General features: G+C 46.0%; 1 protein-coding gene across 3 annotated transcripts; it reads left to right on the top strand.

Moving 5' to 3' along the window:
* The first annotated feature begins 26,746 nt into the window (after positions 1–26,746).
* LOC144755275 (uncharacterized) lies at positions 26,747–140,110 on the top strand. 3 transcript variants are annotated; one of them, XM_078644045.1, is made up of 8 exons: positions 26,747–26,936; positions 53,145–53,265; positions 53,930–54,040; positions 75,183–75,296; positions 76,058–76,132; positions 76,786–76,884; positions 108,914–109,009; positions 137,566–140,110. In XM_078644045.1, the coding sequence occupies exons 1-8, from the start codon at positions 26,913–26,915 to the stop codon at positions 138,267–138,269; spliced, it is 1,344 nt and encodes a 447-aa protein (XP_078500171.1). In that variant the 5' UTR covers positions 26,747–26,912; the 3' UTR covers positions 138,270–140,110. The 3 variants fall into 3 exon arrangements, with proteins under 3 accessions (XP_078500171.1, XP_078500170.1, XP_078500172.1); XM_078644044.1 differs by lacking the exon at positions 26,747–26,936 and having other exon boundaries at positions 53,118–53,265; XM_078644046.1 differs by lacking the exon at positions 26,747–26,936 and having other exon boundaries at positions 53,118–53,265; positions 108,947–109,009; positions 137,566–138,397.
* The last annotated feature ends 4,069 nt before the right edge of the window (positions 140,111–144,179 follow it).

Raw genomic sequence — 144,179 nt, 5'->3', positions numbered from 1 at the left:
GAGGCCTGGAGGGACTCAAAGAAAGGGTATGATGTAGAAATGAAGAAGATGAGTAGAAGAGAGACAGTACAGAGAGAGGAAAGAGGAGTGGGGATAGGAAAGCATAGCAAAGGAACAAGAAAGGGAAAAGGGATCATGGAAGGAGAAGAGGGAAACCACCTCCCTTCCCCCAAATAACTGTGGTGGCAGGCCCATGGTGAGTGGAGGTAAAGAGGAAGAGGGCACCTTAAGGGAAAAGGTAATGAAATACCAAGGGAGGGACAGAAAGAAATAAGTGTGATAGAGTTAATAGGTAAACCAAAAGGGGAGGGGATGAGCGAGGGAAGGGGAGATAAAAAGATTGAGAGTAACCCTGGGAGCAGAAAGGAATGCTTGCATTACTACTGTAGAGGAAGTAAATAGTTGGAGCAGGTCAGGAGAAGGAAGGAAGAGGAGTGGGGACAGAGAATGTCATGAGACCAACAGAGAGAAAGAAATAAAGAAAAGAGGGCTAAGGAGAGAATGAATAGGAGAGGTAAATATAGAGAGTAAGAGATGGAGAGATAAACAGAGAAGGCAGATCCCCATCCCATTTGAGTTAAGAGCAGTCCTGCAGGATTCTGGAGAGGGTTAATGAGTTGGGAAGAAGACAGCAGGAGAGTCACAGGAAAGAAACACAAGGGAATATGAGGGAGCATGGAATACATGAAAAGGTCTAGAGGAGGAAGGGAGGGTAATAATGGAAGGAGAAGGGAAGGAATGGAAGTAGAAGTGGGAGAGATGTGAAAAGAGAAACATGATATCTCATGGTACCATCCAGGTCAGAAGCTGCATAATTCTTTCCCCTGATCCTTGTCCATAAGGCGTATAATGTGATGTCGTGAGACATGATCCTCAAGTCAAAGGTTCTGTGGTGCCATTTCTAGAGATTTCACCAAAATGCTAATTAGTGACTCAAATTTGATAAATCAAATACATTTTTGGTCTCAGAATGTTGGAACGTATGTAGGGCCAAAGAGTTGAAAGGGTCTCACACTTTCAGGACCATAGCTAATAGGAACAGCCACAGGCAACTGGTTCTGTGAGTTCCACTGGTACAATGCCATAGCATACGCAAAAAGCTGTAAGCCAGGTCTCCAACTTTAGCTGCACTGCTATAAAGGCATCTTCATGGAGATGTTAATTCGAAGTAAACTCCGAGCATACTAGCAAGACTCATATTTGCCAACAATCTGTAACCAAAAAGAGATCGTTTTTTTCTTTTTTTTTAAACTGAATTAATGACATAACTGAAACATGACATCAAATGAACTTGATGATGATGACATCATAGGAAATTGTATTACACAAGAACTCTCAAATATGGCAAATGACTGTGTTGCTTTTGATCCAGGTGATCCATGATCATGAGAAATACATGACATGGCCTAAATGAGTGACCTTTGAGCTCTGAAGGCTTAAATGAGTGACCTTTGAGTTCTGTCACCAGTCTTAAGCTCAAAGATCTTATCATCACCAAGGAAACCAGCGCATCGGGATCAGTTTTTGGATCAAATCCATCTGTTAATCTTCTATGAAAGACATTGATTTATCGAGAATCCCAGCTATCCTCTACTTCTTGGAAGGTACCTCATATAAGAAATAAGGGGAAATGAGGAAGAGTGAGAGAGACACCAGAGCTCTATGAGGTTGCAGGTCACAATTAAAGCCTTTGCAGCAAATAGCAGTGTCCATCAGTCTAGTCTAGTATTTTAACAAACAGATCCTGGGCAAATAATGTTTGTCCCATACCTCTGTCCACTCCTCTCAAAATATGTTAGCAGACTCGAAACTGGTTTAACTGAAAAAATAAACATCAAGAGAATACTCTCTGGATAGGTGTGAGAAGCTGGCCTGGTATATGCTGACCATTAATTAAAGTGGGCACATTGTACCAGTCCAAACAACCCTTGTTGATGATTAGGTTAAAGACCACCTTTACTGGAAGCTATCCTAGTGGTAGCTACGGAGAGCAGCCTTCAGGCTAAGTCTCGAAGGAATGTAAAGCAGCTTGGTTTACCAGATTATAACCTCCTGAATGACAAATGAAAGAAGAACCAAAAATGTTATTATAAAAATATTTATTTATTACTAAACACTAAACACTCTCTACTAATCTCTTTATGAGATTAGAGCACAAAGTACACAATATTAAATCACTAGAACAACAGTAACTAGCACAATACGCAGTGGGCTCCAGGGGCAGACCAAACAATATACTAAGAAAGTGGTATAACAACAACGACTTGACTAGGCAGTGCCTAGAGCACGTAGAATCACTGGGACCCCAAGGAACCACCCAAGGTAGCGAGACAGGGGACCCACAGAGGACGTGTGCAGTGTGAGAACACAGACCCGAGCTCCATACAACTCTATGGGAAAGTCGCGGTTGGAATTTTAAAGATTAAGGACACTTAGGAGAGGACTTTGAGCAAATCCTTTCAAACATAGAAGGTTCTAAGGCTAGCACCCATGTGAGCACTGGAGTACTCGTGTTAGCTGACCCAGGGAAGCCGGGTGCATCTGAGAATTGTTTTCAATGGGGTGATGCGAAAACGTGCTGCTGCCGTGAAGAGGAAAAGTGTCCGGTGTGATCCAAGCCTGGATCAGAGCTAAGAAGAACCTGAAAGCAGAGGTGACAAAGTCTGGGTCACTTCACAGTGACCAGGGGCACTATAGATGACGGCCAACTGATGTCGGGTGTTTCAGGTGAGAAGAGGTGAAGCTTGACACTGCAGCCACGGTGACCAGGAGACGTTGAGGACGACCAAAGTCCAGAGGTGAGCAATCCCATGGAGGATGTCGAGTGCTGGGGGGTCAGTGTCCGGATGGAACACCAACAAGCCTTGGCAACTGCAACCCATGCGGTCAGAGGAAGAGGCTTTAGTGAGGACCAGCAAGGTCCTGGGGACTTTCAAAGCAATAGAGAGTCAGGGCACATCTGGAGCAACCAGGAAAGCCCAAGGAAAGTTAGGGTTACCTTCACAGGGACCCACAGGCCAACGGACCAGGGATCGCGAAGGGAACTCAAGAGGAATCACGAAATACCAGCCCACGGTACACTCGTGGAGTGTAGGCCGGAAATCTTTTGTGGAATTACTGCTTGGGTCAGGACTACAAGTAGCCCAAAGCACAGCCTCAGGGGTCGCTGGAAAGCATATTCTGCTGCAAATGTACACAGTGCACAGGGGTTCGTGTTGCACGGTCGTCACAAGGGATACAGGCCTCAGAATTGCTGAGAGCGCAGATTAACCTCAGAGACCTCAGGAACCCACCGCCTGTGATGCAGAAATCTTCGGAGTCCTCAGGAGCTCGGGAGATGCAGACCGGTCAGATGCGTTTCGGTGCCTGCTTAGCAGGGGAGTAACTCCTTTACTCCAAGGGAGATTCTTCAGTCATCCAGCTTAGTGTTGATCGTCGAAGTACTTGGTTTCTGTAGCAGAGTTTAGTCCAGGTAAATTCCAAAGTCCTGTAGTCAGGGGTTCCTACTTTGTACCCAAGGAAGGGGTGGGACAAACTCTGGGGTCCCACCTATGGGGGGGCAGGATAGAGTGGTGGCTACACCCATGTCCCTTTGTCCAGTTTCGCACCAGGGCAGGAGCCAATGGCTCCTGCAAACGGTTTGAACTGGACTATGCACTGGGACACCAAATGTACCGCCAGTGCAGACATCAAAACACTCTCAGAGTGCACCCACCCAGCCCCAATACACTAACGCATGTAACCAAAAAGAGATAGTTTTTTTCTTTTTTTTAAACTGAATTAATGACATCACTGAAACATGACATCAAATGAAATTGATGATGATGACATCATAGGAAATTGTATTACACAAGAACCCTCAAATATGGCAAATGACTGTGTTGCTTTTGATCCAGGTGATCCATGATCACTGGAGGTGGTTACATCTCCCTGTGACAGGAAGCCTATTGTCCAGCCTCCCCCATTCAAACTCAACTTAGCAGCAGGTGGACAGACTCGTGTCTGTGCCTGGCAGCATCCATTTTGTGATGCTAGGTTCTGTAAAGCTGGTAGCGGGTGTACTGGTGTTGTCATATTTCTCCCTCTAGGATGATGGAATCATACCTCCCACACCAGTTACTGGTGTGGAGGTATGATTCCAAGGTGTTTGACACCAAACACAACATGTTTCCATACAGCCGTTTTAAAGTTAGCATTTGCCGAAAGGTTATAATGCACTTAAGTATGTATGGTTTGGCTGCATCACTAACAACCCCGGAGGATAGATTCCGAAGGCTGCAGAGGGGCTCTACTCATGCATGGGCACCCTCTCACCCAAAACCCAGCACCCTGCCTTCAGGAATGATAAGGCCTGCCATAGGGGTGACTGACAGGTTTATATGTGTGGTGATATAAGGTAGAAATAGTGAACCTATATCTAATAAGGGGTGCATCCACCACCTTACACAGGTTGCAGTAGCAGACCTGTGGTGTCGGTTTGAGTGGTCTCTCAGGGGTGGCAAAATACATGCTGCATCCCCTAGGAGGCCTCTGGGTTACCTAGTGGAGTGGTGTGGCTCACTGGTTAGAGGCGGCAGACCCGGGAGCAGAGAACGACCCGGGACCAGGGTTCAATTTCCGACGCGGCAGGGTTGTGGACCAGGGTCAGCGGACTCGATAATTCTCGCCTCGGTGCCTACTCTAACCAGGGATCACACTCTGCAACTCTGGGCATTAGCTTGCCTCATCTCTACAACGGCCCCCCACATTAGCCGGGGATGCCTGGTTTCACCTTGGAGATACCCAGTAGAGACCATCTCACAGGAATAGCCAGGACGGGTTCCCCAGCAGTCTACAGCGCCACGACACCTCAGGACAGCAGTGCGCTTTACAAGACACATACATTTACAAGACACATACATTTACCTATGCCCTAGGTACATAGTATACAATATACTAGGGACTTATAAGGGTACCCCAGAATTCAATCTGGAGTGTACCAAAAGTACATGCAATCAATTTAGAGGTGAAAGAAGCTAGGATGGAGTCCTGGATAGCAGGATCCCAGCCAGTCTAAGTCGAAAACAGTGAAACATCAGCAACAACGTGGGGGTACTATAAGAAGCAGATCCTACTCTCCTACACACACACCCCTCCCCCCCCAAATGTCAGGGCATTAAACTACCTTGGCCAGTTGAGTCTTCATGTTCTAAGTGGAAATATCTGGAGAGTCTATCTGCATTGGCATGGTTATTCCCAGGTCTATGTTCCACTGTATAGTCCACCCCCTGTAGGGAAATGGACCACCTCAAATGTTTGGGGTTTTCACCCTTTATTAGTTTTTAGCCATAAGAGGGGCTTATGGTCTGTCTAAACAATAAAGTGAGTTCCAAACAAGTATGTCCTCAGCTTCTTCAGAGCCCAAACCACAGCAAAGGCTTCCTTCTCAATAGCTGACCAATGTTTCTCTCTGGGGGTCAGCCTTCGGCTAATAAAAGCTACTGGCTGATTCTGACCCTCAACATTCAATTGTGATAACACAGCCCCTACCCCCAACTCAGATGCATCTGTTTGGACAATGAATTGTTTGGAATTGTCCGGACTTTGCAGAATGGGAGCAGTGCACATGGCCTGCTTCAGGTCATCATATGCCCTTTGACAGCTAACTGTCCACTGAACTTTCTAAGTCATTCAAAGGGGTCACTATGGATCCACAACCTTTGACAAACCTCTATAGTACCCAGTCAAGCCCAAGAAATCTCCGACCTGAGTCTCGGTGGTTGGAGCAACCCAGTCCATGATGATCTGGATTTTGCTCTGCAATAGTTGAACCTGGCCTCCACCTACAAGGTGGCCCAGGTACACAACCTGACTCTACCCTATCTAGCACTTGGTGGCCTTGATACTGAGGCCTGCTTTCTGCAGGGCCTTCAAAACATTTCTCAGGTGGACCAGGTGATCCTCCCATGTAGAGCTAAACCCAGCAATATCATCAAGATAAGCTGCACTATAGGCTTCCAGGCCTGTAAGGACTTTATTCACCAACCTTTGAAAAGTGGCAGGTGCATTCTTCAAACCAAAGGGCATCACCACAAATTGGTAGTGCCCACTCCACTCACCAGGGGTAGAAAATGCTGTTTTAGGCTTTGCATCATCAGCTAATCTGATTTGCCAGTAGCCAGCTGTTAGGTCAAATGTGCTCCGAAACTTGGCTGAGGCCAAAGTATATATAAGCTCATCTGCCCTAGGGATTGGATGGGCATAAGTCCTAGTGACTACATTGAGACCCCTGTAGTAAACACAAAACCTCATCTCTCTCTTACCATTCTGGGTGAAAGGTTTGGGTACCAAGACTACTGGCCTAGCCCAAGGGCTATCTGGACTTCAGTCCTGGTGCAGTCCCTGACATGGTCAGGTTGCCTGTAAATCTTACTTTTAACAGACAGGCTGTCCCCAGGGTCTACTTCATAAGTGCACCAGGTAGTCTGACTTGGAGTCAGTGAAAACATATGTCTAAACTGATTAGAAACTTTTCTGCAATCAGTTTGATGCTGGACAGTGAGGCTGCCTACCAAGGCTACACCTTCAACTGAACCATCATCAGGGTTCTGTGAGAGTAGGTCAGGGAGTGGATCACTCTCTTCCTCCTGTCCCTCATCAGTTGCCATGAGCAAGCCCATGTCTGACCAGTAAAAATATGGTTTGAGTCTGTTGACATGGGGCACCCTATGGGGGCTCCTGGGAGTTCCAAGGTCAACCAGGTAGGTAACCTCTCCCTTCTGCTCAATGATGGTATGGGGGCCACTCAACTTGTCTTGGAAGGCAGCTGGGGCCACAGGCTTCAACACCCATACTTTATGCCCTGGCTGGTAAACAGTCAGCACAGCATTTTGGTCATGCCAGGCCTTTTGCAATTCCTGGCTAGCCTCAAGATTTTTAGTTGCCTTCTTCGTGTACTCAGCCATCCTGGAGCGGAGACCAAGTACATAGTCGACAATATCCTATTTAGGGGGTTTGAGAGGTAACTCCCATCCCTCCTTCACTAGACACAATGGACCCCTAACAGGATGTCCAAACAGAAGTTCAAAAGGGCTGTAACCAACCCCCTTCTGAGGGACCTCGCTGTAGGCAAAGAGAAGGCATGGCAAAAGTATGTCCCATCTGCGCCTCAGCTTTTCTGGGAGAACTTTAATCATACCCTTGAGGGTTTTGTTGAACCTTTCAACTAACCCATTGCATTATGGGTGATATGGGGTGGTACATTTGTAATTTACTCCACACTCCTTCCACATAGCAGTCAAGGAACTAGACATGAAGTTTGCACCTCTGTCTGATACTACCACTTTAGGAAAACCTACCCTGGAAGATTCCCAGGAGGGCCCTAGCCACCACAGGAGCTGTGGTAGTCCTAAGTGGGATTGCCTCTGGATACCTAGTGGCATGGTCAACCACCACCCTTACAAATCTATGCCCAGATGCAGTTTGAGGATCCATGGGACGAACAATGTCAATCTCAACCCTCTCAAAGGGAACCCCCACCACAGGTAGTGATATCAGGGGGCCTTTGTAGTGCCACCTGCCTTACCACAGGTTTGACAGGTGATACAGGAGCGACACAACTCCTTTGTGTCCTCTGACATATGAGGCCAATGAAAGGGAGGGACAATTCTATCCCAAGTCTTGTTTTGGCCTAGATGACCTTCTAATGGGATATCATGTGCCAGTGTCAATAGGAAGCCCCTAAACTTCAGAGGTATACCAACCTCCTGGTGGCACCAGGCTTGGGGTCTGTACTCTCTGAGTAAAGGAGTCCATTATCCCAGTAGATCCTATGGGACCCACTGGCACTCCCAGCAGCCTCAGCAGCTGCTTGCTGTCTGAGGGGTTCAAGAGAGAGGCAGCTCAGCTGCTCCTGGCTCAGACCTGCCCTGGAAGGGCCCCCTGTCCCCATGAACTCAACCTGATCAGGCTCAAGCTCCTCTGGGACAGTTCCTTCTTCAGGACTAAGATCATCTCCCTTAAGAGACTGATCTGTACTCTGAGTCAGGGGGGAAGACACTGCCTTACCCCTACTGCTCCTCGTTTTGGAAGGCGCCTGGTCCTTTTTTCCAGGATCCACGGCCTGTTCAGAGGAAGACATTTTTGCCTGTGACCTAGTCATAGCAAACACATCTGCAGGGATACCCAACATTTCTGCATGAGTCCTGAGTTCCACTACAACCCAAGCTGAAGTTTCTAAATCATTATATGTAAACAACAAAAGAGTGTTCTCTGGTGTTTGAAGTACCACAAACAGGAGCAGGAGAACAGGAAACTGGCCTCACTTGGATCAGTTAAGAAAGCCCTCACTCACCACCTAGTGGTGACATGCTTCATCATTGGGCCCCACTAAAGAGGCAGAGTGCCTCTTTAGTGTGCATTGACGCCAGAATTACTGCGGAGCAGGTTTTGTGAGTTCGGGCGTGCAGTGAACTTAAATTATATTGTAGTGAGGGAATTAAAAAGATGTCTTTAGCGTATCAAAATTATTTATTATCAGATCACTAGGACATACATTTAAAATTAAGTGTAGGAAAGTAGTCCACAAATAATTGTGTGGTTGTTTCCAGGAATAATTATTTATCAGTCAACATGTTTCTGCCTTTGAAACGGTGTAAAATTACCAGGCATTCATCAGGACGTAGAAAAAGTATGCTAAACCCTGGCGGTATGGACACGCTAAGGCCCACCCTTACCTAGGGACGTGAAGAGTGAAAATTAGTGAAAAAAAGTGCAAAAAAGGGAAGATGGTTCTCTTCCCAATACTCCTGGTTTAGGAGGCTTCAGCACCTGTGAAAGAAAATAAAAATAAAAGGACATAGACATACAGATAAGACAAAACAAACAATTAGTGATGGTCTTATTTACAAAAGTACATCCATGGTGCTCCATTCTTTGTGGATGGACAATGGTGGTGTTTTAACCTTATTTTTAACACCAACCTCAGTCCCTGGGTAGCTAACCACTAATCGCTGGGAAGTGTGGTGTGCTACAGGTGAAGAAAAAATATTTGTGGTTGAGTTTAAAACAGGTAAAAGAAACAGGTGTTTCCGTTACAGATCAATGGACCGAGTAAGTAATGGTCCTATCAATAATCGAAAACAGATTTAAAATTAAAATAAAATGTCTCACTTATATGGTGTTTTCATGGTACACCATGGGTCACGGGAGGGGGGTGGAAGCGTATTTTGGCACACCCTTGATAAACGAGGAAAGCAAGGATACACGAGTCAGAAAATAGACAAAAGATTACTTAGCTCTCGCGATTTGCAGCCAAATGAGGTTCATCAGCATTCAGATCTACACTTACGCCCTTGACGCTCGGCACCAACTTTGTACCTGCAGAACCCTCAGAACCGGACCCCGACGATCAGGGCCGAGGGCTTCATTGCCCAACAAGCATTCAACAGGGAGGTCTGCACTTACCACAACCTTCTTAGGGCAGGTTACCCCCCCCCCAAGTGAAATTAACAACTGCCAAGGAATGGTCCATCCTGACATTGCTAGCATTGGTCACTTGGTACATCTCAGCAAATATGATTTGCTCAGGAGCCATAAGATCTTTCGTCACCATTGTGATACTTGCTCCTGTGTCCCTGAATGCCAAGGCCTCTTTTCCATTTATCAAAGGCTGCTGTCTGTATTTGCCCAGATTACTGGGACAAAAAAGGAGGCAATGTCCTTGCCTTCATCACAGATCAGTACAGCCTGAGTGGGAACTCTGACTAGGCCAGAGTACATCTCAAATCCCAGGGTTAATCCTACTACACCCTTATTCTGAGTACCACCACTTGGAGCTGAACTAGGGCGAATAGTTGCCTATGGGGCAGTGGTGGTTGGAGTTAAGTCCTTGGACTTGTTACAGTCACTTGTCCAATGGGTCTTTTGTTTACAATCAATCAATCAATCATAGCATTTTTAAAGCACACTACATTCCCGTGAGAGTCTCAAGGTGCTGGGGGAGGGGGGGCGAGGGGTGCTGCTACTGTTCGAAGAGCCAGGTCATGAGGAGTCACCTGAAGGTTAGAAGGTCTTCGGTCTGCCGTAGGCGGGTGGGGAGGGTGTTCCATGTCTTGGCGGTGAGGTGGGAGAATGATCTGCCACCGGCGAACATTCTTCGGATGCGGGGGACGGTGGCGAGGGCATGGTCTGCGGAGCGGAGCTGGCGGGCGGGGGTGTAGAGGCTGAGTCGTCTGTTGAGGTACCCTGGTCCGGTGTTGTGGAGTGCCTTGTGTGCGTGGGTGAGGAGCTTGAAGGTTATCCTCTTGTTGATGGGGAGCCGGTGCAGGTCTTTCAGGTGGGGTGTGATGTGGCTGCGGCGGGAGATGTCGAGGATCAGGCGTGCTGCGGCGTTCTGGATGCGTTGGAGTCGTTTCAGGAGTTTGGTCGGGCCTCCTGCATAGAGTGCGTTGCCTTAGTCCAGTCTGCTGCTGACGAGGGCCTGGGTGAGCGTCCTTCTAGTTTCGGTGGGGATCCACTTGAAGATCCTGCGAAGCATGCGGAGGGTGTTGAAGCAGGAGGAGGAGACTGCGCTGACCTGCTTTGTCATGGAGAGTGTGGAGTCGAGGATGACCCCCTAGGTTTCGTGCGTGGTTGGTGGGTGTAGGGGGTGCTCCTAGTGCCGTCGGCCACCAGGAGTCGTCCCAGGCCGAGGGGGTGGAGCCGAGGATGAGGACCTCTGTCTTGTCCGAGTTCAGCTTCAGTCGGCTGTTCCTCATCCAATCGGCGATGGCCTTCAATCCTTCGTGGAGGTTGGTTTTGGCAGTGTGGGGGTCCTTGGTGAGCGAAAGGATTAGCTGGGTGTCGTCGGCGTAGGAGATGATGTTTAGGTCGTGCTGTCGGGCGACGTGGGCGAGTGGTGCCATGTAGACGTTGAACAACGTTGGGCTGAGAGATGAGCCTTGGGGTACGCCGCAGATGATCTCGGTGGCTTCGGAGCGGAAGGGGGGAGGCGGACGCTCTGGGTTCTCCCGGAGAGGAAGGAGGTGGTCCAGTCCAGGGCCTTCTCTTGGATTCCGGCATTGTTGAGGTGTGCTCTTAGTGTGCGGTGGCAGACTGTGTCGAAAGCGGCTGATAGGTCCAGGAGGATGAGGGCCACGGTTTCTCCGTTGTCGAGCATGTTCCTGATGTCGTCGGTGGCGGCGATGAGGGCAGTTTCGGTGCTGTGGTTGCTGCGGAACCCTGACTGGGATGGGTCCAGGATGTTGTTTTCTTCGAGGAAGCTGGTCAGTTGTATGTTGACAGCCTTTTCGAGGACCTTTGCCGGGAACAGGAGCGGGGAGATGGATCGGACGTTCTTGAGGTCCTTGGGGTCCGCCTTGGGTTTCTTTAGTAGGGCGTTGATCTCTGCGTGCTTCCAGCTCTCCGGGAAGGTCGCTGTCTCGAAATAGATGTTGATGGTTTTCCGGAGGTGGGGTGCAATGGTGCTGCTGGCTTTGTTGTAGATGTGGTGTGGGCAGGGGTCTTCTGGGGGTCCGGAGTGGACTGTGTTCATGATCTTGATGGTGTTGTTGTCATTGATGTTGGTCCAGGCACGCAGGCGGTTGGTGCGGGTGGTGGTCGTGGGAGTGGGGGGGTGGGCTGTTGCCGGCTGTTGGTGGTGATGGTGATGGCGTCGAAGGTGTCGTGGATGTTTGTGATCTTGCGATGGAAGAAGGTGGCCAGCGAGTCACACAGGTCTTGTGACGGTGGGATGTCGTTGGTGTTGGAGAGTTCCTTCACGATGCTGAAGAGCTCTTTGCTGTTGTGTGCGTTGTTGTCTAGGCGGTCTCTGAAGGCGGTCCTTTTGGCAGATCTCATGAGTTGGTGGTGTCGGCGGGTGGCGCTCCTGTGGGCTGTGTAGCTTTCCGGTGTTCTTTCACGGGTCCAGTTATTTTCTAGTTTTCGGCAGGTTCGCCTGGAGGCCTGGAGGTCTTCAGTGAAGCAGCTGGCTCTCTTGCTGCTGTGGGTGTTCGGGGGTTTCTTGAGCGGAGCGAGGGTGTTGGCGCAGTCGTTGATCCATTGTCTGAGGCTGTGGGCTGCAGCGTCTGGGTCAGTTGGGTTCTGGGTGAGGGCGGCGGTTAGCTGGTCCTCGGTGATCTTGCCCCAGCTGCGGCGAGGCATCTGCTGGGTGCAGTGGTGTGTGGTGGGTTTCCGGAAGGTGAAGTGGATGCAGCGGTGGTCAGTCCAGTGGAGCTTGGTGGTGCGGTCGAAGAAGACATGGATGCTCACTGAGAAGATGGGGTCAAACGTGTGGCCAGCAGAGTGTGTGGGTGCTGTGACGACTTGACTGAGTCCGAGGTTGCCGAGGTTGTCGATCAGGGTGGAGGAGTTGCCGTCGTTGTTGTTCTTGAGGTGGAAGTTCAGGTCCCCGAGGAGGATGTAGTCCATGGAGGTGAGGGTGTGTGTGCTGGTGGGGTCACAGAACTGCGGACGGGGTCCTGGGGCTCTGTAGATGAGGGTAGTGTTGGGGTCGGTGTGGATCTGGAAGTGCAGGAGTTCGGCGGTGCTGAGGGTGTCGTCGGCGTGTGTCGAGATTTTGAGAGTATTTCTGTGGACGATGGCAATTCCTCCTCCTATTCCGTTGGTGCGGTCCTTGCGGGTGCTCTTGTAGCCTTCCGGGATGGCTATGGCGATGTCAGGTGCTGAGGAGGGGAAGGCGACGTCTGGGGCGTTGGTGTCGAGTAGATCCCAGAGTTTGACTGCGTGTTTGTGGGTGGAGCGGGTGTTGAGCAGGATACATCTGAAGAAGTTGGTTTCCATGTTGGGTGGGTTGGTGGGCCGGATGCTGGTGAAGCTGCCGTTCCAGCAGGAGAAGGGTTCTTGGGTGCGTTTCGGGGCAGCCAGGCAGCAGGTGCGAGATCGTCCGGCGTTGAGTGCATGGGGGTGCTGGAGTTGTAGCGGAGGCAGGTGTCATGGTGTGTGCGGGGTCCAGCGTTCCTGCCGCTGGGCGCGGTCCAGGCACGGACGGGCGCAGACGAGCTTGCCTTAGGCGTGCCAGCGGCGCACCTGCTGCGTGTGTCCGCTGCGCGGCGGCGCAGGGTCCGGCATATATGGGGAGGTGGGAGGGAGGAGCAGCTGGGAGGCGGGAGAAGGGAATGGGCAGTGGTCAGTCAGAGGGGCGGGCCGCAGGGGACACATCGGCGGGTGAGACGAGTGGCACAGAAGGCAAAAATGGGGCACAGGAGGAGGAAAACAGTGGCACAGAAGGCAAAAAACGGGGCACACGGAGGGGGAAACAGTGGCACAGAAGGCAAAAAATGGGACACAAGAGGGGGAAACAGTGGCACAGAAGGCAAAACACGGGGGTAAACAGTGGCACAGAAGGCAATAAAAACGGGTCACAAGGAGGAGGAAAATAGTGGCACAGAAGGAAATAAAAACGGGGCACCAGAATGGCAGAAACACACTTACCAGCGAGACCTCAGCAGCGGTAGGGGCACACAGGCGGAGCTGTGCAGAGGGGGAGCGACCTACCTCGAGGGGTCAAGGGTCGTTCTCCTCACCGCGCAGCGGCCGGCCTATATGGGGAGGTGGGAGGGAGGAACAGCTGGGAGGCAGGAGCAGCAAATGGGCAGTAGGCAGTCAAGGGGGCGGGGCTGCAGGGGACACAGCGGCTGGGGAAACGAGTGGCACAGAAGGCAAAAAACGGGGCACAAGGAGGGAGAAAACAGTGGCACAGAAGGCAAAACACGGGGCAGAAGGAGGGGAAAACAGTGGCACAGAAGGCAAAAAAACAGGGCACAAGAAGGAAGAAAACAGTGGCACAGAAGGCAAAACACGGGGCACAAGAGGGGGCAAAGCAGTGGCACAGAAGGCAAAAAACGGGGCACAAGAGGGGCAAAACAGTGGCACAATAGGCAAAACACGGGGCACAAGAGGGGGCAAAACAGTGTCACAGAAGGCAAAAAAATGGGGGACAAGGAGGGGGAAAACAGTGGCACAGAAGGCAAAAAAATGGGGCACAAGAAGGGAGAAAACAGCGGCACAGAAGGCAAAACACGGGGCACAAGAGGGGGCAAAACTGTGGCTCAGGAGGCAAAACAATGGGGCACAAGAGGGGGCAAAATAGTGGCACAGAAGGCAAAAAAATGGGGGACAAGGAGGGGGAAACAGTGGCACAGAAGGCAAAACACGGGGCACAAGAGGGGGCAAAACAGTGGCACAGAAGGCAAAAAAACGGGAGACAGGGAGGGGGAAAACAGTGGCACAGAAGGCAAAACACGGGGCACAAGAGGGGGCAAAGCAGTGGCACAGAAGGCAAAAAACAGGGCACAAGAGGGGGCAAAACTGGCACAGAAGGCAAAACACAGGGCACAAGAGGGGGCAAAACTGGCACAGAAGGCAAAAAAACGGTGGACAAGGAGGGGGAAAACTGGCACAGAAGGCAAATAAAACGGGGCACAAGGAGGGAGAAAACAGACACAGAAGACAAAACACGGGGCACAAGAGGGGGTAAAACAGTGGCACAGAAGGCAAAAAACGGGGGACAGGGAGGGGGAAAACAGTGGCACAGAAGGCAAAAAAACAGGGGACAAGGAGGGGCAAAACAGTGGCACAGAAGGCAAAAAACGGGGCACTAGAGGAGGCAAAACAGTGGCACAGAAGGCAAAAAAACGGGGGACAAAGAGGGGGAAAACAGTAGCACAGAAGGAAAAACACGGGGCACAAGAGGGGGCAAAGCAGTGGCACATAAGGCAAAAAACGGGGCACAAGAGGGGGCAAAACTGTGGCACAGAAGGCAAAACACGGGGCACAAGAGGGGGCAAAACAGTGGCACAGAAGGCAAAAAAACGGTGGACGAGGAGGGGGAAAACAGTGACACAGAAGGCAAAAAAACGGGGCACAAGAGGGGGTAAAACAGTGGCACAGAAGGCTAAAAAACGGGGGACAAGGAGCGGGAAAACTGGCACAGAAGGCAAAAAAACGGGGGACAAGGATGGAAAAAACAGTGGCACAGAAGGCAAAACACGGGCACAAGAGTGGCAGAGAAGGCAAAAAAACGGGGCACAAGAGGGGGCAAAACAGTGGCACAGAAGGCAAAAAAACGGGGGACAAGGAGGGGGAAAACAGTGGCACAGAAGGCAAAACACGGGGCACAAGAGGGGGCAAAACAGTGGCACAAAAGGCAAAACACATGGCACAATAGGAGGCAAAACAGTGGCACAGAAGGCAAAAAAAGGGGGACAAAGAGGGGAAAAACAGTGGCACAGAAGGCAAAACACAGGGCACAAGAGGGGGTAAAACAGTGGCACAGAAGGCAAAAATGGGGCACAACGAGGGGGTAAACAGTGGCACAGAAGGCAATAAAATCGGGTCACAAGGAGGAGGAAAACAGTGGCACAGAAGGCATTAAAAACGGGACACCAAAACGGAAGAAACACACTTACCAGCGGACCTCAGCAGTGGCAGGGGCACACAGGCGGAGCTGTGCAGAGGGGGAGCGACCTACCTGGAGGGGTCAAGGGTCGCTCCAGATTTGACAGCATGGCTTCTTCTTGCATTTTCCCTTGTTGGACTGTGACTCCCCACCAGATGTAGATTTTTGGGGCCCTTGAGAAGACTTCTGGTCTTTAACCTTCTCCCCACCACTATCAGAGTTTTTAGAGTCTTGCTTCCCTTAGTCACCACCTTGGTTCTGGACTTTCTGCCTTAACCTGGTTCTGACCCATTTGTCTGCCTTCTGTCCCAATTCTTGGGGTGAGGTCAGATCAGAGTCCACCAGTTAGTGATGCAACAACTGATTTTGACAATTATTAAGTAACTGCGCCCTCATAATTAAATTTTACAATCCTTTAAAATCACACACTTTACTACCAAAAAACCAGCCTACCAGAGCCTTAGTAGCAAAATCTACAAAGTCAACCCAGTATTGCTTCTGTGCCTTTTGGGTATCTCTGAACTTAATCCTGTATTGTTCAATGGTTAAGCCAACCCCATCAATTAGAATCACTCTTCAAGAGTGTATAATTATCAGCATCCTCTTCACTAAAAGTGAGGAGCTTGTCCCTACCTTTGTCTGCAAATGAGAGCCACAAGATTGCTGCCCACTGTTCCTGAGGGACCATCTGTACTATACAGGCCCTCTCCAGTGCAGTTATCCATTTGTGAATGTCATCTCCACTCAGGTAGGGAGGGAGAATCTTGTTCAGTTTCCTATGGTCATGAGTATGTTCTCTACCTCTAGGGATACTGTTGCTGCCACCATGGGACTCTAGCCCCAACCTTTTTGAAGCTCTCTGAAGCTCCAGGGATTCCCTATGTAAGGCCAATTGCTCAAGCAGTTGCTACTTATTAGAATAAGAGGATTCTCTATTGTGAGAAGCTGAGGTCCCTACAGAAGTACCAGAATGATTAGATTCCTCAGAAGGAGATCTTGATCTTATTGGTAAACTGCTAACTCTTCCTGGTGGGGTAAAGAGAGGGCCACTGGGGCATTCTTCCCCACCTGGGGGAAGAATTGGATTTTCCAGGTTTTAATCATTCTGATCATCCTGGTCTACATTAGAGTCCAGGACATAGAAATGTTCACTTCCTGGACTTTCCTCTTCTGCTGTCCCATCCTCCTTGGCTGCTTTATCAGACCCTGGGGTCTTTCTGAGGTCATCTAAAAGCAAAGCCTCTATGAGGCGTTGAGTGTGTGGGTTTTTCCCTCACTTCTGTTTCCTAGCTGTACCCATACTCCTTAATTCTTGGAATGGGATATGGTCATAGACCCACTGGCTTCTGGCCTAGAAGACATACTAGTGGTATGTTGTGTAGGCACCTACCCAACCTAGTGGGAGCTACTAAACTCTCTTGAGTTGGAGAAAGGGTGTGCTAGACCCTTGACTCACCCAACTCTAAGTTCAGTAGAACTTACTTTATTTTAGTCTTGATTTATATGTAACTAATACCTTTAGTGGTTTTCAGTTAGTCACTCAGGGAGATTATCTGGTAAAACAATAGCAAGCTTGAATCCCAACCCGCTGCACACCAATGTGAGAAGTTGGCCTGGTATATGCTGACCACTAATTATAGTGGGCACCTTGTACCAGTCCAAACAACCCTTATTGATGATTAGGTTAAAGCCAACCTTTATTGAAAGATATGCTAGTGGTAGCTATGGAGACCAGCGTTTAGGCTAAGTCGTGAAGGAATGTAAAACAGCTTGGTTTACCAGATTATAACTAAGGCTCCCTGTTTTCTGTTTTTACTGATTTTTACAGATAAATACAGACAGAAAACAATGTGTTTTCTGTCTGCATTTATTTTTAAAAGTGGATAAATACAGAAAACTGTGTTCCTTTTAAGTGACTGTCCTGCTGTCTTTGATGCATTATAGGCCAACAGCTGAGCATATGGACAGCATGGAAAATTAAAACAACAGGATGACATTTCTTTAACTAATGGCCACATTCTGGAAAAGACCACTTGCAGAAAGGGACAACCTCTTAAAGTTAAACAAATGTCTCGCAACATGAGAGACATCAACATTAATGAACTTACTTCCATCACTATGAATGGACTTAGGCCTCCCCCCTGACATGAACAACCTTGATGATCTTTCCGAGCACTACATTAGCACTGTCGCAAATATCTTTGACAACATTGGTTTAATGGTACCCTGAATGACGAACGCCGTAAACTTAGGTCTTCAGAGAGGCTCTGGAGAAATGAGCCTTCAACTACTAGCCTCCATCAACTGAGAAAAAAAGGAAGTACATACAACAAAAAAATCTGCATTGCTAAAATGGACCATTTTAGGGAGCAGCTGGGCAATGCTAAAAATAGACCCAAGATACTATTTGAAATCATCAAACAGCAATCAAACCACTCGTCCAACCCAAACCTGGCTTCTTTGACTCCGATCAAAGTGGGGAGGACTTCACAGTGCACTTCTCTGAAAAAACGAAAACATTTTTACTGGAGTTGGAACCAAACACTCCCATGGTGCCACCTCTAATTTGCACCACAACATCAGGGGAGTTCAGGGTTCCCTCTGCACTCTCACTACCTTTGGGTTGTTCTCCCAAAAAGTATGCCTCTTGGAATTCCTTTATCCAGCCAGATTGCACAGAACTACTAGACGCTATGACAGCTCTTAAACCGGCCAACCACTTCAATGATCCTCTGCCGGCAACATTTTTTAAAGATCTCAACTCAGCCATTCTACCGCTTTGGTCGAGGATCATTCATGAATCGCTCGTGCAAGGGAGCATCCCTGATTGTCTCAAAATTCGGCATGCAACTTCCATCCCTAAGAAGCCCAACTCAGATCTAGCTGATCCTAACAATTTCCGACCGATCACCAACATCATGACACTAGCCAAACTCCTCGAGAAATGCGTCCACAAGCAGCTATGCAACCATATAGAGAAATCTCAACTACTTGACCTTTATCAATCCGGTTTCAGAGCAGGGCATAGTACCGAAACTGCTCTTACTCACATTGTGGATGACGGTTTAAAATCCCTAGATCATAATGTCCCCTGTCTTCTGATCCTTCTGGACCTGTCTTCTGCATTCGATACCATCAAACATGAAAACTTGATTAATCTTCTTCAACTTAGGATGGGTTTCTCGGGGCCGGTCCTAAAGTGGTTTGCCTCTTTCTTACATAACCGCACTCAAAGGATTAAACTCAACCAGTCCCTCGCATCTAGTACTGCGATCAGGATTGGAGTTCCGCAAGGGTCTGCCCTCTCGCCTACGCTCTTTAACCTCTATATGGAGCCTCTCACCGTCATTCGGAACAATTCTCAAATTCATTATCATATGTACGCGGACGAAACGCAACTGTACCTGAAGATCTCTTCTCTGGGGGACATTAAAACCTTAAATGAGGCACTCTCACAAACTCAACAATGGTTAGCCCAGAACCATCATTTGTTGAATACCCTCAAAACTGAATTCCTGCTGATTGCCCCACACAACCACTCTGCACCGATCCGCGAATGGCTAAAACAACTCACAGCCCTGTACTGCACCCCTCACGTGATGGATTCTGCTAAATCATTGGCCATTACCTTGAACAAATACCTTAATATGCAAACTCACATCAGCACCACCATTAGGGGTGCCAACTTTCATCTTAACACAACTAAGAAATTCAAGCCTTTCCTTCTGCCAGAAGACTTACAGCCTGCAGTACAATCCCGCTATATAAACCCGCGGGAGGATCAAGCGCGCAGAGGCGTTCTGAATGCGTTGTAGTTGTTTTAGGAGTTTGGCTGAGGCTCCTGCGTAGAGGGCATTTCCGTAGTCTAGCCTGCTGCTGACGAGGGCCTGGGTGACCGTTCTTCTTGTTTCGGTGGGGATCCACCTGTAGATCTTGCAGAGCATGCGGAGGGTGTTGAAGCAGGAGGACGAGATGGCGTTGACCTGCTTGGTCATAAAGAGAGTAGAGTCCAGGATGAACCGGTGGGTGTTGGTGCTGTTCCCAGTGCGGTCAGCCACCAGGAGTCCCAGAGGGCTGTTCTTCATCCAATCGGCGATGGCTTTCATTCCTTCGTGGAGGTTGGTTTTGGAGGTGAGGGAGTCCTCGGTGAGGGACAGGATCAGTTGGGTGTCATCGGCGTAGGAGATGATCTTGAGGTCATGTAGTCGGGCGAGCAGTGCCATGTAGATGTTGAACAATGTTGGGCTGAGGGATGAGCCCTGGGGTACGCCGCAGATGATCTCGGTGGCTTCGGAGCGGAAGGGGGCGGCGCCAGAGCCTTGTCTCTGATCCCAGCGTCGTGGAGGCACGTGCGTAGGGTGTGGTGGCAGACAGTGTTGAAGGCAGCTGACTGGTCCAGGAGGATGAGGGCAGCGGTTTTGCCGTTGTCCAGCACGGCCCTGATGTCATCGGTGGCGGCGATGAGGGCAGTTTCGGTGCTGTGGTTGCTGCGGAACTCGGACTGGGACAGGTCCAGGATGCTGTTCTCCTCGAGGTAGCGGGTCAGTTGTCTGTTGACGGTCTTCTCGATGACCTTCGCCGGGAATGGGAGCAGGGAGATGGGTCGGAAGTTCTTAAGGTCCTTAGGGTCAGCCTTGGGTTTTTTGAGTAAGGCTTTGATCTCGGCGTGCTTCCAGCTCTCTGGGAAAGTTGCTGTCTCAAAGGAGATGTTGATGGCTTTCCGGAGATGGGATGGTGGTGCTGGCTTTATTGAAGATGTGGTGTGGGCATGGGTCTGATGGAGATCCGGAGTGGATGGTGTTCATGATTTTTATGGTGTCGTCGTCGTTTATGTTGGTCCAGGAGAGCAGGGGATCGGTGCGGATGGTGGCCGGGGGGGCGGAGGTCCCAGTGGCTGTCGGGGCGGTCGTGACGTTGAAGCTGTCATGGATGTCTGCGATCTTATGATGAAAGAAGGTGGCAAGGGAGTAGCACAGTTCTTGCGAGGGTGGGATGACGTTAGTGTTGGAGCTGGCGTTGGAGAGTTCCTTCACGATGTTGAAGAGCTCATTGCTGTTTTGTGCGCTGTCGTCTAGGCGGTCTTTGAAGGAGGCCCTTGTGGTGGATCTGATGAGGTGATGGAGAAGTGTGGCTCACTGGTTAGAGGCGGCAGACCCGTAAGCAGAGAACGGCCCGGGACCAGGGTTCGATTCCCGACGCGGCAGGGTCGTGGACCAGGGTCAGCGGACTCGATAATTCTCGCCTCGGTGCCTACTCTAGTCAGAAACCACACTCGGCAACTCTGGGCATCAGCTTGCCTCATCTTCACAACGGCCCCCCCAGACCGCCGGGGATGCTTGGTCGCACCTTAGAGATACCCATCAGGGACCATCTCTCAGGGTGAGCCAGGACGGGTTCCCCAGCGGTCGAAGCGTGGAGATACTCCTCCGGGAGTCGATTCCTAGCGCTATATAAACCCACAATTAAATTAAATTATGGTGTCTGCGGGTGAAGTTTTTGTGGGCTGTGTAGCTGTCTGGTATCAGTTCACGGTGCCATTTCTTCTCAAGTTTCCGGCAAGTTTACTTGGAGGCCTAGAGGTCCTCGGTGAACGAGCTGGCTTTCTTGCTGGTGTGTCTGTTGGAGGGTTTCTTGATCAGGACGAGGGTGTTGGCGCAGTCATCAATCCACTGTCTGAGGTTGCGGGCGGCGGTGTCGGGGTTGGTGGGTGGGCTCTGGGTGAGGGTGGTGGTTAGCTCCAGCAGCAGCAAGGGATCTGTTGGGTGCGGTGGTGCGTGGTGGGTTTCCGGAAGGTAAAGTGAATGCAGCGATGGTCGGTCCAATGGAGTTTGGTAGTGTGGCTGAAGGAGACGTGGGAGCTTGCGGAGAAGATGGGGTCAAGCGTGTGGCCGACAGAGTGGGTGGGTGTTGTGACAAGCTGTCTGAGTCCGAGGTTGGCGATCAAGGTGGTGGAGTTGGTGTTGTTGTTGTTCTCGAGGTGGAAGTTCAGGTCCCCGAGGAGGATGTAGTCTGTGGAGGCAAGGGCGTGTGTACTGACGAAGTCGGCGATGGAGTTGCTGAACTGTGGCCGGGGGGGTCTGTAGACGAAGTTTCCTATGAGGGCGGTGTTGGGATCGGTGTGGATCTGGAAGTGCAGGTGATCGGCGGTGCTGAGGGTGTCGTCGGTGTTGGTTGAGACTCTGAGGGTGTTCCTATGGATGATGGTGATTCCTCCTCCTGTTCCGTTGGTGCGGTCCCTGCGGGTGATCTTGTAGCCGTCCAGAATGGCTATGGCGATGTTGGGTGCCGAGGAGGAGTTCATCCAGGTCTCTGTCAGGAAGGCGATGTCTGGGGAGGTGGAGTCGAGTAGGTCCCAGAGTTCAACGGAGTGTTTGCGGGCAGAGCGGGTGTTGAGAAGAATGCATCTGAGGTGGTTGCGTTCTTTCACGGTGGGTGGGTTGGCGGATCAGATGCTGGTGAAGCTGCAGTTCCGGCATGAGTAGGGTCCTTGGGTGTGCTTCGGGGCAGCCAGGAAGCAGGTGTGTGAGCGTCCGGTGTTGAGTACGTGGAGGGTGCTAGCATCTTAGCGGAGACGGGCGTTGTGGCGTTCGCGGGGGCGAGGGGTTCTGGCACTGGGCGCGGTCCAGGCCCGAACGGGCACAGACGGGTTGACTTAGGTGAGCAGCTGGGAGGAGGGAGTGGACGAATGGGCGAGCGGGGGCGGGGCCACAGGGGACGCTTCGGCAGGAAAAAACAGGGGGAGGAACGGCGAGGAATACAGAAGGCAAAAAAGGGCACAGAATAATGCCAGAGGGAAAGGACGAAAGAAACAAAACAAATAAAACAATTAAAACAAAAATCAATACAAATACTACCAAGCAAACCTACGGCCTACCACTGGCCACTAGGGATGAGGTGCAGGTGGTAGCCTGCGGGTAGAGGAGGGCCTCGAACTCCATTCAGCAGCAGTTGCAGCTGGGGCTCAAGGGCAGGGTCACACAGGTGGTGCTGTGCGCCGTCGGGAGCAACCTGCCTAAAAAAGGGTCAAGGGTCGCTCATGAGGACAGGGGCATGAAATCCCTCTGCTGCAGACAGCAGAGGGATTTCCTTCTCTCCCCCAAAGCCTCAGGAGCTGGGGAAGAGCTTCTGCAGCTCCCGAGGGCCCCTCCCTGGTTTCTGTGCACGTTGCGCTGTTGTCAGGCCTTTAGGCTTATATCAGTTTCACTTTCATTGTGCTCAGGGGGCTATCTCACCGCCCCCCCGGTCACGTAGAATGATGGGAGAGGTATCATTGGAAAGGGGAGAATCTCCCCTCTCCAATGGTACCCCTCCCCAGTTGATCCCTGCTTCGGCATCGCCCCAGAAGGGCGATCCCCAAGCAGGGATCCACCCACTAGACTCCAGGGATGGGGGAGCAGCCCCTTGGGCAAGGGCCTTTGCTCCCCCTAAATACATTTGGCGTAATTTAGTCCTTTTGCCCCCCCCCGGAAAACGATGGCGGCAGTAGCCCCCAATCTGCCCCCCTCCCGGGGTCAAAAAGCCCACTAGACCCCAGGGACTTTTTGTTCAGAGCATAAATTATTATGGTGTGGGCTGCCCATAAAGGGCATGTCCATGCCCCACCCCGCAAAATTAATAGCCTTTCTGCCCCCCCCCCCCCCCAGAGGGTCAGATGAGGGCAGTAGCCCCCAATCTGCCCCCCCCAGGGGGGCAAAAACCCACTATACGCCAGAGATTTTTATTGCCAAATTGAATTAGGGGGGGGGCTGCCCAATATGGGCATACCCATGTCCCCATCCCCCCGCAAAAATGACAGCCTTTCTGCAGTAGCCCCCAATCTGTCCCCCGGGGGGGGGGGCAAAAAGCCCACTAGACACCAGAGATTTTTTGGGGCAAATTTGAATTAGGATGGGGGCTATCCAAAATGGGCATGCCAATACCCCTGCCCCTCCCCCCAAAAAATTACAGCCTTTCTGCCCCCCGGGGTGGCAAAAAGCCCAGTAGATGCCAGGGATTTTTGGGGGCAATTTTTAATTAGGGTGGGGCACTGGCATGCCCATTTTGGGCAGCCTCCACCCTGCCCAGCGGGGGGGGGGGGGGGCAAAAGGCCCACTAGACACCAGAGATTTCTTTTGGGCAAATTTGAATTAGGGTGGGGGCTGCCCAAAACAGGCATGCCCATGCCCCCACCCCCTCCCTCGCAAAAATTACACCCCTACGGCCCCACCTGGTGGGAAAGATGGAGCAGTAGCCCCCAATCTGCCCGGGGGGGGGGCAAAAAGACCACTAAATGCCCACACTCTAATTAAAATCTGCCCCAAAAAATCCCTGGCAACTAGTAGGCTTTCTGTCCCCCTGGGGAGCAGATGGGGGCATTAGCCCCCAATCTGCACCCCGTGGGGAGCAAAATGCCCACGAGTAGCCAGGGATTTTTTTAGGCAAAACGCCCACTAGATGCCAATGATTACTCTCGCTTTATGCGTGGGGGCTGGCCAGAATGGGCATACCAATGCCCCCACCAGTGTTTCTGCCCCCCTGGGGGCATATCGGGGCAACCCCCCGATATCCCCCCAGGGCGGCAGAAAGCCGACTAGGCACGGATTTGTTTTTTATCAAAATGCCTACCTGTGGATTTTGGGCCCTAGCGCATCCGGCACATAGGGAAACCTAGTTAACCTGTACATTTCTAAAAATTAGACACCCAGGGGAATCCAGGATGGGGTGACTTGACTGGCTGTTACCCAGAATCTCTTGCAAACCTAAAAATGTGTCCCAAAAAAATCACATTTTCCTTACATTTCTGTGGTGGAAAGTTTTGGAATCTGCGTGGGTCCACAAAAGTCCACCCACCCCACGTTCCCCAAAGTATTCCAAGAAAAATGGTACCTCACTTGCGTGGGTAGGCCTAGTGGCCGCAACATGAAACGGCCATACCTCGCTGAACTCCCCTGGGTATCTAGTTTTCAGAAATGTGTGGGTTTGGTAGGTTTCTCTGGATGGCCGCCGAGCCCGGGGCCAAAAACCCAGGTGACCCTCCTTGCAAATCCAGGTTGTTTTGTGATAGGTAATTTTGTAATTTTGTGGATCCACACAGATTCCACAACCTTCCACCACAAAAACATGAGGAAAATGTGTTTTTTTCAGACACATTTTTAGGTTTGCAAGGGATTCTGGGTAACAGAACCTGGTGAGAGGCAGTAAAGTCACCCCATCCTGGATTCCCCTGGGTATCTAGTTTTCAAAAATGTATAGGTTCGCTAGGTTTCCCTAGGTGCCTGCAGAGCTAGGATTCAAAAACTACATCTAGGTACTTTGCCAAAAAAGGGTCATTTTTCACTGTGAAATTGTGGTGTGTCCACGTTGAGTTTTGCGCCATTTCTTGTCGCGGCCACTAGGTCTACCCACACAAGTGAGGTACCATTTTTCTCTGAAGACTTCGGGGAACACGGGGTGTGTGGAAATTCGTGGATCCACGCAGATTCCAGAACTTTCACCACAGAAATGTGAGGAAAATGTGTTTTTTTTTACAATGTTTTAGATTTGCTAGGGATTCTGGATTAACAGAACCTGATGTGAGCCAGTCAAGTCACCCCATCCTGGATTCCCCTGGGTATCTAGTTTTCAAAAATGAATAGGTTTCCCTAGGTGCCGGCAGAGCTAGGGTTCAAAATCTATAGCTAGGCACTTTGCAAAAAAAGGGTAATTTTTCATTGTGAAAATGTGGTGTGTTCATGTTGCGTTGTGAGCCGTTTCCTGTCGTGGGCACTATGTATACCCACACAAGTGAGGTACCATTTTTATTGAGAGACTTAGGGTATTTCAGATTTGTAAAGCAACTGTTATTACCTATTGACTTTCAATGCATTTCTGCCTTCCAAATGAAAGGCAATGTGTAAAAAAGAAGTAATTTTGAAAAAAGATTGATAATTCTCGTGCTAGTATGAGTATTCCCAATTTTGGAAATGTGCAAATATATACTGTGTCTTAACTCTATATTTTGTTCCCATTTCAGAAATACATAGGTGTCTTTTATACCGATTTTTCCATGTATACATTTTCACAGAATATTTGCTATATACCCGGTACATAATAAAAAAACCATTGCAAGTCGCTGCTCAGTTTGTGGCTCCGGGTTCATCAGGTTCTTGGTGAACCTACAAGTCCTATATATCCCCACAACCAGTAACGTCCAGCGGATGTAACAGTATATTGCTTTCAAAGAGCTGTCATAATTAGAAGAAGTTACAGGTGAAAACGTTGACACAAAAGGCTGTTTTTTGTCAACTAATTTAATTTTTCCTATATTTAACTGTTAGTTTCTATAAAGAAACCTTGAAGGATCTACACAAATGACCTCCAGCTGAATTCAGAATTTTGTCTACTTTTCCAAAATGTATAGCTTTCCCGGATCCATTATTGCTTCCATACCAATTTCTACCATTAACTGCAAGGAGGTTGAAAGCACTAAAAATAGCTAAACAGGCAATGTCCCAGAAAAATGCCAAAACTGTGTAAAAATGTTTGGTTTTCTGACAAAAGTCTGCTTGTCCCTGAAAGCTGGGAAGATGGTGATTTCAGCACGACAACCCCTTTTTTGATCTTTTGCAGGGGAAAAAACAAACGCTTTCATCTGTAGCCCTTTTTTCGCATTTTTCCCCAAAAACCCAAAATGTACCTGTACTTTGGCTAATTTCTGGGTCCCCTCCAGGGGAATTCACAAACCCTGGGTACCTTTAGAATCCCCATGATGTTGGAAAAAAGGACACATATTTGGCGTGGATACCTTGTGTGGTCAAAAAGTTACAGGGGCCTAAGCGCGAACTAACCCAAATAGCACAAAAAAGGCTTAGCACAGGGGAGGGGGGATTGCCTAACAGCGAAGGGATTAAACAACTAACAACCATGGACAAAGCAAACAGTACGAGCTTATTTTAGGTGTATGTCAGTTGCTGTGTAGTATATCAGGATGCAATAACAGACGAGAGAGGCACCAAAATAACCGTCGGGTGGCACACCATTGGAAATCACAGAGCAGAGGTTAAGTGTTTACGTCAAGCCCTAATTACATAGGCCACTCCCCTTTTAGAAGCCTCTCCACCCTTTCCACCCCACTCAAAGCCCAGATTGCAGGACAAATCTTCAAAAATGTTGGACGGTTGGCTCCCCTAGGCGTGGTCCTCTAGCCGCGCTGAAAGAACTTTTAGCTGTTGCGGGGCATGTCCCGAGAGGTTCTGTTTACATCCAGGGAATGTGCCATGGATAAGGTAGGAGGTTTACCGTAGTCTGTTTCTGGTGATCCTTGTCTGTTCCTGGTGATCAGTCTCTCTTCCTTGACGCACGCGCAGTGTCCGGCTCTGGTACAGTGCGCATGCGGCTATAAGTATGTCCCCTGTGCGGAGCATGAGCACTGATCGGACCACAGGTTCCTATCCGGGGAAGATCTGGAGAGAGCTGTGTTTAGGGGGTCTGAGACCCAGCGCCCTCCTGCTACGTTGTGACAGCAGGCACACGTGACGTGACACTGTAAACTTTGTAGATAGTCACGCTCAGGAGAAAGATGTTACAGCAACCGACAGAGAAGGTAAGTTGAATCATGCAAATAAAAGATATTGAAATTTGCAGTATATTGCCAGAGAGCCGATCATAAATGTTGGGAATTCGACATGAGAATTACGCCATGGATCCGTTTTCCCCACCTCTGTTCATATGTTACTGTTTATTAACTTACTGTGTGTGCGTTTTCTCATGTTGCTTAGGCGACTATAGTTAAATTCTGGATGGTGATGTCATCTGGATAAAAAGTGTCATGTCCAGATGAACTCCACCGTAACATTGGCATTTTGTAGATTTGGCGGTTCCTAGTTTTGACCCCATCTTCCACTTATCCAGTAAATAGAGAGTGATAAACAAGCATTTGCAATGCAGTAAGCCTTGCATTTGCAAGAGTTTAGCTATTGGCGTTGTAAATGACTGCATTTTATTTATGTTTTTAAAACATCACATAAATAAAAGGCATTGTCATTTACAATGCCATTAGCTCAAACTCTCGCAAATGCGAGACCTATTGCATTTCAAATGCTTGTTATTACTGCTACTATTATTCATTAATACAAGACGCTGACAGACATCAAAAGCTATCACTGGGCCGGATCTGAAGATTAATTGGCTATTTATTTATTTTAGGAAGTCACAACCGTTAGGACCTCGAACACTGCTTCTAATCTGCAAAGTAAACATACATACATACCAGCATTGAAATGGACTCTAAGTGACTATATATTTTCTGTCATTTCAACTGTATAATGAATTATTTCATAACTTTGTTTGCGTTTATTAGTTTAGTCCTAGATTTGCTGTTGTATTTTAATTTAAAAGTGTTCGTTTTCCACAAGCAGTGCACTTGTATTAATCGTACAGTTTTAACACAAGGCGTCTACTTAGAAGTAACATGTCAGAAAGAAGCGTGAAATTGTTACATTATTTGTATCACAGAAAGTGCATATGTTTCAAATCTCTTTTACAACTGCTGCATTGAAATGAGTTCAAGATTTTGAACAAACAAACCAAAGAATGGCGCGACCAAAGAATCCAGGATAGACTTTGTGGGCTTCATCTCAACCTGTTAAAAAAAATCTTGCTTCAGCACCTAGGTTTGGCTGCTACGCCATCTAAATGCTACAATTTCCCGGATTTTTGGCACAACAAAGGTTCTTTGAATTAACTTCACTGAGAGTCACAATAGCTACAATTGTTCCCTTCAAAATAAATAACTAAAATCAAGGCCAGAAGACAGAAAACATGACTAACTATTAATTGGGTTGGGATTTGTGCAAATCTAGACTGAATTATCGACCTGCCTGTACCTGAAAACTTTTATCATCAAAATCCTCAATTCGCACCTGAAAGGGTATATAATTCCTCTTATCTGTTGCCATCTCCTTTCTCTATGTTGTGATATAACTTTAAGGTTTCGCAGGGCACCCGGAATGAACCAGAGACAACTTCAGCGAGTTGTGTTCCAGTCTGCAGTGGATAAAACACATGTGATCACGGCAGGTAGCAGAGCACTTTTCATTCACTGGGAAGTACTCAAGCAGTTTACACTTTAGATCCAATACAAAAAGTGAAGTATTCCGCTCCGCACATATGATCAAGTTAATTACAGCAGCAGTCGAGGCAGGGACACTGGTCTCAACCGCCAGAGAGCTCAGCAGTGAGGCAGGCCAGGCTGGAGCCTGCTGACTGATTGGTAGGGGGAGGGAGAGCAGAGAAAATACACAAGAATGAAAGGGAAACCAGCGAAGTGGTTGTGAATGGGAACATCGCTGAATGCCCACAATTATTAAAACAAACAACCTAGCAGGAGCCAAGGTGGGGAAGGCAGCTGTAAAAAAGGCTGCAGTAACACAACTGTGGCATTAAGAGGAGGTAGGAGGAAGAATGCTATATTTGAATGTAAGGAGCTAGGGCTCTGAAGCTAAACACAGACACACAGTAACAGAGCAGGAAACCAAGAAAAAATAGTCCCCCAAAGAACAGATAAAGAGTCATGGTGGAATGAGACAGTACTAAGTCCCTGCTCTGTAGGCGGAATAGAACAGAGAAAGGAGGGACAGACCACTTGCAAGCAGGGATTTTTGAAGGACATTGACATAGACAAATGAAAAGCAATGTCAAGAAAGGGGATGGACTTGATACCCACAAACCGATTACAGTAAACAAAATATAACAACACCGATTAACTCTTTCCAACAATGGTTACTCTTTAATTGCATCACAGGGATTGAAATGAATCAAGTATATAGAATCCAGTGTATTTCATATTTAAACAATTTATAAAAAGGTGCACACAATGTGAGGTGACAAGTGCATAGCAGGGATACACTTGTCACCTCACATTGTGTGCACCTTTTTATAAATTGTTTAAATATGAAATACATTGGATTCTATATACTTGATTCATTTCAATCCCTCTGATGCAATTAAATAGGAACAACTGATGGAATGAATTAATCGGTGTGGTTCTATTTTGTTTACTTTGATCATTTGCTGCTCCCTTATGCTTTATGAATGCTCTCCACTGTGACATTATTTTATGTAGCACATAGTACCCGGGTCCAGTGGTCTTTCGGGTTACCCCATTATCACATAACTCCCAGACCGATTACAGCGGATCTTGACGAGACAGCTGCGCTGGCTAGCTTGACCTAATAAAAATGTAATTGTCCTGTCCAAGCTCCTACGTGGTGGAACAGAGTGGTACATGCACAGGCTGAACTCATGCCTACATTTTGGACGGATAAGGATGCTTAGAAAAAAAAAACAAGGGACCTAATTTCTCTATGAGCTTGTATTAAAGTAATAGAAGTTTTAAGCAGGAGAAAAGTAACATAATGTCATTTGTGGTGTAAAAAAAGTGTGTCTCCCACTTGATTTATGTATTGGAATATGTGACTGGTGGTGTGACAAGGACGGCATCACACCTTTATGTCTATAGTTTGGAGACATGAAGAGGGTTAGAATGAACTGATTTTGCCTCTGGACACAGCATCTCCTCCTCAAGCAATAGATAAGTTTCCCACATCTTCATTACAATTAAGCCTGTGCAGTGAACACTGCTTCGCTTGCAGAGTTTGCAGTTTTTCACACTCCGCGTAACTTGCGAAGTTCTGAAAAACTCCGCTCCGGGAAGCAGCACGAGTGAGGAAAGTCCAAAGCTAGACCACTTCCCAGCGAGATTTCTCTACGCGGGCAGTCGCGAATGGTCGCAACTGCTCACGTTAAGAAACCTTCTGTTCACGTTGAAGGAGCTGCTGCTCGAGTAGAACTTCTACTTGAGCTGCAGAAAGAGCAACGCCCTCTTGCACTAGGCGAGATGCCGTTCGCGCTGATTTTACAGCACAGGACAAACACCTGGCACTAAAAATAACTTCTAATGGCGTGGGGTAACCCACTCCGCCGCTCATGGAATACCACATATCTTGGCAAAGTTTTTTTGTCACTTCTCCGCGAACTCCGCCGAGGCTTGAGTGCAATACAGCCAGTAGGCCCAGCTCCTATACAAAACTTTGGAAAGCCTTTCTAGGCAAAAGGCTTTGCTGTAGGAAATAATGAGTATGCAGCCCGATGGCACTACAAGTTCTCAGAATCTTTATGCAATGCCTTGCGATCAGTTTTCTTGAGCTACATCTGGGTTGTCCAACAGTAGTGCCACCATTTTAGTTATTCTTAGTGCTTAATTTTTTTTTAAGAAATACATGCCGGAACCCTCATCAGGAGGCCACTGTATCTTGCACCGCCTATGCCCCTGCCAGCACTGCCAATCATAGTATCAACGCAACTACTAACCATCACGCTCTTACAAGTGTGACAATCTAGACTATTCCAGGCCACCCAAAGCTATAAGAATGGCTTGGGTGGCATGTATTAGTCTTTTTTAATGTATAATGAATTAATCAACAACTGTTGTGCTCATCTTTAAATTAGACTGACAGCGCCACCATGTGGCAGACTGTCATAAGTGCCAGTGTTGACAATCCGTGCCAGTGTCAAGCACTGGAAACCACTGGCTCAAATTAACCACTGGTTATTCTGAGCTTTAGTCTGCATGGGATTCTGATATTGATGTGTTCACAAAATAAGAAATATTACTGGTACTGGTACTGACAAGGATGCCTCTGACAGTTATTACCACCTAGCAATCTAGCTCAAATGAGAGGTGAATTGATGGTGCTATCCAGAAAGACTATTACATTGAAAGTGAAACGGCTCATCTGTCATTAAAATTCATCGACGTTTCGCCTGGAATAATGCAAACATGGATCACAAAAATCTGAGGTGAGTGTTTCAGCATGTGTTGAACAAGGCCATGACCTCCCCTAAAATCTATGCATTTAGGCCTCACCAAATTTCCAACAAGAGTGAGTTGAAGACAGAGGAGAAGTGAAAACAGAAGAACTACAAACCTCTCCAATTCCTGCAGCTTGGAGAAACCCGATGGAGGGTTGCTGGCTACAGATTCTCGTCCTATTAACAAGCCAGAGTCCAAGTGTTTTAAAAAAGAAGAGTTTGGCTAGACAAAACCCCAAAGACTGTTTTACCAAGTGGTTGATGAGTTATGTTTTTATTTATGCATGGGAGCCTGATATCCCAGTATGAAAGCCCATACATAATTTCCCTTTTACTGGCAAAGTGTGAAGTCTCTAGTCACCTGTAATTAAGGAAATGGATGCTCAACTGTAATGTTATTACAGTTGAGTTGTTATGTCAGAATGCCTGTTTATTTAAATATGACTGTGTAAAAGGGTGGGCAGATTTCAACCGATAACCTTTAAGTATTGCCCGGCGTTAGTCGCCTCTCATACCACTCGAAATTATCAAACAAAGAGGCGGGCGCTGGAGACTGGAAGGCAGGAAACAGAAGTTTAATCAGACGGAGCAGAACACATCAAATCAGACAACAGGGTATCTTCTCGAGGTGCTCTAACCGCATCTCTGAGGCCTGGCCTCTTATACACAGGTTTATTGCTTTATTACATACAACACATTCTTGGCAATGCTTTGATGTACGGAAAGACATTCTCGGAATCCCCGCTTCAAGCCCGTTCCCACACATATTTACAGTAGAAGTCCCCACCCCGGTCTCAGTAGGTGATGACTGTCGCGCAACTGGACATTCCGCCGATTCCCGGAATGCATGCGATTGATCGGATCTCATGGGGTGGGGGCTTTGATCAGTCGGAGATCCTTTGAAGAGGGACAGCTTCCTACTGTATGGGGCAATAAACTGTATCCGCAGGGCCAGGTGATGGCCTGGGATCGGGCCGGACAATCGGGCACAGAGGAAGGGAATTCATCAAAGGGTGTGATCATGAAATGGACGGAGGGAGGTGTTAGCCGGTACGGGATGTGGCTCCGAGGCAGGGTCACGCTGAAAGGGTGGTTTATGGCCCAAGCATGTGAGAGCGGGGGCTGTCAGTGCACGGGGGATGCTGGCGAGGTCGGAGAGAGAGAGAGAGAGACGCGCTGGCTATCGGCAGTGGGCAGAGAGGCCATGGCATACAAAATGGCTGCTACTTACGCGCACATATGAGCCTGAAAAGGGACAAGATGGCGCCGATAATCTTTACGCCGCAATCTAGATTTCAACAGTCCTCCCTTTTTAGGTTTTGCCTAGCGAAAGCTGCGCTCTGCGCAGCTTTTCGCGCAGGCGAAATCCTGTTGAGAACTGTAGGGTGCTTTGGGTCGGCCCTCGTCATTGATTGGCTGGCTCCGTAAACGGAGCCTTGCCATTGGACGAGGGGCCTGTCAGTCAATGCCGGACCAGACACGGGGGCGTTCCTGACATTCTTTGCCTTTTGCCGACGTCACGCGACGCCGGGAACGCCCCCGAGTCTGGTCCGGCATTGCCGGCACCTCCCTTGCTCTACTGTCATCACCACAACACTGCGCCCATTTTATCCCAAGCTAAACACTCGGAGAGGCGCAGTGACCGGGTCTTTGAAGGCCGCTCTCCCAATGAAAACAAGTTTTCTCTCCGAGTCAGCACGAGCAGGAAGACGAGCAGCGCGCCTCCCAGCTGGCCTCTCGCATCAGCATCCAGAGCTGCCCTGCGCGGTGTGTAGCTTCAGTGGAGCTTCAGAGTGCAGCTTCAGAGTGGAGCTTCAGAGTGCAGCTTCAGAGTGCAGCTTCAGAGTGGAGCTTCAGAGTGGAGCTTCAGAGTGGAGCTTCAGAGTGGAGCTTCAGAGTGGAGCTTCAGAGTGGAGCTTCAGAGTGGAGCTTCAGAGTGGAGCTTCAGAGTGGAGCTTCAGAGTGGAGCTTCAGAGTGGAGCTGCAGAGTGGAGCTGCAGAGTGGAGCTGCAGAGTGGAGCTGCAGAGTGCAGATTCAGAGTGGAGCTTCAGAGTGCAGATTCAGAGTGGAGCTTCAGAGTGCAGAGTGGAGCTTCAGAGTGCAGAGTGGAGCTTCAGAGTGCAGAGTGGAGCTTCAGAGTGCAGAGTGGAGCTTCAGAGTGCAGAGTGGAGCTTCAGAGTGCAGAGTGGAGCTTCAGAGTGGAGCTTCAGAGTGGAGCTTCAGAGTGGAGCTTCAGAGTGGAGCTTCAGAGTGGAGCTTCAGAGTGGAGCTTCAGAGTGCAGAGTGGAGCTTCAGAGTGGAGCTTCAGAGTGCAGAGTGGAGCTTCAGAGTGGAGCTTCAGAGTGCAGAGTGGAGCTTCAGAGTGGAGCTTCAGAGTGGAGCTTCAGAGTGCAGAGTGGAGCTTCAGAGTGGAGCTTCAGAGTGCAGAGTGGAGCTTCAGAGTGGAGCTTCAGAGTGCAGAGTGGAGCTTCAGAGTGGAGCTTCAGAGTGCAGAGTGGAGCTTCAGAGTGGAGCTTCAGAGTGCAGAGTGGAGCTTCAGAGTGGAGCTTCAGAGTGGAGCTTCAGAGTGGAGCTTCAGAGTGGAGCTTCAGAGTGGAGCTTCAGAGTGGAGCTTCAGAGTGGAGCTTCAGAGTGCAGAGTGGAGCTTCAGAGTGCAGAGTGGAGCTTCAGAGTGGAGCTTCAGAGTGCAGAGTGGAGCTTCAGAGTGCAGAGTGGAGCTTCAGAGTGGAGCTTCAGAGTGCAGAGTGGAGCTTCAGAGTGCAGAGTGGAGCTTCAGAGTGCAGAGTGGAGCTTCAGAGTGGAGCTTCAGAGTGGAGCTTCAGAGTGGAGCTTCAGAGTGGAGCTTCAGAGTGGAGCTTCAGAGTGCTGAGTGGAGCTTCAGAGTGGAGCTTCAGAGTGCAGAGTGGAGCTTCAGAGTGGAGCTTCAGAGTGCAGAGTGGAGCTTCAGAGTGGATCTTCAGAGTGGAGCTTCAGAGTGGATCTTCAGAGTGGAGCTTCAGAGTGGAGCTTCAGAGTGGAGCATCAGAGTGGAGCTTCAGAGTGGAGCTTCAGAGTGCAGCTTCAGAGTGGAGCTTCAGAGTGGAGCTTCAGAGTGCAGAGTGGAGCTTCAGAGTGGAGCTTCAGAGTGCAGAGTGGAGCTTCAGAGTGGAGCTTCAGAGTGGAGCTTCAGAGTGGAGCTTCAGAGTGGAGCTTCAGAGTGGAGCTTCAGAGTGGAGCTTCAGAGTGGAGCTTCAGAGTGGAGCTTCAGAGTGCAGAGTGGAGCTTCAGAGTGGAGCTTCAGAGTGGAGCTTCAGAGTGGAGCTTCAGAGTGGAGCATCAGAGTGGAGCTTCAGAGTGGAGCTTCAGAGTGGAGCTTCAGAGTGGAGCTTCAGAGTGGAGCTTCAGAGTGGAGCTTCAGAGTGGAGCTTCAGAGTGGAGCTTCAGAGTGCAGAGTGGAGCTTCAGAGTGGAGCTTCAGAGTGGAGCTTCAGAGTGGAGCTTCAGAGTGGAGCTTCAGAGTGGAGCTTCAGAGTGCAGAGTGGAGCTTCAGAGTGGAGCTTCAGAGTGCAGAGTGGAGCTTCAGAGTGGAGCTTCAGAGTGCAGAGTGGAGCTTCAGAGTGGAGCTTCAGAGTGCAGAGTGGAGCTTCAGAGTTCAGAGTGGAGCTTCAGAGTGCAGAGTGGAGCTTCAGAGTGCAGAGTGGAGCTTCAGAGTGGAGCTTCAGAGTGGAGCTTCAGAGTGGAGCTTCAGAGTGGAGCTTCAGAGTGGAGCTTCAGAGTGGAGCTTCAGAGTGGAGCTTCAGAGTGGAGCTTCAGAGTGCAGAGTGGAGCTTCAGAGTGGAGCTTCAGAGTGGAGCTTCAGAGTGGAGCTTCAGAGTGCAGAGTGGAGCTTCAGAGTGCAGAGTGGAGCCTCAGAGTGGAGCTTCAGAGTGGAGCTTCAGAGTGGAGCTTCAGAGTGGAGCTTCAGAGTGGAGCTTCAGAGTGGAGCTTCAGAGTGGAGCTTCAGAGTGGAGCTTCAGAGTGGAGCTTCAGAGTGGAGCTGCAGAGTGGAGCTTCAGAGTGGAGCTGCAGAGTGGAGCTGCAGAGTGGAGCTGCAGAGTGGAGCTGCAGAGTGGAGCTGCAGAGTGGAGCTGCAGAGTGGAGCTGCAGAGTGGAGCTGCAGAGTGGAGCTTCAGAGTGGAGCTTCAGAGTGGAGCTTCAGAGTGGAGCTTCAGAGTGGAGCTTCAGAGTGGAGCTTCAGAGTGGAGCTTCAGAGTGGAGCTTCAGAGTGCAGAGTGGAGCTTCAGAGTGGAGCTTCAGAGTGCAGAGTGGAGCTTCAGAGTGCAGAGTGGAGCTTCAGAGTGGAGCTTCAGAGTGCAGAGTGGAGCTTCAGAGTGCAGATTCAGAGTGGAGCTTCAGAGTGGAGCTTTAGAGTGCAGAGTGGAGCTTCAGAGTGGAGCTTTAGAGTGCAGAGTGGAGCTTCAGAGTGGAGCTTTAGAGTGCAGAGTGGAGCTTCAGAGTGGAGCTTTAGAGTGCAGAGTGGAGCTTCAGAGTGGAGCTTTAGAGTGCAGAGTGGAGCTTCAGAGTGGAGCTTCAGAGTGGAGCTTCAGAGTGGAGCTTCAGAGTGGAGCTTCAGAGTGGAGCTTCAGAGTGGAGCTTCAGAGTGGAGCTTCAGAGTGCAGAGTGGAGCTTCAGAGTGGAGCTTCAGAGTGGAGCTTCAGAGTGGAGCTTCAGAGTGCAGAGTGGAGCTTCAGAGTGGAGCTTCAGAGTGGAGCTTCAGAGTGGAGCTTCAGAGTGCAGAGTGGAGCTTCAGAGTGGAGCTTCAGAGTGCAGAGTGGAGCTTCAGAGTGGAGCTTCAGAGTGCAGAGTGGAGCTTCAGAGTGGAGCTTCAGAGTGCAGAGTGGAGCTTCAGAGTGCAGATTCAGAGTGGAGCTTCAGAGTGGAGCTTTAGAGTGCAGAGTGGAGCTTCAGAGTGGAGCTTTAGAGTGCAGAGTGGAGCTTCAGAGTGGAGCTTTAGAGTGCAGAGTGGAGCTTCAGAGTGGAGCTTTAGAGTGCAGAGTGGAGCTTCAGAGTGGAGCTTTAGAGTGCAGAGTGGAGCTTCAGAGTGGAGCTTTAGAGTGCAGAGTGGAGCTTCAGAGTGGAGCTTTAGAGTGCAGAGTGGAGCTTCAGAGTGCAGAGTGGAGCTTCAGAGTGGAGCTTTAGAGTGCAGAGTGGAGCTTCAGAGTGGAGCTTCAGAGTGGAGCTTCAGAGTGGAGCTTCAGAGTGGAGCTTCAGAGTGGAGCTTCAGAGTGGAGCTTCAGAGTGGAGCTTCAGAGTGGAGCTTCAGAGTGCAGAGTGGAGCTTCAGAGTGGAGCTTCAGAGTGCAGAGTGGAGCTTCAGAGTGGAGCTTCAGAGTGGAGCTTCAGAGTGCAGAGTGGAGCTTCAGAGTGGAGCTTCAGAGTGCAGAGTGGAGCTTCAGAGTGGAGCTTCAGAGTGCAGAGTGGAGCTTCAGAGTGGAGCTTCAGAGTGCAGAGTGGAGCTTCAGAGTGGAGCTTCAGAGTGCAGAGTGGAGCTTCAGAGTGGAGCTTCAGAGTGGAGCTTCAGAGTGGAGCTTCAGAGTGCAGAGTGGAGCTTTAGAGTGCAGAGTGGAGCTTTAGAGTGCAGAGTGGAGCTTTAGAGTGCAGAGTGGAGCTTTAGAGTGCAGAGTGGAGCTTTAGAGTGCAGAGTGGAGCTTTAGAGTGCAGAGTGGAGCTTTAGAGTGCAGAGTGGAGCTTTAGAGTGCAGAGTGGAGCTTTAGAGTGCAGAGTGGAGCTTTAGAGTGCAGAGTGGAGCTTTAGAGTGCAGAGTGGAGCTTCAGAGTGCAGAGTGGAGCTTCAGAGTGCAGAGTGGAGCTTCAGAGTGCAGATTCAGAGTGGAGCTTCAGAGTGCAGAGTGGAGCTTCAGAGTGGAGCTTCAGAGTGGAGCTTCAGAGTGGAGCTTCAGAGTGGAGCTTCAGAGTGGAGCTTCAAAGTGGAGCTTCAAAGTGGAGCTTCAGAGTGCAGAGTGGAGCTTCAGAGTGCAGCTTCAGAGTGCAGAGTGGAGCTTCAGAGTGCAGCTTCAGAGTGCAGAGTGGAGCTTCAGAGTGCAGAGTGGAGCTTCAGAGTGCAGAGTGGAGCTTCAGAGTGCAGAGTGGAGCTTCAGAGTGCAGAGTGGAGCTTCAGAGTGCAGAGTGGAGCTTCAGAGTGGAGCTTCAGAGTGTCAAGAGCAATGCCAATAGCTCTAACTTTAACAAAGGCAAAACCATTGCATTGTAAATGCTTGTTAACATATCTAGCCAGCTTGTCAATCTATGTCTGTCCCCATTATATTACGGATTTCCACTTCATACAAAGCTTTCATGCGTTCGGCCTCGAAGTCCAGAGTCTTAGGGCAGATACAGTTAGCAAAAAGTGAGCACAGGGGTGGCAAGCATTGAACACCCAGGCAGAATCCACATATTACGACAATCGGTATCCATATGATCATAAACAACCTCCAACCCCAGTCCTTTACAGCACTCCAGAACCAACTCCCAAGCAACCATTCTTCTTGTTCCTGATGAACTTCTGAGGAAAGTCTGTGGAGGTGTTCAATGGCTTTGTAGACGGAGGGCGAATTGTCTGGTATGTAAGTGCAGCAGCTTGACCCAATGATACGGCATGCTCCTCCACGGTCCGCTGGAACAACGTCTAGAACAAGACGGTTCTGAAGGGCCATCAGGCGGACCGCCTGAAGCTCGGCTGTATTGTTTCTGAGGATGCCAGCTGTGATGTTCATTGTCGTTTCAACTGCCTGGGTCAGGTGTCGGATGGCACGGCTGTTCGCCATCGGACCCCAGAGTGGAACAAGTCCCTTCATTGCGTCTAGGAACTGTGCTCCGGTGGAGTCGGCCTGCTCGATGTCTCTTGCTCGCTTTTGTCAGTGATGGTTTGCTGGGGCCACATAGGTTGGGGGAAGGATGAAGGCAATGTAGCAGGTACCTCCCCAGCCCTTTGGGAGCCACGTGTAGGCCTTTGTACCACAGACAAAGTACATGTTCGGAGAGGTGACAAAAGAGGGTGGATCAGTTGAGTCCAAAGTTCTGGTGATGCGGCAAGCGCTGTGGCCCACCAACTGTGTCCCAAGGCCTTCGATGCATACAAGGCCTGAGATGTTGACGACAGATAAGGCCACAGTCAGGGTGGCAGCTGCTCGTTTTCGGAGGTAAGAGAAGGTGGGTCTTGCTGGGTTGTTGAACACTTGCATTTCAACCCGTTCTTTGGCAGGGATGTCCATGTGAATAGAGGCATAGGATGTCAGAGGGCAAAAGGGAGCAGCAGTTCTTCCTGTTTTGTTCAGCCAGACCCCGTGATAGAAGTGCGACATAGTTTTGCTGGAAGTGGCATTATCCCTGTAACTCTCTTGCAAGAGGATCAGCCAAGCAAGGCAGGAACCATGAACAGAGAAAGGTGAAGGGATGAAGGGGATGGAATGTCCAGTGGCATGTGGTAACAACCCACAGATCCAGCAATTTGTGGCATTGGCGGCAAGGTTATGTTGGTGTAGCAACTGCACGAAGGAGTTGTTCCAGAACTCCTTACGTCTTTCTCGGAGTTGTGGTGAAAGAGAGACCAGGTAGTGTTCTTTCATGGTGGTAGGCTGCGTAGTAGTTAGAAATGTCTTGTGAGCTGGTGCGCTCTCTTCCACGATCCAGAGGGTGGTCATGAGGAGGATGCAAAAGAGAAGAGCGGAAAAGAGGGCAATAGTCTTTGAGCTGTGTATTCTGTTGGTCTTTGGGTTTCTGTAGCGGGTCTTCGGATGTCCGGTTGCTTCCATCATCTTCGGGTCGGGTACTTCCATCATCTTCGTATCGGGCGCTTCCATCATCTTCAAGGGGGCTCGGTAGCGGGCAGAACCACAAACTTCGTTTGGCTTCTCTCCTGACAGCCTTAGTAATGTTAGGCTACCGGTCTGAGAATTGTAACTTAGTCAGTGGTCTGCTTAGCCGAAGCTCCCTCCTTTCGTCGCAGGTTATACCCTTCTCTGGATGGCACAGTGGGATCGGGAAATTCTGCCAGTTCAAGTGTCTCTGTGTCAGGGTAACAGCTCAGGGATGGTCGATCTTTGTTCAGGAGCTCTTCTTGGGTGGTCACGTCTTCGGTCGTCGTCAAGGTTGAGGAGATTTTCTTGCAATGGTGTGCATACAGCCAATGTTTTTTCCCTTCCACTCGGAGAGCTGTTCGAGTGGCGATCAAGACTTGCCAGGGGCCCGTCCACCGAGGTTCGAGACTCTTTGCACGCTGGAAATTCCGGATTAGCACGTAATCACCACATTGGAGGTCGTGTCCGGGGCCCCTGGAAGCATCGGGGATGGCCTGCAGCACCTCTTGATGGATAACAGACAATGTTTTAGTCAGATTGTACAAATAGTCAGACATTATGACGTCCAGGACGTCGTGAATGGATGTCGGTTTTGGTGCAGACCAAATGCTCATAGGACGGCCGAAAACGACCTCATAAGGAGTCAGATGGTGCTTGGTGGGGGTGGAACGCATTGATAGCAATGCCAGTGGGAGAGCATCTGGCCATTTCAGTCCTGTGGTAGCCACGATCTTAGCTAGTTTGAGTTTCAGTGTGGCATTATGTCGCTCAACCAGTCCAGCAGATTGGGGCTGGAAGACTGCGTGACATTTTTGTTTTACACCCAAACCCTTCAAGATGAGTTGGATAACTTCGGCTACGAAGTGGGGGCCATTGTCGCTCCACAAAATTCGACAAAGGCCATAGCGGGGGAAGAATTCCTTCAGTAATACTTTTGCAGTAGCAATGGCCGTGTTGTCGCGAGTTGAATAGGCTTCCACCCACTTGCTAAATGCGCACACGACAACAAGCACATACTTTAGACCTTGGCATCTTTCTAGTTGGATGTAGTCCATCTGTAGGACTTCAAATGGATGATTGGGGACCCCAAACCCTCCCCGGGGTACGACAGTTCCTTTCCCAGGGTTGTGTTGCAGGCATATCAGACATTGCTGGACCAGACGTTTAGCTGAGTCTGCGATATTGTCGTTGTGCCAAACTTTGGAGACAAGTTCGGCCATAGGGGCAGATCCTATGTGTGCAGGGGAGTGTGCCATGGTCAGTATGGGGATCAGGTACGAGTTGGGTAACAACCATTTGTTCGTGTCTTTTGTCCGCCAGCAGCCTTCATCGTCTTTCAATCCCACCTGTGCCCATTCAGTCAGTTCGTGTGGTGAGCTGGCCATCTGGATGTCCCTAATAGTTTCCCTAGCGTCCTTCCATTTCTCTGTTTGTGACCTGGTCACGTACATGCGTGTCGTTGTCCTATTCTCGGCTGTGGTCCGGGCAGTGATGTCGGCCAGTGCATTCCCCTGCCCAATGATATCCATCACCTTTTTGTGTGCCTGGCATTTGATTACAGCGAGTTGCTTGGGAAGGAGGACCGCTTAAGTCAGAGCGGAGACTAGATCTCCGTAGGATGGGTGTGCCGTGTGAGGTCAGGAATCCCCTCTCCTTCCACAAGAGCCCGAAATGATGAACCACCCCGAAGGCATACTGGCTGTCCGTGTAAATATTTGCTGTCGTCCCTGCTGCTAAGATAGACGCTCGTGTGAGGGCAATCAGTTCCGCTGCCTGTGCAGATCATTGTGTGATGCGGGCGGTCTCAACTACAGTTCGGGCTGTGGTAACTGCATAAGCAGCTGAGGTGGTGCCATCGGGGAGTTTGATACAAGAGCCATCCACCCATAGCTCTCCTTCGGGATCTGGAAAAGCAGTGTCTCGGAGGTCAACTCTACTCCTAGTCTGTTCGTCCGTGAGGGTCACACAGTCATGTATAGGGGACACATTGGGGTCGTTCTCAGGTAGGGGCAACAAAGTGGCTGGATTCATCGTGGTGCATCTTTTCAGTGTGATGTGGGGTGCAAGCAGAGTCAGTTCGTACCCAGTCGTCGTGCACTAGTCAGATGCTGCGTCTTTTTTCTGGTTTAGGAGGGTGTCGACCGCTTGGGGCACTAACACCGTAAGGGAGTTCGAGAGCACGATCCCTTCACTCTGTCGGATAGAGATAGCAGCGGCAGCTACAGCTCGAAGGCAGGCAGGCAAAGCTCTGGCTACGGGGTCAAGAGTGGCAGAGAAGTAGGCACATGGGCTTTGCTTGGGACCAATGGACTGAGTCAGGACGGACAAAGCGCACCCCTCCCTTTCGTGAGTGTAGAGGGAGAAGGGCTTTGTGTAATCGGGGGTTCCTAGGACTGGTGCAGAACAAAGGGCGTCTCGTAGTTCTTTGAAGGAGGATTGGCATTCAGGGGTACAAGGGAGCGGGAAGGGGACATCTTTAGCCAGCAGGGAAAGTAGTGGTTTCACAATGAGGCTGAAATTTGGCAACCACTGTCGACAGAAGGAGGTGAGGCCTACCAGGGTGCGGACTTGTTTCTGTGTCTTAGGGACAGGGGTTTCTAGGATGGTCTGAATCCGATCGGGTGTAAGTTTCCTCCCGTCTTTGGACAAGAGATGGCCTAGGTAAGTGACCTGGGGTTGGCAGAATTGCAACTTCTTCTTGGAGACCTTGTGGCCATTTTCCGCGAGGAAGTGCAGGAGTTGGATGGTGGCTGTGACTGCAAGTGGAGTGGTGTCGGCTGCTAAAAGGATATCATGGACGTACTGTATCAACACCACTCCATCCGGTAACTGGACTGCGTCCAGCTGTCTCTTGACGGCCTGGCTATAGATGCTGGGACTCTCAGTATAGCCTTGGGGTGCTCTACAAAATCTATATGAGCGGGCTTTTAAGGTGAAGCCGAAAAGGTAGCGGCTGTCTGGGTGGATGGGGATGGAGAAGAATGCGTTTTGAGGTCGATTACAGTGAAGGTGGTGGCAGTGGAAGGAATCAGAGTCAGAATGGTGGTGATGTCTGAGACTACGGGGTACTGGGGTACAACTACTTTGTTGACCTCTCGTAGGTCGATGATAAAGCGGTACGCTTTCTCATCTCCCTCACCATGCTTCTTTACAATGGGTAAGATAGGGCTGTTGCAAACATTGCTAACTACTTCCTCTACCACTCCTGCATCTATAAGGGACTGGATGATCTTTACCAATGCCTTCTCGCCTTCGGGTGATACCCGATATTGTGGAAGTTTTGGGAGCACTGCGTCCTGTCGAACAGTTATATGCACAGGGTCAATCATCATGCATCCTACGTCCTAGTCAGTTGTGGCCCATAGGTACAGAGGTAGAGTGTAGAGTAGGGATTAGTCAGCATCAGTGATAGAAAGCATGTGTCGTGTGGGACAAGGTCTGAGCAGAGTCGGGTTGTCGTACAGGATGACTCGAACTCCGTCTTGTGAACACCTAATAGTAGCTCGGAAATGTTTCAATAAGTCAAGTCCCATAATGGCATCGGGGGTGTTGGATGAGAGCAAAAACGTCGTGTCAGTGGTGTTATTTTCTAAGTCAAAGGAGATCAGTGTGGACAAGGGATTAGTGGAGGGCGTTCCATCAAAACCTATTGATGTTACATGTGAGCCAGACAAGGGTGCCCTTGGAATCAGTCGTTTAGATAACGCACTACGTGTTGCGCCAGTGTCTACCAAAAATGGAGACTTCGTACCCAGGACCTTAGCGGTGACATAAGGACCTTGCTGGTCAACATGGAGCTCGACTGGATCCCTTCCTTGCCCTTGGCAGTCCTATGCGAAATCGTGGGCATCGTAGCAGTCAGACTGTTGGTACTGGTTCTGTCGGGGACGGTCAAACGTGTTCGGTCTCCCTGGCCTGTCGTTGTTGGTGTCGTTCGTGTACCCTCGTCCCTGTCCTCTATTTCTTGGCCCACCCGCTACGTCTCTTGTGTCCCTATTTTTGTTTGCTTCTTGCAAAACCGGGCACTGGGATTTCCAATGACCAAATCCTTTGCAAAACGCGCACTGGTTTTCATCGATGTCTTTACGTCCAGCATAGGGTGCGGATGTACGGTCCCTAGGGGGTGGATTTCTAGGAGCATTTGATTGGTAGCTTCCTTTGTACTGTTCCCTTCCTATCGTCACCCCTTGCAATTGTGCGATCATCACCCTTTCCTTTAGGTCCTTTTTCTTTTTCTCCGTCGCCCTATCGTTCTCATTCTTTTGATGCTCATAGTACTGGGCCATCTGGAGGATAGCCGCAGGTTTGGAGGCCGCCCAACTACTCTCGCTAGTCTGTAGTTTCTGCAAGACTTCCTGCGACAGACCCTTGACATAATTCTGGACAAACAGATGATGTCTGGTTGCAGTGATCATGTCCTGGCCGCTGTAATCGAAGAACACCGTCTCAAACCGGGAGAAGTATTCTGATACGTCTTCCTGGGGTTTTTGGCGGCAGGCGGTTACTATCGTCCAGTCCACCTTCTTTTCTGGGATCAGGGTTTTCAATTTCTGGACGATCTTGTCTGGGAGGTCTAAAATGGATTTTAAAGGTTTCTGTCCGGGCTCTCGTTGCCTATCTATGCCATCGAGTTGTGACCAGGTATGTCCGAACAGCTCAAGGTGGTCGACTTTCCGGATTTGCTTCCACACATCAGCTGGCAGGCATACCCCAAAAAACAAATCGATGTCCGCTAGGGTCATAATCGTCGAGCCCAAGGCCGTGCCTAATTCAGTATAAAAGGCAGTGGGGTTCTTTCGTAAATCAGGCAAGGATTTTCGGAAAGTCAGGATGTCTTGCCGATCCCATGGTTGGTAGACCCAGTTATAAACTACTCTCCCTCTCGCATCTTGGTGGTTGATGTCATCGTGTGTTCCCTGTCCTCTTGGGGGGACCCAGTAGGGAGTGGCGTCCTTTATAGGCATCATTGTGTCAGTTTTTTCTGTTCGAGGTTCGGTCGCTACACGAGTCGTAGCGTTAGTCTCTGGCCTTTGTTCAGTGAGGTGGCCGAAAACTTCAAGCGTGCGCGAGAAGAGGTCCGTCACATCACACTCACTTTCATCCCCAATATCAACTTTCCTATATAGAGTCGTTAGGCTCTCGGGACCTTTGTCTTGGTATCGATCCTCATAGGTATTGAGGGTGTGGTAACAAAATCGCACAACAAAGTGTTGTCTGTGGCTATTGGCATATGAATTGTACATATCCGTTACGTATTCCTCACTTTCCTTTCGTTCCACCAGTGTCTTCACTATCTTATCGATCCCTGCTCGTTCATCTTTGCTTAATCGGTTCATTCTAGTGGGATCTTTCCTTCTAGCTTCAGGGTAATCTAGTGTTGCTGTTTGAGCTGCGTTGAGTACAAGGGGTTCGGCCGGCGCGGAGGCCGTGAGGACCGAGGTCCTGGCACTGTTCTCGCCTGTACTTGGGGGTTGCGGGTGTTGTACTAAGGGTTGGGAAGGGGCGTATGGAGGGGGCATGTAGATGATTGGGGGACCTAGTAATAAATCATCGTTTGCTCGTTGTTTCGAGGGTAACTCAGGGTAGAGCGTAGAGGGTGTTCTAACGGGACACTGGCCCGATGTTTCGGACTCTTGCTTCTGTTTGGCTTCCTCTCTCTCCTTTATCTCTTCCTCTAACTTTTTAGCAGCTAGGTGAGCTGCTTTTCGCAGTTCTTTCTCTAATCTAACTTCGTTTCTCTTTTTCCGTTGCTCTGCTTCCTTGCGCCACATGCCGAAACTATCAAGCATAGTAGGTGTTGTCTTATTGTTACGAAGGGCTGTTTCCAGTACGTTTATTTTATCGTCATCAAAGGATCCTATCAGTGGCCACTGACTTTCCTGATCCTTTCTTGTATATTTATGCCATAGTTTACTATAAGCTACGGCGACTAGTCCATATTTAGTGAACATGTCCTTATTAGGGGTGCCTTCCAGTGGAGCTGGATGGTTCATCTCTAATAAGCGGTCCGGGCTGAACCAACTACCAATCAGTGGGGAGAAGATAGGCATGACAGATTACAAAGGAGGACAAAGGTCCGCACTACCTATCTTTTCACTACTTGCAAAGACTAAACAGAATATTGCTATTCTACGTTATTTGCAAACAAAGAATACCTCAAAAAGAACCAACTTCGAAGAATCAATTTTCGGACAATCAATCAATCAGTGGGGAGAAAAATAGGCGCGACAGATTACAAAGGGGGACAAAGGTCCGCGCTACCTATCCTTCACTATCTGCAAAGGAAGAGAGAATATTTCTATTCTTCCCCGTTTGCAGGCAGAGAATATCTCAAAAACAATCAATGAGCAATACTAGTATTTTCAAACAATCAAACAATCGTTTCGCAATTTGTCGTGTTACACGACCTTACCCGGACCGCATGGACAGTTTCTCGTCTTCCGCTTCCAGCGCCCGATCGTCCTCTATTCTCCGTAATTGCCGCGTCACTCCTGATGGTTCCCAGTCAGGACCGTAGATCACTCGAGAGAGGTCTGCTCGGAACCGGTGAAGTTCGGATGATCGGCTGCCAGACGAGGGTCTATCGGGTAGGTGCACTTCCCGATCGTTGCAGTCGTTCACTCTGTCGTCAGGACCTCTCCCACTGGATCCACGTGTCGCTGATGGGCCCCACGTTTGGGAAGCCAATTGTAAAAGGGTGGGCAGATTTCAACCGATAACCTTTAAGTATTGCCCGGCGTTAGTAGCCTCTCATACCACTCGAAATTATCAAACAAAGAGGCGGGCGCTGGAGACTGGAAGGCAGGAAACAGAAGTTTATTCCGACGGAGCAGAACACGTCAAATCAGACAACAGGGTATCTTCTCGAGGTGCTCTAACCGCATCTCTGAGGCCTGGTCTCTTATACACAGGTTTATTGCTTTATTACATACAACACATTCTTGGCAATGTTTTGATGTACGGAAAGACATTTTCAGAATCCCCACTTCAAGCCCGTTCCCACACATATTTACAGTAGAAGTCCCCACCCCGGTCTCAGTAGGTGATGACTGTCGCGCAACTGGACATTCCGCCGATTCCCGGAATTCGTGCGATTAATCGGATCTCATGGGGTGGGGGCTTTGATCAGTCGGAGATCCTTTGAAGAGGGACAGCTTCCTACTGTATGGGGCAATAAACTGTATCCACAGGGCCAGGTGATGGCCTGGGATCGGGCCGGACAATCGGGCACAGAGGAAGGGAATTCATCAAAAGGTGTGATCATGAAAGGGACGGAGGGAGGTGTTAGCCGGTACGGGATGTGGCTCCGAGGCAGGGTCGCGCTGAAAGGGTGGTTTATGGCCCAAGCATGTGAGAGCGGGGGCTGTCAGTGCGCGGGGGATGCTGGCGAGGTCGGAGAGAGAGAGAGAGAGAGACGCGCTGGCTATCGGCAGTGGGCAGAGAGGCCATGGCATTCAAAATGGCTGCTACACGCGCACATATGAGCCTGAAAAGGGACAAGATGGCGCCGATAATCTTTACGCCGCAATCTAGATTTCAACACTGTGTTTAAAAAAAATATGAGTTGTATTAACCTGATCCCAATATCTTTTTTCAAAAAAATCTGCTCGTTGGTGTATTTAATGTTGGAGCCCAGATTCTAATTTTATTCATCCTGTCTCTTTCATAAGAAAAATCAACAACAAGGAAGTCAGTTGTGGGAAGGGTGATGGGGTGACAATGCATTATAAGGAATAAAGTACACTGTGATGTACAATATAGGGATATTGCAAGACACATCAAAGTTTTGTGACCTTACAGAGAAACTCTTCCTTCACCTTTGTTCCTCTATATAGTACCTGAACTCCTTGGTGAGTTGCATTATCCTTAGAAGGTACGACAGGAGGTACTTCATCCCATATATAGTAGTACTGAGCAACATCACCAAACTTAGGCCAACATCGGATCACAAAAACTGGTAATTATTCCATATCAACTACCTGAAATATGTTTACCAAAAGAACACCTGCAAGCCCTAATCACCATAGTAGAGAATTCTGACATTCGTAATCTACGGACAGAATATATCATATACCCTTCAGACAAATTTCCTGACCTAAACAAAACAGAAAGCATGGGAAAAGGAACACAAAGAGACTTGATGAAGTGCTTTAGTCCTTTTTTCCAGATAACCTTGGATGGATTTCACTACAGCTGAATCCCGCCAAAATGTGTGTAACACAGATTACACTGACCACCACAAACCAGCGCTCGGCTCATTCAAGCCAAAAAATAGAAAATGCTTGATGCCCTTATCATCAAGGAATCCACCAGTGAGGGGAATGTCCGAATTGATTCAATACCTAAAGAAGGTAGAAGTTCAGTTCTAAACTGCCCAGCTGTACCAAGAGCCTCTCCCATTCCTTCATCCAGCTACCCTATAACCAAAACAAGGTCGTTGTTGTTTCCTGTTAGTTATCTAAACTACATAAAACAGTGCTACAGAAATATCCCCTCAGAGACCATGAAAACTGGTCCAGGTGGCACTTTGACTTCTAAATTGAAACGTGGGGTCTGCTAATAACATACCAGGCCAGTCTCCAATGAATGCTTGATATATATATATATATATATATATATATATATATATATATATATCTCGATCCACACAAAAAATCTTCATAGAAGGAACTGACCCCCTCCCCCACCTTCCTCCTCCGAGTCGTCGACTGGCTACAGAATTAGGATGAATCTGAGATTTGTGTCACCTCATGAATTAGCTATAGCGCAGTTTGTGCACCACTGGCACACCGAAGGCGCGCCAAAGGCAAGCTCATCTGTGCCCGTCCGCAACCCGACCATGACCAGTGCCAGGGAACCTGGTTCTCGGACCTCCCACCGCTACTACTCAGCCTCCCTCCTCGCACTCAACCCTGGAAGGAACAACAACTGCCAGCTGTCAATGCCGAAAACCACCCACGGCAGTTCTCCTGCCGACACTGTTGATAATCCTTCACCATCCTCCGCACCCCCACGACAGCTGCACACCCGCTTGACACCAGCACCTTCGAATTCCTGAAGTGCATCCTCCTCAAAATGCGCTATCTGCACAGACATGCCGTAGAGTTCTGGGACCTCCTCGACACCTTCACGCCAGACGTCGCCTTCTTCACAGAAACCTGGACAAACGCCTCCTCCGCCCCTGTCATTGTCGCTGCCATTCCTGACCCAAGATCCAGAGGAAGGACCGCCCCAACCACCCAGGAGGAGGACTCGCCATCGCACACACGAGCTCCCTCCGACTCCCCACTTCCAGCACGAGCGACTCCCCTTCCACCACCGAACACCTTCACTTCCAGATCCAGACAAGCCCCAGAACAACGCATTGCAGCACCATTGCCTACAGACCCTCCGGACCTCTTGCCTCTTTCACCACTACTATCGGCGACCTCATCGCACCCCACGCCATTGCCTCCATGGCCTACCTACTGATCGGAGACATGAACTTCCACCTTGACAACCACAGCCACTCCAACTCCATCGCTCTCCTGGACAACCTTGCAAACATCGGACTGAAAGAGCTCGTCACCACCCCTACCCACAAGGCAGGACACACCCTCAACCCCATCTTCGCAGGAGGGAACAACATCTGCTTCAGCCACACCACGCAGCCCCTCTGGACAGACCACCACTGCCTACACTGCCACCGCTCACAAACCCACTCCCGTCCACCGCGAAGGAACTGGAGCAAGGTAACAGAGGAGCACCTAAACTCCACCCTCATCCTCAACCCCTCCCCGCCTCGATCAACACCAACTCTGCAGCCAAGGAACTGCACTGATGGATCACCAACTGCGCAGACACGCTTGCACTCCTCCGCAACCTCGACAGACAATGCCCCTTGAAGGCCAACTGGTTCACCACCAACCTCCAGGAATCCAGATGCACTTGCAGACTTCTCAAAAAACGATGGAGGATCAGCAGAACCACTGAAGACCAGACCACCTACAAGAACACCATGACAAAATACCACCAACTTTTAAGATCCAACAAGAGAGCCTTCATCCGGAACAAAATCCTCACCAACTCCAGCACCTCGAAGGAACTCTTCAGCATAATCCAGCAATTCACCAAACCCCCCAGCGAAGCCACCGACGTCACACCCTCCTAGGACCTCTGCAACAAGGCCGACTCCCAACTTCCACTTGAAAATCAAGGCCCTCTATGACAACTTCAGCGATCAAACTCCAGAAACCACCTTTTCCTCCATCGACGACAGCCAGCCCACCATCACCGCCTGGAATCCGGTCACCACCGAAGATACCTCCACGACCATGAAGTGCCCCTACGGACTCCTGCCCGCCGCACATCTTCCTCGGAGCCGCCGCCGCCATAGCGCCTCAGCTACGACGCACCATCAATGCCACATTCGAATCTGGCACTTTCCCCGATGTCTGTACGCGCAGAAGTCAAGCCCCTCCTCAAGAAACCCTGGGATGACCCAACGAACCTGGAAAACTACTGACCCATGTCTCTCCTTCCCTTTGCAGCCAAAGTCACTGAGATATCGTCAATGCAGATGATGAACTTCATCGAAAAGAACGCCATCCTCAGCTCTTCCCAATCCGGATTCCACAGTAACCACAGCACTGAGACCACCCTCCTCGCCGCCACAGATGACATCCGCACGCTCCTCAACAAAGGCCACACCGTGGCCCTCATCCTCCTAGACTTGTTTTTTAGAGGGAAAAGTATTGTAGTCATGTTATGCCATCCTTGTGCTAACCTTGTCGTGTTCCATTCCCTTGATCCTTCCTACGCCCTCCCCTTTTTGTGGCTTGGTATTTACCAACATTCCAGTGGCAGTTGGAATGTCACTTGCGGAGCTTAGCTCGGACTTGAACAGCTGAGGTGGCAATGAAGCTGTCATACTTCATCTTGAATCAAAGTCTCATATGATTTCAAGTAGCGTTTATCTTCTTTTAATATAGTCCCCTTCTGAAATTCTAAACCCCATGTTTTTTATTTATTTATTATTTTATTTATTTAAGAGTTTTACATAGCGCTAGCCAGACCCGGAGGTATCAGAGTGCTTTACAACATATATTGTGATGCAATTAGTTATACAGTATTACAATTAACAGCATTGTCTTGTGTCGAATCTTGTTCCGGCGTCTTGGGAATGAGTCAAACAAAAATGAACAGGTAATGGAAAGTCTTCCTATTGAGGTGTCTAGGTTCTGCACTTGGCAGGATTCCTTTGGTGAAGGGGCTCTGTCACATTATGAGGCATCTCTCCCTTCGGGTGAGATCGGTTGAGGAAGAGGTCTTTGAGCTGGTATTGGTGCTCCTGAGGTTCCTCGTTTGTCCTGCCTTTTTGAGTTTGGAAGTCAGGTAGGCCGGTTTTCCAGTGTGAAGAGCTTTATGTGTGAGACAGGCAGTTCTGAAGTTGGCACGCATTTCGATTTGGAGCCCTTTTAGTTCTCTTAGAAAGGGAGAAATTTGGTCGAATTTCTTTGCTCCTGTGATCATCCTGGCAGCTACATTTATGGTTACTCGGATGGGAGCTAAGTGAGATTTTGCAGTGCCCGTGAGAGTTGCGTTCCCGTAGTCCAATCTGGACAGCACCAAGGATTGTGTGGCCAGTTTAAGGTCTTTGGGGGGAGGATGAACGTTTTTCTTTTTGTTGAGTAATTTTAGGTTCAAGAATGTGCTCTTTGCTGAGCTCTTGATATGTTTGTCCATGTTTAGGCTTGGGTCCAGGGTGATACCCAAGGATTTTACAGAGTCAGGGTAAGCTTGCAATTAAGAGCGTCAGTGGATTTTAGCCCTTCTGTGACTAGGGGGAGTCATCTCCTTGTTGGATATGAAAAGTATTTCTGTTTTGTCTTGGTTGAGCTTAAGGTGGTTGTGAAATAGCCAGTGTTGGACTTCTCGTAGAGTATTGTTTAATTTCTGTATGTCTCCAATTCAGTATGTTTCTAGGTAGATCTGGGTATCATCTGAATAGAGGTGGAAGGGGATGTTGGCTTTTTTGAGTATAGAGGTGAGGGGCTCCATGTAGATGTTAAACACTGATAGGGAGAGAATCAATCCTTGTGGGACTCCTCTGGTTATGGGTAGAAGGTCAGACGTGAAGTTGTTCCTGTCAATGTGTTGGTTAAGTTGAAGGAGAACACACCTTTCCAGGATTTTGGATAGGAGAGGGAGATTGGAGACCGGCCTGAAGTTGTCAGGGTTGCTTGGGTCCGAGCCCATATTTTTTCATAATGGCATGACTTGGCCCATTTGTAGACAGTCTGGCATGATTACAGTATTCGGGGAGCTATTTATGATCTGGGTCCAGAGAGGGGCTAGGGTGAGGTTGAGTTTTTTAGCCAGTTGGACGGGAACCTGATCAGCTTTGTGTGAGAAGGTTTGGACCTGATAATCATTTCCGTGATGTCTCCTTTCGAGATGGGGTTGAATATCTTCCAGCTGCACGGAGGGTGTCGAGGGGAGTTGTTTGCCTAATTGCTGGGAGGCATGTTGTCGTTGGCTGCCAGGAGATGGTCATCAAGGGAGCGTTCGATCTTAGTGATTTTGTCATGAAAGAAATTAGCAAAGGTGTCACATAGTTCTTTGGAAGCCTGTTTGGTTGATGCAGGAGATTTGGCTGTTTGTTGTTTGATGAGATTGAAGAGTTCTTTAGGATGGTTTTTGGCATTGTCTAGTGCTCTACAGAAGAAAGTAGATTTTTCATTCTTAATATGTTTATCGTATTTCCTGCATTCTGATTTGAGTTGGTCAAAGTGGGTTGAGGAAGGGTTGTTCTGCCAAAGTCTTTCTGCTGCTCTGAGATGTCTTCTTTCAGAGTTTAGGTTTGTATTGAACCAGGCTCTCGATGGGTTGTTCCCGACTCTTTTTTTGCTTCAAGGGGGCTATTTGGTCTAGTATGGTTGCCATTGTTGTGTTGTAGTGTGTAGTGAGCTCAGTTGCAGGTAGGTCATTCAAGTTTAGGGGGGAGTAGTGTTCTTACCCTTTCTTCCAGGTCAGCATGGGGAATCTCTTAGATTTCTCGCCCAATAAAGGGTATCCTGTGGACGGGTAAGGCAGTGGGTCAGATGGTTAATGTGAAATAGAATTATGTGGTGGTCTGATCAGTCGACAGGGAGGATATGGTCGATAGTAACTGTATCTTCCTGAGCTATAATGGCATCCAGGATTGAGCCTCTATTATGCGTTTGCTCTGTGCAGTGTTGGGTAAGGTTATTATTGAGAAGAAGTTTGTTTAGGGATTGGATCAGTGTTATTTGCATCATTCCAATGTAGGTTTAGGTTCCCTAATATTATGTTGTCAGAGTCTAGGAGAGAGCAGCGTGATATCAGGTCAGAGAGGTGCTCTCCGAAAGAGGGAATGTTGCCTGGCGGGTGGTAGAAGAGATGGCAGTGAATCTTTTTGTTGTCCTTCGTCTTAATGGTGGAGGATAGATATTCAAATGTGTTGTAAGAGAGGGAGTCAGTTTCGGTTATAGAGATGTTGCTCTTGTGGATGATTGCAATACCCTCGCCACAATGGTTTTTTCTGTCTTTGTTTATGATTGAGAACCCGGGGGCACAAGCATGTCAAAGACGGGTAAGGAGGATTTGTTCAGCCAAGTTTCTGTGATGAACGCGATGTCAGTGTCATGAGTCATGAGTTTTAGTAGATATAAAAATAGTGTTGGAGAAGGCATTGTCAGGGGTAGTAAGCGCTATAGAAATGCAAATGCATCATTTCGGGCCATTGTTTTCTGTGAATCTTCCCTAATAACCTTGGTGAGAGTCGGACTCAAATGGTGCAATGTGGATCTGGTTAGAATGTAGCATTTCGGGTTCTGGTTCATAGTACTCACCTAGAATATTGTGGAGAAAAGATCACTCTCCCAGTGTTCCTGCAAGGTAGAATCTCAGGCCAATAGCAGCTGTCTTTATCCTGGGGGATATTGGACTCCTGGGCTGAGGTTATCAATAAATGCTAGCTTCAAGATTTTTACATTGTAGATAAAGAGAAGTGGGGGTAGTACAGTGAGGGAGGATTTTATTTTGTGAATAAATAGTCATGATGTAACCTATTTAACTGAATAGAGATGTAGAATAAGTGATGCCACGTTTTGTGCTCGAGACACAGGTTGCCTACCACGATTCATCTGCATATTTATCGGAAGAGGAGTGGAAAATTTTACATCAATGGCAGGAGGAACTTCACCAGAATGTGATGAAAGAAATTGACCACGCTCTGGCCTCACTGGGTAATATCAAAATCTCCATCTTTACCTAGTCTTTACAGTCTATAAAATGTATTCTTTTTAAGAGTCTTGGGATGGATTTAGATGTTTGATCTTCCTGTTCCACAAAGGGTTTGTAATGTTCGTCAGGTATTTGGCATAAAAGATCTGCTATCAACTATCCAAATGCAATTGAAAGGTAGAGCGATTTTAACAAAACATTGAAAGAATCAATTCAGTTGACTAAAGGTTTTGGGAAGAATTGAAACGACGAAAAAGGGCTTTGGGCTGAGATCTACAGTTTGAATCCTCCCTCAATGACAGTAGAAATTCAATTCAATTCAATAATCTTTATTTCGTTGCAATTGCATCATAAAAGATATACAATTAAAATTCATTAAAATACAATTTTATAATATTCAAAAACACAGGTGGGATATGGGGTGTCTACTCAGAGTTACATTACATTGTCAGTTCAGTTCATCCCGGTATACATCATCATATTTGAGTCATGGTATTATGGCCAATAAAATCATCACACGTTTTAAATAAATATAGAATTAAAAGTGATCAACATATTTACAAGCTAAAAAGACAATTACATTTGTAACCACCATGGCATAAAAATTTAAATTCAGTTTTAACAAGTAATTGCTGAGTTCTGATTTCTGATTTCTCTTATTAACAGGTCCTGTTATTGCCACCATGGTCGTTTCATTGAGAGCTAAATCCGAAGAAGAGCCATGCCTGATGGAGGACCAGAGGGCAGAGGGAAGACACAATAGGCATACTTTACCAAGTAAGTGAGGTGTGCAATAGCAAAAACCATTTTCCCCAAAAGCCATACACACTCACCAACATGTTTGAATGCAGATACTCTCACATAGATACATACATGACGACACTCACTTGCACCTGTACTCACATACTAAGAATGCTTAGCTGAAGACACTATTGATGATCTATGTAAAAGATGGACAGACACCTCTGAGCTCATAGGCTGCAACACACTCCCCCAGAGACCGGTAAAGAGAGAGAGACAAAAACACACCAGATTAATTGTTGCATTTATATTGTGCAGATGCTTCTCATATGTGTCCTGGTGCTAAATTCTCAACCACCAATAAAGACTTGCAATAAGACAAACTAGAAGGCTTCTAACCTACAAAGAGGTATGTTTTGAGTTTCTAATGGATGACTAGATGGAAAAAACAAAGGGAAGAGGCAGAGTGTTCCGAAGCTCAGCAGCTTGATAGGAAAAAGAGCGGCAGATATGAGGAACCTTCAAAAGACTCAATAAAGATGGTCTTGGGAAGCAAGAAGAAGAATAAGGATGGGAAATGCTTTGTAGAAATATTTGAATTATACCATGTACAGAACAGTAAATTAGACATAGGGCCTGATTTGGATCTTGGCGGATGGGATACTCAGTTACAAATGTCACGGATAACCTATCCGCCATGTTACAAGTGCCGTAGGATATAATGCACTTATAATACAGCGAATGGTATATCTGTCACGTTTTTAACTGAGTATCCCATCTGCAAGTATATAAATCAGGCCCCTAGTTTCTTAAGGGTTACCCTCTTCTGTACCAGGTTCCACTGGCAATGAAACAGAGTTCACGTAGCATCGAGCTTAGCATTTTGCATCACTTGCAATCAGTAGATTAAGCATTAACCTAGTACCGGCATGACAAAATTGTTTTTTATACTACCGTAAGTCTCCCCTCCTGGGTCAAGGTTATCTCCAGATGCTGACAGAAGAGTGAGCAGACACGATGCATGAGAGTGTAACTGCGGGTGAATGTTTGGTCCCTTAGAATGCCAGAAAGCTTTGTGACAATTGAAGCCCAAATCGGCTTCTCCAGTTGCTCTACTTTGGGAAAATTGCTTGTAGTAAAAACATTTATGTTTTATCCCAGTATTCATTGACAATCAGGCACTAAAATCATTCTAATTACAATGACGCCAGGTCGGCTTACTATAGGGAAACAAAGAAAGTGATGCCCCCACTCCTGTTTATTACCACTGTGCTCCTTTGTTAAGGTTCTATAAAGTGGTATTAGGTGTGCGCAAATGTGAGCACACGATGCGGTACTTAATGTTTTCTATAGAAGGAAATAACATGCAGCTATTTAGTTCCCATGGCAACTAAAGGAAAGCATGTAATTAAATAAAACTAACCGGTTACAAATTTGTGTAGTAGGGTAAGAGCACTAATTAGGGCTTCTGATCACAATGTCAAGATCCAGAATGCTCCACCCTAGAATAAGATCTGCTACATGATGTTTGCTCACCCAGAATATCAAATGAGTGCACCTACAAAAACCACAGTACACTCTACTAGAAACATGCAAGCATGCCCTAGCTATGGATATCAGTGCTCACAGACCTTGTCTCATTCACCAGAAACTCGCAAGCCTGTTCCAGATCTATTGGACCACAGTGGTTGCAAGTGTAGCATGCATGAGGCTATGTGTACCAGGAACACATGTGCCCACAGATAACAGCACCTTCCAGACACAGGCAGGAGCACATGCACATAGTAAATTCATATGAGCTCAAAGACTATAGTTCTCTCATCCAGAGGCACACATGTATTGTATTGTATTGTATTGTAATTGCACTTGTTGACGCATTCAGGAAGCCTATAAAGAATTAGTGGTGAATTAATATGGTGAAATATGAGGTAATTTCAGTGGTGGATTATTAGTCTGGTACTTGGAGTGAGAAGGATAGCGGAGGGATAAAAGGGGAAGAAAGATTTGCATTCATATAGCACTTGTTACCCCTGATGGGTGTTGAAGCGCTTTTCTGGGAGTAGCACGCCACTCCGGAACCCATAAAGGATTAGTGTTAAAAATTATTATAGTATAAATATGAAGTAATTTGAGTAGTAGATATGTTATTCATTTATTTGGGCAGTATATTAATATAGTTGAATATGGAATTTGAGAAGTGAACATGTTCGTTTGTTAATTTTGATTGAAAAGGATAGCGGAGGGATAAAAGAATGAAGGATTTTATTTTTCTTCTTAGGTCTTAGCAGTAGGAGGAGGCTTTTGGATGAGTAAAAAGGAGTTTTGGAGGGGAGGAGTCAGAGGGGAGAGTTTAGAAAGGTTTGTTTTAGGGGATTGGTGTAGTAAAAGGGTGTTGGGTGATGCAAGGAGGGGTAGAGCAGGAGAGAGTCTAGAAAGGGTTATTTTGGCGATCATAGTAGTGGTATGGGGTTTGGGATAAATGAGAGAGTGGATGTAGAGGATATATTGATAGATGTATAGAATGAGAGATAGGGTAGTGCATTGGAAGGAGTAGTAGAAAGACGTTTGAGATGAGTCAGAAGGTTGGGCTAGAAGATATATTGAGCGAAGTATAGGCTTAGAAATAGACTAGTGCATTGGAAATACTAAATTAGAAGAAAGTGATAAATATATAGATCCATAAGTACATTGAAAGTATATAGATACATAAAGGAAGTAAGTATATTTAGATTAAATATATTGATAGAGGCACAGGATGAGAAATAGGATAGTGCGTTGGATATGCTTTTTCAAAAGAAAAGTAACAGACACACAGATCCAAGTACATGGAAGGTACATAGATGCACAATGGAAGTATGTACATGTAGACCAAAGATGATTTCTATTTATTGATTAATTTTATTATTATTATTATTTATTTATTTTTTATTTTCTCTTAGCAACATAATTATTTTACATGTTTGATAACGTAATACACAAAGATAGGTACATATCTACAGTGAAAACAAATGCTTATATACAAAGGGATATGCTGTAAATTTCTGTTTCCGTATGGTGCTTATGTGGGGAAGAGCCAAATCCTGAGTAGTTTTCTGAAGATTAGGTGGTTGTCGGTGGATCTTATGTTGGGGGGTAAAGAGTTCCATAGTTTGGCTGCTTGAACAGAGAAGGATGTGCCACCCATGTTTTTTTTCTTGTATGGTGGGATTTTGAGGCGAGATGCTCCTTTAGAGCGGAGGTTCCTTTGTTGAATGTGTTTGGTGATTTTATTCCTGATGAAGAGTGGTCCTATTCCATGTATTGCTTTGTGGGTAATACAAAGCAGCTTGAACGTGGATCTTCTGGCAACCGGTAACCAATGCAGGGCTTTCAAGTCAGGGGAGATGTGGTCTCGTGGTTTGATATGCAAGAGTAGTCTGGCAGCCGAGTTCTGAATCCGCCGTAGTCTTTTCATGGTCGTTAAAAGTGATCTGTGGTAGAGGCTATTGGCGTAATCGAGTTTGGATAGAACAAGGGAGATGGTAGCTTGGATCTTGTGTGGAAATCCCAAATATGGGGAAATTTGTTGCAGCGTTTTTATAGTAGTTGGTTCTTACCATCAAGGAGAATGGAGACAAAATTGCAGCCAACTTTCAGCAGGGCATGTTGGCCATCAGTAATTGGATGTCAGTAAATTGCCTCAAGCTGAACTCCAATAAAACTGAGGTCATGACCTTTGGCAAGCTTACCCCTATGTGGTCCGATACTTGGTGGCCCACGAACTTGGGCCCTCCCCCCCTCCCATCCACCAAGGTTAAAAATATAGGAATACTTCAAGACAATAAACTTACCTTTTCATCCCATGTCAATTCCACTGTTTCATCATCATTTTTCAAACTGAAAGCTATAAAAAAGATTCTCCCATTCCTTCCTCCAAATTCCGGAAAAACATTGGTCACCTCGTTTGTCATGTCCTCAGTGGACTACTGTAACGGACTTTTGGTCAATGCCCAAGATAAAGTCATCAAGAGGTTGCAGTCTATACAGAATGCTGCGGCCAGACTGCTCTCGAACACTCCTAAATTCAAACCTATTTCTGACACCATAAAAAAAGTCACTGGCTCACTGTCAGAAATAGAATAAAGTTCAAGGCGCTCTGCATCGCCTATAAAGCCACGCACAAACAAGGCCCACGTTTTCTCATTGATCAGTTCACATTCCATGTCCCTAACCGATCACTCCGATCAATGAACAATCTCACCATGACAGTCCCACGCACTAGAACGGTGGCATGGGGTGATTGTAGCTTCCATGTTTCAACGGCAAAACTCTGGAATTCCCTCGATCCACACGTTAGGGCTGCTCCCACCTTGACCGTTTTCAGGAATAAAATAAAAACATGGCTCTTCAACCAGTAATCCTATTCCCTTTCTCAATCTGTTTTCATCCATAGCGCCGAGACGCCCTTGGGCAATTGTTCGCGCTCAACAAATCACATAAATAAATAAATAAATAGTAGCAAAGCTTGATCTTGCTAGTTTATCCACTTGGGCATTCATCAACAGCTTGGAGTCCATGGTCATTCCGAGGTTTCTTACTTTCTTCGATACTTTAGGCAGTGATCCCAGTTCATCAGGCCATGCGGCAAGCGGGTTGTAATTTTTCCATTCGCCACACGTGAGTATTTCAGTTTTTGAAGCATTCAATTTGAGATGGCTCCAAGTCATCCAATGATCCACAGATGACAGCTGAAAATTGGTGATTTTCCAATGTCTTTGGGGCATTCCAGTTGAAGGAGTATTTGCGTGTCATCTGAATAGTAGTAGCACGTGAGGTGAAATTTATTGATCAGTACTGGTAAAGACTTCATGTAGATGTTAAAAAGCATGGGTGAGATGATAGAACCTTGAGGGACCCCTGCTTTTGTTGAGTACGGTTTGGACGAGAAAGGTGGAGTATGGATGACATTAGTTCTGTTTCGAAGGTAGGACGCGATCCATTCTAGAGCTGTTCCCTCTATGCCGGCTTCATAAAGTCTTTGTTTCAGAGTGTCATGGTCAACAGTGTCAAAGGCAGCTGAGAGGTCCAAGAGGAGTAGCGCAGCAACCTCGTTGCGGTCAACTGTTTTCAGGTCATCCCAGATGGCAAGGAGGGCCGATACAGTGCCTCTTCCCGGATGGAATCCTGTTTGGAAATCTGAAAGTATGTCATTCTCTTCAATTAATTGTGACATCTGGGCGAATGCTGCTCTTTTTATCAGTTTGCCCAGGAAAGGTCCATTTGTTATGGGTCTGTAGTTGTCAGGGTTCAGGAGGTCCAAGTTTGTTTTCTTCAGTAAAGGGCGTATGTATGACTTTTTGAGTTCTTCTGGAAATATTCCAGTAGTTAAGGAATCGTTGATGATTCTTCTTACTGGAATGGCAGCAGAGGTTGTTAAAAGAATTGTTTTGAAAGTTTGTGGCAGACAGGGGTCAGAAGGGCTGCCGGCAGGCCTGCTTGCTTTGACCAGGTTCATAAATTCATTGTGTGAGATGTGTTGGGAGGAACGGAGAGGCTTGATTAGAGCATTCTTGGATAGTTGTTTTGTACAAGGGTTAGTGCTGGTGCTTTGTTTCTGTTTTAAGTCCAACGTGTCTGCTTTGTCCGTGTAATGATTTGCCAGTTTGTCTGTGAAATCTTGAGTAACAGGATGAGTTCCTTCTAGGCAATTTGGTTTTCAAAATTCATTGAGTATTTTATAGAATTCTTTATTTGCACATTTAGTGTTTTGAATTCTGTCTGAATAGTACCTTTTCTTAGCTTTTTTGATAGCCGACTTATATAATCTGTTAATTTTCTGTAGGTGAAGTTTGTCTTGTTTGGCATTTGTTTTGAGCCAGGTACATTGCAGCTTTCTAATTTGTTGTTTTATGTCTTTTATTTCTATGTTTCTCCAAGGCACTTTTTTTTCTTTTGTTCTGTTGTGTGGTTTTGAGTGGTTTCAGGATGTCAAAAGCTTCCTGTAGCCACTCATATAGATTCTGAACAGAATTTATGGTTTCCAGATTTATACTGGATGTTAGTTGTGTTTCCAAGTGTTCCAAATTGAGTTTGTTCCACGGCCGATAGGTGGATGGATGTAAGGTAGTTTTAGGTGAGTCGCTTAGTGTTGTTTTATGTTGGAAAGCAAGCAAGTGATGGTCTGACCATGTGACTGGAGTTATAGTTTGAAAGGTAACTAGTTCAGTAATAGCAAAAACGACATCTAGGATACTTCCAGCGGTGTGTGTTGGATTGTGGACAATCTGATGCAGGTTCAATGCGTCTAGGCCGGTGATTATTGTTTTTGGATGGGTCATATTGGTTTTATCAAACCAAATGTTAAGGTCACCCAGAACGCATAGGTTGGAGTGTATTGTTATCAGGTTTGAAACTGTGTCTAGAAGTGCGTCTGTGAATGTTGCCTTGCAAGGTGGAGGTCTGTAAAGGAGCAGGAAGTTACAGGTGGAAGACGGTGTAGGATTGCATCTTGTTAGAAGAGCCTCACAATTCTTTATGGAGATGTTGTCAACTTTAGTGATATGTGTTGCTTGCCTGAATACAACAGCTAGACCACCTCCTTTTTTGGCTATACGATTTTGGGTGATTACTTGATAGCCTAGAGGAATGGCTTCATGCAGGACTGGAGCCATATCCTCTCCCAACCATGATTCGGTTATGAATAGTATGTCTGGTTTTGCATCGGTGAGAAGGTCGTAGATGTGATGCTTGTTTTTAGAGAGGGATTGAGCATTTATTAGTAGACAGTGTAGAGAGTGGCCTTTGGTGATAGTGGGACTTTGATTTGTAGAAGAGTGATCAGTATTGTGTGGGTATGTAACAGTGTGTTTTCAGTGCTGGTATTAGCTGTATTAGGATAGCAATCGTGTAGCTGTTCTGTATCCTGTTCCTCATCCAGCATGCTAAGGAGACATTTTGATGGGTCTTTATGTTTATGTGTTGGAGATGGTGTTTGAGAGTGAGTTGGAGTGCTGTGTTGCTTTTGTGGTGTAACATTGTTGTGAGGTAGACTTGGGGAAGCAAAGTTGTGAGGTGTGGAATGTTGCTTATATTTTTTGCATGTGTTTAAGGTGGAAGGTGTATGAGTCGGGAGGTGGTGCAGCATGTGGGTCATGTCGTAATGTTCTAAATTGTCCAATGGATGAGAGGCGGTTAGAAGAGAGTTGCTGTATTGCTGTATCTGTGTTAGGTGTGGTGGAAGAGTGAAAGCTTGGCATTGGAGTTTGTTCCTTTGTGTGCTTTGAAAGGTGGGTATATGTATGTATTTTGTGATGGTAAGTATTATGAGGTGTTGTGCTCTGAAGATCTTGTTGTGCTGGTGTGTGTGATATGTTTTGTTTTTGAGGTGTAGTGAAAAGGGCTGCTGATGTATATGTTTTATGCACTGAATTTGGTTGTGTAGTATTGTTTGTGAGAGGAGGTTGTGACGTAGAGGGGTGGTGATGTGTTTATGAGTAGAGTGTATGTTGTGTGTAGTAGGGAATGAAGTAGAGGTAAGAGTGTTTATCTTAGACTGGCTTTTTTTCAAGAGTTACAAAGTGTGGTGGTGTGCAGTGTGTGTGTTGTGTGTTAGTGTTATTATGGTAGAAGGGAGAGGAGGGTGTTTGTTGGACAACTGATGGAAGGATCATTATATGTTAGTGATAAAAGGTGGTCTGTTAGGTGTAATTACTGCAGGGAGATTGGGTCTGAATGGGATGTAGCTATGTATGGTGTTGATTGGCGTTGTGTTAGTGATGAGTGTATTGGTTAGTGGTATAGGATAGAGTTGTGTACTGTTTGTGGGTGAGGGTGGATATGTGTGGTAGTTGGGATAGTAGGGTGTGTAGATGTGGTTTGGTTGGGTTGGTGGTGCATGCTGGTACATTAATCTGTGCATAGTGTTGTGCGCGGTGTACATTTGGTGTGAGTGTGCTAAATGAGAAAAGGGGCAGCATTTCTGGCCCTAGTCCCGACCAGTCTCGAACAGGCTCAAACAGGCAACTACCTTTGTCCTCTCTGCCTTTAACAGGCTCAAACAGGCAACTACCCTTGTCCTCTGCGCCCTTAACAGGCTCAAACAGGCAACTACCCTTGTCCTCTCCGCCCTTAGCCTCGATGCCCGGGCTGAGACGCCCTAAGCCTTGCCTTTTTTATAGCCCTAGTAATCAGGTGACCCCTTCAGCCAATGGGAACCCTAGCCCTAACACTATCCAATCACAACACTAGCACTAACAATCTAGAACCAATAGGAGACCAGGACCTTACAGCCAATCTTAGCCCTAGTTCAAGCACCCAATCAGTTCAAAAACCCTGATCTCTGTGTCCAATAAAGGCCTTAACCCTACCACTAGTCCCAACCCAAGTCCAGGCAGCCAAAGGTACAGGTAGCCCTAGTACCTACTTCCAATAGAAAGCCTAACCCTACTCTTAGTCCCACAACTAGTCCAACAACCAATCACACCAGAGCCCTAAATAGCTACTTCCAATTAAAGGTCTAACCCTAGCCCTAATCCCACCCTACTTCCAACAACCAATAACATAGGAAGCCCTAGTCCCTAATTCCAATAGAAACCCTAGCCCTAGTCCCAACCTTACAATGATTGAATCACAGAACCAGAAACCATTCAGAACCCTCAAATACCCAACCAATGAGGACATTAACCCTAACCCAATAGAAATACCAAATACAACCACCAATCATTGTACACATGTGCCAACCACTAGCAGACCATATAAGGTACCAGGGACCTCAGACAAGGTTTGCTGGCCAGGTAGTTGGAAGCTGCTTCTCCTGTTCAGAATCGCTTAGGAGACAGACAGGCTCAATCCACACTTTGGACTTCTGCAGGTAAAGGCTTCACTAACTCGAAATCTAACAATACTGCTTGAATAGAACTTTACTCCCCCTGCTGGTCAAAAAACGAAGTGCACAGGCCCCAGTAAATACAGTTTAAACAGCTCACAGAAGCACCCTCTGATGTAGAATATCCCTGTTGCTGGGGGGAAGGGGGGGCTGGCCTCACTGGCTTGTGAACACAAAATGGTGGCTTGGGGTGCACTGTTTTAACACACAGGTCTTAGCACAGAGCAAAGGAGAAATGTGGAGGGAAAAAAGATTTGTCACCAAGGAATGAGAGGGACAAACTACAGAGGTTGGACTGCAAATCCCACAATTCAACACGTTAAATGCAAGCAATCGTGGGCAGGGAAAACCACAAGTTTAAAACACAAAACAGGTGATAACATCTGCAATCACAGGCAGGTCAAAACTACAATTTTTAAACTGTAACAACCACATGCAAAGACAGTAATCACAGAAAGGGAAAATCGTTTTTTAAACAACTTTTGTTTTGGGAAGAGACTACACTAGTCTGTATCCTTACCACTTCCTGGACTCTGCTCACTGCAATCTGGGGCACAGGTTGGCTGCAATTCACAAGATGGAGGAGAATGATTTGGGGTGCACCCAGCAAGGCCTTAAGGGGCCTGGGCAGGTGTGAGCGGAGGGCTCAGACTTGCCTGGTAGCTGAATAGCCAATGGTCTGCTGGCCTGGGCAGCTGCTTCTCCTGTTCAGAATCTCCTAGGAGACAGACAGGCTCAATCCACACTTTGGTCTTCTGAAGGTAAAGGCTTCACTAACTCGAAATCTAACAATACTGTTTGAATAGAACTTTGCTCCCCTGCTGGCCAACAAACAAAGTGCACAGGCCCCAGTAAACACAGTTTAAACAGCTCACAGAAGCACCCTCTGATGGGGGGTGGGGGGGTGCACTGGCTTGTGAACACAAAATGGTGTCTGGGGGTGCACTGTTTTAACACACAGGTTTTAGCACAGAGCAAAGGAGAAATTTGGAGGGAAAACAGATTTGTTACCAAGGAATGAGAGGGACAAACTACAGAGGTTGGACTGCAAATCCCACAATTCAACACGTTAAATGCAAGCAATCATGGGCAGGGAAAACACCAAGTTTAAAACACAATACAGGTGATAACATATGCAATCACAGGCAGGTCAAAACTGCAATTTGAAACTGTAACAACCACATGCAAAGACAAAAAGCCAGCTCTTAAGCAGTATGCTCACCCATAAAAACATGCACACTCTCACCTACATAAACCAAACACACATTTACATATTCTCTCTCTCTCTTGCCCCTTCCTCCTCTCCCTCCCATCCTCCTACCATAGCAAGCTCACCTTCCCGACGTATCGCTAGCTTGGCTGTCACACTCTGAATCTTCTGTGTTTTCTTTGTTAGTTTCCTCGGCGAGTCAGATACAGATTAATAACCCAGAATAGTACAACAAACCTAAAAGGTAGTACCATGAAAGACTCTCTGAGATGGCCGCGGCGAAACAGAGAAAATACTTTGAGCAGTGAGTGAGGCTCAGTGTGAAGTACCAGGGGAACAGAACCACAGAGTCCAGATAAAAACATCAGACACACGTGAGAGAGTGAAAAAATCAACTTGAAGAATGATAAAGAGAATAGATCTCACTAAAGAATAGAGAAGGCTACATTCACCAAGTGCTGCCACAATGTGGAACCAGACAGAAGAGGAAACTGTTAGGCACCCTTGGTTGACCATATTTGAAAAGAGATGCTACGGAAAAACATTAAATGTACCAAAAATAAGGAGAAAATAGACTTTCCTGAACACAAGATAGGGAAACCTATCCACAAGAAAGAGAAATACACTCCTTAATGTGCAAAATAGACACATACACAGGGCAAAATGTAGATCACAACCTATAGAGAATGTTATATTACTCTGTGCTCTGATGAGTGGGTAGTACCTGATATATATGTTAAATTGGAAAGGTACAGTAGTTATCTTTGTGACACACGACCGGCCTGAGGTGCATGGAGAGGTAGAGGAGACAAAGTTATTCGATGAAAGAAGATGATTTACTCTCTGGACTCTGATTGTAAAGAAAAATGTGGCACATGCATATATTTTGCGATTCTAAAATAGCAATTTTTATCGTATCGCTATTTTGGAATCTCAAAAAGCTATGCATGGAAGAATTGCAAAATAATTTCCGATTCATTAACATTCGCTAATAGCGATTTGGAAATTGTGAATTGCTGTTAGCTAATGTGACTCTATTCATTCCTATGGGCCTACAGGCTCATAGGAATGAATGGTAATGCATTTGCAAATTGCGATTACCAAATTGGTAATCGCAAAGTGCAAATGCAAATCCATGGGTGCCCAGGGGCCGAAGGCCCCCCTGAAGCACCCCCCAAAAAGTAAGTGTGTACATGAAAAGCACACACATGCCCTAAGGGCATGTGTGCTCTAGTTGGCACTTTGAAAAATTTATTTTTCAAAGCATATACAAATTACCATGAACTTGACGTTGATGGTAATTAGCATTTCCTAAATACACAGTTCGTATTTCGGGTAGGCTACGTGCACTGCCTTTGGGGAATCGCAAATTGCGATTCCCTAAATGCATTTGCAATTTAAGTAATCGCAAATAATTGCTTTTACCTGCATTGCGAATGTCAAACCTTTGATGCATTAGAAACAGTCTATTTCCGTTCACAAATGGGCTGATTTGCAGAATCTCCTAATTGGCCAGTGCAGACCAAGCGTCACTTCATTTCCATTTTGTAGAGCATGGACCAATCACAGATTGATTTAACTTAATTAGTGTTTGTCTGCTGCTCGCGCTGTTATTCAGGTGCTATTTCATCTTCCCTCCTCTCACTCCTCCTTGTTTTCCCATCTCTCCATTGTTAGTGTTTCACCCATACACCCTCCCTCCCTCTCTAATGCTCCCCATCCTCCTGCCAGCAATAAAAAAGGTGCTATAACGCAAGCAGCGCTGGCCGTATAATATTGCGCTTTTTCATTTTAAGTTTCAGCCATAAACAATCATACTATATTAACGCCTTTAGGAGATGCAAAGTCTCTTACAGGTTAAATGTTTTACAGATACCAAGAGTGTCTTTAAATAAACAATGTACATTTAAATTGGAGGACAGGCAGTCTCAGAGATAGATTAACCAGGGGTATTAAAGACTGCAATGCACGCTGAGGGCGCACACACACGTGTTACCAAACAACGGCATTCTCTCCTTGAGCGTTTGTTACCAAAGGTGACTTTGCTTCTGTTGTCTCCCTGCACGTGTCCAAGACCAGCCGCCACATCGACATGCTTATGGGAGTGCAGTGAGTCTCAAGAATAGCACAGAACGTGTCAGACAACGCCCAGTGCATCCCTGCTCAGCCACAGATGGAGGAGTGTGGCTCAATGGTTAGAGCAGGCAGACCTTGATGCAGAGCTCAGGCCAGGGACCAGGGTTCGATTCCCGCCTCGGCGGGTCTCCGGCTCATCAATTCCCCTGACTGGATATTCTCGCCTCAGTGCCTGTTCTGATCATGGGTCCCACGCTGCAACTCTGGGCAATAGCTTGCTTAGTCTCCACAACTGCCCCAAAAGCGCTGGGATGCCTGGCTGCACCTGGGGGGTGCCCAGGAGTGGACATTTCCCAGGAAAGCCAGGAAGAGTTCCTAAGCGGTATACGGACAGCGCCGGGACACCTCCGGTGGAGGTAGCTGTGCGCTTTACAAATTCCGACATTTACAGATCTCTCATGCTGCATGGCTGAGCAATCCACTCTACACCCTTTGCCAAACCATTCGCAGTGAACTCCAGAGAGGAGCGAACTGTACCACTTTACCAACGGAATGGACACAGAACACGCGATGAGTGCACTAGTTATATCGCAGATAATCTTGTTTACAATGATGATTTACACCTGTACACCACAAGCTAAATTGTATGTGGATACTTGAATATTAGGTGTTATTAAAATGTTTCTTACCTTACACATAGGCAAAGGTTTGAGGGATGTGTTAGGTTATGAAATAATGGATTCTGTGAAGGAGATGGTACCTTTTATTGGGAGGCTGCAGATAATAAATGTTGGAAATTTGGTTACTGGTTGAGGTGGGTGAAATCCTACTCAAACAGCAAACACAATTCTTGTCCAGTTGAAACACAAGAATACTCAAAATTAACCTTCTAACCTAGTAACTTGGCACAAGCAGTCAGGCTTAACTAGAGGGCAATGTGTAAATACTTCAAACGTTAATAAAATGAGAAACACAATACTAGTGAAATCACACACCAATTTAGAAAAATAGGGTTACATTTAATAGATTATTTGACTCCAAAACAACAAAAATCTAATCCGTAGAAGCAAAGAAATGCTATTTCAAAGATTTAAATAACATTAGTGTTGAAAAGAACAAAGTGCCAACTGTATTTATCTGGTTGTGATGGACTGGGACAAAGTCACAAGTACAGGATGACTGCGATGCCAGGTCCTGCGTCAATGATGCATAGCGCAGTGACAGGTCCAAAGCTCTGCGGGCCCTGCATCTGGGATGCGTTGCGTAGCGGCAGTTCCAATGTGAAGCTGCGAGGAGATGCGTTGGTGCTGCCGAAGTCCACAGTCGGCTGGCACCTTCCAAGGGTCCAGGACTCTGGTGTCACCACTTTGGGGGCAGGACTCACAGGAGGCAGCGTTCGGGTGCAGTGTTCATGGTTGTTGAAGTCTTCTCTGTCCCTGCGTCCTTAATCAGGAGGCTAGCCAACTAGCCCTGGAGTCACTTTGGTGACTTTGGGTTCAAGATGTAGGTTCAGTCCTGCCTCAGACAGCAGGGCAGCAGAGTAGCAGTCCTCCGTGCAGTAGTGCAGCACAGCAGTCCTTCTGAATTTTCGGCAGATCCTGAAGTGTACTGAAGAGTTTGGTCTAAATGCCCAATATTTATTCTTGGTGCCAACTTTGAAGAAGGATAACTTTTTAGAGGATTCCACCCCCTAGAGAATTTTCTTTCTCCCTTACCCCAGCTTAGCTGGGGGCACAAAAGACTACTATGAAACCCTATGTGAGGGTCCTGAGGCAGAGCCTTTGTGATGTGTAAGTGTGGTAGGTGACATCTCCTCCATGTTATCAAGATGGAGCTGGCCAATCCTGCCAATACCTAGCTCCCCTTTGTCTTACTGTCTGGAAGACCAGCTGCCAGTTACAGCTAGTCATGTGACCCAAGACACAGGCTGCAAACACCAAATGGGTGGGACAAGAAAATGCCACCTTTCCAAAACTGTAACTGCAACCAATGATGGACGGAATGCTGAATGATTCAAACATTCTCCCCCAGTCAAGAGATCTGGGTTAAATCTATCGTTCTTTTTCCCACTACGCCACCCCAGTTTGTTCTTTTTGCATCTGTCAACAGAGTGGGAGGGATATGGCCAGACGTGGATCCCGTGCTCTCCATGCCACTGGAGTCAAGCTATCCTGGCTGAAGAGAGCTGAAAGCCCGAAACCAGTCCTAGGATGCTTGTTTCCAGTCCAGGGAGGACCTGGCGTGGCAGTTAGGGCTGGACTGTTCCCATTGGGTGCTGGGTCACGACTGATTTGCATATGGCTAGGTCCAGATTGGAATGGCATGGTGAGCAAAAAAACGATGGATTTAGACCCAGATCTCTGTACTGGGGTGAATGTATGACATTGTTCTGCATTCTGTCCATCAATTGTTCTTTTAACACCTTTCTAAAAGTGGCCTTCTCAGAACTGTGTCTTAACCTCTTCCATGCTCATGACGGCTCCCGGCTGTCATGAGTCACGGAGGGCGTGTGCTGATAACGACCGGGAGCCGTCATGACCACGCCCACGATCGGAATGTTCAGCACTGCGGTGGAATTCGCGCCGCAGCGATGAGGTTAAAAGCCAACTTTACCATTAAAGTAGGGTTTCAATTACAATTCTTTAAAGACCAAACTCGACATTCATAGCTTATCCCAATTGAAAGTTATCACCTACTAAATGTAATAAGGTAACCTAATGGTATCCTAAGGGAGAGGTTGGTCTTGCAATAGTGAAAACTGTTTTGAGAGTTTTTCACTACCAGGACGTGTAAAAGTTTAAAATACATGTCTAACTTTTCAACTACACTGTACTCTGCCATATGGGCTGTAGGGGTCAACTCTATGGATGACTTACATGTATAAAGAAATAAACTGTAGGTCTGGCAAAAGGTTTATTTTGCTTTGTAGGAATAGTAGTGGAAACTGCTCACACAGGCCGCAATGGCAAGCCTGAGATATGTTTAAGGAGCTACATAAGTGGGTGGCACAATGGTTGCAGCATGCCCACTAGTAGCATTTAATTTACAGGCAGCGGGTGCATGTAGTACTGATTTACTAGGGACTTATAAGTAAATTAAATATGCCAATCCGATGTAAGCCAATTACACCATGTTTAAAGGAGAGAGCACATGCACTCTAGCACTGGTTAGCAGTGGTAGAGTGTTCAGACTGCTAAAAGCCAACAAAGCAGGTTCAGAAAAAAGGAAGGCAAGGGCAAATAGTTTGGGGATGACCCTGAAGAGAAGGCTAAGTCCAACAATAATAATACACAGTTTACAGATATATGTGGCTTTACAGGCTTTACAGGCCCAACAATTATATTTTCCGAGGTGGAAGAATAAACAGGATGACAGGAGCTCACAGAGAAACACCAGAACTATTAGAAAATGTTAATCAAGGATTGTTTACAGCAGTGCAAAACAAGAAGAGAAGAGCAATAGTTTTTCGTAAAACAAGCACCAGTAAACCCAGTAGGGCTCACCTATGAGAGTTATTGGCTTTGGCAATGTTTTTTAGGTATGCTGTACTACAGTGCGGATGCTTTGTAGTGTGGCTAAAACTAATTGTAAATAGCGGTATGGCGTTGCCAGGGCAAATGATTTCTTTTCCTAACTGCATTAGCGCTGGATGCATCACAGTTCTTTTTTTAATATTATTATTTTAGCCATGCTGCATGGCTACAAATCATTGCCAAAGTCAGCAATGAACATAAGGTCCTATAGTTCCAAAGGTGAGACCGATTGATTTTGTCAGTGCTTGTTGCTATTTGGCCTAGATTAGAACATTGGTATCAGACAGGAGAATAGGCTTCTCAGGCTGTTTATTAGGAGATCTGGAAATTAAACTTCAGATAAAGTTAAATTGCAAATGTGATCATGATGGCCGTCATTGTTCAAAATGTGTGCTGGTGTTAGGTGTTTCAGTGGCTTGGCTGGGCTCATAAACTGTAGGATGTTGTGGGTGTGTTTTGGCATGACTGGACTGATGTTGAGTGCTGGGAATGCAATGTGCATAGGGTAGGTGACTTGGCTTGGGCACCTAAGGACTAGGAAAGGTTTCTATTCAATTAATTGCTTCTTAGAAATAGATTGTTGTTTTGTTGTACACATATGTTGAGGTGTCAGGTGTTACTGCTAGACAGGGTGTGCTGGCTAATAATTGTGGTGATGGACCACCTCTTTAGAATACTTAAGAATACTTAACGGGGGCTTGTACATTTTTTATAAAAAAGGTTTTTGTCTAACTTTGTGATAAGATGTCTTGAGCATTTACTATTGTTTCATGTGCTCTATTCGGTTTCTAGTCGGTGAACCCAAATACTGCATTCCTTTTTGTATCAACTGTCTTCATTTTCGACTTTCATTAGGGAAGCCTGTTACATGCCTCATGAAGGGAATGAGTCAGAGGTAGAAAAAAAACTTTAGGAACTCAAATGATTTAGCAGATATGTCAATGCCTTATGTTGACTAGGTTCCAGAGAGGGAAGGGTTATCTTTGCATTTTACAAACACAAGCTCACTGGTAGGTATTCAAGTAGAATGGGAGCAAGGGTAATTAAAAGGGTAACAGAGTAGTTATGATTAAGACCATGTTCCCATAAAAAAAGTGTTTTTTTACTTGCCTATATCTCTAGCGTTTTTTAACGAGTCTTCACAAAATTTCCCCCAAAAAGTGTTATCGTGAGTTATGTTGTGCTTGGAAAGTTTCAGGGAGACCAGTCAAGGGGAAGTCAAAAAAGGGCGTGTCCCATGCAGATCGAACCACTGTCTGTAATTCCACCAAATTTATCAGAAAGCTAGCTTTTGGTATCTGGATTGTGCTTTTTAATATTTGGAGTAAATCAGTTCAGTAGTTGTTGAGAAATGTAAGGAAATCCAAATAAGGATATCTGCGATCGCGACAACTTGGCGAAAATAATGAGCTTGTGCAGGGAAATGCAGAGCTCTGATTAGCTTCCAAGACTTCAACCAGAAAGTGTTGGCAGCCATCCCAAAAATGGGAAAAAAAAGAAAAGGGGCAGGTAGAAATCCCTGACCCCCAAGCCTTGGGTTACCCTGGAACCCCGCTACGGTATAAAGCATGTTATGTTAAATTCACATGATTTTCGCTAAATATTTGCAGATATCGCCATGAATTCCCCACAAAAAACGTGGGCTCCTGCACTTGATTTAATTGCAGCCCCTTGGTGGTCAGGTCCCAGGGGCATATGGGGATTATTCAAAAATACAAGTGGCATGCATGGGACCCATCTCCCAGTGCTTTAAAACCCCCCACAGACCACTATCCACTAGGGCTAAATATTAAATGCTTGGTGAGGCCTTGCGGACCCTCTCTAACCCCGGGTACCACCAGCTCATGGGCTTAAAATAAAATGCTTGGTGGAAGCGCAGAACCCAGAGCCCCAGAGACCACCCCCTCTTTGGGGATACTTTAAATATGGAGCAGGGGCTGCACAGACCCCCCTCCCCCCTCGGGGACCACAACCTCCCCAGGGCTGTCTATTTTTTAAAGAAGGAAGGGGGCTGCGTGGCCCCCCTCCTGAGTCATTCTCGGACCCCTGGACCAACACCTCCCCGGGGCAGGCCTACAAAATTGAAATGGGCGGGACATGGTACCCTCCTCTTGGAGCCAATAATGGCCCTGGGGACCGCCACACCCCTGTTCCGGCTCCTGCTATGTTCAGTGTGCCCACCCCCGGGACCTAGCAGTTCGCATTGACTTGGCTGTAGCCTTGACCGCTCCAGCCAAGTTTGATGAAACAGTCCACTCCCAGCAAACAGGAGCTGACAAAATGCTCTCGCTTGCTGGAAGGGGTGGGTTCATCTATTTCCCTGCCTGCTGTCAAGCGAGCAGGCAAACAGATGAAACGATTGCTCTCACAGACAAGGAGCTGCATGATTAGCAGCTTCCTGTCTGTGAGAGCAATGCCTGCTACCGCAGGAGGCGGGAGCCAGCAGGGTCCACGGGAGCCTTGAGACTCTCCTTGCAGTCTCAACAGAAAAGAGCAGAAAGAGGCAAAATAAAGGTGAGAAACAAGCAAAAAGAGGCAGAATAAAGGTAAGTAACGAGCAGAAAGAGGCAGAATAAAGGTCAGAAACAAGCAGAAGAGGTAGAATTCTACCTCTTGGTGCTCGTTTCTGACTTCTAATTTGCCTCTTTCTGCTCATTGCTGACCTTTATTCTGCCTCTTTCTGTTTGCTCCTCACCTTTTTTTGTGGCTCTTTCTGCTCATTGCTGACTTTTATTTGCTTCTTTCTGCTAGTTTCTGACCTTTATCCTGTCTCTTTCAGCTCATTTCTCACCTTTATCCTGCCTCTTTCTGCTCATTTCTGAACTTAATTCTGCCTCTTTCTGCTCGTTTCCCACCTTTATTTTGCCTCTACCTGCTCGTTGCTGACCTTGCTCATTGCTTCCTCTTTCTGCTTGTAGCTGATCTTTATTCTGCCTGTTCATGCTTGGTTCTGACCTTTATACTGTCTATTTCCGCTTGTTTCTCACCTTTATCTTTCCACTTTCTGCTCATTGCTGACCTGCATTCTGCCACTTATTGCTCATTTCTCACCTTAATTTTGCCTTTTTTTGCTCTTTTCTCCCGGGACTGCAGGGGGTGGCTCAAGACCCGCAGTCTCTGCCGGTTCCCGCCTCAGCGGGAGCTGCCATTGCTTTCACAAACAGAGAACTGCTAAACATGCAGCTCCCTGTCTGTGAGAGTAATTGTGTTGTATGTTTCCCTGCCCCCTTAACAGCTGGCAGGGAAACGGACGAAGCCTCCGCTTCCAGAAGGCACGAGCATTTTTTCAGCTCCCACTTGCTGGAAGCAGAGTGTTTGCTCTGACATGGCTGGAGCTGTCAAAGCTCCCAGCATGTTACAGCAAACAGCTTTGCCCCGGTGGTGGACACCCCGGGATATAGCATTAGCTGGCCTTGAGAAGTGGTGGTCCCCAGGGCCATTATTGGTTCCAGGAAGGGAGCCCCCTTCTTTCACATTTATGGTCCCGCCCCAGGGAGGTAGTGGTAACCCCCTCCTTCTTTTTGAAAAACCCTGGGGAGTTGGTGGTTCCCTGGGCATGGGGTGTCTGTGTGGACCCCTGCTCCATATTTAAGTTAGCCAACGGTAGGTGGTTTTGCTGGGGCTCAGGAGTCCCACACGGCCTCCCCAAGGCATTTTATTGTTAGTCCCAGGGAGGTTGTGGTCCCCAGGGTTTAGGGGACCGTAAGCTCCCCCTGAGCATTTAATATGTAGCCCCAAGGAGGTGGTGGTCCTCGGGGGGTACAAAGGGTCCAACCAGCACCCCTGCTTCTTAATATTATTAGCCCCAAGGAGGTGGCGGCCCCCGGGGTATTTTGAAGCCCACCCCGGAGCTACAATTAAAACAAGCGCATGAACCCGCCCTTTTTTTTTTTTAAATTCACAACGATTTTCGCAAATATTTCCCAGAAACCGCAGTGAATTTTAAAAAAGTGTTTTTTTGCCATGGCTGGGAACAAGGGGCAGACCAAGGCTTGGGGGTCAGGGTATTCCTACCCTGTCCTCCTTTTCTGTGTTTTTTTCTAGGTTTTTTTTTTGGGGACACAGCTGAAGCAGAGTTCCAAGATGGCTGCCAACACTTTTGGTTGAAGTGTCGGCAGCCAGTCAAAGCTCTGCATTTCTCTGCACAAGCTCGTTATTATTCACAAAGTCATCAAGATCGCAGAAATGCTTATTTGTGTTACCTTACATTTCTCAACAAATACTGAATGGATTTACACCAAATAACAAAAAGAAGATTCGTCAAATGACACCAAAGATATAGGCAAGTTAAAAAAAACGCTTTTTCTATGGAAACATGGTCCTAACTATAAATACACAATGGCGTCTGCCGGTAGGTAATATATATTCATCAAAAAGAAACAAAGGTTAAAGTGAAGTTATAGTTAGGTGAAAATGTCAGTTTAAACATAACATTTAAAACTAGAAAAAGACAGTGAAATCAACAGTTACATTTATTTCAAGTATTGCCATTTGTAAGGCCCACCCGCTGAACATGACCAGGCCTTGCATCAAACCCCCCACGGGCACCCAACCCCTGCCGCACACACCTGTTCGCGGAAACCCACCACAAAATCTCAGTCCCTGCCCCACTATTATTTTACCAATCCCACAAGACTCTTGCAGGAGTCACTGCAGTCCCTATGCTCTCCTGTGGGACTCCTCTGGGGGTCCAAGGGGCCAGCGCTGACTCCCATGGGATCACAGAAACCCCAAAAATGTATATTAGTTTTCAATTTTACTCGGGGTGTTCCCCTGGGACCCTCTCCCCCTTTAAGATCTAGACATGGAGACTAAGTCCCAATGTCTTGAAATGGCTACCACAACATTTCTCTTCATGTTGCAGCCAGTAAACCAGAGCGTTCGCTCCCACATAAGCTGCGCCGATGGGGGAATAAAAAGATTCATCAGCCAATCAGATCACTCTATTATTTCAACTTGCGTGATCTCGCCACTCTTGCGAGCCTCCTGCAAACCCAACCATCCAGATATGCAAAGTTTTGAAACCTTAATTTCTTAAAAACTTCTAAACAGATTTACACCTAATCACAAAATGTTTGCTTTCTGGAACAAGATCCTGCCTTCTTCCAAATTTGGTATAATTCCATTCACCCATTTTTGTGTTATCGCTGTTTGATTTTCCTAAGTAAAATTGCATAAGAAAATTGCATTTTGGGACCTCTTTTTTCACAGTTTGGTCTTAACAGATCACCCATAAACATTCCAGGAAGGAGCCGAGGTGGCTGATCTTAACTTTTTTGGAAAGTTTAGTGAAGGTATTTGCAAACCAAAAAACGCTTCTCCTTTGGTAACTAGGCCCTAACTATAACTACACAGTGGCAACTGCCACTGTGCAGTATGTGTGTGTATGTGTGTGTGTGTGTGTGTGTGTGTGTGTGTGTGTATATTAATTCGTAATGGGGATGGGGAAATAATTTCGAGTGAGTGAAAATCATTTCTTTTGTCTTCACGCAATAGGTGGCATGATTATGAATCCTGATAAACTATTCAGAATAGCAAAAAAGGAAAGCCTACACATGAACGGCACCCAGGACACACATGAAATCGTAAGAAATGACTGCCTCAGTACAGGTGAATTTATGCTACTCTGACTCTAAGTACATTACAAAGTCTGAAACTTTATAGCTTTGGAAATCATAAAAAATATTTTTTGCTTACTCTGATTTTTATTGGACCAACATAAAAAGTACGGAGGAGATTTTGCACACAAGTCCCTTGAAGGGATGTCGACTTAGAGGTCCCTTATCAAATTTCTGAAAGTATCAGACTTCTTCAGAAAGACAATATTTGCATTTGTATATTGCCCAAACAAATAATATGTCGGGATGAACCACATAGCTGCATCTGAGGGTTCATATATTTGTGCTATTGAACCAACTTTGTGTATTCAAAAACGGAAAGGCTGGGACCTTTTACTCAGCGAACAGTACAACTGCACTTGAAATGGTTAACGTTATAGCCTTTTCGTGATACATGTTCTATGCACTATGCAGTAGAATGAGTGAGGTAGTAGAGAATGTGGTGATATTTGGAGTATGGGGCTTGGTAGCTGGTGTAAGCCTAGCAGATAAGTTAGTGGTGGCTGTATCTTTGAGAAGATCTGTACTCACTGAATCTTTATCTTTAGGCTTGTCACCTAATAAAGGAGTTGTTATCTACACCCAGGGATATCCTAAATCCTGTATTAAAAAGCTTTCACATTCGCATTTTACAAACATTTGATTTAAATTGTTAAATTTACATAGAGTGTTACTTTTTGAAGCATAACACTTGTCGCCTTGTGTAACTTGTTTGTATTTCTTTTCTCAATACTGGTGTTTCTTTGAGTAAAGAAGAACAGCAAACATCAATTTTGATTGATGATTTTGGGGAGGAATTTGGAGAAAACAGCACTGACTCCCACTCAGGTGAGTTACACATGCTCCTAGGTTTTCGAGTGCTGGGCCTGTAGCGTCAGAAACCTTTTTTCATGAGCTAAAATGGCTTCTTGTTATTCTTGTTGTCACATCACTGTTCTTTTCTACTTAGTTTTTCCATTTCTTATGTGCTCTCAGTTGTAGCATTTCTTGGGTTAATACAAAGTGGGCTCTGTCATCTAATCATAGACATTACAGGTTTGCTCTTGTACTGTTACGCTCATGGCCTTTGACTTGAATGATCCCATTCCTATTTATTTTTTTTGCAATACAAAGTTGTATAAAACAGCGTCACTGTTTAATAGCTTGTACCAATGTATATGTACATTTTATGTTAAATGTTTTATTGAGTCATATTTACAAGGTGACTGGATTTTCCTTCTAATATTGTCTTCACTTTGAAATGTAAACGTTAGGGGTGAAGGAGTGAAATTTCTTCTTTCCTGGTAAGAAACTTAGACAAACATGTGCAAATGACCACATTTTCCACCAAATCCACATCAGTTCATTGTAAGAACATGCGTTAATAATGTTATCCGTGACTACCCATACAGATGTATTTATTTGTTTCCTCAAAGAAAGTCCTTCTGACTGAATATGTATCTTTATTATAATATTATACTAATATTATTATTATGTAACAGGACATGATAGTATTTCCTTCTACATAAAAGAGGAGGGAGGTGCCTATTACATCGATTCTCAGGACCATAAGCAAAAGGAAAGTACCTACAATTCCACAGGTGAGTAAACCATGCTTAGCTGCCTGACGTAACATTTGTATTTCGAGGCATCCCCTCATAAAGTGCTAGATAGCAATATTTTGTTATTATATTTAGTTTCTTGGAAGGCGTCAGCAAAGCTTTTCAGATCATCACAGTTAATACCATGTCATTTAAGTACTGCTCTTGGAGCCAAATACCACATGATGTTGAGCCCCATGGGATTATTATGGGTCTTCGGGTCTATGGGGGTCCTCTTGCTAGATGCGTAAACTAGAGCTGTGTTTCAGAGAAGATTTGGTTAAGGGAACTCTTGCATATGACACATAATGAAAAAACACAGCAAAAAAGTAGATGGAATAATCGAAGGATAAAGTGAAGTTATGGTTAGATTTGATTAGAATACCTCCGCATATGTTTAAAAAACACTTAAAGTGCAGGTATGGTTACAAAATAAAATCAAAAAACCATAGAAATGTGCAAGTTATGGTGCGGAGCAACATCCACAACTCGCGCAATATCCATGCAAACCATGGCTTACACACTTAATAACATTTTATGCACCCACAGTATTTACACTAATAATTAACAACACCTAAATGCAAAATGTAATTAAACAACTGCATATAATCAAACTGATACATGTTACTGCATTCATTGTTGTTTTTATCAAAGAGGTATGGGAAATGTGATTTTGTAATCTCATCTGCAAGATTGTACTTTGCTTAGTTTCATTTAGGGATAGCTCATGAGTATTGTATTTTGTGTGTGAGTTGTGATTTGCCTTCCAAGTCCTGTAGCAAGCAAGTCATATGGTTTGCATGCCTGCCCGTGCAAGTTTGGGTTCTGGGACTAGCCATTGGCCATGCCATGCAGCCAACAACTTTTTCACATGGCTAAAGGCCTTGCACTGTAGGGGTTGGCTGCCCATAGCAGGTTGGGCACAGCGCTTGTAGTCATTTCCTACTGCAAGGAGCCAAAGTCCGTTCACAGACATACAAGAATTATTTTTACAGTGGAACCTTCTTGAGATATTCACTCATATACCGAAGTTGACGTCCAAAACCCGTCCCATGCAGAAGATGATCAAAAATACCAAAGGTAATAGTGAAGGTATGGTTAGCTTTGCTTATAAGACCAAAAGTTATGTTTAACAAAATCCCTTAAATTCGCTGAACCATAATTAAAATGCGGCTGTTGTTACAAAACTAAGTCTCCCTAATGCACTGCTTATGATCTCTCAAATGACATCACTCACCCATTAATGACATCATTGATGATATCATCTAATGGTACCAGTACTCTGCTCATTTCGCTAAAACTATGTTGTTCCTGATGGCAGAACTATTTATCCACATTTGTACCTCTGGATATACTATGTAATAATACAATACACTTTACTATAAAAATATTACTCCCTGCAATCTTATCAACCACATGCAGCAGTATTGAGGCAGTGCACAACTGTTGGAAACCACTGTCAAACAGCATTAACAGATACCCATTATTTCATTAGCACACATGCGCAATCATAACATAAAGCAAATACCACAATAAACCACAAAACTGCTGCTAAGAAAAAGACCCAGTATAATTTTACAACACATACCCTATGATTTAGAAACATTCCCATGTAATATAAACATTCTACTGGTATCATATGATCGCATATCCCCAGATGAATACAAATAAATCATAGTCATTTAAACTACCACAAGTGAGAACAGATACATCACTTTCTACATGCTGTCACCACGTAGCAGTCAGACTTTGTCAATACATCTGTGATGTAGAAAAACAATCTTGAACAGAGAACCCAGATGGCCTTGAGGTGGGAGGAATAGGGCGCCAGGGGTTTAAGCTTGGGAGCATATTTATTACTGCGTATTAGTTCTTTTTTTCAGATTCGTTCCCAGAGCATCAAACCTTTTACTATGCCTAAGTTTTTTTTTCAAATTGTTTTTACACTATTAGACGTATTGATTCTCATTTAGGAGGCCCTATTTTACATTAGTTCTCCAGGATAACTTGTTTCAAAGGAAATTGGTAACAATTACGTATCTTGTTTCCATTCAGTCAAATGTTTGACTGCAACTACTGAACAATTCTAGTGATGGCTTGTTCATGCAAATATTGGAGTTGTATACTTCATTAAATGTCATAATGTGATAAGGAGACTGACCAGAGATTCAGTTAGGACCTTTCTAAATGTTTTGACTGCACCCAGCTTAGAAGAAATGTACTCTAGTTGTACAGCTTGGTAGTATTTGCATTGTTTGAGAATCCTACCATCTTATGGCATTCTTCAAAGCCATTGTTTCTTGTTAGGATTTACACTCTGCTGACAGGAAGAATATTACAGTTCATCTGATTGTTCACAGAGCATTCAATCGGTATGAATTCCATATTGTATTACAATGCCACTAGACTAGTGTGCCATAGATTTTCAGGACCCCATTATGAACGAGGAATATGTTCTCAACACTTCAAGTTGAGTACTAAGAAATGACAATATTTTCTGTGCACTGGCTAGCTGCTGGGTCCAATCCAACTACTTCTGCCTCTCTAATAACAGCAAAAACCTGAAAGTAATGTTCTTCTTTCCAATACTCTCACATCAGTCATAATATCTACTAGCCTTTGTTCTTTTTTCTCAAACTTCAGTTTGTCAGATAGTATTGTTATGCTTTGGTACTCCCCGTGCATGAATTGCAAGTGGTGAAAACAACATTGCTTAAATTTGTTCCTGTGAATCCAATAACATCAGTTTTTTTTTTTTTAAATATTGTGTCCTTCACTTGGTTGCATTTTTAAATGTGGCTACAGAAAGTGCCCAGTCTGATAAAGTTATTACTGTCTATTGTCTAGACAAGACATCTAAGGAAGGTTAATGAGTTATTTGTTATAAATGGGCCGGTTTGAACAGGTTTAGCAATATCCGAACAATCCAGCTCCAGATGGATACTATCTTGCATTATCCCCTGTTGCCAAAAATCTAGTAAGTTCTTGATCAAAATCTCAATTTGTTGTAGTATGGTTACAAGTTCAAATAATTGTGTTTTAATTACATTGTGTTGATCTCTATACACATTTGAAAATGTGATTCATTCAGTAGTAGTAGTACTTTATTTGGTTGCTGTGAGCCATCCAAGTACACATACACAATACAATCAAAATATGTCCAAATTTAAATATTACGTAAAACAGCAACTATCCAAGTCAATTTTAAAAACATTGGCTCAACCATGAAATAAAATCTTTACCAATATAATTCCATTCCTATATGCAATCTGTGCTATATGCACCCCAAGACCAAGTGCAAAATTGCAGGAGAACATTAATGATTTCTTCATAGATTTCATAAAGGTTGTAAAAAGTAAAACAATTGTGACTTTGAAAAAAGTTGAGAAGTGTTCATGTATAAATGTAGTCGCTAAACTACTGCTGTTATAATTTTACTTCTCTTGTACCCAACGGCCTGTAGCAATCTACTCAGCGAAAACAGTTACAAGAGAAGTATCACTTTTTAAGATTCTATGGACTACAAGATATCTGGTTATAACCAGACCCCGACATATTGGGCGGATCCATTTGCGGCGACACCCATAATACTCAGGGCAAAAGTACATTATATGCGTCTCATTTTCATTACCCTGGCACCAAGCTGAGCAGATGCTCAAAGTTGGGTCCGTGTCCCAAAATAAAAACGAATATACAAACTTTTGGCTAGAAACTAAATCTAAAAATTGCACAAAAAGTGGAAAGGGCTTAAAATCCTAAAACATATTGATCAGGGAGTCATTCAGTAATTATTTCTCTTATGTCTTACAAAGAGCATGTTTTCCCCTTCCTAATGTGACTATTAACCGAATTACATGCAAAATATATTCCCTTCTAATCGGATAATTCTATGCTCCATTCCAAGTAACTTAATATTGTACTGTAGGCATTTGCAGTCACCCTTCACTTCATTTTTTCTCTCCACAGTGATTAGTATTACTTTGAAGGTAAAAAAAGTAAGTTCTCCCCAAAAATACTTTTTCCTCTCTGTAGTTTTTAACTGCTGTTGTGGTACTCTTAGTGTGTTCAAACTGCCAATATTGATTCTTGTATACCATACACTCTTCAGTTATGAGGAACTATCTTCTTCTGGAGTCAATTATCCTCTCCTTATCCTCTTTTTGTAATTGAGGCTGGTCTTTAAACATGTAAAGTACCAATGGCATTTGATACTTTTTGCTAGAAAAAATAGTAACTCTATTGTAGTTTCTGTATTAACAGTGGCTTTTTATATACATTTAATAGTTAATGTTACCATTGGTTAGAGTGATACTCTATTGGGATTCATAAAAGTAGAAAGCCAAGATTTAAACAAATCTTTTTAAAAGGCACCTTACATTTCTGTTAATGACAAAAGGAAAGTGGCACCTCAGTCCAAACTTCTTTGCCTTTACCTCGGCTCCTGTTGCTCCTGGAAACCTTCAGGTGGCCCACCTGGACTTCACGTGTCCTGCGCACCGTGGACAGCGCTGGAAGCAGTATTGAGTGGCAGCCTGCTAAGATGACAGCCATCTTCTAGGTGGAGTTGGCCGGTGGCCCAGAGGAGCGGCTGGTGCTCAGCACGGGTGCCAAGATCCGCAACCTAGATACTGGTGGCCCTTGTCACTGCCATGGGGTGCTCGAGCAGCCTCCTGGCGCTGATGCCCGCACTGGGGGAGTTTGACAGGTTGCTAGGTGTAATGTTCTACGTCGGCATGGGCCTGCCTGTGCCGTCAACATTGAGCCCCTGATTGTTTGGTGGTTCTCACCCTCTTGCTGGCGACTCGGAGGCCCTCATTGTGCCCCCCGCAAAGCGAGCCCACCTATGTTGGATTTGGACCCTCAGGAGGCGGGCCTGCCAAGGGTGGGGGGCTGCATGAGGGCTAATCCAGTGGACTGCGCCTCTCCCCCTCCCTTCGCCATCAGTACACTGTTGATCAGCCACCGCCTGGCGCCCACAACTTGAGAGGCCATGGCTGTTGGCAGTACTCTGTTGATCAGCCACCGCCTGGGGCCCACAACTTGAGAGGCCATGGCTGTTGGTGATGCCCTGCCGTGATTGGGGGGCAAGCAGGACAAGTGAATTCCTGTGTGCCATGCCTGCAACCCACTGCCTATGGTATAGGTAAGACACCCCTGAAGCTGGGTGCACTGTACCACTAGTGAGGGTACAGTTGTATGAGCTCTGTACCCCTACAGTGTCTAATTCCTTTCTTTTACATTTTCAATGCAGTAAAGCCATGAGGAGTATATGGTCTGGGAGTTTGTCATTTCGAACTCCACACCACCATAATGGCTTTATTGAATTTTAGGAGGTCTGGTAGCAAATGTCTCAGCAAAATGAACCCACACTGATGCCAGTGGAGGATTTATTATACATTGCACTCAGAGGGCATCTTAGAGATGCACCAGAACACCAGCCTGCCACCACAAGACATGGTTCTGGCCCATGGGGTGTCCTGAGCCCAGAAACAAAGCATTTCCTGGGCGGAGGTATTCACACTCTGCCCAGGATCAGGAAGAGGCATCTGTGGCAGTGGAGCTTCAAAGGCCTTGCTGCCTTTGTAACACGACCCCCACCCTCTCCTGCTATCAGGAGCAGTCCCATTTCTGTCTCCCCTCATTACCAGCAGGAAGACAGGCGGGAAAAATTAGAACGGCCCAGAAGATGTGCCCACCTCTGCCAACTCCACCCTTCAGGTGGGAGAGTCCAGGTGAATCCCACTCTTCAGTTCCCACCATCTTGCGATGGCAGGCACTCTCCAATCAGGATTAGGGATTGTGCCCACTCCCCACATGGGGTGAGCACACCAAGGGTGTAGTCACCCTAAGGTAGGTAGCCCTTTGGTTACAGACCTCAAGTTCCCTAAAATGCCCCTTAAATACAGTATTTATGGAGCAGCCCTGAACCAAGAAGGCAGATTCCCGCAACCTACGACGAAGAAGGACGAAAGAAGACGCCCAGCAAAGGAGAGTAAAGAAAAGAACTGACTTTGCCCCAGCCCTATCAGCCCGTCTGCAGCTTCCGAAGACCCTGCCCAAAATTGGCCTTGTCCTGCAGCCAACAACCTCCCAGAACCCCTAGGAGGACTGACTGCCTTCAACAAAGACCGGATCTCCTGTGAACAGCAGCTCTGTTCAAAAGAAACTTCCAAGACAGACTCTGAGCCGGCTGTGGACAAAGAAGTCCGATGCCTGGAACCACCACTGCACCCGCAGCCTACGGCCCAAGTCAGAGTGGCCCACCAGTCCCAGATATGTCCCCCAGCACTCCAGAGTACGAGTCCACCGTTGGTTGACCCCTCCAGGACTCCCTGACGTCGCCTGCAGTCTCTGCACGGAGACCCCCCAACCGCGAGTGTCCCGGTAAGGTGAAATCCAACCTCAAAAGACACACCCTGTATGCAGCCGCCCTGCGCTCTGGAGAAGAGGATCTGAGGAGTATCTACGTACCCAAGCCCTCCAACTTACCTGACCAGCTGTTGGTTCCTCCCTGAAGACTTCCTGGGCCAAGCCTGCAGCTAAAAACCAAAACCAGCAATCCCCATCTCAAACAACAGGGCACCCGACGCCAAAACTGCACCCTGCCGCCCCTGTGCCACTGTGGGTGCATCTTGTGTGTTAACTCGGATCCCCCTTTGCCCTGAACTAAACCCTAGAAACTTTGTCCCACAACCTTGTGGCCTGCTCGTGATCAGCCACCAACTGGAGGCCCCCTTTCCCATGTTGGATAACATTGGGCCTCAACACTCTGCACTCGGTCGCCCTAGTGCCGCTGAGGGTGCTTTGAGAGTGCATCCTCGACCCTGGGGGAACCCTTGTTCTAACCCCATAAAGGCAACTCCCAAACCTAAGTACTTACCATTAAACCGATAATCTGGTTTTCTCCCATAGGACTACATTGACTGCTTTCTTGTGAAAATTGTGGAGTTGGTTTGCATGAAACCTTAAGAAACTGCATATGTACAAAAACAAATGTACTTACCTTTTATCTAGGAAATGTCCCAGTGTGATATCTAGGCATATTACACTGAGTAGAGAAAGTAACGTAAAAAGTAATATGAAAAGTAACTGAAAAGTAATTCAAACTGTTTTATAAACACATGACTTACCTGTAATCAATCCGATTGCATTCAACTGCATTACAATTTTATTTAACTGCATTATTCTTGCCAAGTATTGTTATCCTTACCTATACCAGGCCTGGTTTGGTTCTAGAGAATAAAACACAACAGAATAATATTTTTATACAAACAAATTGGTCTGAGTTCAGTCTTTGAGTGTGTGACATCATCTCTTGCCTGAGTGTGTACAGTAAATGCTTAACACTACCCTCTGATAAAGCCTTACTGCTCGCACAAACTACCACAAATAGAGAGCAAGATATTCCCTACTTTTAACTCTTCCTTCCTTTGGGGATCCACTGGATTCTCTGCACACTATACCTTACTTTGGTATAGTATATACAGAGCCAGCTTCCTACATTAGTGGATCAGCGGTCGGGTCTACAACTTTGCATTTGTTGGACTGACTTGGTCAACAACTGATCACACAACAGAACTCTTAAATTGTCTTCAGAATTCAGAATTTTGTTAATTGACAGATTTTTCCAAAGTCTTGTTAGGGCCTTGGTTAAGTCCCTTTAGAAGTTTTGAAAAATAAAAACTCACCATAGTTAGGGGTACGAGGGTTAGACTCTTTTTGTAGAATGTCTCTTAACAAGGACCCAACTGTTAGTGAAAACATAAATGACATAGATAACATGGTTGAGCAGCTCAACCTCACCCCTTACCTCCATTTTAAATTTAGGGAGTTAAGGTCTCCATGTAAACTCAAAAATGTTGCTATGGGGTCCCATCCCTCCAAACAAAAGCTCCAGGAGCTGTTGGCAGGGTATGCTAAGGACCACCCCACTGAGCAAGGTGAAGACCTCTCAGATGGGGAAGAGGATGGAGGGGATGAGGATAACTTCCAACCCCACTCACTACCTAGGGAGAACAGTGCCCCTGTGCTCATGACTCAAAGAATACAACTCACAGCACCTAGATCCCACTCAGGTGGGTCAGGTGCTTCTGAGACTGTTGAGGACAGCCTCAATGAAGAGACCAACCTTTTAGTAAGGTTGGCCAAAAGATTAGACCTAGAGGCCAGACTTCTGGCTCTAGAAAATGAAAGAGCAGAGATGGGCCTAGCTCCCATCAATGGTGGAAGCAACTTAATAAATAGGGGAAGAGAGCAATCTTATGATCCCAAAATCCCTAAAGGGATTGTCCCTAAATTTGAGGATGGTGACGATATCAAAAAGTAGTTCCCAGCCTTTGAGAGGGCTTATGAAGTCAGAAAAGTGAAGAAAACTCACATAGGAACACTCACTCCTTTGGGAACTGTTTGCTGGTAAGTACAGAGACATACTTCTGACCCTTAGTGGGGCAGAAGCATAGTCCTATGAACTCATGAAGGGCACCCTGATTGAGGGATTTGGGCTCACTACTGAGGAGTATAGAATTAGATTCGGGGGGCCTCAGAAAACCCGGAGTCAGCCCTGGGTGGATTTTATAGACTACTCAATGATAACACTAGGTGGCTGGTTGACTGGAAGTAAAGTGCAAGATTATGATGGTCGTTATACTTTGTTTATGAAAGAACAGATATTAAGTAATTGCATTGATGAAAAGTTGCATCAGTATCTGGTAGATCTAGGTCCAATTTCTCCCCAAGAATTTGGAAAGAAGGCAGACCACTGGGTCACGACAAGGGTGACCAGGACGTCCACTGGGGGTGTCCAAAAGAAAGGGGTTACAAAGCCTCCCCAGAGTCAAGACAGTGAGCCTCTTAAAGATAAAAGTAAGGAGTCCCAGGTAGCCCCCCAAAAACCTGTCACGGAGGATGGGTCCAAAGACACCTCACAAACTAAAACTGGGTACCAAGGTAAGAGTTGAGATCCCAACAAGGTATGGTGTCACAACTGTCGAAAGACAGGATTCCACACCAAGGACCCTAGCTGTCCTAAAAACAGAGCCCCCTAGTGTAGCTCCAAGGATTGCTAGTGTAGCTTTGGAGGGTGGTTCCTCAGATGAGGAAGTTCTCCTAGCCTTCAACTGGAAAATGAGCCTATATGGTGAGTCGGAGACTTCAGATGGAATTAGATCCTTCCACCACCTACAGGTGAATGAAATCCCAGCCACTGCCCTGAGAGATACCTGTGTCAGTCTCACTGTGGTGCAAGACAGGTTGGTATTCTCAAAACCAGTATGTCCCAGGGGGAAAAAAGAGTAAGTGCTCTCCCAGGGGAGGTCACTGTTAGGCCTGTGGCTGTAGTGCCCCTAGAAATAGCTGGGTCTCTTAGTTGGAGTAAGGTGGTAGTCAATAAAGACCTCTCCCTTGATGGTCTCTTGGGAATGACCACCCAGAGGTGGTCTGAGCCAAAGCGAGGTACTGGCCCAGTGCCAGACCTCATCCAAGGAACCTGGAGGAGAGGGGGGGGGTGAACCTCCAGTTAGTACAGATAAGCCCCAAAAGAAAAGGAAGAGACAGTGTAGGGAAGGTGGACAACTGTTAGCCACAGTTCCAGTGGGCCAGGAAGATTCTATCCCAGTAAGGGAGAACTCAGAAATTGGTACTGGTGAAGTCCTCCCTAGCAAACACAAAGACCTGACTAGTCAGGTAACTGTCCAGTCTGATGTGGTAGCTCCCCAGCTTGCAGAACAGAGGAAGTTCGCTACACAGTGTAGTGGCCTCCTACCCTAAAACAGCAGACCGGCAACCAGAACTTGAAGAAGCTTGTAAGTTAGCCCCTTCACATACCAGTGAAGATAAAAGGTGTGGTTCTGAGCACTGACAGCTGTCAGTGCCCTCTGCTGGGTCTTAACCTTCATGGTAGCACTTTCCTTGGTATGGTGGTCTAGCCCCCTGCCAAGTAGCAAGTTAGGCCCCCTGACCCTGTTGGTTATGGTGGTGTTACTGAAGCTGTAGGTAAACTTTGTGGGTAAGCTGGGGTTTGCTCTAACTAAGTTAGAATTTGCAGAAGTAGGCACCTCAGAACCTAAACTAAAAAGATGGGGGTAAAGACACTAAAGAGTTAGGAAAGGGCATTTGGAATTAGGTTCTAAAATTGTTGAGGTAGGCCAGCTCCCCAAGGGACTGACCCGGACAGAAGGATGTAAGGCAGAGCAGGTCCTGCAACTTTCAAACCACTTCCTCTACTCTTCCATGTCTGAAAGACTAGGAAGATTCTCTGAGGTTTGGCTGAGTATCCTGGCCTTTGGGATGGGGAGGGGCTTGTGTAGGAAGCTGGGTTTCTGTTGCCGAGTCCCGCAAAAAGGGGTCTCTCCCACCTTGACTCAAGTTGTACATGGTATTTCTGGACTATACCAAGTTGGTTCAGACTCAGCGTAAATCCTTTGATGCAGTGTAGGAAGCTCGGTTTCTGTTGCAGGAACCCCCACACACACTTTGTGCCAGATTTCTGATGCACTTTGAATTGATGTGCCCTGGGTCCCTGCCAATCAGGTTCCCAAGGCCTATGTTCTTTCCCAAAACTGTACCTTTGCACCCCCAGTTGGCACCTCTCTGGCAACATGTAAGTTACTTGTGACCAGGGAAGGCCTCTAAGGGCTGCAGCACATATTGTGTCATCCTTAGAGGTCCTGTACCATAATACACACACACTGCCATTGCAGGCTGCGTGTTTTGGTGCAGGGAAAAGTGAAGCGTCGACATGGCACACATTCCTGTGTGCCATGCTTGCAACCCACTGTCTGTGGTATAAGTAAGACACCCTTCTATCTGGGTGCACTATATCTCTGGTGAGGGTACAGTTGCATGAGAAATGTGCCCCTACAGTGTCTAAGTCCATTCTTAGACATTGTAAGTGCAGTAAAGCCATGAAGAGTATATGGTCTGGGAGGTGGTCATTACGAACTCCACAACATCATAATGGCTTTACTGAATTCTGGAAAGTTTGGTAGAAAACGTCCCAGCATAATAAACCCACACTGATGCCAGTGTGGGATTTATTATACAATGCACTCAGGGCAGATGCCCCGTGAAAAACGACCAGTTTTTGGTGGGTTCCCTGACTGGTAAACACCAGCCTGCCACCAAGAGACATGGTACTTGATCCTTGGGGTGGGAGGCTTCGCTCCCTGAGCGCAGATACAAAGCCTTTCCTGGGTGGAGGTGTTCATACCTGCCCCATGTCAGGAAGAGCCGTCTGTGGCAGGGGAGCTTCAAAGACCTTGCCGCCTTTGTAACGTGACCCCCAACCTCTCGTGCAATTAGGAGCAGGCACCCTTACCTGTCTCCCCTCCTTTACAGTGGGAAGACAGGTGGAAAAAAATTAGAAAAGCCCACAAGGTGTGCCTACCGGTGAGTTGAAGTCCACTCTTCAGGGCCCGCTTTCTTGCAGATGGCAGGCACTCTCCAATCAGGATTAGGGATTTTGCCCACTCCCCCACGTGGGATGAACACACCAAGGGTGTGGTCACCCTAAGGTCAGTAGCGCTTTGGCTTAGGGCTGCTCTGAACCAAGAAGGCAGATTCCCACAACCTAAGAAGAAGAAGGACTAAAGAAGATGCCCAGCAGATGAGACTGCAGAGAAGAACTGACTTGGCCCCTACCATACCAGCCCGTCTGCAGCTTCCGGAGAAAAGTCGCCTTGTCCTGCAGCCAGCGACCTCTAGAGCCCCTGACAGGACTGACTGCCTTCAACAAAGACCAGATCTCCAGTGAACAACAGCTCTGTTCAAAAGAAACTCCCAAGACAGACTCTGAGCCGGCTGCGGACAAAGAAACCCGAAGCCTGGAACCACCACTGCACCCAACGCCTATGGTCCTGGTCCGAGTGGCCCACTGGTCCCACCGAGGTCCCCTAGCATGTCAGAGCACGAGTTCACCATGGTTCGACCCTTTCAGGACTCCCTGACGTCACCTACAGTCTCTGCACGGGCACCCGCCCCAAACGCAATTAGCCCGGTAAAGTGAAATCCAGCCTCAAAAGGCACCCCTGCACCCTGGAGAAGAGGACCTGAGGTGCACCTACGTCCCAGAGCCCTCCAACTTACCTGCCCCACTTTTGGTTCCTCCAGGATGACTTCCCGGACCAAGACTGCTGCTAAAAACCAAAACAGGCAATCCCCAATGAATACAACAGGAAACCTGACACCAAAACAGAACCCTGCACCTGGCCACCCCTGTGCCGCTGTGGGTGCACCTTGTGTGCTAAATCGGATACCCCTTTGCCCTGAGCTAAATCCTAGGAGCTTTGCAGCCACACACGGAGACCCCCTATCCCCCATTGGATAACATTGGGCCTCAGCACTCCGCACCTGGCCGCCCTAGTACCGCTGAGGGTGCTTTGAGAGTGTATCCACGACCCAGGGGGAACCCTTGTTCTAACCCCAGGAAGCCAACTCTCAAACTAAATACTTACTGTTAAACCGATAACCTGGTTTTCTCTGGTAGGACTGCATTGAGTGCTTTCTTGTGAAAATTGTTCTGTGTGTGCAGTTGGTGTGTGTGAAACCTTAGGAAACTGCATATGTACAAAAATTGATTTACTTACCTTTTATCTAGGAAATGTCCCAATGTATATCTAGGCATATTACACTGAGTAGAGAAAGTAACTTAAAAAATAATCTGAAAAGTAATTCAAACTGTTTTTTATAAACACATGACTTACCTGTAACCAATTAATTGCGTTCAAACTGCAGCTAACTGCATTATTCTTACAAAGTATTATTATACTTACCTGTACCAGGCCTGGCTTGGTTCTAGAAAATAAAACACAACTAAATATTATATTTATACACACAAATTTGTCTGATGAGTGTATGACATCATCTCTTGCCTGAGTGTGCACAATAAATACTTAACACTATCCTCTGATAAAGCCTTACTGCTTGCCCACACTACCACAAATAGTGAGTAAGGTATTATCTACTTTTACTTCTGCCTAGCTTTGGCGATCCACGGGACTCTGTGCACACTATACCTTACTTTTGTATATTATATACAGAGCCAACTACCTACATGCAGTCAAAGCCAAACTAAGAGACCTATTCCTGCCCAATTTACTTGTGTACCTGGCTAAGCTGAAAGTGATTTGCGTCTCCGCACCCACTACCTTATGAGCCAGAGGCCTCTCAGTAGCCTACTGAGTGCCTTCAGCTCCGCTAGTGGGACCTACCGGCCTTTCCCCGAGGGGTCTAGGGACCACTATAGCTGAAGCAGTGCGGGATGTCTGAGCCAGGAGGGTCTTGAGCCCCCCCGGGAGGGAGCATAGACGCCGTAGGTGTTTTCTCGACTCTTCTGGAACTGAAGGGGGTCTCGGGCAGGAGAACAATGAACCCCCACCCTGGAGTGCCCTCCCCCAAACAACCCCCCCCCCTCATCCCCCGGTTACTCACAGGAGAATGCCTGTGATGGGAACTGATGGGTGAATCTTTGCTTCTTTTTTCCGATCTCCCCCAAGGATGTAGCGAACCACAGCTTTTCCTTTGTTGCCCTCACCATAGTGAGTTTGTCATTGGAGGGCAGATGAAGTCACTGAACGGGTTGATTCGCGTGCATACCCTTAGACTCCATGTCAATTGATCCTTTGTAGGAGGAAGTCCACCTCTAATGCCTGTTTTTATGATAAACATTATGCTGGTACGACTATATTGGGGCAACAAATACTGCTGGGGTGGAAGTGTGGGAAAGGAGGAGTAGGGAGGTATTGGATGTTTTCTGTTTTTTCCTGTTGCTTTTGCTTTGTTGATTTTGTTGCACACACCAAGCGTTGCATGCACTCACCACTGCCCTACACTTGCAGGCCTTTCGCTGGGGAGCTGCTTGCGAATACACACCATGACGAGGAGAGGAGTTAGCCTAATGGCTAGGGCGGTCGACTTCGAATCTGGGGAACCGGGTTCGAGTCTCTGCAATGACGCTGAGCATCCTGTGATTCTGGGCAAATCACTTAATCTCCCCGTGCCTAACAAAAATGAATATGTGTCCTCATGATACCCGATACCGGGTCAAGTTTGCGCTATATAAACTCTGTTAAAATAAAAAATGACCCCGGGCCTAGGACATCTACCCATTAGCATGGCTAATTTCCAAGGTTTGACGTGGAGCGGCAACAGTCTGCTGGACCAGATCAAGTGCACAGCCATCCTCCACTATGGTAAAAGAACCTGTCCAGCGGTCTTGATGCTGCAGGAGACTCCTCTTCTGGGCACCGACTGCTCCTTTCTGTGTAGGTTCTGCTACGACCAAGCCTACCATGTGGGACACATCAGGCGGTCCAGGGACAGGACTATACTCTTACACAAAGCATTCTACTTGGCAGTGACTTGGACGGTCTCATATTCACAGGGCTGCTGTTTAATGGTGGAAGGCATACTAGACGGCAATCATATCAACCTTTTTAGTGTTTACTTACCTTCTCACTTGCTTACATATGAGGATCGTCTCTGGGTTTCCCCAGAGGACTACTATCCTTGGGGTGGCTGGGGGTGGGGGGAGGTTCTGCACCAGGCCCTGAGCTGAATTCCCCTGGCCTCCCCAGCGGGCATCGACAGATGAGCCTGGCATGCTACTGATAGGGAATATACTCACATGTTGGCCTCAGCTAAGACCTTCTTGAGAATCAATCTCCTTCTTCTCCCAGCCACAGATATACTCCACATGACTGCAGAGCACATACTCCCTAGGGGCATTTCTGATCACTTCCTGGTGCTCGTTTATTTTGGGGCTCCAGTCCAAACTAGGTACCCGATATAGCGGCTTAACGCCTAGTGCCTTACGGGTAAGCGGTTCAGCTAGCACATTCGGACAGAACTTGACTTCTACTTTGAGACTAACTCGGGTTAATTGGCCTCCTCTGGTTCACTATGGGCGGCCAGCAAAGCCAGAATAAGGGGAATTGCTAAATCCTACCTCCGCAGGGTGGAGAGGCTCAAAGGGGATGAGTTTGCATGTCTAGAGTCCGAAATACTCACTCTCAAAAGATGCTGCTCCGCCGGGGCCCCTGAGGGTATTCATAGGCAACTTGAGGTAGATAGGGCCTCACTGCGCTAGCTGATGCTTGATGAGTCTCATTGGTGTTAGAGGGTCACCACTCAGATAGTCTACGAAAACAGTGATAAGAATAGGAAACTCCTCTACTTGCTTGCAACGGTCGAAATGATATCTCACAGGAACCCCGTCATCAAAAACATAATGGGCTGGTACCTCACCATTCCTGACATTAGAGCGGAAGCATTTGCTGTCTATTACCAAGCCTTCTATTCCCATCACCTTGGGTCCACGCAGGAATGTACTAGCCTGCTTCTTAATGATGTAACTTTGACCAGACTCACTGCGCTCCAAAATGGGGACCTGGAGTCTGCAATCCCGACAGATGAGTTAGAGGCGGCCATACGAGACCTGAATACTGGTCAAACCTCAGGGACAGATGGGTTCCCTGCTGAGAACTATTGGTGTTTTTGCTCTGTGCTTACTCCTCACCTGGTGCATCTATTCTCTGACTTTGAATGGCAGGGCTTCGTTGACCCGGAGCTGGATGTGCCCCCCATAGTCGTCCCAATGAAGGGGCAAACGTCCGCCACCTGTGCCTCATTCCATCCCATTTTGTTGATCAACGCAGAACTTTTTTCACCAAAGTTTTGCCGAACAAACTACTGCAGGTGCTGCTCCACCTCATTCATGCAGAGAATGCAGCTTTATGCCAAACCGCAGAGCCCATCACTGCATTCAGTGCTTTAATATTGCTTTTGGTCATAGTCCGGAGATTACTGACCCCAGCGCGCTATTACTAGTTGATTTCGAGAAAGCTTTGACATGGTTGACTAGTCTTACCTAAACCAGGTTGTGCATAGCATGTGTATCGGCCTCTAATATCATAGCTGTGTCCGACTCCTCTACAGGGAACCCTATGCCCAGTGCCAAATTACTGAATGCTCTACACACCGTTTCCTATCCACAGGGGTACTAGACCGGGGTGCCCTCTCTCTCTCCCCTTCGCTTTGCCCTGGCTATGGAACCCCTGGCTACACTCATCCGGTGCAATGCTCGGGTGCGGGGATGGAAGTGGGGGGAAAGCACCAAGGATAAGATAGCCATATACGCCGACCATGTGCTAATCTTCCTGACCCAACTGCAGCTATCGGGCCCTCTGAATCTCCACATTATGGGGGTGTTTATGGAAACCTCTGGACTCTGTGTGAACTGGCTAAAGTCTCTTTTGGTCGCACTGAAGGGTGACACGACAATAGTGAGCTGTATGAGTTGTGCTCCACTTGCTCTGAACAAGAACAAAATGAGCCCCTTTGGCAGAGGTCTGTGTGGGTCTTGTGAATGTGTTTGATAGAGAAAGTTATGCCTCTTCCTGCCCAGGCGAAAACCTTAATGCAACAACGTTTTTTTATTGTTACTGAGTTTTATCCAAAGCAGGAAAACTGAAAAGATTAACCCAGTTTCTTAGCAAGTTCATCCTTGAAAAGGAGACTGATTAACGAGAGACCCAATACTGTTGAGGCTATGTCAGTGGACCAATCCTCACCAGCATTACCCTTTCCAGTTCAACTAGATGCTTCCCGGAACTGAAGACCATGGATTCCAGCCCCTCAATAGTTGTAAATGTATGGATTTATGGAAGACCATTACATCTTCTTTTATCCTGAAAACGTGGTCTTATGTTCCTAGATAATTGAGCATTATATCTTGGGAATCTTTCAGCAATTAATTAGTTAATTTCTTTGAAACCGCCATTCATTTAAAGAGATAAGGAAGCACTACAGAATTGATATCCATAAGTGAAAGTCTCGGACTTTGCTTGTATCTGTTCCTACCCATACAGGGAGCATTGGATGCAGAAACTAGAGAATTGTTCTGCAGATCAAAATGACACACAATCATGTGTCCTCCATACTCGCAAATTCTGGATACTCAACCTGAACTGTGGAATATCGTCCTATATACATGTGGGATGGAATTATCACCAAATGAGAAGTAGGTGATACTGTGATTAGATATTGCTCAGTCATTCTCTTAGGTCAGATTAGGCCTTGGATGGACTTGTTTTTTTTATTACTATTGCTTTCTTCTCCCTCACCATAGATTACTACCAGAGACAGTGGAGGTATTTGGCGATGTTTTATTTACGCATGATTTTTTGGAATTGGTTGGTATATGTTGCACTTTTCCATTTTTTCTTTGCTGCTTTCCCGCATATCATTGATATGGGGCTGTTCTTGCATTCACCTAGCCACTATATTCATGCACATTATTATCATCACCACTTAAGTTAAGAACTGGGGCTTATTGGGGTCCCTTCTAAAGATCCAGATTATAAGACCTTCTCCACCCACCAGTTTTCTTCCATTTTCAGTTGGGCTGCGAGGGGGCCACACTGTGCATGTATGCTAATGTGTCTCCTATCTGCTATTGCAGCCATACTAAGTCACAGTGGGCCTTATTTATTTGTCAGATGTACACCAGTTTCTGTATGGTGTCACAATGTCCTCTTTATTTCTTATTTGTTTACTTAACCTTGAAAAAGTCACGGGACAATTTCCCAGTGTGGCGACGAAACACGTGTTGGCTGGCTAAGAACTCTAGAAAGGATTACGACTACTTTGTTTATAATTTGTGTCCACTATTTTACATTATTATTGTCTTTAGCCTGCAGACGTGTGCTGAGGTGAGTCCCTTGCTCACTTTACCACTGGATTCGAGCAAGCCTGGCTGAAGACGGCTGTAATGCCAGAAACCGGTCCTAGGAAGCTTGAGTCCGGTCCCGTGAAGGCATGGCTTGGCAGTTTGGGCTGGACTTTTCCCATGAGGCACAGGGTCAGACTGATTTGCATATGGCCATATCTGAACTGGGGTGGCAGAGTGGGCTAAAGAACGGTGATGGATTAAACCCAGATCTGTTGACTGGGTTTGAGTGTTTGATTGGTTCAGATGCTCCGTCCATCACCACCCCCTTTTGTACCGAGGATTGTACATACGTCATGGATTTTAGACTGATTCCTTTCTGATAAAGCAAACTTCATTCTAATTTCAGAAGATAAGGCCTCTAACATTTCGGCCAGTCCCAGCTGTTTTGGACTATTTGAACTCGGGAGATAAGTAGGAACCAAGTGTTCAGACAACTGTTTCACCTCTGCAGAGGGGTTAAGTGATTTACTATCACATTCGCCTAGAACCTGAAACCTGTTAGAGGTAACGATACTCAAGTGGACAGCTACTTCATTTTGGTTATTAGGCTCCATGCTTACGACAGGCACCCATATTTCTTGATTCAGCTCCGCAGTTTCGGGGGTTGTTAACCATGTAAACTGTACCTTAGCCAGTACCTTAAAAAAGGATCTAAAGGATGGGGTTATCCCGACTTGGGCTGCTTCCTTTCTCTGTTGCGCCAAAGATCTAGAAGAGTCCTTTGGGTTTGTGGTGGCATTGCCCCCTGTCTTCTACTAGATCTTTTGGTCACAGTTTTTCCATAAACTGGGGCTAATGGTTGTGTAAAAGGAAATGTAGGAGTGTCCGCAATACCAATTTATTTTATTCCTTAGCGCATATCTGCTTTGGGAGTTCAACCACCTTCTCACCAGATAGACCATCACGCTGTGAAGGAGAACCCATTGACTCAAGCAAATCATGCACAGCAGAAAACGTCTCCCCTTCTTACTTGGTCACCTTGTGTGGTACTCACATGGGAAGCTTCTCTTTTTCTTTCTTCCGCAGTGCTATTTTAGAAGTGCAGGTCGCACTTAGCTTCCTGGCACCAATATGCGTAGCTCGTCTAGGGCTCATGGGCAGGGGAAGCACTGCAAGGGAGACAGGAGACTGACACTCCCTGCAAGTCTGAGGGAGAAGCCCACAGGGAGACTCAAGCACAACAAGCCCACTGGATATAGAGCCTGCAACATGGGGCACCCAGCAGGGGCTGACCCTGCCTGGAGTACCTTGGAAGGAAATCTGTGACGCAGCACACCTGTCCAGGCATACGCCGACTGCAGCCTGCAATAATCGCCCCCTCCCGAAATCGTGGAGCAGAACCGCACCCACCAGCCAGCTCTGCCGCACTCGAACGCCGAGCGCCAAGCGGCTGGGTGGCCGGGAACCGAGAAAGTCCTCAGAAACTCTCTAGCTCCTCCGAGAACGGCAGAACAAACACTGCCCGAGCTCCAGCCCAGCCGGGGGACCCAGACGAGCAGAGGTAAGCCCAGCAGGTCTCAGGACGTTAAAGGAAAGAAACCACTATGGCCGGAGGAGGGATGTGGAGCTCATGGCCGGACTAACCAGCCATTTCTAAGACTCCTTCAGCGAAGATTGTGGTTAATGGGAACCTCACTAACTCAATTAAGCTGGAGCGAGGAACAAGACAGGGTTGACCCCTGTCCCTATTGTTCTTTGACTTGTATATAAAGCCTCTTGCATGTAACATCAGCGCCAGCCTAAATTGTGCACCGTTTGAATGGAATGGGTGGATGAAAATAGTTGCCCTATATGCGGACAACCTAATGATCTTCACAAAGGAGTGCACCAATATTTTACCTTTGCTGGAGGAACTCCTAATGGATTTTTGGAAGGTCTCCGGTTATCTAATTAACCGACAAACAGAAATCATGTCCTGGAACACACACTCCATCAACTCATTTATCAAACAAGAAATTAGATATTTAGGGGTGCAGGTCACTCATGACATTACCAAGCTAGCCCAGATAAATTTTGAGCTAAAAATGAAAGAGTCAAGATTACTATTAAGATGCTGGGGGATTCTTCCTCTTTCTATTTTGGGCCGCTCCAATCTGGTTAAAATGTCAATCCTACCAAAATTCACATTTATTTTTGATGTAATCCCTCTATCCTTTAATCTTAAAACAATAAAAGCACTGCAAGGCGATATATATATAGTTTTGTCTGGTCCAGTTAAGGAGTGAGGATCGCCTGGAAGAAATTGGGAAGTTTGAAGTTAGAAGGTGGTATCGCAAGCCCCGATTTCCGTTTTTATTAATGGCCATTCCAGTTAAAAAATGTAAGATCGCTTCTTTTTGGCTCTTCATGCTTTCCTCCCTTCCTCCAAGCTATGACGAAAAATCTTCCTTTGGGTGGCGATTGCTTTTTTTTAAAGTTTGGTAACCCTACATTTTTTAAGAAAGCCAAACTAAAGGTCTTGAGATCTGTCAACAAGCTCTGGTATCAGGCTAGAAGGATTTTGAAGATTCCATATTATAGCTTGCTTGCCCCTATTTGGAATTCCCCAGGCACGCCCAAGTGCATTAAGGATAATCTGACTGCTCCGTTGAAGGAAGAAGGGATTGACAAATGGGGTCAACTTTTGCAAAATAAAAAACTACATCCTTGGGAGTTTTTAAGTAACATCACAAATCAGAGACTTTCTAGATTCTAATGTTACCAGTTATCAAGCTGGGCCGCTAGTTTAGGTAAAGATGGGGAAGGAAATTAAGATTGTGAAAACATTCTGCTTGGGCCACTCTACCAATGTAAAGGAGCTTCCAAATAGTACTGGATGTTGTTAAAAGGGGACCCACCACCAATGCCTATGGAAGAGCCCTGGAGGAGAGACCTGCCATCGGCCGATATAACACTCTTATGGCAAGTTCGATGCACACTTTATGGGTTGTTGTCACAGCAGCTCCTCTTAGAAGGAATCATCTGTTTACACTTCCAAGAGCCTATTGGACCCCTAAAAGGCTTTCAAAGGTGGATGGCGAAGGTGCTAAGGCCTGCCTGAAGTGTGCCTCTGTGAATGCGGATGACTTGCATGTGTTCCAGCTGTGTCTCCAGACCCAGGGCTTCTGGCAAGATGTTGGTAAGACCATCTCAGAGGTTCTGGGGCAAGAAATTGAGGTAAGCTCAGCCCTAGTTATTTTTGGGGTCCTACTAGGAGAGAGTGATAACTGTAAACTTACAAAACTACAAGTACACTTATTATTCATCTTAATCCTCCTGGCAAGAAGAGAAAGCTGTTTAAAGTGGTTATCGCCACTGCCACCGTGCTTCTGGATTGGGTCACTTCAGTTAATAGAGTTAATAAGTTGTATCATGGTTGTCTCTCTAAAAAAAAGAACTAGATTCTGGGTGGCTTAGGAGGATTAGGTCAATAAATTACGCAGTACAATCTCCTAAACTGGTTTTCATGGGCATCCGCAGAAATTTTTCCAGGGGGGGGCAAAATGTTAACGTCATCACCATCCTCCGACATTATATGTGCCAGGTGGGGCACAAGAAACACTGGGGCGCAGGAGGAGCCATGGGGGACAGGAAGCAGGCTGCATATGATCTTATACAACATAGCAGTGGTTCCCAAACTTTTTTGACCCGTGGCTCCCTTGACCTAATTGGCAGTTGGCCGTGGCTCCCACCATTTTTTTACCCGCACACCGGGGTGCCGCGGCGCACCCTTTGGGAACCGCTGGTCTACATGAAGAATCAAGCCTAGATGTGATGAAGGATTCAGAGAGTAGCCATCACTGTCATAAAACCTTATTTGCAATCACAAAGATCTTATAAAGTACATCTCAATGCATACAACACCATCATAGAGTAGCTTAAAGCACTCCCACTAAAAGTAACCAGGCTAGAGAAAGGCTCAAGGAGCTCTGTGGCGTTACAAGAAGTGTACGTGAGGTGGACTCTGATCATGGACATCCGCAGAAATGTTTTCGGGAGGGGGAGCAAATTTTTAACTTCATCACCATCCCCCTTGCACCCTTAACCCCTCTGCCTCACACCCTTCTCGCCCTCCACCTTGCACCCTTCTACCCCTTCCCCTTGTACCCTACTTCACCTCAGCCTTGCACCCTTCTCTCCTCTGCCTTACACCCTTCTCCCCTCTGCCTTGCACCTTTCTCCTCCCTGCCTTGCACCCTTCTCCCCTCTGCCTTGCACCCTTCTCCTCTCTGCCTTGCACCCATCTCCCCCTCCACCTTGCACCCTTCTACCCATTCCCCTTGCACCCTACTTCACCTCAGCCTTGCACCCTTCTCTCCTCTGCCTTGCACCCTACTCCCCTCTGCCTTGCACCCTACTCCCCTCTGCCTTGCACCCTTCTCCTCTCTGCCGTGCACCCTTCTCCCCTCTGCCTTGCACCCTTCTCCCCTCTGCCTTGCACCCTTCTCCCCTCTGCCTTGCACCCTTCTCCCCTCTGCCTTGCACCCTTCTCCCCTCTGCCTTGCACCCTTCTCCCATCTGCCTTGCACCCTTATCCCCTCTGCCTTGCACCCTTCTACTCTCTGCCTTGCACCCTTGTCCTCTCTGCCTTGCACCCTTCTCCCCTCTGCCTTGCACCCTTCTCCCCTCTGCCTTGCACCCTTCTCCCCTCTGCCTTGCACCCTTCTCCTCTCTGCCTTGCACCCTTCTCCTCTCAGCCTTGCACCCTTCTCCTCTGCCTTGCACCCTTCTCTCCTCTGCCTTGCACCCTTCTCTCCTCTGCCTTGCACCCTTCTCTCCTCTGCCTTGACCCTTCTCTCCTCTGCCTTGCACCCTTCTCCCCGCTGCCTTGCACCCTTCTCCCCTCTGCCTTGCACCCTTCTCCCCTCTGCCTTGCACCCTTCTCCCCTCTGCCTTGCACCCTTCTCCCATCTGCCTTGCACCCTTCTCCTCTCTGCCTTGCACCCTTCTCCCCTCTGCCTTGCACCCTTCTCCCCTCTGCCTTGCACCCTTCTCCCCTCTGCCTTGCACCCTTCTCCTCTCTGCCTTGCACCCTTCTCCTCTCTGCCTTGCACCCTTCTCCTCTCAGCCTTGCACCCTTCTCCTCTGCCTTGCACCCTTCTCTCCTCTGCCTTGCACCCTTCTCTCCTCTGCCTTGCACCCTTCTCTCCTCTGCCTTTCACCCTTCTCTCCTCTGCCTTGCACCCTTCTCTCCTCTGCCTTGCACCCTTCTCTCCTCTGCCTTGCACCCTTCTCCCCTCTGCCTTGCACCCTTCCCCCCTCTGCCTTGCACCCTTCCCCCCTCTGCCTTGCACCCTTCCCCCCTCTGCCTTGCACCCTTCTCCCCTCTGCCTTGCACCCTTCACCCATCTGCCTTGCACCCTTCTCCTCTCAGCTTGCACCCTTCTCTCCTCTGCCTTGCACCCTACTCCCCTCTGCCTTGCACCCTACTCCTCTCTGCCTTGCACCCTTCTCCCCTCTGCCTTGCACCCTTCTCCCCTCTGCCTTGCACCCTTCTCCCCTCTGCCTTGCACCCTTCTCCCCTCTGCCTTGCACCCTTCTCCTCTCTGCCTTGCACCCTTCTCCCCTCTGCCTTGCACCCTTCTCCTCTCTGCCTTGCACCTTTCTCCCCTCTGCCTTGCACCATTCTCCCCTCTGCCTTGCACCCTTCTCCCCTCTGCCTTGCACCCTTCACCCCTCTGCCGTGCACCCTTCTCCCCTCTGCCTTGCACCCTTCTCCCCTCTGCCTTGCACCCTTCTACCCTCTGTACCCACCCACCCAACACTCTCCATCAAGCCCCTGAACCTGCACCCACCCAACGCTCTCCACCAGGCCCCTGGCCCTGCACCCACCCAATGCTCTCCACCAGGCCCCTGACCCCGCACCCACCCGCCCAACGCTCTCCTCCAGCCCTCTGACCCTGTACCCACCCAACGCTCTCCACCAGGCCTCTGATCCTGTACCCACCCAACGCTCTCCACCAGGCCCATCACCCTGCACCTACCCAACCAACGCTCTCCACCAGGCCCCTGACCCCGCACCCACCCACCCAACGCTCTCCACCAGGCCTCTGACCCTGTACCCACCCAACGCTCTCCACCAGGCCTCTGACCCTGCACCCAGCCACCCAACGCTCTCCACCAGGCCTCTGACCCTGCACCCACCTACACAACGCTCTCCACCAGGCCCCTCACCCTGCACCTACCCAACCAACGCTCTCCACCAGGCCCCTGACCCCGCACCCACCCACCCAACGCTCTCCACCAGGCCTCTGACCCTGTACCCACCCAACGCTCTCCACCAGGCCTCTGACCCTGCACCCACCCACACAATGCTCTCCACCTGCCCCCAGCCACCTGACCCTGCAGCCACCCACCCAACAGTCTCCACCAGGCCCCTAACTCAGCACCCACCCAAAGCTCTCCACCAGGCCCCTGACCCTGCACCCACCCACCCATCGGTCTCCACCAGGCCCCTGACCCTGCACCCACCCACCCAACCCTTTCCACCAGGCCCCTGATGCTGCACCCACCCAACGGTCTCCACCAGGCCCCTGACCCTGTACCCACCCACCCAACACTTTCCACCAGGCTCTTGACCCTGCACCCACCCACCCAACGCTCTCCACCAGGCCCCTGACCCTGCACCCACCCACCCAACGCTCTCCACCAGGCTCCTGAACCTGCACCCACCCACCCAACACTTTCCACCAGGACCCCAACCCTGCACCCTCCCACCCAACTCTCTCCACCAGGCCCCTGACCCTGCACCACCCACCCACCGCTCTCCACCAGTCACATAACCCTGCACCCACCCACCCAATGCTCTCTCTAGGTAGAGTGCAAGTGGGTACATAGCAGTGGGACATTCTGCCTACTGTGGACACGGCGCATTCAGACAGGACAGGCTTTCCTTGCAGAAAAATAGGGCAACAGCAGCAAACCCTGGGCTATGATGCCAGCAGAAATTCCTATACAAAAGAAAAGCGTCACCTGTTTTGGCCATCCCTTTCCCCCTGCTGTGCACATCATCCCACTCCCACCCCATGAGGAGGCAGCTATAAGTGGTATTTATTATTCTGAGGGGTGTGAATGTTATCAGAATGTGTGTGCCCTGCTGAGACAGCTTCCCCGGGCACACACACAGCAGCACCCGGAGTACTTCACACAGGTCTTTAAAAAACCATTTACTTAGTAATGAGGCTTTGATTTGTTTTCACCCCTACTTGGAGCCTCTGCATCTCCACTCTGAATATGTCTTTGGCTGGATGAATTAGCCACCCCCCCACACACATTTTTAGCAGCCCCAGGCGAGTCTGTCAAAGTCTCCCAACTCCAGGAGCTGAGCTGACAGAGTTCTTTTCCCAGCACTGGCCTCTTCCTTCATGTGGAGGTGACAAGTGGGCTGCAGCCTGCAGGGCACCTGCACTTGTCACCTCTGTGTAATCTCCTCGACGCGATGATCAGCCCCCCACTCCAACCCCAAACAATCAGCACCTGGAGGGGTTGCTGTGATGTCCTGCTGGAGGACGAGCCCCGGGCGCCAGGCCTCCCTGCGGGGCTATTTCAACATAATTGCACACTCTTTACAAAAACAATGTTGCAGCCTACACATGGGCGTGGGCAGGGGGGGCAAGGAGGGGTGCTCCAGGGGGGGGCAAGCGCCCCTCCTTGCCCCCCCCCTGCGGACGCCCATGCTGGTTTTATGATTATGAAATAAGTAAAGACTAAGGCTGTTCTTTGGGAAATTTATTACTTTTGTCTAGGAGTCTCGAGGTTGGTCCTTCAGGGTTCTTGGAGGTGGTAAGGCACCAGTTAGAAGATGAGACCTCCCTCCACAGGAGCTGTTAAAGAGCTGGTACTCTCTAAGAGACAATTACTTACTTATTTATGAATGAGGACCGAAAATAATAAATAAACTAAGGGCAGAAAAATGAGTGGAAAAATGCCAAAACCGAGGGCAGAAAATGTGCAGAAAAGGCAAAAGAGAGCAAGAAACAAGCAGAGGAGGCACAAACAGAGAGCAGTAGGTAGACAGGCATCAGGGGTGGCGGACTGCGGGCAAGATAGATACGAGAACTGTTGCAGGGGGGGCTGGCACGAAGACCTGCTAAAATGCACCAATGCTTGAATGTGTAAGACAGGATTTTGTAGTCCTGTAGAACCCTACCCAATATATAGTTGAAGTGGCGTCAATACTTTTGGGTTACTAACATGGAACATTGGTATTCCAGACGATTGTTCATTCAAGATTACAAGAAACAGAATATACATTTAAACATATTTATTTTAAATTATTTATTTTAAAATTCCGGGATCTAGTGCACACATTACTGGTAATAGCACTGAAGATATAAAAAACATCTAAACTTTTCAATAATCGTGAGAATAGGGGAAAATTGTAAAATCACAAATTTTAGCCCTTAACACCCTCACTGTGCTTTCTCTAAGCACTGTGCTGGTTATAGCAGATGAATATAGAATAAGTTTGAATTTCAGAGGTGGTGCGCATACCTGGATAACATGATAACATGATTTGTTGTCTGTTTGGAATAACTTGCCAGCCATTTCGAGCACATGAGCAATGAGATTGCGTCTTTGCAAACACAATCCTGGCACCAGTTAATAAAGGCTGAATGGAATGCTTTGCAGAGCCTCGGAGAGATTTGCTGGTGGGTTCTTTAATTAAGACTGAATCCGTGCCTTGCTCATCTTGGACTGCGATCTTCTACCTGGGAACAAATGTATCCCCACCAGTTTGACAGAGATTTCACAGGGTTTTTATAGTATTACCGACCTATTTTATCTCTCTTGAGGAATGTCTTGACATTAACATATACATCAGTAGATGTACTAATAAGGTAAAAATATATCGATATAGACTACATTGTCTGGGTTATAGTTGCTATTTGACCTTGAAAAAGGCACCTGTCCCAGACTGATGTTGCACTATTTTTGTCTGTCATTGATGGAAATATTTGAACCATTTAGAGGTCCAAAGGATGTGACATATTTACAATTTTTCAGGAACATAAAGGCCACCATGTTCTATACCTAGGAAGGTAAATATCAACATTTTCTAGACCGGGCTACGCCAAAATGGATTGGGCATTTATGTGTTCAAGAATCTAAAACTAAACTAAAGAAGCCTAAACGTAAGTGATTAAAATAGATAAAATTATATAATTATGGAGGGAAACAGTCATAACATTTATGACATTCCTGGTATAATTTCTAAAGTAAATAATGCATTGATTTGCATTATCTGGCGGATCGAAAATTCATGACATATTTCTTACACATTTACAGAATAAAACATGTAGAAACGACCATTTGATAAAATAGTAATTCATCACTTGTTACATCTTCAAACTGAAATGAAAAAATGGTCTCTGCACTGGAAGTCATGATCTTTACAACAAGAGGGTATAAAACTCTACAGCAACTTCTGACTAAAAAACCAGACAGACTGTTTCAATCACAAGAAATTGGAGGACATCACTGCAGTGCTCAAAACCCTGCATTGGCTCCTGGTGGCACAGAGAATAAAGCTCTAACTTCCCTGCTCTGACTTCAAAGCATGGAGGGAGTTGCCCAAAATACATACAATCAGTTTTCGCAAACAATACAACAAATCCTGAGGATCTGCAATGCTAATTTGATCTCTCAGGTCAGGCACAGCCACAAATGTCATGGAGGAAAAAACATCCAAGTGATGATAGGATCACTGCTCTGGAGTGATCTACATTCAGATCGATTTGCCCAATCATCCGTCACATTTTTTTCCAACATAGGTTCTAAATACATTCAGTGTGAAAAACAAACCAAATTAGGAAATTAAAAAATACTACAGATGTTGCGTCTGATCACTTCATTTGTTATTCTTATTGAATAGACATGGTGACAAAATATGGAAGGTAAGAATCAACGGGCATACTAACGCAGATGGTGTTCTACCTCATGAGTGGACAGCTTTCTTTGGTATGTATGTATGTTTGTATGTTTTTATTTTTGTAGAGCGCACATATCACCATTCGGTCTCACAGCGCTGACAGTGGTTTAGGAGATACAGAAGAGAGGTATTACATCGTTGCTTTGAATAGTAGAGTTTTGAGTTCTCTCCGGAAGATTTTGTGATTCTGGTTTGATCTTAAGGCCGTGGGTAGGGCGTTCCATGCCATAGGGCCAACCTTCGAGAAACTCCTATCTCCATTTCTAACCGTTCGAACTCTTGGTATTTTTAGGAGATATTTGTTTGAGGAGCGCAATGTTCTTTCTGGGCAATATCCCTGAAGCTTGTATTGTAGGTATTTAGGGCCCTGTCCATTAATTGATTTATGCACTAGGCAGCAGATCTTAAACCTTATGCGCTTTCTGACTGAGAGCCAGTGCAATTTCTTCAAACACGGGGCAGAAGGGGTGCGTGGGGGCAGGTCAAGAGTCAATCTGGCTGCCGCATTCTGGAGTGTCTGTAGCTTAGTTAATGTACCTTCATTCACATCAGCCAGAAGTGCATTGCCGTAATCGAGGCAAATGAAAAAAAAAAGTCCATCTCAGACAGACAACACTAGAAACAACAGCCCTGAATTCATATCCCAATGATTAGGCTTGGTTGGGATCTTGCAACCCATTTTGTCCTCCTTTATGGTACTTGAGGTGCTTTCGTTAGGACTGCTGGGAAACCTCAATGAGGTGGATCCTTTTTAAAATGTAAGAAACCTGTCCACATTTATTATTGCTTTTGTGTATAACTTAGATGTTTTTTGGCAATTTGACACATAACTAGAAAGTCTAGGTAAATGCTAGTTTTTGTTAATGTGATCATGCTCATCATTTATTTTCCAGTAGAGTTCTGGGGATAGATTAGGGCTCAGTAATGTAACATGGATTTGTAGAGCGTGAAACTTGTCACCCGTCAAGGTATCAAGGCACTGAGTAGGTGCGGGGTCTGCAAGTAGGATCAGTTGAAGAGCCAGGTTTTCAGTTTCATGCGGAAATCTATAAGTGGCCCGGCTGACCTGATGTGCTGGGGGAATCGTTCCAGGATTTGGCTGCCAGGCCCTAACCCCTGTCTTGCTTCTATGGATATGAGGGGTCGTGAATGAGTGCGAGTGAGGCAGAGCAAAGGTTCCTGGTTGGTTGGTGGAAGTGTAGACGGTGATTGGGGTAGGTGGGACCCTCGTTGTGAAGTGCCTTGTTGGCATGAGTGAACTGTCAGCGTTTCTAAATGGGGAGCCAGTGTAGTTTTCGGAGGTGAGGTATGATGTACGTGTGGCGAGTACGGTTGAGGATTAGTCTGGCTTTGGCATTTTGTATGGTTTCCAGCTTGTGTAGCAGGTGTGTGGATATGGTGTAGTAGAGGTTATTGCTGTAGTCCAGTCTGCTTGTAGTGAGGGCTTGGGTGACAGTTTTTGTGGTGTCAGGAGGGAGCCATTTGATGATTTTTCTGAGGAAGCCAAGTATGTGAAAGCAGGCGGAGGTGATGGTGTTGATTTGATGTCTCCTGGTCAGATTGGTGTCAAGGGTGATGCCTAGGATTCTGGAGTGGTCCTGTGTGAGGACTAGATCTGTGGGCCACCAGGTGGAGTCCCAGTGTGAATGATTGTTGCTAATCATCAGTACTTCCATCTTGTCAGCATTGAGTTTGAGGTAGGTGTCTCTCATCCACTTGGCCATGTTGGTCTTGCACATTTTGAAATTCCTTTTGGTGACTTCTGAGAGGGATAGGATGAGTTGGGTGTCGGTGTAAGAGCAGATGTTGAGTCTGTGGGTCTGAATAATGCTTGCTAGAGGAGTCATGTATACGTTGAAGAGAGTGGAGCTGAGTGAAGAGCTTTGCAGATGAGATTCTTGGGTTCGGGGAACGGAGGGAGCTTGACCCATTACGTTCTTCCAGTCAGGAAGTAGGCTATCCTTGGACTACGGTTTCATGGAGTCTGGAGATGAGTGTGTTGTGGGAGACTGTGTCAAAGGCCGCACAGAGGTCCAGGAAGATGAGTGCAGCAGAGTGGCCTCGATCTAGTATGGAATTAATATTGTATGAGTTGTAATGAGGGCCATCTCAGTACTGTGGTTACTACAGAAACCGGATTGCAAACTATCCAGGAATTTGTGGTGGGAAAGCTGACAGTTGATGGCCTTTCTATGACTTTGGCTGCGAAGGGGAGCGGACAGATGGGTCAGAAGTTGCTGAGGACTTTGTTGTCTCTGGATGGTTTCTTCGGGAGTGGGGTGACTTCTGCATGTTTCAAGTTGTCCATTAAAGTGGCTGTAGCATTGTAGGTGTTGATGACAGTTGTGAGTGTCTTGCTTATCCTGGGGCTCCTTAGGTTGAAGAAGCAGTGAGAACATGGGTCTGTAGGGGCCCCACAGTGGATCAATGCCATTCTAGCCGCTGTGTCTTCGTTTGTGATCGGGGTCCACTCTGTGAGTGGGTTGACCTTGTTGGGGGAGATCAGAGGCAAGGTAGGGTTGTGGTTGAGTGTCGAAATTGGTTGCTGACTCCTTGTGATGGGCAATATTTGCATATTCTTGGGTCCTATAAGAGACAGTAGCCCAGGTTTGCTGGTCTTTGTCAGAGTGATAAAATTATAACCAAGTCAGAGGGTGTATCAATAGTCATGGAAAGTGTGCCTTCCGCATATCTTTGTTGAAATCAGTGAGAACTAGAGCGGGAGTGCGATCAGGATTTCACAGTTAAGTTAATGTGACCTGCTGCCTAGAGTTTGAGAGAATTCGAGAGTGATCTGGTTGACAGGCTTCCCCGGGAGATCTGTGCTACATAGCACTTTGCCAGCTTTCAGTACAAATTTGAGGGGCTGTGATTAAGTGGAGTTTATTGGTTAATTTAATCTGTTATTTTGCAAAGATGTGACAGTTGAATCAGGGATATTGGAGGCATATTTAGTTTAGGAAATGGACCATAAGTGTATGTCTGTAAGACCAATGAGTGGTTAAAACCCTTGTTCAGCACCCTAGTCATGATTGAGGCTTTGCAGGTTGAGAAAAATGAGAACATAATATTTTCTATGTCATTGGGGTTGTCTCCTTTCAGGTGAAAAGGTTGTCCTTCATGGAGTTTACCAACCAAAGACTGCAACACCATTCTACCAACCCACTGTATTAGTTTTCCATTGTTATGGGTCACCAATAAATTGATGACCCCTTCCACTGAAGATATTTAAAGTTCAAGCACTCAGGCATACTTTTCTACAAATACGCAGTGTGTTGCATGTGTGGCATTATATAAATTGCCTGTCCTCTCCCTTCATTGAGTTCAGGGGTCAGAACTTGCTAGGTGCACCAAGAGTGGCTGGTGAATTGGGCTACAAACCTGGGCTCACTCTCCTGAGCTGTAGTTCAACTGCATGCTTGTGCCCAATTCCACCAGTGTGTTAATGTAGACATCTTGCATTCTATTGTATAGTTTTCTCTTTGCTCCTCCTTCGTGTTTTTTTATCAGTCAATGAAAAACAAGCATTAGAAAAATAAGTGGGGCTGAGTAGTAGCTGTGCAGTGTGTGGATTTAGACTGCAGAGGATTTATTTCAGGTGCACATCCACATAGAGGATAACGTATTGCAGAGAGAAACGACACAAGAAGGTGATGGAGGTCAGGGAGGTTCATGAAAACTGTGGGGCTCCTTTCAGAAAACATGGATTCAAAGGCCTGACTACTGAGATCCAGCATTTGGTGGATTCGAAAGCTGAGACACTGATCTTGTTAGTCTACACCCCAGCTGAGCACAATGCATTGGGATGGACTTGTGCCTTGCCTCATGGAAAATCCCATCTCAGGAGCGATTCTTTTTGCTAGCAATCTGCTATCACACGACATTTCCTTGATGGAGGCAGTCCGGAAAATTAAGAATCTATTTACAGAAGTACTTAAGCTCCCTTAATTAGCGATTTAACCCTACACTGCCAGGGTATTTAAGCAGCAATGTATGACTCTATGCAGCTGTATATCAAATGCCTTCACAATTTTCATGGTTCAAAATGCTTAGATCAGACACAGAATATGCACTTATTGTGTGTTATGTCTAGAAACATACATGCACATAATGCAGTACAAAATTATTGTGCATCCTCAGGATGTCTTGGGTGTAAAAAAGGAAAGTCTTTGGTGTGTAAAAAGGAAAGTCTTTGGTGTGTAGAAAGGAAAAGAAAATGATGATTTGAAACATGTAAGAGCTTTAACCTGGCTTTCAATGGCTTGCATTTGAAGTGATGTAGATGTTGCACATTCATTCAGTTTAGATGTTCTCATATCCGCATTTTAACTGAAATAATCTCTTCGTACTTTGTATGTTGTAATATATTTTCATTCATAATATTTAAATAACAGGACATGACATTATTTCCTTCTGCATAAATGAAGACGAGCCCTGCGTCATTGACAAACAGGACACAAAGCTCAAGGAAAGCACGCACAACTGCACAGGTGAGTACCCTTTCTCAGATGTTTCGGATCAGACTGTACAAGACTCTTGACACTGCCATATGTAGCCCAATTGACCTCATTTGTAGTTCAAGTCAATCTCTGACCATGCAGAGAATGCCACATCCCTCTTACTGTAGCTAATTTACTGGACAACAACCACAATGCATTTCAGAACAATTCAGTACATGTCCATGTATGGAAGCATATCATGGCCATTATTCAGAGTCTCCAGTACTAGCATGGTGCTGTCTTGCAGTCCCTGGGCTCGGAGGTCCACGACCATATACAGATGATAAGTGACATAAGAGACATGTTGACCTTCTTTAGTTCTCATCTTTTGTTCTTCAACTAGCCCCTTGGCAGCTAATAGGACATAGTTGAATGACTTTGGGTGAAAGAGGGGGGTCCCCCCTTTATAAAACCCTTTTTAAATCCACCCTTTATTTGGTCAATTACAATCCAGCAACTTCCTAAAGCAGAAGGAACGGGTGGGATTTAGATTTTTATTAAAGGAGGAAAGCCATGCACTATGTTCAGTGTGCTTGCTGCATTTAGATTGCCTCAGTACAACTTTAAAAAAAAAACTTGGTAGGTGACTATCACCTAACCCTTGTGGGTCAGAGTCTCCATTTGTCTCGAGGCGAAAGTCACATTATCAGCACACACAAGACCAGCTTCCAGACTCATTGCTATCACTTGCTGTCATGTTGTAAACTCCCTATTCACCAACAAATGTACTGTATAATATCTAGTTACTTGCACATGGTCAACAAACCACAAAGTTCCTCTAGCTAACTCTTTCCCTGGTTTCTCGTTGTCGTGCAGGGTACCCACCACTTGCTGAAGGGCCACAGGGAGGATTTTCTATTTTTCTTTAATTCATAGTTTTTGAGTTTTCATCATTTTTTCTAGATGTTACAGAATTCAGTTTGAAACTTTCAACAGCTGACACGTATTTCACCCTTATTTGGTCATCTGGACCAGGACTTTCTCAAGGCTGTAATAAATGTAATAAGAAATCTTTTACAATTGTTAATAGCAGTTCTTAATATTTCGTTTTTGTTTCAAGTATGTCTTATTTCACACTTTTCAAAAATCAGGAATAAGTATTTGGTTGCTTTCTGTTAGGCAGCTTCCTTCAATGTAAAATCCTGGTCCGCAAATTGTGGACCGGGTAAAATTCGGGATTTTACATAGAAGGAAACTGCCTAAAAGACCTCAACCAAATATTTATTCCTGACACAACTTTTATACCTGATATGAGTTACCCAAGAGCCTAAGGAATAATGAATCCTTTCGAATCGTAGCTTCAAATGCAAATTTGATAGTTATGGCTCTGTTTATCAACATATTACCATGCTGTGGTACGTTGCTACAATACAAAAAATGGCCACAGGAAGTGTCTTTTAGAGTGGCTAGTGCTATGTTTTTGTTTCCATTTCAAAAGTGTTTATTCCAAGAATATTTGTGTGCACAATCATAATTCCCGAAATATGTGATGTGACATACCAATAAATGGATACATCTTGAACTAAAAGTAATGACAATATTATGAGCACAAGAACGGTACCCAAACATCATGTGTACAAAAATAAAAAAAAGTCAATGAGCGGTCCAACCACACCATGGCTTGTGAAATAATAACAGCTCTAAATATTGAAATGCAATAAGTTTAACAACTACAATCTTAATAATGAGGACGTAAAAAATCTTCTGAATCGTAGTTTCTATGTGTTGCCAAAGGGGTCAGGCATGCCTACAATAGTAAAACATGTGGGTGGAGTCACCAGGAGCCATTTTACAATTCCTTTTGAATTTTTTATTTTATTTATTACTCGATCCATAGCACGCATACAATTATACTTAATATATACATCGATATGCCTTCAAATACAGATAAGACAACAAAAAGGAAACACAAACGGAAGACACTGGTCCAATTTCAACAAAAGTTATTGCCAAGATAAAACAATTAGCTCATATGTTGTATCATTGGGTCCCATATCTGACTACCCAGCTTTTTGCCGTTTAGGTGACTTCAAACAATAAAGGCTATATTCAAGATTGAAGATATTATAAAAAATTAGCCCTCCACATCTCAAACGAGGGAGCCTTACTCTGTAGCCAATATGAGGCTATACATAGCGGAGCCACAGCAGTGGCAATAAATGTCATATATCTGAATTTATATGGCGGATGATCATTTAAAAGATTTCCCTTGATTCCCAATAACATCACTACTTTTGTTATATGAATTGTAATCCCAGTGAGTTCTGACAAAAACAAATCTATTTGTTGTTTTAACTGTAAGAGCGTGATGAAGTCATAGAACACATGCACAATATCCGTACTATCCATACTACATCTAAAACAATTCCCATCGTTATTTCCACCCCACTTCATCATCCTCTCTGGTGTATGATATAAATCAAATATAGTCTTGAATTGTTGTGTTTTCAAATTTGCTGACGACAAAATCTTCCCTGTAGTATCAATTGATCTCTGCATATACTCGCCTTCCTGCCCTAGTTGTTCACTCCATTTACCATCTTGAGCAGCCAGATCGTCTGATTGCATCTTAATTAATGTGGTGTATAATGCCCCTATACTTGCCCTTTTTCTAATAGCCTCAACTACGGGTACCATAGTTATGCCCGCATGCAGATGATGTTTAAATAAAAAGTCGCAAATTTGCAAATATTAAAAAAAATTCATGCTGTTGAAGTCCATATATATCAACTAGCCCAGCAAATGAGGCTAAAACTCCCCCCCCCCCTCTCAAAAAAACACCTAACTGTCTGATCCCCTTAAGCCTTCAACCCAACATCTTATTATCCCAAAATATAGCGGGGAATTGAAAGGTTGAATTTAACGGTGTATAATAGTTAATATGCGGATTAGCTAGCTTTTTTCGTACCAATTTCCACATCTTGTATGCTGCAATCATTATCTTGAACTATGTTTTTTTTTTTTAAATAGCTTGGCTCACAAAACTTTACTAATACATTTCTGGCTTCTGCCCCTAACAACAGCTGATATATAGACGGTGCTTCTGCAACCAGCACATCCTCCCCTGTCAGTAATATACGCATATTTTGCAATACGCAAACATAATAATAAAAAGAAAAATTAGGGACCGACCACCCCCCTATCATGTGGTAGCATCATGAATTTGAATGCTTGCCTCGCTTTCCGTTGTCCCCATATGAATCTATCAAATATGGATTGCACCCTCTGTAGCTGTTTTTTTGTTAATTCTAGCGGTACCACCCTAAAATAATCGAATATTTTGGGGCGGACATCTTAAGCAGATTGCATCTTCCCACCAGTGTAAGGTGAAGACATTCTAACTGGTCCAGCTGCTGTTTAACCCCTGAGACTATGCTGCCTCAATTTACTTCTATCAAGTCTTGCAGGGACATTCTAATTTTAATACCCAAGTATCTAGCTTCATTGGTTACTGTTAGCTCTCCGGGGCAGGCCAGATTGGTACAGACAATCAGTGTTTTGGACAAGTTTAATTTATAACCAGAAACCGCACCAAATTTTTCAGCGAATCTTTCAAGCTCCATTATTGCTTGTGCTCGGTCTGTTATTACTATGTCATCTGCATAGGCTAGGGCTCGCACCTGGAATTGCCCACAGCTCATGGATCTAATACGCTCGCTTTGTTCCAACATAATCAAAAATAGGTTAATATATAGAGTGGACAGCAGCGAAGAACAGGGACATCCCTGTCTTGTTCCCCTGCTAATATAAACTTTCTGTGATTTCCTGCCCATCACACAGATCCTTGCTCGTGGTGACTTATACATACTTTGAATCGCCCTGATATAGCCCTGCCCTATCCTCCGCCCCCCAAAAAAGCCCAGGAAACATGATCTAACGCTTTTTCTGCATCAAGAAATATCAGCCCAAGCCTTCTATGATGCACATTAGCATAATCTATATGAATAATCACTCAATGAATGTGATTGACTATACTTCTACCAGGTATGAATCCATGCTGAGATATAGACACCGAAGGCATAATCATTCGCGCCATCCTATTAGCTAATATCTTTGCATAAACTTTACCATCAGGATTTAACAGGGATATTGGTCTATATTAACCCGGGTATGTTCAGGGGCTTATCCTTCTTTTTGAACACTACTATATTAGCCTCATCCCAAGATGGAGGCGGATTCCCAACTTGACCCTCTTGAAAGGAATTCAGCATGTCAATTTTCAATAGTTGAAAGAGCAACCAATATATCTCGAGCGGTAGTTTATCTGGCCCTGCAGGTTTACCATTTGTAAGCGACTCCAGTGCCTCCTCCAACTCCTCCATTATTATTAACTCATCTAATATCCCTTGCTCTTCTACACTTAACCTACTCAAATCCAATTCTTGACAAAAATTCTCTATGTCTTGTTCATCAAAATTACTCTGCGTATATAATTCTTGGTAAAAGTCATAAAACACCCCCAGCTTACCTTCTACTGTTTCGACCGTATTACCGGCTGCATGGATCAGAGCAAGTATTTTCTGTGAGGACTGCCTTTCTCTTAACCTCTGAGCCAGACATTGACCCGTAGCTTCTCCATATTCATATCTATCCTTTTTGTGAATTTTATATTGAAGGGCAATTTCCTTGCACCAGATCGCATTTATTTTAGCTTTGGAACATGCAATCTTAGTATGAATATCCCTGCTGTCAGGTCCCTGCATAAGCACTTGAATCCGCTCCTGTTCAGCGTTCCTTAATTCCCCCAGAAGTCGCTGTATCAAAATTTGTCCTTGTTTCTCTTTGGCCAACCCAAAGCTTCTCCAGGCATTCCTGCTTTAAGGGGTATCCCATACTATAGGACTAGAGGAAGATCCCCTATTAACCTCCAGAAATTGACCAGCCCAGCTAAGCATATGCTCGATAAATGCTTTGTCTTTCTTATAGTTTCCTATTAAATGTGAACGACCTTCCGGCCTTCACCTGTCTTAAACTATGTAGAGCTAATCGTAATGGACAATGATGAACGAATGAATGAATGAAAAGACTTTTATATAGCGCATGGCTACCCGGAGGCATCCCAGCACTGAAGCAGGACTTAAAGGAGGGAGAAAGTCCTTGGGGGAAGAGCCAGGTCTTTAGTTGTTTCAGGAAAGCCAGGTGGTTAGATTCTTTCCGGAGAGAGAGTGGTAGGGATTTCCAAAGCTTAGCCGAATTGTATGAGAAGAGGCGACCACCTGATCTGGCCCTCATAATTCTAGGGACTTCTGCCAGGTGGAGCTCGTCAGAGTAAAGTCTTCTGGTGGCCTTGTATGGTCTAACTAGCGCCTTGATGAGGGGTGGACCGTTTCCCTTCAAAGATTTATGGGCAACGCATAGAGCCTTAAAGGGGATTCTCTCCTGTACCGGGAGCCAGTGGAGGGAGCGTAGTGCGGATTTGGCTTAACAGCGATTGCTCGTTCCTGTAAGCAATCTAGCTGCCGAATTCTGAACGATCTGCAGCTTGGCGGTTACTGAGTTTGGGGCAACCAGTTAGAGAGAATTGCCAATATCTATCCTGGACAGGATCAGGGCCTGAATCAGGAGCTTTTTAGCTTGACAGGGGAGCAGGGGGAGAACGTTCCGGATCGTTCTAAGTAAGCCATAGCACACAGCAGCAGTCTTTCTCGCTTGGGTCTTGAATGTAAGCACTTGGTCCAACCAAATTCCCAGGCTCTTTATTTAGGTTTTTGGGATGGGAGCCGGGCCCATATAAGCTGGTCACATGGTGCTAGATTTGAAGCTTAACTGGTTACCGAGCACCATCAGCTCGGTTTTATCACCATTGAGCTTCAGATGGGATAAGCTCATCCAGTTGGTGACTTCCTTAAGACAGGAATGGAAATCTTTGGGTTACTGCTTAGCCTGGTTCAGTGCTACAACCAGCTGGGTGTCATCAGCATATGCAACTATATGAACACCAAAGGGGGATACAATATCCGGCAAACAGGGCCATATATACATTGAAAAGAGTGGGGCTCAAGGACGAGCCCTGAGGAACTCCACACTGCAAAGGGGGGGATTTAGATTGGGTGTCACCTTCGAATACCTTAAAATATCTGTTTTCCAGGAACGATTGAAGCCATGAAAGGGCTGTTCCTGACACTCCCACCATTTTTAGACGGTGAACCAGAGTACAATGGTTCACCGTGTTGAAGGCTGCGCTTAGGTCCAGGAGGATTATGGCGGAGGACCCTCCCAGGTCGAGGATCTTTCTTGATGTTTCCACCACCGCTAACAGGGCTGTTTCGGTGCCTTGGTGGGGACCTGTTTGTGAGGGGTAGAGATGATTATGGAGTTCAAGGAACGCCGAAATTATGTTGTTCGCGTGTTTTTCCACCAATTTGCTAATGCCAGGGAGAAGCGAAATGGGACAGTAATTGCCCAGTTCGGCCGGATCCAGATGAGGCTTTTTTAGCTGTGATTTGACCATTGCTTTTTTCTATTCAGGAGGGACTGTTCCCCATGCTAGTGAAGCATTGATCAGATGGGTGATGGAGGGGATTACTGTGGGTAGTACCCCTTTAAGGATGTTAAGTGGTGCCGGATCAAGTGGTGACCCGCTCCTAACAGAGGATAGAGTGGGTAGGAGAGATTCCTGGGTAAGAGGGGCATTACATAAATGTCCAGGAGGGGCATTTTCTCATGCTGTAACAAGTCTATAGGTTTAGGTGTGGACGTGGTGCCTGGAAGTGAAATATGCTTCAGGATGTTTTGAACTTTGGTAAAGAAGAAATCTGTCAGTTCATTGCAGCGCCGTCCCGAAAGGTCTGGTGCTACTGGGGGATCAGGGAGGTTGAGTAATTTTTTGATAATGAGGAACAAGTCTCTAGAGGAATTGGCTGATAGTGAGATCTTTTGCTCATAATATGAGGCCTGAGCTGTTTTTATTTCAGCCTTATAAATTGTTATGGCAGCCCTATACTCTACTTTCTTATTGAGTGCGAAGTCTTTCCTCCATATCTGCTCTCATTTATTGGAGTGTTGTTTCAGGAGGCGTAGCTTGGGAGTGAACCAAGTGTGTTTTATAGTTCCTGCTTTCTTCCTGATCATTTTTTTGGGGAGCACCGTGTTCAAGGAGTTCTCAATCCAGCTAGAGAAGTTTCTGTAGGCTACGACTGGATTGGCATCGGTGTTGGGTGTGGTGTTATCTAGTTCAAGATTCCAGTCTTCTACGGAGAGTTTGGGCCCGGGGCGTATCTTAGTAAGTGTTGACGGGGTGTGAAAACCCATTTTTGGGGGGGACCAGAGAAAAGGTACTAAGAAGTGGTCTGACTATGGAAGGGGAGCATCCCTTTTAGTTTTCAAGATTTTAAAAGATCGGGTCGAGAAGGTGCCCTTTAATGTGTGCTGCTTGCGGGACCTTCTGAAGTAATTGGTATGACGCAAGATCTTAGGCTAGGTCAGTTGCAGGCCAATCCGACGGGTCATCAAAGTGGAGATTAAGGTCTCCAAGGATGATGAAATTGGCTGAGGTGCTACCAAGATTGGTGACTGTTTCTTGTACAGATTGACAGAGCCCCGGAAGGCCGATATATAAGGATGCCTGAAAGTGTGAGGGTGGGGGAGAATTTGATTGAAAAATGAACATTCTCACAATCTAATGGGGGACTACCTAACAAGCAGCAGTTCATCTGGTCCTTGTAAACGATTGCAATCCCGCCCCCCTTGCCGGCTACTCTGTCTGAACGCTTAATCTGATAGCCCGGGGGGAGTGCTTGTACTATATCAGGGTCTGAACTTGGGGTGAGCCAGGTCTCTGTGAGAAACAGCACTTCGGGTAATAGTATTGAGATCTCTGTTATTTGTTTTGGCAGAGATCTACAATTGAGCAGGAGTAATTTAAGAGGTTTCCTCATAGGTAGTGAGGGGGGATCAGTAGGTGAGATGGAGTGGGTGCAGGAAGGTTCGGGGTTTCTATTTAATTGAGAGGGGTGGGCAGGGGTTCTGGCCCCTGTGCCCGGTCTGGCGCGGATGGGAGCAGATGGGCGCAGATGGGCATGCCTTTGGCGCGCCAGTGCCGCGTCCACTGCTCCTCGGTGGATGCATCAGGGTTTTTTAGTGCTGGTTGAGCAGCTAGACTGCTAACCTCCGTGATGCTCCCAGCCAGAAGTAGAACCCTTCCGGTTTGCTAAGTTTTCCCTCCAGTCAAACGGAACAATCTATGGTGGACCGGGGAAAACTATGAAGAAAGGTGCAGGGAGTAAAGTGCAACGTGCGCAGTTTGACCGGTAATTTTTTTTTAAAACTGGTTGTAAAAGTAAGTTTAGGAAACCAGCAAAATAAAGTAATGTGCAAAAATGCAAGGAACCCTTTACCATGCGTGCCGTCTAAGAATCTGATTATAGAAGAAAGTTAATAAAATGCGTTAAAGTGATGTGCCAATAAACGGGGAACCCTTTACCAGGCGTTCCGCTTACAGTGGGACCTTGGTTTCCTCAATTTCCTCCAGCGCGTCTGCTGCGCGTCGGTGGATGCATCAGCTTTTGTAGTGCTGGTTGAGCAGCTAGACTAACCTCCGTGATGCGCCCTGCCTGAAGTAGAACCCTTCCGATTTGCTAAGTTTTCCCTCCACTCAAACGGACAATCCGTGGTGGACCAGGGAAAACTATGAAGAAAGGTGCAGGAAGTAAAGTGCAACGTGCGCAGTTAGACCAGTAAGATTTTTTAAAACTGGTTGTAAAAGTAAGTTTAGGAAAGCAGCAATATAAAGTAATGTGCAAATACTCAGGGAACCCTTTACCAGTCGTTACGTTTAAGAAACTGATTATAGAAGAAAGTTAAAAGAGCAGCGTTGTAAAATGCGTTAAAGTGATGTGCCAATAAACGGGGAACCCTTTACCAGGCGATCTGCTTACAGTGGGACCTTGATTTCCTCAATTTCCTCTAGCACGTCCGCTGCGCGTCGGTGGATGCATCAGGTTTTGTAGAGCTGGTTGAGCAGCTAGACTGCTAACCTCTTTGATGCGCCCTGCCGGAAGTAGAACCCTTCCGGTTTGCTAAGTTTTCCCTCCACTCAAACAGAACAGTCCGCGGTGGACCATTATTAGGGGCCATACCTGCATTTTTGCTCCAACAATATATGCCCTAGACATAAATACATAGTTGAGTCTCACCAATTTCTGATGAGGATATGAGTAAAAAGTATATCCTGGATCCAAATCCTTTAGGGACCTCCATACATCTTCTAACCCATGATCCTTCAGCAGTTGTTTTAAAGCTCTAAAAACTGGATGTTTCTTTAGAGCCGTCCACCAGGGCGGATTTGCAGAACCGATTCCCAATGATCTGGTCGTCGGCGGCGGTACCCTATCTAGGGATCCAGATAGCGCCCACCCTACCGGCCATGGTTACGGCCAATTAGTCGGCCCTGGGTGTTAAAATTAGGGAGGAGCTGCACCGCTGGAGCCGTGGCATCCTTTCCTGGTTGGGCAGGATTGCTGCGGTTAAAATGACAATTCTCCCGCAGGTGCTGTATTTGTTTCGGGCTCTGCCACTCCAGCCTCCGGTTGGGTGGATTCAGCAGTTGCAAGCGGACGTTTCACGTTTTGTTTGGCAGGGGAAAAAGCCCAGAATGCGTAGAACCCTCTCCTTATTGGCCCCTGAGATGGGAGGGTTGGGGATCCCGGACTTTCGTAGATATTTCCGAGCGGTGCAGTTACGTTGTCTTGTAGAATGGAGTAGGTGGGAGTCCGATAAGCACTGGCTCTTTCAGGACCAGGCGGTGGCGGGGCGACCCTTGCAGGAGGTCCCGTTTTTGCGCCGGATTCATCGTCCTAAAAATCTGTACGCCTCCTTTGTTACAAGAGTGCCTTTACGGGTCTGGGATGCTACCGCCACTACGTGCGGTCTCACCTCCTTCCCGTCGCCGCTTACACCGTTGGTGGATAACCCTGACTTTACCCCGGGCATGGAGCAGGGAGCGTTTGCACACTGGAGAAGGGCGGGATGTAGGGCCCTGTGCCATATGTACGATCAGGGCGGGGGGATCCCCTTCACAGAGTTCCGACAGGAGTTTTCACTCCCTGAGACTGAGAGACACCGCTATATGCAGGCACGCCACTGGGCCCTCCAGCCTCAGGTGAGGGAGACTGCTGACAGGCGCTTTCTACCTTATGAACAATGGCTGCTTACACGCACTTCAGACTCTAAACTGATTACAGACCTGTATAAGTTATTGCAACCTCCGTCCACACACTTCTATAACCCGGGAAGGGAGAGGTGGGAAAGAGAATTGGGGAGGACACTGAGCCCTAAGGAATGGGAGAACGTCTCTTACAGAGCAAGGCATTCAGCGTACCATATGGGCCTTACTGACACTCTAACTAAAGTCTCCACCTACTGGTACTACACACCGGAGCGGGTACACGAATTCGACCGCAGCAAGGAGGCGGTGTGTTGGAGAGGGTGCGGACACCGAGGTACACTTACACACATTCTATGGGACTGCCCTCTCCTGGCTGCATATTGGAAGGAGGTACTGGACAACATTGATACACATTTTGGTATTGAACTGCCGCGCTTCCCTGCCTACACACTACTGGGGCTCCCTAACAGCCTAATGTACCCACTTAGATCTCGCAGGGGTAGGCAGATTGCCATTGCACTAGACTCAGCAGTACAAAATATCTTGATCCATTGGCGCACGGCCACGGTACCTTCGGTCTCGGGCTGGTTCCATAGGTTGTGGCATGTGTTAGGCATGGAGAAACTGTTGTTGATGGTGGCAGGGGATATATCACAATTCTCAGAGCTTTGGCAGCCATTTCACTCCCTGTTGTTGACGGAATTCACAGAAATTACCTGCCCCAAATACCTCCGCCTCCTGCGGCTTACGAGCCCTGAGGCCCAGGCTCTGTAACTTAGTGGGAGACGTACTTCCCCGGCGAGTGGGGGTCTTGTGAATGGGCTGAATTGAGGTTGGTGCACTGGACGCTGCGGGTGGGGGGGGGGGGAGGTTGGGATCCGGGAGATGGGTTGTTGGGGTTTGGGGGGGAGTTTGAAATGGAATGTTATCTCATACTGTGGCCTGGCGCTCCAGATGTAGCTGCAAGGGGCTGATAAAATTCACTGCATGTAATCGGTCCGGCCAGGATTGGGGTTCTCCCCACCCTAACAGAACGCCCAGTGTTGATGTTTACTGGTCTTTGTGTGAGATGCTGAATAAAATACTTTAAACCTAAAGCTCTAAAAACCTTGGGTTTGCGACCCGTATATTTATCAATTTTATTGTCTAAAGCTTGCCCCTCCATATGAATATTTAAGTCTCCACACAAAATTGAGGGGGTCGCCCAGAGAGCCAGTTCTGCATTTAACGTCTCCTGTATAGCCGCTTCATCAAAGTTTGACCCATAAACTGTACAGATAGTATATTTAGTCCCCCGGATAATACATTCAGCAATCGCCCAGCTTCCATAGTTGTCTGTCATTATCCTTCCAGTCCCGCTAATCCCACCTCGTATCAAAATAGCAACTCCCTTGCTAGTAATAGTCTGTCTGGTCGTGGCCAGAAGTGTATATCTAAGCTCTTCTATCACATTACACTTTAGCCAAGGTATATGCGTCTCTTGGATACACAAAATGTCTGGTTTTATTAAGCGCAGATCTGCAGCTACCCTTCGCCTCTTATTATTATTATTAAGGCCACATACATTAAATGAACATATGCGTACCTCACTACCCATCATTCATCCACATATCTTACTTAAATTGCATGACTCCTTGCTGATCTTGGCTTCACAAAATTGAACATAATATATTTTAACCAGAAATATTTTGCTATGTATTGATTTTTAAGTTTTTAATGTCCCCCCCACTTCCCCTTCCCAACCCCGTGCCCCACCCCCAAACCCCTCACTCAACACCCTCATGCCCCCCACTAACCCCTGGCCTACCCCCCACCCTCTCCCCATTACGCAGGCAATAGGGCTAATAGCCGTAGTGATAGTAAGGTGAGTGTACTGTCCTGTGTTCACCGATCCCCCGACATAATCCGGTTTATTTTCCACTAACACAAAGACTTTACCTCTATCTAGGAAACATTACTAACAAACCATGAATCTAATCAAAGGGACTGCAGATACTCTTTTGCTTGAACCTCCGAAATAAAAAATCGTATTTGCCCCTTATAAAGAACCTTAAGAGTGGAGGGGTTTAGCAAAAAAGCTTGTGCCCCCTTTGCCTGAAAGGGGGTAACCAGTTGACACAACTGCCATCTTTTCTCTACCGTAGAATGACAATAGTCCGCCTGACAAAAAATTGCGTGCCCTTTCAGTCCCTCTTCTTATCTGGTCGTGCCAAGTCATATAATGTCTACCTCGCCAAGAAATTGTTCAAGGATATCAAGATCGCCCGATGTCTCTGTTCAGATAGCCCTCCTTTTGCCACTCGTTGCTTGAACGGGAATCTATGTGCCCTTTGTACTTCCACAGACCAGTTCCATTCCTTCCATTTAGGGAAGGCCTCTTCAGATAAAGGACCACAAATTTACAGACATCTTGCGCCTCGGACCCCTCAGGCACTCCCAGTATTCTGAGGTTATTTTTGCGGATCCTGTTTTCCAAGTCCACGAGTTTAATTTGAACATCATCTTTATTGGCTTTTTTAGTTTCTGTAATCCCCTTCTGTGCCTCCATTTGATCTTCCAAGGCTGAAATTTGCATCTCATCTTCAGTCATTCTATCTGTAAAATTGTTACATGTTTTGGCTAATCTTCTAACAGTATTTTGAAGCTTACGGCAGGCCATATGAGTTTTCAAATTCTTTGAGCGCGTTTCCACCCTGTGATCCGACAAACATCTATAAATTGATTCCAGTGATATTTCATTGTGTGGTTTTTCGCCCACCCCACCAGCTGCTTGGTCAGATAGATTTGTACCTTCTGGGGTTATTTCAGAAGAGGGAAGAGGAAAAATCCCACTGAGGAAACTTCATGACTTCTATTCCAGTCTCTCCTTCATTGATTGCTGTTTGCTTGCACACTGTAAGAAGCTCTGAATTTTCCTCCTCCAAAGCAGTGCTACCTGCATCGCTGCCAACACTTATTAATGGCCCCTGCAGTGAGCCATTTTTAAAGCCTAACTCGCCATCATCCTTGGACATATCAGAAGGTTCAGAAAGGGAAAAAAAACTTCTCCCCTGAGTCACTTTCCTTACTAATAATATCGATCTTATCTGCACTAGCACTAGCATCTAGTTCTATTGATTCTAGCAGTGTATTATCCTCATTAGATCCTGCTGTAGCTCCCGGATCAGTGGCGCTATCCAAAGCAGACTTATCAGACCTTAAAAGGATCTGCATTGGAAACTTTCCTGACACAACCTCCTGATCGCCAGCTTTATCAGTGTTGTAAACGCCTGTTCCTTGTTCCTTGAGCCTTGATTCTTGTTCCTCCATTGTACTATTAGACACCTGTGATAAAATTGTTTTTGTTCCTATTTATAGCCTGGAATATCTGTGGTATATTTCTAGAAGCCAGTTCTTGCTCACTATTTTGCAAGGTATTCTCCAAGTCTTCTCCTCCTGCGGCCTCTCTAGCACTGCGACCCGCTAGCGCTGCTCTGGTCCCCACCGAGGCATAACCTGCAGCTCTTGTTTTCCCGCCGTGAGCAGCCTTGGGTGGCATTTTGCTTGTAGCTTACGATTGTGAGTGTCCAACAGTGCAAGAGATTAGCAAACGCTTACTTCCAAGCGCCAGGAGTAAGCTCTATTATGCACCACCACTTCACTCAGCCGTCCCTGCTCCAGGCTCCTCGAACTCCTGGCTTCTTCTATCGGCTCTGCTGATCCCGCTCACCTGGCCCCAGATCCACCCCAGCCTCAGATGTGTTTCTGCTTACAAGGGTTTACAACGGCACCACGAGCCAGGGAGATCCAAAATATACCGCAGAGGTTTTCCCGCTTTGCCTCCACTTCCCCTGATTGACCCTATTCCAGGCACCTGAAATCTCTCTGCTTCTTCCGCTGGCACTGCCGATCCCACTCAGCAATCCACTCCTCCTCCCCTGCCTCGGATACGTTTTTTGCTATCACGGTTACGGACTGTTACTGCTCTTATACGTCGACATCTCCGCTCTACCACGGCTCCCTCAGCTTGCCGTTCACTGTACAAGGTGCCAAATCAACTCCTCAGCCACCGCAAGTGCACACTATAGATAAGCGTACCTTACACTTCTACATAGAGCCAGATCCGATATGCCTGGTAATCGCCGTATTGAGAGGTTTTCTCAGTACTTTCTTTTCATTTTCTACCACATACACAGCTTCGTCTTCTCAGCCCTTACATAGTGAAGAGTGGAGGAAAGGTGAACAAATATGGGATTCATTCACACGTCCAGCCAGTGGATGCCATCTTGCCTCGCCATTTTACAATTCCAGCATAGATTTGATTCGAATAGCCCCAATCTATGAAGTTTAAATGGTGTCCAATAGACATTGTGTATGATCCGTAGCCTCATTTGTTAAAGTGAAGGTGCGAAATACCCTACAGAAGGTAAACTCCTTATTTTTGACCATGGCAAGAGGGGATAACCGCATCAGACTCTAATTAGAAAGTTGAACTCCAGATATTGGAGTTAGATTTTGTTGCTCGAGTTTTGGGCACATTGAGAAGATTTTATATTTTAGAAGCTATATGTGATGTCTTGGTGAAATTGCCTAAGATTTGTGGAAGGGTGTATTGGTGGATGGAGCCTAACTTCCGTTTTCCAGATTTTACCTTTAAGAAAATGTGAAAATATAGGTTAGACAGTTTGTGTTTGTCTTCTATAACCACAAAAGAAATAGGATCTGTACCAAGATCTTTGAGGAGGGAGATGCCTTTCAATGCCCATTCCTTCCCCAAATCATCTTAAATATCTATTTTGATCTGTTTTTTAGAACCACAAAGAAGCTAGTTCTGATTAAGGGAGTCTTTGTAACTGTTTTCTGTCGACGGATCGTAGGGAGTCAATGGTATTCCATATCGTGAGCATTGAATGAGGTATGTTAACACAATAAGTATTGTGTATCATTAGAAGAGAAGAGTGTCTGGGAGAAAAAGGGGAAAAAGAACTACGCTTGGAGCTCAGTAACAACCACACTAGGATGTTTAGGAAGGCCCTCACTCACCACCTAGTGATGACATGCTTCATCATCGGGCCCCACCAAAGAGACCGAGTGTCTCTTTGGTGTGCTGCAACGCCAGGATTACTGCGGAGCTGGATGGTGAATATAGGGCGTGTTGAGTGAAAATCAAAAAATTAGTGAGTGATGAGGGTATTTATAAAAATTGTCAGTAGTGTATCTGAAGCAATTTTATTAATGATCACTAAAGACAGAAAAATTAAAATGTATTAAAGGATCCAGTCCACTTTTAATTGAATGGTGGGATCCTAGAGAGTAGTCAACTTGTTTCTTGCCATCGAAACGGTGACAGAGACACAGATAGGACAGGACAAACATTTAGAATTACTCCTTGTTGCCAACAGTTGTTTATGGTGAAATTGGTGCTCCAAACGTGAAAGACACTCTAGCTGTGGAAAGAATAGCGCTATGTTTAACACCGCCTAGTAGCCACGGGTTCGCAAGGGCTATAAGAGGTGTTGTGTGCTATTTGTGGTACGAGCTAGTAGTGACTAAGGGATAAAAACAGGTGAAGATCTTCCAAAAAAGATCGACATTTTTGCGATCAAATTAAAATATGTGCACATGATCATCAAGTTAAAAAGGTCTCACTTTTAAGGTGTTAAGAATAAACACCATAGGTCTCAGGAGGGGGGTGGGAGCGTATTTGGCACACCCTATATCATGACATAACACACCATAAACAACTGTTGGCAACAAGGAGTAATTCTAAATGTTTGTCCTGTCCTATCTGTGTCTCTGTCCCTTACCTTTCAGGTGCAGAAACGATCAGCAGAAGCCTCCTAAACCAGGAGTAATTAGGAATTAATCCTTTATTCCTAATTTTTTTGCACTTTTTCACATTTTTATAATTTTCACATCTCACGTCCCTAGGTAAGGGTGGGCCTTAGAGTGCCCATACCGCCAGGGTTTATCACACCCAGTCCTGAAGAATTGCCGGGTAAATTGACACCGTTTCGATGGCAAGAAACATGTTGACTACTCTCTAGGATCCCACCATTCAATTAAAAGTGGACTGGATCCTTTAATACATTTTAATTTTTCTGTCTTTAGTGATCATTAATAAAATTGCTTCAGATACACTACTGACAATTTTTATAAATACCCTCATCACTCACTAATTTTTTGATTTTCACTCAACACGCCCTATATTCACCATCCAGCTCCGCAGTAATCCTGGCGTTGCAGCACACCAAAGAGACACTCGGTCTCTTTGGTGGGGCCCGATGATGAAGCATGTCATCACTAGGTGGTGAGTGAGGGCCTTCCTAAACATCCTAGTGTGGTTGTTACTGAGCTCCAAGCGTAGTTCTTTTTCCCCTTTTTCTCCCAGACACTCTTCCTTTGTTTATTGATTATTGACCGGGGAACAAGAGTGTCAGATACTCTCCCTACCTCTCTCCTTGATATTTCATTCTTATCATTAGAAGAGCACATAATGGAAGAGGAGCAATTAAGTCCCTTTCTATAGAAAGCCATGTGGGAATATAAGAGATGGCATTAGAACACCACTGGCACCTTGCTTTTTAAAGAAGGCCCGTTGATATCTAAGAAAGTCTGGGAATTTAACTCCCCCTTCCTCCTAGTCCATTCCTATTTTCTTAATGGATATCCTGGCTGTTTTGCTTGTCCACAAATAGTCCATCAAAATATTATCTTTTGATTTAAGGAAGTTGTTCGAAAGTTTAAAGGGGAGCATTCTAATTGGGAAATTGATTATAAGCATTGTTTTAATTCTTTCAAGACTACCCCACCAAGTGATGAATTTTGGAGGTCCTGTGTCATCAGTTCTTTAATTCTTTTATGGCTTTACCTTCATTAATTAGCAGGGTTGCTTGAGTCCTTCCCAAACCACATGCAGCTGGTCTGCCATTTGAGGCCAGAGTTTCGAATATGAGGAAAAAAGCAATGAATATTCATGGGGAAGACCTCAGTTTTCTCTTTATTGAGGGTGTAACCTGCTACCTTTGAGTATTCCAAGATAACGTTTAGTATGCAGGGGATAGTCTTATCCATCTTTTCTGTAAGGATTAAAACATCATCAGCATAGGCCGCAACATTTTTTGGACCAGAGGGAAAGGGAATACCTTTGATGCCACTATCATTTCAAATTATTTCAAGCAGAGGTTCAATGGATAGTACAAAAAGAAGTGGGGAAAGAAAACAAACTTGATGGGTACCTTGTTTTAAGGGTAATACTTGTGAGGTACATTGATATGGACTGTAGTTTTTGGTTCATTGTAAAAGGCAAACGTCATTTTAATGAAGTTATCTCTGATACCAAATCTCTGTAAAGTGGCCTGCAAAAAGGTTTACAAGACTTTATCTAAGGCCTTTTCTGCGTCTAAGGCTATTGTGGCAGAAGGGGAGTGTAAGGATTTAGCCTTTTCTAGAGCATGGCATAGAATCCCAATATTGTTGCTTGCCAATCGTCCTTTATGGAAACCGGTTTGTGTCAGTTGTATCAGATTGCTCAAAATGATTTCTAATCTCATGGCTAACACTTAGGCATAAATCTGGCAGTCAGTGTTTATATGTGAAATTGGACATTAGTTTTTAATCTCAGGGGGAGCTTTCCCTTCTTTAGGAATAACAACTATTGTTACGACAGTAGCAGAGACTTGTATTGTTCCTGTGTTTGCAAAAGAATCAGATTGTGTAGGGATACAAGCAGCTGTCTGGCATATGTCTTGTAAAGTTTACTTTTAAAGCCGGCCCGATCCTCTAGACTAGAAGTGGCATTCAGTATTTCGTCCTGTTCTAGCTGATTATTAATAGTGTCTCTTGAATCTGAATTTAATTTCGGCAATGATAACTACTTAAAAATATAAAGATGCATAAAAGTCTCAAAGACTCCAAAATATTTGACACGGATGTAACATTAATGACATTGACATTGGCTGGGATGATAGATTTGTACTTTCCAAATTTTAAATAATTTGCTAAGAACCAGCCAGATTTATTCTTTTTGAAATTTTGTTCCGCTTTGTTAACCTCAACCCATCATTGAGCTTTGGTACTCAAAATGCTATTGTCATATTTAAAGGCTTTAAGCTTAGAAAGGACCATGGAGCCCTAAGTGTTTTAGTTTGAATTCCAGAGCCGTAATCTCCTTCTCCAACTCAGTTAGGAAATAATTATCTCTTTTGAGTTTAGCCGACTTAAGGTTAATCATGCTTCCACTTATAGTAGCTTTAAGTGAGTCCTAGAATATTTCAGGAGGAGTCTCCTCTATATTATTTTCATTTATGAAATGCATAATGTCTTCTTGGATGGAGGAGTTCATAACTTCATCATCTAAGTCATCCATTCTCCACTATTTAGATATTGGGGCAGGATTATTGAATAGTTCCTCTGAAAGAAGTAGATGCCATCATTTAGGCTCCTGTCACTCACGCCAGCTCTTTCCCAAGATATGTACTGATTTTTTTTCGTATGTTTCAGAATCTCCTCTGTGTGTTGCTATCGGGGAGGTTTAAAAATCATGGTCCTCAATTGTTGTTTGCTCTTAGAGGAGTACAGCATGGGTCTGCCAGAGGGGATCCTATGAGCTTTTACATTCTCAAAGTCTTTAGCGAAGGCAATATTTAGAGTACTGGGAGTGCAGGGGATTCATTTCTTAAGGAATTCCACGCAGGAGTTTGAAGCATCTTGAGCTCCTTCCCTAAGTCAAAAAAATGTAGGTTTCCTCTGCAATTGAGATTTGCCAATTCTGTAACTTCCAATGAGAGGGATGCCAATTTAGAGCACATTGAGTAGGAAAGTTTTTGCGAGCTCTTTGTGTCATCTTCCAGGCAGCTTATATGAATGTCTGATAGCATCAGATCTGTATTAGTTTCCATGCTTTGTGCCTGACCATGAAGGGCAGTGAGCCATTCAAGAATAGGATCCATTTTAGTAGATTGATCTGACTTATATTGTATATGGAGTCTGGTAACAGTTTAATAGATTTAGGTCTTTTCTGACCCATTTCGAGCTCTTTGGAATCTTTCAGTTCTCTGTCCCGACCTTCGCCCATGCTTATTTGGAAACCAATGAAAAATCTCTGGAAGGTGTTAGCTTGAGGTAGAGGTTATAAGCATCTAGATGTTTATGACCAAAAGAAATGTTAGAAAGTATAGTAATGAATTAGACATAGGTTTAACCTCCAATCATAAAGGATAGCCACAATAACAAAGAATTACATTGCTGCAATAACAAAGACAATTATGTATCTAGACACACCTTGATTAGGAATCAGGAACACCCAGTGAAGCAGAAAACGTGATTTACAGTTATTTAGAAGCAAATAATTATCCATGGCAGCCATTTTATCTCCAAAGATGGTGGCTGACTTTCAGATTATAGGGCACAGGTAACGATGTATAAACTCCAGAATCTTTCCAGAAATCAAGTATAATGTGGAAGAAGTGGGTGAAACCACTTTCCAAACATTATGTCAATTCACCCATATAATAATGTCAAATGCAGGAAAAGCATAATGGCAGCTATTTTGTTGTCTGACCTTCGCAATGGCCGTATCGGTGCTCTGGTGTCCTCAACATTTCTTATATGGGGGAAACAGTCACCGGAGCTGCAGCAGTGTTGTTGCAGGTCAGCGACGTCATGGCCAGTCTCTCATCACGTCATCTTATCCCCGTATTCTGCAGAAGGTACTCTCGATCGGCCAGAGAGAGCGCTAAGGTTGCTATCTTGGTTGCACACTAGCCACACCCAGTACTCGGTCAGTGATACTGTTAAACGTGTGGAGAGGTTAATTACTTTTGAGAGGGAAGCTGCGTATAATAAAATCTCCTGGAGATAGTTGTGCTGGGTGAGCAAACATTTTCCCTAAATATATGAGGATGAAAACTGAAAAGGGTTATTGAATAGTTCCTCTGAAAGAAGTAGATGCCATCATTTAGGCTCCTATCACTCACACCAGTAAAACTGCTCAACTTCTGGGATGGAGTCTTTAAAATGCAAGATGATATGTCATTTTGTAAATGTTTGTAATAATAATGGAATAATAAATTCTGTAAAACAGGTTGAAAAGGATACCACTGATGTCAGAGAGAACATAATTTTAGTATGTCTGATCACAAACAATGAGTGTAGTCGAAACAGAAGGTGTACAATATTAATGAAGAACCTAATGTTCCACCTCAGTGTGACATCAGTATTGATAATGCTAAGGTAGAGTAGCGAGTGCACACCTTCTCTTCATGAATAGTTTAATATTTGCTTGAATTGCCAAATACATGCGTGAATCACAGCACTGTGAACGTCCCACACAGCTTATCAATGATACTTCAAGACGGGCGACAATGGCGCCCGCTGCTGTTGCACTGCTATAATGAGGATGCTCTCCTCTTGAAATAAACCAAATTCACTTCTTTTGACCATGTAATCCAGAGTAATCAAAGGTAGTCCACTACATTTATCAATATTTAATCCATCCTTTTTTAAATCACTCCGGAGAGAGCGATGGTGACTTAGAATGTTTTATTTCGCATTTTCAGATGCCTTATGCTGCCATACAAGCTTAAACAAAGACATGTGCTTTCAACATTCCTTCAAGCCGGCATTGTTAATAGAACCCATTGCCTTTTCGAACTAATTAAAGTTCTTCTTCAGGGGTACTAAAAATAAATCCGAAAGAACTGCATGAACAAACAATACAATACATTTTATACCTGTACTTAATCACGACAACTAAAATCATGACTAAAATAGTAACCAAATTTCATCCCCATACCCCCTCACCTTGAGTCCCCTTTATTTTCCACAACGAAATCAAAAGTACACTAAAAGTCGTTTAATCCCAAAAACTCTCTCTCAGCCTCATTCCCCTCGTGCAAACTAATAACAATGCCCAATTATTAGTGGACTCATAATCACCTTTTACAATTATTTCTGACAGTCTTTGAAGACAATTGGAGTAAACATATCAATAATAAATCTCAATAAAATTGAGGCTCCCAATGTTAGGACATTTTCATATGGTGTAAACACCATTAAAATGGTGGGATTTTTCATCTCCAGTATATATATATTAAGTGTAGAACAAATTTAGGAAAAGTGTAGGTCAAGAAAAAAGGTCAAATCTCCTTGGTGGCTGACACAAAAGTAATTTAGGCATGACAATAAATCCTGATGCTGTTGTTCCCATTGCATGGATATTGGTGCACAACAGTGATGTTCAACAACCACTAGAAAAGTATAAATATGTCTTCAGGTACAGGATTCTGCTGTACCTGTGAAATACAAGCTTAGAAATGTAAATTACGTGTTAGAACGGAATTATCCATCTAAAAGACTTGTGGAAAGAAGAAACATTCCAGGCCATAGAATCCTCACAGTGGGTGTCTACCATTGTCATAGTTTGGAAAAAGACTAAAAAAAACTCTGATTGTGTGCCGATTTGAGACCCTTTAACAAGCAAATGCTGATGAACTTTTATCCCCTTTCCAAAGATTCAGCATTTATTTGTTACATTGTGAGAAGTCAAATATTTTTGACTTTGGATTTTGGCAGTGCGTATCATCAGATTTTAATCCAAATTGTCACCATTTAAACACATTCCTTCCATCTGGCTTGCTATTATTGCAAGCCTTTTGAACTTGAATCAGTCACCCACGTGTGTTCCAATGCTTCATGTAGTCATTTTGGAAACAAGGAGGTGGTTTGGCTAAGTTGTTCAGAAAGACCTTCCACAAACCACTGAGTCTGGCTTTGGAGATTTATAAAAGCCAGGTGAGGAGCTCTGCCTTATATGGGGTTGAACCCTGGGGACACTCTTACTATAGGTCTCTGGTTGTTACCGAGAACAACTTCCTTTGACAACTACTCGGATTACCGAAAAGCTCCCCTCTGGTCCCACTGCGTATGGACCTAGGGGTGAGATCCATCGCTGAGGAAATTGGGTGCCGGCCACTACTTTTCTGGCAGCGCCTGTGGATAACACCGTAACTGTCAGCGGATTGATCAGAGCTACAGGAAATTTTGAGACTACCAGGAAAGTTGCCATGGCTTTTATTTATTAGGGAGAGCCTTAAAGAAATAGGACTAAAAGAATTATGGGAAAACCCTGACACTGCTTGTAGGAGAACATCACACAAACTATTAACTTCCAGCTATTGGGGTAGACTAACCGTAAAACTTCATACAAAACCCGCCCATGGCACCCTTACCTCACTTTTTTTGGAAGTCAAAGACACCTCCAGGATGGAGGCTTGTCTTGATGAAATCCACCCGGTATCAGGCAGTAAATTATATGTGCAGTTTCGCCACGGCTGTCTCCCCCTGCGTGGCTTTACTTGTAAATTGTCGGGTGGTAATCCAAGTGGGTGTCCAGCCTGTAGCATGTGTGTTGAATCTGAACTACATGTGTTCTTTTTTTGCCCGGCATATCATCTAATAAGACAAAAATGGTTGGTACAGCTGTGTAAAAATCTAGGTACAACCCATTGCATGGAAGCATTTAGAATTTTAAAATACAAAACATATTCCCAATATAGTTTTTGCAGTTTCACGTTTCTTGAATTCCATATGGTGGGCCAGGAGAAACTTCCTTAAGAATCTAAACCAAGGTACTGACTGTTGTGATTTTCCTACCAGTTTTTAAACCTAAAATGAATTATCCTAGATGAAATGTTTTATCTCTTAACTTTTCTTTTAATCATTTTAACTGTATGTGCATATTTCTGTGTGTTCTTCTATGGTGAAAAACCGAAATAAAGAAATATTGGACTGGAGAAGTCAAATATTTTTTACTTTGGCTTTTGGCAGTGCATATCATCAGAGTTTAATCCAAATTGTCACCATTTAAACACATCTCTTCCACCTGGTGGTTCTTTTTGCTATTTTTACAAGCCTTTTGAACTTGCATCAGTCACCCACGTGTGTTCCAATGATTCATGTAGAGACATTGAGGACTTTCCTGCTTTCTAAGACTATATGCCTGTATTTGCAAATTCATTAGAAGAACACAATGCTAGGCTGAGTAGAGTATTCAACATTTTGAATTGAAGAGATATGACTCTAAAAGTGGATAAGTGTACGTTTGTGTTTAAAGATCTGGAATATCTGGGTCAAAGGATACCAGATGATTGACTTAAACTGAAGGAATCTTTGCTCAGTTCATTAAGGAGGTGCCTTTTTCTAAGAATATGGATCAGTTGGCATAATTCTTGGATCTCTGTTACTGTTATTCACAATTTGTAATAGGGTTTTTCACATTAACCTATTCATTGAGGACTTTGTTAAAGAACAATGTGATATTTGACCGGATGCAATAGAGGAAAGTGAATGTAAAGATGATTGTTGCACTGTCATTGACCCCTTTTTTGGACAACTGTGAGTGTTGTGTCTCAGTGGATGCCAGTGGAGTTGGTGTAGGTGTTACCTTATACAGTTAAATGTGAGAAGGATAAAGAAAGCTAGATGTTGTTTGGTTCCAGAATAGTTACTGAACAGCAGCACAAATAGAAAGAGGAAAATGCCTCGGGGAATTGTTTTTATACAGGTAGGTGTCCTTTCCTGCATAAAAACAATCCTTCTTACAACGCAGGCACCCATGCACCATGGTGCAGGAATGCCTGTGTTGGCTCTAGGCAGCACATTGTGCGCCTGTGCTGGGAAAAGACAGGAATGTGCCATATTATTTTAAATGTGGCGCATTCCTGCCCTTTCCCTGTCACTCAGCTTGGCATTGTGACTTGCTGAGCTGCGTGACTTGTTGGTAAATATGCCCCTTAGTTTGAATGTAAAATCTGTTTCACGTTAGTAGAATTTTAAACCTGATAGCTCGCCTAGATTTTTAATGAACACTGATTATGAAGACTGGTGCGATTAGTGAGGATTGTGGCCAAGGAAGAGAGCTTGATCTTCTTAACTACGAGTGTTTTGTAAGGTTAAGAATAGATTAGCTTGTGTGGATGAGTTTATTTTAGGAATGTCTCTCCTGAGAATGTTAACATGATAATTATTAATTAAGGGCTCATATAGAGCATTTAGACAAGATGGCTAAAAGAAATTGTTCACGTTGGTATACAAGTGCCCGTATATTGGTGACTTAATTAGACATTTTAAATAATGTGTCAAATCTGGGAAATGTTTTAGAATTCACAATGTTCCATTGATTGCAGTGTGGTTCTCTGAAGGTCCATGGCAAATTCCGCCCATTGATTTTTAGGTTCCGTTTCACCATCTTAAGAATGACATGAGGAATTTCATTCTATTGGTTGACTATTTTTCTGAGAGGGTGAAGAGGAAGGTTGGTAGAGCTCTAACAGCTAGCAGGCCGTTGGCATTTTTAATTTCAAAACAAAAGACCTGCAGTGTACCTACCACCGCTGAACATTTTGACAAGCACATGGTTATTTTTCTTGGAACGTGAAAATTGCACCCTTATGCTTATTCTAGTCCTACTTCGCACTTATGAGACAAATGGTTGCAGCCCCATATTCATTTTAAATATAACAACACCAATCTGTATTTTCAAAAAGGTTGCATCAGTTTTTCCCAGTGCTTCATGTTTTTTAACATATGTGTATCTGGATTTTGGTGTTTAATGGCAATTTTTAACTTTCTAGAGTGCTTTCAAACACAAGTTTGGGTACATTTAAGTACGCATGCATCTAAGCCAGCCTTCTACTATGATATGGTGTCTGCTTCATTGGCATACAAGGACAAGGAAATCTGTCAGCTCTAGGAAAATTCGGAAGTTTTCGCACCCCATGTCCCCCATTCACTCTTATTTAGGTACTTTTTACGGGTGTAGTATAATTAATTTAAAACGTTCTCAGGGAGGGAATGTCCCTAGTAATGAAAGGTTCCACCAAGTGTCAGCCATACACCTGGGAAAAAGGGGGAGTTGTAGCACTTCAGTGGCAAAAGCTTTTCTTCTGATCGCCGGGATGTAAAACAAGGAAATAGTAGGTACTTTAACTGAACGAAGAGATGTTTAAAAGTCTGTAGGTGCTTTAAATCATCTCCTTAGTGTTTGGGGTAAACGTACACTGTAGCAAAGGGAGGTGCCCACACCAATTAGGATGTGTAATTTAGGCGCAACAAGAAATACAAAATACAAATGCTAGAACAGGCAATAAATTGTCAAGTGCGTTGCTGTTCCAGCCTGTACCATCAGCCGGTTATCTGGATGTCAACAACTTAGGTGGCATTCAAGCCACTGAGGAGCTCCAGAGGATCTACAATGTTACTCTGCTAAAGCCCTATCTCTGGAGAGAAATGGTTAAAGTCCTGCTTGTGGCTACTTATCAGGATAGGTGGACTGTGAGCTACTTTTTTGCCTATTGGCCGAATCGTGGCCAGTGGCTTCTGACGAATCCCTCTTACACTTACATCCAATTAAGGGAAAGTCTTTTTGATACTAAAGGGCCTCTGGCAATTGAAAATCAATGTGTTTGGCCTAACAAAGCCCTTGCCATGGGCATGTACTGGCTGGTCTAGAAGCATTCTATGTCTCCTGCGTAGATGATATAACGAAGTTCAGTAACATATGGTTGAGCTACTTGGGAGTCACTCCACAGTGTGTGATGTGAGGACCCCAGCTGAGACCCGCACTAGAAAATTAACCGGGTAAGTTGTTTCAGCAGGGAAAAGGAAATTACCTAAAAGGAGAAAGAGATGACAGAAGTTGAATATTGAGATCTGAAGACTAGACAGGAACTGGGAAGTGCCTGCAAATGACACAACTAGAAGGACAACACAAGGGAAAGACAAAAGGAAAATACAAAACAGAAGAACAGTCGACAAAAAATTCTAATGGATAGTTTGTGTGCTCTGTGGAAAATTATCTGTCTGTAACGTGAAAAAAATCACAATAAGACAAGAATCAGTTATTCCCACAGTGTTGTGAGGCACTCAACAGCTCCTAGTAAAGAAGAGCACTGAGTGAATCTCTTTGCATGAGGCACTAAGCCTCCGATCTCAAGCTCACCCTCTGGTAACATAAACTAAGATTAGAATTCAAATATAAGAGAGGACACAGGAGCAGATCAAGAAATAAGAGAATTCACAAACGGTTCAATAAAAGGCAGGACAAGATTTAACCAAATATGAAATGGGGAAAGCATGACAACATACAGAAAAGCAGACAGCCCAACTAATTAGTAAAGCAAAAAGAACACTAAAAAAACAGCAAAGGTGAATACGTATCTGGAGCAAATATAGTATTCAGATGGAATTGGAAACTGCAACTTTACAGACAGAATCTGGAATACAAACAAAAGGGCTGGAAGTATGCGGATCAGGAATACTGCAGTACAGGGCAAGGACTTTGCATACAAACGAACTGGGCAGGAAGTATACAGATAGAACAGTGAACTCTGGAATGCAGGATAATGACTGCACTCAAACAAGAACAGAAACAGGAAATCAAGAAACAAGGACAGTGCAGATTATGCAGAGACTACTAACTGTCCTTCAAGTGGAGGAGCAAACCAAACTGCGTTCACGCAGTCTTAGCATTAAAATGATGATGCAAGATCTCTAAGCGCTGTATTTAGAGGAAAGAAATAGCTGGCAGCTAGGAAATGGAGATCAGCCAATAGAGGGAAGGCTGCACTGGCATTTTGAGAAGTCAAGACTAGACAAACCAAAAGGGAAACAAGGAACAGAATGCAGATCAGAGTTGAAACTGACAAAAGTCCAGAAAGCATCTATGCACGGGTCACTGAATATCTAGAGGTCAGCAACTATGTTACCACACAGAACTCCACCTCCAGGATGTGATGTTCCTAAAGACTGAGGACAAAGAACTATATGGGCTGTAATGCATCAGAAGTGGTAGGATGGAAGCAAGAACTGAGTTACTTGTGATGAACAACAAAGTACGCAATTGCTCTGTCTTGTCTCCTTGAAATCAGTCAGATGCTGCATTGAAATTAAATGCTGATGACGAGGGACATTCTTAGGGAATGTCACTCGTCATATCTTTTTTGAGTGTTGTAGCTGAAGTAGGATATTTTTGTAGGAGGAAGGCTTGAAGTTTGTTTCAAATTAAATAAGGTGTTCCAAATGCCTTCCGTGAGGTGGCGTTTGTTTGACTTGAATAAAATGTTCTCTTATAAGAGCTTGAAGATTTTGTCACTTGGGACCAGGGACTGTAATTAGGGCTCCCAGTTTTCCGTTTTTACTGATTTTTACAGATAAATACAGACAGAAACCATTTTTTTTCCTGTCTGTATTTATTTTTAAATAATGAAAAATACGGAAAAGATGTCTTCTTTGAATGCTTTTTTTCTACTTTCAATCATGAGTGCCAGGTCAGTAAGTGTATAGATTGGGAGGTAGGGCAGATGAAAAAAGACAATACATTTCCTAATTAAGTAACCAGCATTTGAACTGGAAATGCGTGTTTCTGTCTGTTTTCTTATGGTCTGAAGGAGCAATTTCATATTAGCAACTATGTTGTTGCCTCTCAGATTGCTCTTGTATTGTTTACTCTTGCTCATTTCGTGCGAGCCGAATGAGGCTGGTTATCGCTGGGACTTAGCTATTTTGTTAGTGTGAGGATATTTTGGTTTTCATAATCAATACAATTATTAGCTTGTCATTCTTCACAGGGTTTGCATGACAGAGTGAGGGGCAGCTAGTGGCGAATGAGTACTTGGAAATTAAGATGTCCCTCTTGTCAGGCCATCCTAAATCAACCAAAAGGCTCTTTCTGTGCAAGTGGAGATGGAGGGTGTTTCCTTTGCTGTCTGGTAGGCATGTTACGCATTGAAGCTGAGCGACGAAAAATAAGCACTGCAGTTCGGAACAGGTCTAGTGTATCTTAAAACCACCTACAAAATAACAGCTGAAGTAATATGCTATCATCTTTGTAGTAAGGTTTGAGACATTTTCAGTGAATGGCTGTTTTGTCCTGGGAGCGGATACTTGAGTGTGTCGGAGCCTGATTTGAAGCAGTGGGTCGAAGTGCGATTGATGAGATGGTGCAGAGATAAGCAGTGCTGCTAGTGTCATAAATAGGGGAACTCAAAATGGAGATTATTGTAGAACACCTAAGGGTGGGGTGGGGGGGTGTGGGGGATATATAAATAAGGGGGGAGTTGTATGGTGAATGATGAGATTCAAGCATGCATTTCATCAATCTGTAGAGACATGCATAGGGATCAGATCTTACTAGATCCCGTCAGTGTGTCTGTCAGTGCAGATCTTCTTTTCCAGATCTTCAGTGCATATCTTCTTTTCAAGAAGAAGCGAGGGCTGTAGTGGAGGGTGAGGTTCATGTACAAGGACTAGAAAACATATTGCCACCTCTTTGACAATGACTTGAGTTTGAGTGTTAAAGCAACAGAATTATACTGCATTCTTTACTGGAGTGAATAGTGTTTTTTGTGTTGTGTTCTGTTTTACGTATAACAATCTGATGACGAAACTCATTTTAACCCAACAGATGTGAAAAGTGGGACGAGGAAAATGAAAATGGGTCACCTTATAGCATACACTGAAAAAATAACAGCAGGCAATATTCTGCATGAAGAAGGCAAACGGAAGGTTCACCAGATCTCAGAGAAGGAAGCAAATGCTAAAAGTCAGCAGTGGTCCGGAAGTCATAGCAATATACAAGAAGAGAAAAGTGCCCATTGTGAAGGTAGTTCAGTGAGTCAAGAATATGCTATACTGAATCCATGGGCATCCAACATACCGAAAACTGATTCACACAATACGGTGTTGCCTCATCTCTCAAATGCCAAGATTTCTGTATGTCGACAGATTCGTTATGGACCATATGCCTGTCCTGAATGTGAGAAAATGTTCAAAACAAATCAGGATCTCCGAAGACACCAAAGAACGCATTCTGGAGAGAGGCCATATCATTGTGCAGATTGTGGGAAGAGATTCGCTCGGAGCCACCACCTCACTGCCCACAAAAGGACTCACACGGGTGAGAGACCTTTCCAGTGTTCTATATGTGATAAAAGCTTCAGTTTAAAAGGAAACCTTAAAGCACACCACAATACGCATATGATGGAATACAGAAAACAAATGCCAGCATTTGTAAAGCGCACATCTACCTCCGACGGAGGCTTCCCGGCACTGGGGGCAGTCGGGAATATTAAGCAAGCTATTGCCCAGAGTCACATGGTGCTGGGCTAACCTGCCGACAGAGCCGGGGATCAAACCGTGAACCCTGTAGTCCGGAGTCAGGCACCCTGGCCGCTGTGCCACACCTCTTCCACTCTTCCAAAACAACGCAATCGGTAGACCTCACCTGGAACTTTAAGTTGACTAGTATATCAACAAATAAACACTATTAGTGTATGTAACGAAGAAACATACTTCAGAAGACAAAATAACTTATTTTTCACAAAAGAAAATGAACATATCCTGACTTTAGATCAAGGTTTATTCATGTAATTGCAAAAATGTAAACCAAAAGTGTAACCCAATCGAAACATTTTAAATATGCATCTTAGGTACAAAACAACACATTGATGAAAACGTGCCTACTGAAAATAATTGTTGCATTAAATGCAAGAGAAACATTTTACTGATATGCAGTGACATAGGAATTAGATTTATTAGTGTAGATACATGTATGGTAAAAGAAGACCATCAGGGCGTTTTAAGGGTGCTAAAAGTTGTTGGTCCTTCGGTCCTTTAGGTCAGCACAAAAATTATGAATGTGAATCATTCACATAAATAATTAAGCATTATATGGGCCCCATCTACAAGAATAGTATGTAGCGCGACGCTGCAAGCCATTTAGTGAAGCTGTGCTGCATAATTTTCAAAGCACGGGAATGCATTGCATTAACAATACGGTGCATCTGTGTACTTTCCTCTGCGCTGGTGCACAATTGGCTGCCATGCAAAAGCGCAGGCACCCGTGCGTCGTTTTGCAAGGGTGCCTGCACTGCAGGATGATTGTTTTTGTGCAGGAACGAACATCCTCCTGCACAAAAACAATCATTAACCCTTTCACTGCGGTGGCTATTCCGCCGCAGTGCTAACGGGCGGGGGGGCGCGCGGCGCTCCCGCGCTTGTGACGGAACCGCTCCGTCACGGCGAGCGGGCCGTGACGGAACCGTTCCGTCAACAGCACAGCCCACCCGAGGGTCGTGACGGAACCGTTCTGTCAAAAACGCGGGAGGGGTTAATGTCATGTTCCTCTTTTTTATGGCAGCGCATACAAAGAGTTAAAAAAGAGGAGAAATAGTTTTCCTATATGCGCCTTTCCTATGCCTACCTTGTGGCGGCATAGGATTCTGACACATTCCCTGTTTTACAAAATGTGGGAAATCTGGTATTGAGTCAAGTTCCATGGATGTTTTGTGGGCACACCCACAGTAACACCCATGGAACGCCACTTTCATGCACAGTAATGCGTGGAATGGCCCACATTTACAAAGCCATGAAAAGTCACATAAGGTGACTTTACGTGGCCTTGTAAATATGGGCAAGCCCATTGCGCTGCCGGTGTGCCATTAAAAAGTGACACACTGGCTACGCAATAAGCTTGTAAATAAGTCCTCTTTGTTTATATATCCTTTTTTGAATAAAGGTGGAATTTCTGGTGCCTTTTTGGGAGTTAGGTTTTTTTCATACTCTCTGTACACTGGCCATTGGGTAGCAATATGTGCTGTCATGAGTCAGCATGCCTTGACGCACAGAAAGGGTTGCACTCTGAGGTTTAATGGAGCACTTGTATGTTTCTTGCTGGATTTGTCGCTGCATATGTAGGTCCCCTATCCCAACAGTTCAGTGTTTTGTGCCATGCTTCTCTGATAACCTTGATTCATGTTGATTGTACTATCCTGGGGCGTATTTGAGAAGTGTTATTCTCAATCCTATCTCAAACTCAATGTTTTCTTCCCTACAGGCATAATTACAGTTCAGGAGTGAGCTAGAGTGAACTTGCTTACCTCCAAAATCTATGGGAATAGATATTTACAACTCTTCTGTGCATCTTCCATTAAAGTAAATCTCCCCTCTTACGTGAATTCAGAGGGTTTGCTTGGTGCAACGTTCTAAGTTACTTGTGTATTGATGGCAGATTTTGTGAATTAATCATTGCTGCCTCCTTGCGGTCCTTCGGCATAGATTCATCACCCTGTTATCCCTGCTTTCAGGTGTACATTACTCTGGTGGATGTTGGAGCACTTTACAGATAGGAATGGGGGGCAGTCTTACATTCCAGAGGCTACATAATGTTTATATATTTATATTCAACTGGCGACACTGATATAAATATATATATATATATGTGTGTGTGTATGTACACACACTAAAAAACAAAGGTTAAAGTGGTGTTATAGTTAGGTGACTATTTAATTTAAAACATAACATTTTAAACAAAACAAAACCACTGAAATTCTGATGATAGCTAAATTAAGTAACTGACTTCACAGTCATGATGATAGTTATGCCACTTCAGATGTCATCAGTCATGTTATCAATGATATCATATGTCATGAGTAATGTAGTATGTGAGGTCATAAGGAGTGCATGGCTAGTACACACGTTACAACATTTCTCTTAATATTGCAACCAGCTAATCAGAGTGCAAGTTCCCATGGGACTCAAAGGAGCGAGGCAGCTGACGGGGAGGGGGTTGGTAGAAAGCCCCCTTGGCCAATCAGATCATTCTATGATTTGAAGTTGCATGCCTGTGCGACTCCCCATTACCCAACCATCCAGATATGTGTACATTTGGAACTTCCATTTCTCAAAAACTAGTGAACAGATTTACACCAAATCACAAATAAACATGGTTTCTGGATGAAGATCTACAGTTCTGCTCAATTTAGTGAAAAGCTGTTCATCACTGTTCAAAAATCCCTTAGAAATCGCATGTTGGAAATTGCATTTTTCTCTCCTCCTCTTCCCTCTTGACAGATCACCATAAATATTTCCAGGAAGGGTATAAGGTAGAGGGAATTTTATTTTGGGAAAGTTTCATGAACATTTGACAAACTGTGCCAAAGTTATTAGCAAAACAATTAAATCAATTCCCATGGTAGCTAGGTCGTAACTATAACTACCACTATGTAAAGTGAGTGTGTGCATGTGTGTATATATATATGTATATGTATATGTGTGTATGTATATATATATATATATATATACATATATATATATATATATATATATATATATATATATATATGTATGTATATATATGTATGTATTACCTAATGGCAGTCGCCAGTATGTAGTTATACTTAGAACCTAGTTTCCATAGGAAAAGCATTTTTTGATTGCTAATAACTTTGGCGTCGTTTGATGAATCTTCGTGAAATTCTCCAAATAAAGTCTATCCAGGTCAGCTCCTATCCTGAAAGTTTGAGGGTGATTTGTCAAGCGGGGGCTGAGAAAAAAGGAGGTCCCAAATCGCGTTTTCCCCATATTAAATCGATAGAAAATTTTGAGATGGGCTACAGCCCGAACTGCTGAACGGAATTACCACAAAATTGGCAAAAACGTAGTGCTTGGTTCAGAAAGCGACCTTTTTTTTAAATGGTGTAAATACATTCAGTAGTTGCTGAGAAATTCCAAAAAATAAGAGTCAAAAAATCAATTTCCCATTGGAAACTTTAGGCAAGGCTACAGCTGCAACTACTGGACGGAATTACCCCAAATCGGCAAAAAGGTAGTGCTTGGTTCAGAGAGCGACCTTTTTTTTAAAATGGTGTAAGTCCATTCAGTAGTTGCTGAGAAATTAAAAAATAAATGTTTTTGATATCTATGGCCGCGGTGGAGTTGCGACACTTGCCGACCATGAGCTTTATTCTAATTGGCTATCAACACTCCAAACAAGGAAGTGTTGGCAGCCATCTTGTGTCTCGGTAGAACCGAGTCACAAGAAAAAGAGAAAAACAAAGATGAAAAAAAGGAAAAGGGAGCAGGGTAGAAACACCCTGGACCACTAGGCCTGCTCAGGGGGTTCCACAAAGACCCCCAGGGCCCAAAAAAAGTATTTTGTTTTTAAATTTTGGCGAAAGTTGCGCTGGGGTTGCGAATCCGTCCAACATTTTTAAAAAAATGAAGCGCGGTCTCCAGGCCCCAGGGTGCGCCAGGTCCCGGGGCAATTTGCAACAAATATATGCGGGGGCCCCCGCAGCCCAGGGGACCACCACCCCAGGACTTCTTTCTTAATGTGTGGGGGCCTCCAAGGCCCCACAACCCCAGGGACCTCCAGCCCCGGGGCTTTTATTAAATATTCGTGGGGCACACTGCCCCCCGCTGCCCTGGGGACCGCCACCCCGGGGCCTTTTTAAAATAATAAATAAACCAGTGTGAGCGGTTCGAGCCCCCCTACATGCTCCAAGGTCCACCACCTCCCCAGGGCACTAAAATGCAAATGCGGTGGTCCATTATGGACCCACAAGCCCTGGGAACCACCACCTCCCCGGGCCCTCAATCACAATGGAAGGGGGGGCCGCGCGGCCTCCCTCCTGGAGCTCTCCATGGCCCTGGGGACCGCCACCCCCACCAGGGCCGGCTCCTGCAGTCTCCCAGGGTGCCCACCCCCGGGACACTGCTGTTTGCTATGGCAGGGCGGGAGCCATGCGGCTCCCACCCTGTCATTGCAAACACTGGTTTGGATTTTGTAAGCAAGAGCAGGTTTCCTACTCTCGCTCACAAAATCCAAACCAGATAGCTTTTCTTAAAGGGGAGCTGCATGTTAGCTACTCCTCTTGTGGAAAAGCAATGCCGGCTCCCATAGGAGGTGGGGAGCTGGCGGGACTGTGGGGTCATTGGGGCTCCCCCCACGGTGCCCAAAGGAAAGGGCCGGCCCCAGGGCCCGAAGTGGCCCAGGAAGGCGGGACACGCGGCCTCCCTCCATCAATCAATAAAAATAAAAAAATTAGGCACAGCCCCGAGGGATGGGGTCCCCACACCACTTGAGGCCTAAGGAGGGGGAGGGAGGACACAGCCTCCTCCTTTAAAAATCATTAAAAAAAAAAAAGCAAAATGTGGCCATGCCCCGGGGGATGGGGTCCCGGGGCCGAAATTGGCCTCAGGAGGGGGGGTTGCCTAAATCCTGAGATCCATGGCATCCAACTAGCCCACCAGGTATCTCCAGTAAGAACCACAGAGCTAAATTGCAGAGAGGTGTAAAAAGGGGCATGACCTCTCTGCAACGCAGCCCAGTGGCGCTTACTGGAGGTACCTGGTAGGCTAGTTGCACCCCAGGGACCTTCAGGGTTCTAGGGGACTTAATCCCCCAACTTAAAACGAGCCACGTGGCGCGTTTTAAGTTGGGGGATTAAGTCCCCTTGTATCCTGAGGGTCCCTGGGGGCAACTAGCCCACCAGGTACCTTCAGTAAGCACAACAGAGTTGCGTTGCAGGGAGGTGACAAAAGGGGCATGGCCTCGTACCACCTCTCTGCAACGCAGCTCTGTGGTGCTAGGTGTAGGTACCTGGTGGGCTAGTTTGGCCCCAGGGACCCTCAGGATTCAATGGGACTTAATCCCCCAACTTAAAATTTGCACAGGGCGCGTTTGCACACTTGTCACATCAGGCCCACCCCCTCCCTTCACCACTGTGCAAACTGGCCCTCTGGTGCGTTGTAAGTTGGGGGATTAAGTCCCCTAGAATCCTGAGGGTCCCTTGGGTCCAACTGGCTCACCAGGTACCTCCAGTAAGCGCCACAGAGCTGCTTTGCAGAGAGGTGTAAAAAGGGGCGTGGCTTGGAATTTATCCCCCATCTTAAAACCTGCCAGGGGGTGCATTTTCAGAGTGGCGAAGGGAGGGGGCGGGACTGATGTGACAAGTGTGTACTTATCCAATCACTCCACCAAAACCCAAGCACTTATAAGTTCACCACGCACTCTTCTTGCAGTACTCTAATCTTCCAGTCAGTACCCATGTAGTCATGGAATGGCCCAGGCACTAACACATGCACTGCTACAATCCCCTAAGCACTTCCCATGCAGACCTCTAACCACCTACACACTACTGATTAACTCCTCCAATTACCCAGGAAGAACCCATGCACTCCTCCAATCCCCCAGCCAGCACTATGTACTTATCCAATCACCCCGCCAAAACCCCAGCA

This window comes from Lissotriton helveticus, chromosome 5_1, assembly GCF_964261635.1.
Source record: "Lissotriton helveticus chromosome 5_1, aLisHel1.1, whole genome shotgun sequence".
NCBI lineage: Eukaryota > Metazoa > Chordata > Amphibia > Caudata > Salamandridae > Lissotriton > Lissotriton helveticus.
Note: the sequence above shows the minus strand (reverse complement) of the source record. Positions and strands in the feature narration are given on the sequence as shown.

Coding starts and splice junctions, on each gene's coding strand:
- LOC144755275 (XM_078644044.1), top strand. CDS start 53,118: ATGCCACGTTTTGTGCTCGAGACACAGGTTGCCTACCACGATTCATCT. Junction 53,266..53,929: donor CCACGCTCTGGCCTCACTGG/GTAATATCAAAA, acceptor TCTTATTAACAG/GTCCTGTTATTGCCACCATG. Junction 76,133..76,785: donor CAGCACTGACTCCCACTCAG/GTGAGTTACACA, acceptor ATTATGTAACAG/GACATGATAGTATTTCCTTC.